Below are 144,179 nucleotides of genomic sequence, written 5' to 3' on the forward strand. Positions count from 1 at the left end.
AAATATTAAGAAAATTATCGAGAAGATGGCAATTACATACAAGGACTGGCACGACATGTTGCCTTTTGCACTCCATGCCTATCGAACTTCGTTCAGAACCTCGATTGGGGCAACTCCATATTCATTGGTCTACGGAATGGAAGTAGTCTTACCCGTAGAGGTTGAGATTCCCTCCCTCCGAATCTTAAAAGAAGCAGAATTAGATGAAACCGAATGAATTCAAGCTCGGTTCGACCAGTTAAATCTAATCGAAGAAAAGCGGCTTGCAGCCATCTGCCATGGGCAAATTTATCAGAGACGAATAGCTCGTGCCTACAACAAGAAAGTCAAGCCTAGGGATTTCTCGCCAGGAGACCTTGTATTGAAGAAGATTTTGCCAATCCAAGAAGACGCCAGAGGAAAATTCAGATCGAACTATGAGGGACCATTCATCGTGAAAAAGGTGATGACGGGAGGAGCTCTGATCCTTACGGAGATGGATGGACAAGTCTTCCTGCAACCGATCAATGCTGACACCGTCAAAAAATACTACGCCTAAAAACTGACCCTAAGATGACGAAATGCCATCTTTGCTATTCTAAACCAACAAATCTAACCTTAGTCAACCCTTTTTGAGCCATCACGTTCATTTCTTAACCTAAGACTGGGGTAAGTCAACAAAAAAAAAATCATCATCAAAGCAAAAGCATCAACATACTCCTGGCCCGCATGAGGATAAACTGTGAACGGCTAAAAATATATATATAAAAAAAAAAGAAGTCAAAAACTCGGACACTTGATCTGAGCTCGACCCAAATCTCCAGCCTAAACAAGTTCGAGAGACGCTGGGAAGAGACACAGATCACCTTTTCGAAACAAAAATAGACAAGCCCCATATATCCAGACCTTAATCCTTTTTGTAACCTTCCACCACCACTAGCCTAGGCCAACGTTTCGTCCTAACAAAAGTCCTTTTCGATCAGGGAATGTTCTAGGGCAACCCATGACAATGACAGCATCAATGATCTTGCGACTTGATCCGGACCTCAAGCCTTATTAGTCGTTGGAAGACGCGAGAGGGGAATCCAGGTCGGATATTCGAAAAAAAAAGAAGAGTACTCGAAGTGTAGAGTAGCCGATCTTGCGGCTCAACTTGAGTCGTCAAACCACGAATAGTTGTCAGCAAACTCGAGAGGGGAATCCAGATCTATTACTCGAGAAAGAGTGCCACTACAAGAGTAGAGTCGCCGATCTCGCAGCTCAACTTGAGTCACCAAGCCACAGAGACTCCGAACAGAATTGTAATGTAAAAATCTAAAGATACAAGCATAGTCCGAAAGGGCATAGTGAAAATTCGAAAGGGCGCTATGAGTAAAAGAATCAGACTATGGCAAGATCAAAGCCACCGGCACGATGAAAATCCCAAAAAGGACGTCGATGCACAAAAATGTGGAAACCGGGTCTGGTGAAAACCGTAACTGGCACCAGGGGCAATAAGGGTTAAAAAAAAAAAAAACTCCTGGCCCGCAAGAGTATAAACTGTGAACGGCAAAATCCATCCAAAACTCCGAGACCCCAAACGAATAACCTTCCGATACCAGGGCACTGGGAATGATTCTAAAGGAACCAAAAGAATAATTGGCATCTATATCACCTGTGTTGGGCAAAAACACCAAAATCGTCACGACCAAAGGTTTTACAAACTCTGAATTTATCGTACTCACTTGATAAAGACATTTCACAAAATTGCATTTCAAAACTACTATTTTGGCCAATGACGACAAATCTAGGACGTATTCAACAAAACCTCGAGTTTTCAAGAACAATCGATATACCTGAGGCCAAGTAAATACAAAACCTATTTTCTTTGCATTAATCCTTCAACATTTTGCATACACCCGTATAAGGAAAAGAAGAAAAAAAAAAGAGTGAATACAACGCAGTCAATCAAATGTCATGGTGAGAAATGAAAAATGAGTCAAGGCGTTCCTCCAAAGCACGGATCCGGGCAGCCTGACTCACCATCACTTTCTCGGCATCTGAAGCATCACGACTCACCAAGTATGCCGCAAAATCCTCAAAATGAGGACACTGGGCAAGCCGATCCCTCAACTCATCAACCTCAGCTCGAAGCCTAGCCACTTCATTACCATCACTACTTCCGGACTGGGCAAGGGCAGACGTCAGTCGAGCAATCTCTTCCTGCATCTTCTTTTCGGATTTGAGCCAAATAGCCTGAATTCGACGATGATCAGTTTGAGACTCCTCAACTCGATCTCGGTAATCAAAGAAAGATGAGGCGCCGGGGCGTGTCCGAGGAACTATGGATACCGATGGCCTCCCAGAAACAAGCTCTCGAATCCAATGCAAGTATGCCGGGAACTGGTGTGCTGCAAAGACGGGTCGACTCAGAACCTCAACCCGATCCCATTCTTTCATGAGTCGACTCAAAAGTACAGTCGACAACGGACCAACCAACTCACTAAAATTTTCCGGGAGGAGGACGCCTTGGTCATAGCCAAATTGACGAAGAACCCGAAGTGGTACATAATGAGTTGCCTCGTGAAGACCAATCAAAATAAGGAAACGAGCCCCATCAAAAGCAATCACGGGGGACCCTCGAGGTTGGAAGGCACCAACCCATCTCACTTCCTCATCATCAAGGTTGCCAACAAAAGAATACCATTCTTCTTTGCTACCTGAGATGAAAGGAGCAACTCGCTTCGACATCATAAGTACGAGATCAGCATTAACACAAAATGGGCGATTAACCACTTCAGTTGAAGCCAGATGATCCAGGAACCAGAGCTACAATAACAGGAGCATTCTAAACTTGGGAAACTAATAAATTCAAGTTCAAAATTTTAATCCAAACTAAAATGGAATTTACCTGCAGGAGGGGAGCACATCCTCGAAAAGTCCGATCACGGCCCAAAGAACAAGTCGTGAGAGATTGGAACATTCCACTCAAAAGCATCGGGGCCAACCGGCGTCCCTCCCGGACTTGTTGCACAACTTGAATAAGAAAAAGATCTATGGTGTCTCCGCCACCCGGGAACAAGAGTTGACTCACTACCATCAAAGTGAGAGCATTAAAATGAATCAGAGGCTTCGAGGAATCCGCGAGGCGTTCAACCAAAAAAGATTTGGACATTGTCTTCAAAACTGATCCGCCATCCGGAATCTTAAAAATTTTGCGATTTATACCCAAAAAATCGGAAGCCTCACTTCGGAACCCATCACGCAAAGGCGGAATCACGACGGGACCCGATATCTCAAGCCCCAACAATACTTCAAATTCCTCGATAGTGGGAGTCATTTCATGTACCCCAAACCGAAAAAGATTAAGCTCGGGAATCCAATACCCCAACATAGCCTCAATCAAACCCCATTGCAATGGGACCTTAGGCAACGAGAGAGTGAACCCCAACTTGTTCAAGCACCATCGAGCTCTATCATCATTGTCCATGCTATCTATCCAACTACTCAAAAAAGAATCAACAATGCCATACCTTTTCAAGTTGGGAAGAGTGGATGACACCTCCATAGAACTTGAGAAGAAGCTTTGAAGGAAGAAGAAGAGTAAAAATCGACCAAAAGTGAAAAAGGAAAGTAAAGGTGAAAGTGAGATGTTAGGGCAGGATGGAAGGTTAAGTAAATCATTCTGGTCCGTGCCCAAAACACGGATGCAATCAAAGATAACTCATCCGTGCCAACAATACGGATGAAGCAAGATATGACTAATCCGTTCCTATGGCACGAATAAGACATAAAATACCCTATCCGTGCTCTTGGAACGGATGAACATTGAAAAATTCCATCCGTGTTGAAGGCACGGACCAGGACATTCTTCAGCCTTGGGACCCAAATCATTGGAAATGCTGATAATTCCGGATTACATAATATGCACCTTAGGGCTTAACAATAGAAATTCCTACATGCTCGATAAATGTGTTCAAAACTCGCAAAATTTCTCGAGATACATCGGGCACATAGGAACTCGTCAAGATCATATTAGGGCAGATCAGACATCGAAGGATCACATCACTCACCATGAGTCCCAAACGACTCACACCACTCAAAAGCACACTCCAGGGGTCCTGGGGACCCTTGTCGCACCCTCTACCCGCCCGTAGATTCATCGACACTCAAGGGGGTTCAAAAGCCCCAATGATCGATATCATACCCGAAAAGCTCGAATGAACCGCACATATAGTCATGCAACAAATGCAAAGAATGATAAACATGCAAGCATATGTATATATATAAGTAAACTGTTTACAAATACGTCTGAGTCTAATACAAGAATGTTTACATATATTGCAAGGTATAATAAGATCAGATAGAGGGAGGAGCATCATCCCGGGCACTCTGAGTCTCTGGGATCGCTCCAGAAGAAGATCCAGCCACTGCACCCGAACCAGACACCTCGGAAGAAGGTAGGCCGTGCATCCGCAACCGTCCCTCCGAATCCGTGAAGAATAGCTCCGCATCCAGGGCAGCATCTTGCTCCGTAGTACCCGCGAGATCAACGCCAGGGACAACAGGTCCAGTAGAGGGGGAGGCCTGAAAAATAAAAGAAACAAAGCATATCAAGCAACAATGATGTATGCAGCATGGGTAGAGAAATGAACGGCTAAAATGTAAGTATTTACCCTGGGAGGTGTCGGAGGCCGCGCAGAGGTGCTCGCTCCATCTCGGCGTCGATAGTAGTCCTGAAAAGATCACAGGTGGGAAACAGTCAAATTTAATACCATGAGCTACGATCTACAAAACAGAAAACAAACGAGATTATGTACCATCTCAGCCTGAAAATGAGACTCGCGCATGGCCATCTCCAGTTCCAACTCCCGGATCCGGGCCGCCTGAGTCTCGAGACGAGCCTCCTGCTCCTCCAACCGAGCAGCCTGCTCCTCCACCTCCGCCCTAGAGGCCCTCCACCTGTTCTCCATCTCCACTGCCCTCGCCACTTGGGCCTTAATCACATCGTAACCCTCTCGAAGACGACGAAGATCATCAGCCTGAAAACAAGAAAGTCAACCAAGTAAGAATGATAAAAAATAGAAAATTCTAAAAAAAAAAAAAAAAAAGGGGGGGGAAGGCAATGATAGAAGATATACCGTGACAGCATGCTCCTGTAGAAGGACCCCTCCAATCTCAGTGATCCCGGCCCGGGCAGTGACAGCAGGCATAATGCACCCAATGGAGGCCTCTCGGAACCACGCCTGGTAGTCACCCCCTCTCACCAGTCCAGCAGCATCTACGCCCCTCGCCTGGGCAAGATACTCATCCACCGTCATCGCACCCGAAATAGGCTCAGGTGGAGCGACAGGGATGCGAAGACTCCCGTCATGCTGAAAGAACAAGCGCTCCCCTATATAAAATGTATATCTCTGCTCACCGATGAAGTAGGGGTAGCGCTGTCGCCTGGTGTTACGCCTATAGGCGTTCCTCACCTCCTGCCTCCGGCTAACGGTGCGGGGAAGGTCTCGTAAAGTAACAGAGAAGATCTGCAAAAGAGATAGTCAGAAGACAGAAAAGTTTAAGGCCAAATGAAAGAGAAAAGTTCAAGTACTCACGTCTCGAAGACGACACCGGTCAATGTGAGCCCGTGCACTCCTAGGGCTGCTCCTAATGGCCCTAGCATCTCTGGTGGCCCAAAACGCCCCCAATGGGTAACCCTCGTCAGGATGACGACGGGTAGGCAGATAAAAAGGAAAGTGGACGTGAACGAAGATCTAAAAGAAAGGATGAGGCGTCAGACGAGAAGATAGGAAGTGAAAAGAGAATCAGACAGAGAAATAAAATCAGGATCTAGTTTACCTCGATAAAATGCCAAAAGAATCGAGTAGAGATGCCAGCTCCACGGGGCGCAGTAATGCCCACCACTACTCGATCAAGGCCGGCCAGAATGGTACCATAAATGAGACTACCCCAATCAAAATCGCCAATGTGATCGATATCATGCATAACAGAGAGGAATGTGGTGGAAACTGAAGAATCGTCCTCTAAGAAGAAACAGCTACCAATGAGAAGGAGAAAGCAGATCCGAAAGATAATGTCGAAATCACGATCACCGAAGCGGGCCGATCTCTCTCTATAGGTAGGCGGAGCTCCATCCTCTCCCTCAATCAACAGTAGACCCATCAACACCTCTGTGCTAATCCTACCCTGTTTCCCCACCATAGAAGCGGGTACTCTAGTAATGCCCAACAGCTCTCCCACCTCCTGGATAGATAGCAGAGTCAAAGGCAGAGGCTCTCCATCCATCGCGATACCTGTAATCGCCACAAAATCCGAAGGCCTGATGCCTATCTCCACCTCTAGCATATGGAATGAATGAGTCGCCGGAAACCACCTCTCCACCATGGCCAAGAACAAGGGTCGATCCGCCTTGAAAGACGGTATCTGCAAGAAAGCGCCAAAGCCCACAGTGGCAAACTGCGTCCGAATGTCATCCGAGAATAGGGCGGCAGTAGAAAGAAAGGCACTCCACCTACCCCTGAAGCTGGCTGAAGGATAGGGTGTAGGGATGTCCAAACGAACTAACATGGAGACATGCCTCCCTAATCCACGGAGAAGAGAGGTATCTGGTACTCTCTCACTCTCCTCTGCAGGGATCTCAACCCTGGGAACCTCTCTGCCGACTCTACCGGCACCTACGGCCCTATCCGCCCGACCTCGGCCACCGCGTCGATCTCTACCACCACTACCGCTCGGCAGATCCTCAACTGGACCACTGTGAGAAGAACTGGCCTCATCTGCCCTGCTGCCAAACGAAGAACCAGCTACTGACGCTGAATCGGGCCTACGTGAAGGCTGTCTCGGCCAACCATACTCTGTGGCCACACCGGACCCCAAATCAAAGCGAGCCCGAGTCTGGGGCCTCGCCTCCTCCTCCTCATCATCGGATAACCGACGCACTACTCGACTCCTCCGCTCTCTACCCATCTGCAAGTCGCCATGTGATCAATCAACAACGCAAAAGTCACGTATCTCGATGAATCTACCTAGGTTAAACCTAACCAAATCGAGTCAAACCAGCTTAAACTCAGTCAATCAGTGTCCTACCTAGCTAACCCACTAAACCCATCCAACCTAAGGTAAAACTACCCTAATTGAGTCAAACCAACCAAACTTAGTCAACCAAAAAGTCAAACTCAGTCAAACCCATCCCATCTAGGTCAAATCTAAGTCATACCCAGTCAACTCAAAGTCCTACCAAAACCTAGTCAACCCAGTTCAGCCTTAAACCAAGTTAACACAATCAATCCAAACCCAGTCAACTCAGTCAAACCAATCCGCCTAAGTCAAAACCCAAGAACAATCCAGTCAAAACCTAGTCTACTCGGTCAACCCGAGTCATACCCAGTCAACTCAAGTCAATCCAACCCTATCCAAACCCAGTCAACTCGATCAATCGAAGTCAATTCAGCCCAGTCTAACCCCAAACCAAATCAAACCAGTTTAAACCCAGTCAACCTAATCAAAGCCAACCAAAACCTAGTCAACCCGGCTAACCCATTTTGACCAAGCCAAACCCAGCTTAAACCCAAACCATACCCATTCGTACCCATAGACTGTCACAACCCTATCAAGAGAACATTAGAAAGCAAGTGAACATGGGTTCTCAAAGCAAAACGAAATATTCATACTTTAAAGAAAGATGAGAAACGTGAAAGGAAAAACAAACACGTCGAAAAAGAAAAAAAAAGGGGGGGGGAAAGAAGAAAGGATCTGATTCGTTCGAATAGTTTCGAAACAGCCCAAAGCCAACCGGTCTTATACCAACCCCAAAACAACTCTTAAACAACCCTTTGTTACCCATCTATACCATCACTTCTTCACTAAACGATCCCTCAAACAAACCACCCGGATCCCCATGTACCACCTTAAATGGCCCCAACTTCAACCCTACTAAACCCCAACATAAGTCGCCCTCAACCATCATCCCTACATGATTCACCCTCAACCATCATCACTTCCAAACTACACAAGCCCACCACCGCTATGCATTCAAGGCCAAACACATAATACAATAGCAATTGAAATAAGGCAAGCCAGATAAGGAGACGACAAGTGACAACGAAAGATAATATACACTGTTCTTAAAACATGAAGACATTTTAAAAAGGGCAAGCATGACTCGTCTCAGACATTCGGGGAATAATCACGATATAAAGAAATCCAAATGAAGGCAACAAAAATGACAAGGGAAGAGTCTGTGATCGGTAAAAATCAAGGTGTTCATTATCATTCTCATATGGCAAATGAAAACAAGAAAAGAGAGAATAAAACAAAACTCACCTCTAACGCGTAACTCGTCCAAGAAGCTTTAAGTCGCTCTCAAGCACCAAAAGACCACATGTGCGCTCCGAGTAATCCTAACGACCAAGCCAAGTGCTCAAACCAAGAAGGAGCAAGAAGGAGACGAAGAGAAAGGAGAGAAATCGCCAGAGAGAAGGAAGAAAGGAAGAAAAACTGAAAGAAATCGAAAATGAAAGGGCGCGCAGGTTTTGAAACGTTTGGATTCATACTGGTCCGTGTCACCAGCATGGATGAAGAAAATTTTGATCTATCCGTATCACTAACACGGATGAAGAGAGCTTCATTGGATCCGTGCCTCAGACACGGATGAGATAAGAATAAAGCCATCCGTGTTTTGAACACGGGTGAAATTGTTCTAAATGTCATCCGTGCCTCAAGCACGGGTCAATAAAATAATAATAATAATAATAAATTAAAAAAAAATCAAATCAGAAAGTTCAAAAAAAAAAAAAAAAAACCTTTCGAGTTGCACTCAATTTCGATTTGTCAAAACACGACCGAGAAATACCCAAATTTCAAAATCACCAAATCTTCATCAAATCCAAGGTTTCACACGAGCTCCGCGCCATCGAGACCAAAGAATCAATAAGGTAACTCTGTCAGACCCCGTGCTTGAGTAACCATTTTTATGCAAAAGTCATCAATTCAACCGATAATTCGAAGTCGTGTTTTACAAAATTTCGTCGGGCCCGTACAAATAGGGGTTTGGTCTAGTCTTTGCAGTTCTTTGCACGCAATTCCTGCAAAGAAGGGCAGCTGTAGACACCTCAATTTGAACGGGCCCTCACTTAAAAGGGCTCAAAAATAATAATGTTTCAATAAATTCGACCCACGGGCCTCAATGGCCCGAATCATCGAAAAATGATATTGTCGCCGAAACCCAAGCCCTAACACCTCTCAATGGGTTAGTAGGCCCACCAAAAGGGTTCGGCACACTCCCATCTACCCCGCTCCATGCGAAATACCGATTTTCCAACAAAAGGGGGCCAACGGGCCACTAAGGCCCAAAACATCAAAAGTGGAAACTACGGTTAAATCAACACCCCTAAGACCATCCCGTGGTCTCGAGGACCTGAAAAGAAGGGTTGTGGCCCATCCTACAGCTGTTCAACATCATCGCCCCGCGCTTACATACAAAAATCGATAAATTTCCCAATGGGCCCAAAAGTCCGATTCGCCAACACGTGGCATTTTTTATTAAATCAATAATTTCAAACAAAAAAAATTCAAAATAATAAAATGTGAGACTTTGGATGCCTATCCCTTCATCCAACCTTCACCGTTCCATCTCCAAATCCGATATCCAATCCAAAACAACCCACAACCCTTCTAAACCCAAGCCCAATACATTAAAAGCCCATAAACCACTATCCATACCCAATTCACTATCCAACCCATACCCATCAACCCTTACCCACATCAACCAATCAACCCCTCAACATCAAAAGATGACACTTGTCATTACCATCCTTCACCTCCCTCATCCAATCACCCACTCCCATCACCATGCTCTAAACAACTCATCTAACCCATCTCACCTCTCTCCAAAATCACCTCAACCCATACCCTACCCTAACCTAACCTATCCCCATCCTCTAACATCAACTACCACCCACACCTCCACCCATACCCTAATCCATCACCATTATCTAACATCATCAACCACCCACATCACCACCCATACCTCTACCCATCACCTTCCCTAAAACACTCCAATAAAATCAACTCAACCCATACTTCATTCATCATCAATCAACTAACCCATTTCTCTCTCTCTAATCAAACAACCCCCACCAACCAATCAACCAATCTCATTCCTCACCCCTTCATCATGATTGCCACATGGCATCATCTCCTTTCTCCTCCCAAAAACCAACTTAACAACCTCTTACACAACCCATCCTCCTAAATCTACACACCTCACCTCATCAACCAACCTAACACTCATTCTCTAAAACCACCCCCTTACACCCCCACTTCACCACCAACCATCACTCATGTCAATCCATCAAACACTCTATCCAAATGGATTTGGGTAGGATCCAACCCATTTAGATCTAAATCTCACCCATTTTCACTCATTACACATTTACCCTCCATTTCACCTTAAATTTCACACCTTTCACTCCTCAATCCTATGTCATTACCCATTCTCTCACATTTTAACCCCATTCTACCCCCAAACCCCCTCCAAACACCTATAAATACCTCTCCTCTCATCCCAAAAAGGGTTACACCAAGTCTCACAAGAAAAATATTTTCTCTACTCCTCTCTACCACTCTCTCATACTATCTTCTAAAAAAGGAAATTTTATTCTCATATTATACTAAGGGTTTAAGAAGCATAGAAGAAGAATGAAGGGAAGAAAAGAAAGGAGAACCTTGAAGCTACAAGGTGGGTCTTAAACCCCCCCCCCTTCTCTCTCTCTAACCTTCTACTCTTCCCTCTTCTAACACCCCCTTCTTCTATTTTATTTTACCCCTTTTGATGATTGGACCCCAAGGCTAAGGTTCATAAGGGTCATTTCCATTAATGAAATGACCCTATGATCAAGCCAAAATGAAATCCCTACTTAGGAAACAAATGCACCCACGTGGTACAATTTTTACTTTCTTTTAAAAATCAAAGTAGCCGAGTTGTGTAGAGGTTACCGCCCCGTGGCGGGGAGAAAATGGTGCCTAACACCTTCCCTTTTCTCCAATCGAGCCGCTTACCCAAATCTCAAGGTTTGACCACCCCTTTATCCATCGTGAGTCACTAAAGATGCCGAAATGTCATTTCTTGAAAAATGCCTCACGGGTGACCATTCACACCCACTTCCAACTTGAATGGTGGCGACTCCAATATTTAGTAGTTGTGGCCGTCATAACGACGAAAACCACGTAGCTACAGTGTCAATACGGCATCAAATTAGCTTGTATATCCGTATTTTCAATCGAAAAATTTAAATTGTTACAGGATAACTACGATGAAATATGTAAAAAACTTAGTGAACTTGCACCTTATGTAATGTCAGATATTTAAATTGATGCAACTACAAATACAAATGAGAAATCTAATAATAATTAATCTTAATTATCTCAAGTGTTACTCTTGGATCCGAATATCTCACAAATAAAGAGTTGGAAAAACAAGATAAAAAGGGACAAGAAAAGGTTTTCAATCCTAATAGATTGCAGATAAGTATTGAGTTGGTCCAACAGAAGAAAAAAGAAAAGAAATGTGCATTATGTCAGAAGCTCGGCTATGACAAATGAATTTATCTTGAAAATCCTAATAGAAAGAAGATTGGATCTATTACCCAAGGCAAGTAATTTTATGTTCGTAAGATAAATTTATTCCTTAAGACATTGATATCGTATAAATTATAATATATCATTTGTTTAAATTCTTTTTAACAAAGTTTCAGATAATAAGGAAATACAAGGATTAGACCGCGACATGAAGAGTAATCATGAGGCATTACTTTTTTCATAATGCATTCAGGTTTGTTTTTCACTTACATAATTTGCTTAAATTCTATTTAGTTCTATGTAATTGTGTGAAAGTGATGTTACAATGTTGTTAATCAACCACCATATTTCAAAAGATTATGAGTGATGTTACTTATAGTTTTCTTATTTGGTTCTTTAGACAATATTCAAGGACTCGAAAAGATTGGTTATAGTGTGAATTCACTATATTTCACAAATTCATTAAGAATTTGAAGAAATATTTGAGGTGATTATTGAAAAGAGAAAAAAATACACAAATATTTGGAGTTGTGACAATTTTTGAAGTCTTGTTGTTGTTGTGTACTAATACAATAATACTATTACTTAAGGAGATATCAAGGTTGCTAATTGGAGTTGTGCTTATGTATTCCTTTTGCATCTTCTTGTTTGATGATCAATGTAAGAACATATCTAATAAATAAAATAAATTTTCTTTGTAGATGCTCGTAGTTGTCAATGATGTTATTTACGTGTTGAAAGCAGCGATGATAATATTTTTTGAAGTAATTTTTTTAGTCTTGACCAATCCAATTGATGGGTAGTGAGGTGTCTAACCCATACTGATCTCTCCGTCTATAAAAGATAATTTAATGAAACAAACACTACAAAATATGAGATTTTTTTGGGTAGTTTTAAACTGTCACTAATTTCATGGAAACCACCTCCAATATATAAGAGCAGTTTAGTATAATGGTGTCGCAAATTATTTTTAGTGGCCAAGTAAGGGTGGTTTTAAAATGACATCTAAATAATGTGATTTAAGGGTGGTTTTTATATTTGTAGAGGCAATTTGAAAATCTCCTATCATAATAACTATTTAAGGGTGATTTTTATATTTTTAAAGGCTATTTGAAAGTCGTCTCGAACTAATTTCTATAATTAAGTAGATGAACTATACTTGACAAATTAAAACTGTCCCTAATTTTTACATAAATATTATTGTATGTGGTTCAAAACCACCTCTAATGTTGTAAAAAAAATTTATTAAAATTTTCATTTCAAAATAAAACTTACAATTATATAAAGAAAAAGAGCTGCTATTGGCATCCCAAATTTCAATTATCACACTTCAATTTCTTAAGAAATGCTATTGGCACCCCACATTTACTTATTATACTTCAATTAATTATCACATCATAATTAGAATAAAGGACAACTTTAACATTACAAAACATACAAGGGTTAGTTCTTATAGTGACAAACTAAGTACTAATTGAAACATTAACATTGTAAACAAAGAAAATAAAATTAAGAAACAAAAAAACCAGCTATTCAAATGTGGTCCTTCGACATTGTTGTACTCCCATACTTAATTATGAACACCATAATGCACTACCTGCAATCAGTAAAAATTCATAGAAAGTTGAGGAAAAATATATAAATTAAAGCTCACATAAAGTTATAGAATATTTCAACACTTACAATTTTAAATATTAATGGATAATAAAAATGATGGGTAGCCTACATCAAAGAGAGGCCTTAATAACTTTACCAGTGCAGAAATGAGAGTGAGGCAATGATAACAATCAAAAATAAAAAATAAAGAGAGAACTAGGCAGAATTTATGTTGTTTGGGCAATATTGCTTAAATCAATGAGCAATTATGACATCCTTCCACACTATTTTTATTATTATATTTTATGAAAACTAGAGTTGCAATCTCTCAATCTCATTTCCTCTTAGCAAAAACTGAAAATCTGCCTATTATGTTTATTATGTATTCACCAAGTAATTAATTTTTAACATTATGTGCTTGAAATGCCTAACTTCAGAAAATTTTAATTCTCCAATTCTTCTTAAATTATCAATGTGTTCTAAAATTAGGTTATGTTCCTTGAAATCAATCCAGAAGAGTATCATTCATCTAATGGAATTGATTAAAACAAAAATATGTACAACAAATTCACAAAATCAAATTTAATAGATAATAATAGCCAATAAAAATAAAAATAAAAAGGGACTTTAACTTTAAACCCAAAACCTAAACAAACCAATTTCTTGAATTTTATAAGAATATCTACCATTACAAATTTGTAATCTAAATAAAATCAACTAAAATCCAAAGATTTTTCATACATGAAAATAAAATCAAACTCTTCAACTCTCATTCCTTACCAAATCCACCATTAATGAGGAGAGGATGTGGTGACTTGACCACACTAGGGGATATATATTCATAAAGAGAAAGACAAACAAAAAGAGAGAGAGAGACTCACTGGTAAAAGTACAGTGTTATCGGTGAAGTTTCACAGAGATGCTCCAACTTTTAGGGCTTTCAGAGAGAGATAGAAAATTATAAGAAGAGAAGAGAAAATGAAAGAAAGAAAGTGAGGGAGTTTTAAAGCTTTTGTAAAATTCCCACAAAAATTTTGACACCAAAAGAATCACATTGAAAATATTGATATGGATTGTGCGGCATTTCTATATAAATAAAAAAAAAAACACCCCTGTTAATTAGCTTAATGTGGCGTTCTTTAAATACCACTCCTGTTGGTATAGAATTTGAGGCATTTGTTGAAATCGTTACTGAAAAAACGCCCATATATCAGTCCATTTTAGTAGTGAAAGGCCCTTAGGGATACCTTGTTTTACTAATAATCTTAAGTAGTTGTCATCTTTACGAGAATGGTGAATATTTGTCCTAATCCTACTAATACTAAAACCCATAGTTTGTACTTCCGACATATCCCTTTGTGGTGGTACTTTTTTTTTTCCTTTCTTGAATTTACCCTATCTTATGTACATGTTTTACTTGAAAATCTCCAGAATTAATATTTAATATAGTTGCATATGTGTTGCCCAAGAGACACCAAAGACTAGTACAAGGAATACTGCCTCTATAAATCGGTTGAGATTGCAACCCATTCTAACAATGGATGACTTAAGTCTCAACAACTAGTAGCCTGTGATTTCTTTAGTTTTGTTTTTTTAAATATAATGAATTCATATTATAATCAATCTTTTATATTTTGTGATGAAATTGATGCCATGTTGCACCAACTAGAGAAGGTTGTGACTATCACATGTTGTGAAGGTCTTTTGCTACTAAGAAAGTATAAGGTGGGGGATCGGACTCATGTTAAAACTTCAGTTATTGGGTTAATGTCTTAAGACTTTCATATAAAGAAAAAAAAAATGATCATTTTTTTTTGGAGTTGAGATTGTTACGCTATTTTGTTTAGCTGATTTGGTGGGTCGGATTTAATTCTTGGTTATGGTACTCTTAGTTTTATTGATTGCTACAGGTGGTTCACTTACTATCTACAAAGAACAGTTTGAGCTTTTGAATTGGAATATTGTAATATAAATGACAGATTTTGTTATTATCAATCAAATGGTTCACTTAGTTTTAATTGGAATGTAGTTTTTACTGCTACAGGGGTTCAATACCATTACTCTTGGGGAGAGGGGGGGTGGGTTTCTTTAGTGAACCTCAGTCAAAGGAGTAACAACTAGCACTCATTTTTTGATTCATTTTCAAGAAACATAAATTTCTTAATTGAATTCGTGCATCTTTTCTCTTGTTTCCTTCTCTTCATAATGTTTCCTTACTTCTACATTATGTCAGGTGAATTGCATAAGCTTAAATTTACTGGATAAACTTGAACTGAACTTGTTTTAGATGAAGCTCTGAGCTGTTGTTGCTCAACAACAACCCAGAGGCAATGTTTCTAAATGCAGCCTAAGTTAGGTTCTTAATGAGCTCAGAATATTTGCCCTTCACATTTGTTTATGAAGTTCAAAACCTCTTTTACTGAATGCCCAAGACTTCAAAGATCCATAGGTTCTATATGTTAGTTCTCAAATGAATATTTGCCCTTCACATTTTCTTTTATCTAACTCTTGATTGTTTTATGAGTGATGATCTCGTAGTGGCACCTATCTTAAAAATTTCTATAAACCCTCATTGGGAGAGCCTAGGGCTGAACAACTTCTTTTAAGAAAAAATTTCCAAGGAAGCTTTTCATTTTTTTAATTGCCTGGAGTGGAAGGTTACTGAGTAAGACTTCTTTATGATAATCTAATTTGCCATCAATTAATAGAATCTATCTTTTTGTATAATGTTGGATTAAGAGAAAAGGAAAAAAAGAAAAAGAAAAGAAATTAGAGTACTAAACTATGGGAGCTTAGATTTCACAATGTTGGATTAAGAGACAGTTAAGGAGAACATTTTCAAAGAGTGGAAATGGTAAGAAAACTGAAATTAAATTAATTGGAGCATATTTTGCCTAATCCACCCACCAAGCATCAAATTACCATCTTAAATAATTTCAACATGCACCATTTCAGCAGCTCGTTGAATTTACATAATTTAAAAAGCAAGTATGAATAAGATGAGATAGAGTAACAAATCAACAAAAAAAAAAAAATGAACTTAATCAAAAGTAAGCCCACATGAGCACTCACTCACTAAATAATACAAGGCATTCAACATGATAGGGATTGCTTATGCTTAATTAAGACATCAAAATCATACACTAATGGTCTCAACAAATTTGTTAATAAAAAAGAGTTAGAAAGACTTCACAAGAGTAATGGTCTCACAAGGAATCTAACATACCACCGAATTTCTAATAAAGAGATGAAATCCAACAAAAGCTACATGTTACTTAGGGAAAATCTATTCAAGGTCAAACTTAAGGAAAATGCAACTATTGCCAAAAAAATGACTACTAAGGTGCTGTTTGTTAAACTGAAAAAAATAACTGCTGAATAGCATTAAGCACTGAAACTTATAAGCGCTGAATTTAAGTGCTGAAAAAGTTATTTTTTTAGATGCTGAAGCATATTTGTTACACATTGCTGAAGCTGGTAAATTGTATTTGTTACCCTTACAATCATATTATACATTGTTTGCATGTTTCAAATGCCAATTTCTTATCAAACACAATAAAATATATTATTTCTTATAAAATTAAAATACAATTCATTTTTAAATAATAAATAATACTCAAATCTTTAATTTATAAATAATAATTTCTATTTATAAAAATCCACAAATTTCAAATTAAAAATAATAATGTCATACAAGTCACCAAAATTTGAAATCAACATTAAAATAAATTAATTTTGGATGAAGAATTTTCGATGGAAATGAAGGATATGTAATTATAAAAGCACCATATGAATTAATAAGGGCAATTCACACCATAGCCAATTTTTTTTTTGTTTTATATGGGTTAAAGTTTTTGGAATGAGCAAATTTTTAGTGAGAATGGTCTATATGGTTAAAGATCATCCTCACAAAAAATCAGTCCATTTTGAAACTTCTAACTCGTCAAGAATAATTTTTTTTTTTAATTTTAAAAAGGGACGATTTACGTTCTTGAACTTGTTTTGATAAGATTAGAAGTTTCAGGATGTGCTGATTTTTGGTGTGGATGATCTCCTTATTGTAGAGATCATTCTCATAAAAAACCAACTTATTCCAAAACTCTTAACCCATATAAGACAAAATAATTTAACCATAGTGTGGGTTTATTAATTTGTGGGGTGCTTATATACTAATGAGGAGATCATCCTCACCAAAAATTAACTCATTCCAAAACTTTTAACCCATATAAGATAAAATAATTTAGTCATGGTATGGGTTTATTAATTTATGAGGTGCTTATATACTTATCCATAGGATATAAGAGGTAATATCCTTTTAAGAATAAAGGCATACTTGTCCATGCTCAAAAAAACGAAGGGCATACTTGTCCGTATCGAAAAAAGCGAAGTGCTTATCGCTTCAGCACTTTTTTAAGCATCAAAATAGTGGTGAATTTTTTTCACTTATTTTCAACAATAAACACTGAAAATATAAAGTAAACAAACGCGCTATTTTGACAAAAAGTGCTGAATTTAATTTTTTTCAGCAATAAACGCTGAAAAATAGTGCAAACAAACACTGCCTAAGTTAAAAAAAAATACATAATCATGGACAAAGCCAAGATGAAAACAACTAAAAAAATTAAAAAGTAAGTTTGCAGCCTCTTGAATCTGCTGGGTTTATTCTTCAACTCCACATGTTCCATTTCATGGAATTAATGCTCCACTTCTTAGAATTTGTCTTCAACCGCACCACGAATACATCGATCTTTAGTAAATGATTTATGACACGTTGACGGATATCCATCCACATATTGGTGACATTCTTTCCTGGTAAAAAATATTCTAATCTTTTTCCCTATGAATACAACATAAACTTGGCCATTTTGAAAGCAAACCTGACAAAGTAATGTAGAAACTTAAATTTGGCTGATAAAACTTGTCATATAATGTATTAGATATCAAATTAATGAAAGTAATCAGTGTCTTTGATCCTTGTTTCACAGCATGGTGGTCATGACTTTGATCACATCCGTAATTTCAATAGAAGCACAATACAATGGAAATTTCTAGCAATAGATACAATACTTTCCAATTTAATTTATGAAAATCAGTTTTTATTTTCTACTACTAATAGATGTGCCACATTTTCTGTTCTAATTTCTCTAATTAATTGGGTAATTTTTATAATTAAATAGAGGGAGTGAAGAACATGATTGGTTCAACCCCAAATTTTTTGGATAAAGCTTTGATGATAATGCTGCTGCTTAATATTTGATTTAAACTCAAGGGATAAACGCAACAATTCTTCATTTCCAATAGAAAAATTTAAACACAAACTCAAAAAAACTCTAATAACATTAAATGCTAAGACATTATTACAAACACATAGTGTGCATAAACAATTAAAAAAGATACTTTTATATGATATAAGGGAAGATCATACTTGCCATACATTACAGTTAACATTCCGACTCATCAATCCTAGACCCATCAGTTGATGGATCACATTCTAACATTATTATTTTCTCAACATATTGGTTTAAGAAAATCCTAACATAAATAAATCCAATTTTCTTTATATGACAATTGAAATTTCCAAAAACATAATTTGATTCAAAAGAGTGAAGAATAGAGTGACAAAGAGTGAGAGAGTGAGTTCATACTTGAAATGGCAGACATGCAATGTCAGTAAGCGAGATAACACAAGGGCCATGGCGATATTTTCCTTTAGTACAACGTGCACATCACGTGCCTCAGATTTGCTACGATCTATACTATTATCTTATCTTTCACAGGGCACAAATCTGGAATCTGCATCTACTACCATCAACTGAATTGCTGCTCTCCGGTTTTTGTTCACTGATAACTTCATTTTCCTGGTTAGTTCTTTCCATAAAAACTTTGTTACAATTTATGTGTTTGCCTACTAACGTTTAATTCAAATTAATTAATACCAATCACATTGATTATTTTTCTAACAGATTAGATATTGAATCAGATTTCAACTTATCTTTCCTTATCGTGCATGGGCTGGTTTAGCTAGAGCTTGTGAAATTAATCACTACCTCGGAAGGGAAATGAGAACAAGTGTCGCTTTCTAAAGAGTGTAGTCACATAGCTGTCTGTCTAGAACATGTCATGATCCGTTGCTCAAACTCAACATTATGGAAATTACTGGATCATGTGAATTAGGAGTAGTACCAAAGGCACCTCTGATTTCAAAATCCATAGAAATTTTGCATGGTGATAGATTCATAATGTGTTTCCTTCATTTATATGACATCTCTTGGTACGTTAAGAGAAATAGATCTGATGCCACAGCAAAGACGACAAATGAATATAAAATAGCGAAACATGTCAAGAGAATCAAGAATCACACACAAACAAAAAAGGAAAATAAAGAAGAACAAGAACCAATTTCTTGAAGTTAAATGTTAATGGTAGATCATAGGGAATCCAGTTCCAAGTGGTGTGGATTGAACTTTCAGGAATGGAAATGAGTAAATGGTGAAGGGATTTGGCCAACACTTTCAGACATTTTCAAATTATGAAGGGGAAATCATGGTCTTAGCTCAAGGTATTAAACTTTTTTCAAATGGTGGTTGAATTTAATCATAGAGACGGACTCAATGTTTTTGACATCAGCATTAAAAGGAGGGAAATATTCATGGGATCGAGTTAAAGGAATCAACTGATATTCTAAAGTAGTTAAACTCATCGATCAAGCATGTTTATAAAGAAGGAATGGAGTTGCAGACGCATTGCCTAGAAAAGTCACAACAAGGAATTCTGAAACAGTTTTTTCTTTACCTTACAATCTTCCTATCCAAGTTAGAAACCTACACTATGGAAACTTAATGGGTCTCCCTTAGACTCATGGTAAAAGAACTCATATCTTCACACATAATCCCGATCATATAAGTATGAATCCAATGATTGAGATAAAAGATGTATCCCAAGAATATAACATGGATCTCTAAGATAAATCTCCACCGTTAGATTTTGCATTTACATGGTTGGGACTTGGGATTGTGTGTGAACATGAGTTCATTTTCCCGAGTCTAAATAATAAAACACAACTGTAGGTCCCACTCCAATCCTATTAACCCCTTTTAATTTTGTTTTCTTTCCTCTTCTCCCCCTCCCCCCTTTCTTTTCAATAATATCTCTCCAATTTTACTATCTTTTCTCTTTTACCCTTTTTATCAAATTTTATTATTTTTCTCTTTCTTTAACTTTATTGTCTTTCCTCTCCCCCTTCCCCTCAATATTCATTAATATCCCTCTAATTTTACTATCTTCTCTTTTTTTAATACCATTTTTCAATAATATCCCTCTAACTTTACTATATTTTCTCTTTTACCCTTTAATATTAATCAATTTTATTGTCTTTCCTCTTCTCCTCCGACCCTTTCTTAATAATACTTCTCCAACTTTTTTTTATTTTTCCCTTTTAACTCCATAACCTAAATACCCCTCCAACTTTATATTTTTCTGCTTTTAACCCTTAAACTTAGAGAGGATGTCCGTGTCGTAGCACGGGGAACTCCGGTTCATGTATAAAAGACAACCATGACAACACATTTTAGTAGATAGAAGCCAACAAATTGTGTAATATAACAAGGGGGCATATCTTATTGTAAGCAGCAGAACTAGGTTGTTCTTGATAGAGATTAATATTATTGTCTGTTCTCATGGCCTCTAAGACAAGTACTTGTAAGATCTCACTCCTATGTTCAAATCAACATGGTCAGATCCCAAGTACTCATCCCTGACCTATGTGGCCTTACTGCAATTTGTTTTCGAAGACCAAGTTTTGTTTTGGTTAATGTCTTTCAGCTGTAATTCTGGCCGTTGCCTCGATGAAGAGGGGGACAAAGAAAGAGAGAGCATTGTATTAATCTCTTTTGTGCTTTCTCGATCCTTGATCTTGTTGTTGTTTCCAAAGTTGTGGCTCAAACTTAGCTGCAAATTAGGAAACCATTCCTTCTCTTCTACTTGAAGCATTTCTTCAGGTGTTTGCTTTGATTGAATTGTAGGAAACCTTAGTAACTGCATTCCAAAAGTTCAAGAAGGTTAGAAGAATAGAAACTTGTGTGATCTGAAACATCTTGAATGGTGTTTTGAAATGGAAACGGTTACCTCAAGCCGAAATGGTGGCTGAAACTCAGGTTCAAAGTTGGATTGAAATCGTTTGTTTTCAATCTTGTTGTTGGTATCGAAGTTCCACCTTGAAATTTGGTTGGTGTAGATATCATCTTTTGAGGCGCATTTTTCGTGGACTTGAGGTTGTGAGCTACTACTAGTCCAAGTGATGTTTGTAGGGCCTTTCCAATCCTTCCCTAGATCCCCGGTCATCATGCATGGAGGCCACCTCTTTTCTTCTAGAAATTGGCTTGGTTTAATAGGTCCATTTCCTGCGATTGTACCCCTTAAATTGATCAATTGTGAAATCACCGACGAATTTCTTTCATTGTGGAAAATTGTGTTATGATTTGAACTCTTATGCTGATTGAAGATCCACTCTTGATGTCTGCAAAGGAGAGAGAGAGAGAGAGAGAGAGAGAGAGAGAGAGAGAAAATATAAATGTTGGATCAAATTTAAGAAACATAGTATGAAACAACTTTCTTGAACTTTGTTTTGTTACCTTTTAGAGCTGGCTTTTGGATTTGGTTGTTGGGAGAGGGGATGCTGTAAAAGACTCCGAAAACAATTAGGATCGTAAATATTATTTCCTAGAGGAAGGCCATTGCTACCCATTCTAAAGTGTGGAGGAGAATCGATTCCTTGGTAGAGCATCTCGGGACTTCTATAGATTGATCTGCCTGTTTGAGATAAAACTGCAGAAACCAACTCAATTTGGTGAGATTTCTCCTTCAAAAAAGCAAAAAAAAAAAAAAGATGAAGAAAACAATTAAAACATTGTCATCTTTGGAATACAATTTGCTAAAAAGGGGTGTTTGGTTACACCTCAAGTTGTGTGCCACAAACTATTTTCATATCAATGTTGAGCAAATGGGAATGCGCTTTATTAATGGAAGTCAACTTAAAAGATATTAGTATTTGTGAAGCTAAAATGATTAAACAACAGGATTAATAGGAACGTGCAAAGTGAAAATTCTAAAAGAGCAGGAGGATAAAAAATATACATGGATTCATGTAGTGAAAGCAAATTTGAATACACTTGAATTAACAGGAGAAATGGTTTTAAACAAAACCATAGGAATAGAATTCCAAATTTTTTAGGTTTAACGATTTAGAGATGATAGTAAGCAAAGCTGAAATATGATTGAATAAAGTCGTGTATACCTCTTTACCCACTAGTAAGGAGAACCAAAATCTAAAACATTATTTCTTGGGTAAATTACCATGTTGTGAGCTGAATATGACGAAATTTCGATTGCGGCTAACTGTTAATTTTAACTCACAAAACATGAAGAGCAAGGTCGCAGGTTTTTCGAAGTAACAATCTCACTGATATAAAGTAGCGAGATTGCTAATACTTTTTTCAAAGTTACAATCTCACCAATTTACATAGTGATGACCTGGCTGAAAAGTAGCAAACTTGCGAAATCGTCACTTTTATTATCACTTTGGAAAAAATATCAGTGATCTTGCTATCTTATATCAACCTTCACTTGAAAAATATGCGATATCGCTCTCCATGTTTTGGAAATTAAAATGAATAATGACCCGGAATGAAAATTTCGCCAAAAATTAATCACGTTTTGAGAAATTTCTATTATTTCTTCTCACTTTTTATAGGTAGGAGATTATTTGGTTCACTAGACCGACAACAAATGTGCAATAATACTTACTGTCGTCAATCAGAGCTGATTCAACTGCAATAGTCTACAAGAAATATGATCTTTAGAGGCGGAAATTGTGCATAACAATTTCAATTCCAATGAGGAATTAGGAAATTTCAACTCCATTAATGGATGGAATCCACAACCTCTGATAAACCTCTAGTTTTATCATATATTTTTATTTATGTGTGAAGTTCAATGAATGGAATTTCCTTTAAAAATTTTAGAAAAATGTTTTTCTACTTCCTTGTAAGAAATAACATGTGTAATGCATAGAAAAAAGTCGTCTGAACCGTAAGCTCTTTACATTACACATTTTGTTACTTTCGCAAAAGAATATTAAAAGATAAAAGTATGTTTCATTTTGTATTATTATAGATAGATTATTTCAAATACAATAATTAATTTATTCAAGGATAGTTTAAATTTTAAAAGTTATCTAATATTGCTTAATGATTCCCACCATACTATTTGGAATGCATAAATAGATAAATTTAAGAGAATTTTTTTAATTTGAATTTTTTTTATATAGTGTGGATTTCTATCAACAAGACTCATCCTAACTAATCAAATTACTAAGAACTAGGGAAGGGCCGGAAATGTGTATATGCTGTTTTCGGTAAATATTTTTAAAATAATTTCTAAGCCAGTAATTTTCAATTTTCATACGTGCTCATATTCGTAGTTTCCTTATAAATATTTCTTATTTATTAATTTACCTCATTATAATGGTACAACGTTTAGTTTCTCTCTTTTTAAAATCAATTAATTGTGAGAAAGAGAAAGATAAGAGCCCTACCTTGCCCAGACTCGTCAAGCTTTTTACTTCGATACATCTGATTCAACAAATGCATCATCAGATAAAACATATCAAATAAAGTTAAAAATAGGTTGAAAGTAAAATCCACACAATATGTAAAGAATTTGATCATTTATAGTTCAATGTTGTTACCTGCAAGTGGCTTTTTACATGAGCAATGCTAAGTCCTCTCACATTCATTAGCTGAAGAACCAGTTTGGGGGTCGCTCCTGCCTCAATGAAAGAAAATAATGAGTCCTTTTATTCGAAAATAAGGGGAGGGGAACGTGTAATGCATGTGTTACTCATATAATGGCAATTTTTAAGGTATTTGTGGACAAAAAAATAAATTATTATGTAATAAAACAAACCATTATATTGATGTTGATAAGTAAAATAAGGAAATATTAGATACTTATTAAAAAATAATATTACAGTTTTTTTTATTATAATAGTAATAATAAATCAAGTTAATAATAGTAGTAAGAATACTATAGAACTTTTTTAATTAAAATGAAAATAAATTTAATGACTAGATAATGGATAGATTACGATTTTTAAATAGAGAGAAAATAGGAAGCATTGCACATTCTCCCTTTTGAGAGAGACATTAAACTCCTCTATATTAGGGTTATTAAAAGCCCCTTTTATCTTTCAAATTGTACTGTTTCAACTATGTTCATGTAAGTAATTTCTTCGAAAGAATATGATTTTTTTTAGAAAGATAAGTTTCCTAGGAAATAACGATTAGGCATCTTCCCTTCATTGAATGGACACATCCTAACAATTTCTCAAAATTGTAGACTCTTGTTGTTACACATTTTGTGATGTGTTAAGAGTATTAATTTAAAAAAAAAAAATTTATAGATATTATTTTGAATGCATTAATGGATCTATTTCAAGATATTTCATAGTTTAAAAAATTATTTAATGTGGCTTTCGGTTGAACATTACTCAACTTTGTCTCATTATGTTTGTAATGATATAGATTATTAGATATAGTTTGTTTCAAATGCATTAGTAAATCTATCCAAGAGTATTTTTATGTTATAAATTTTATTTAAGAGAAAATTACTAGAACAACTAGCATTTTTTTCTAAAATGACTGAACCATTTAATAATTAATAAATTGGTCACTTACTCAACTTCGTAATTACCACTTTAAAACAGGGTTTCCCAATGCAAAATCATTGTAGTGACAATATGATGAATTTACCTATATGAAGTACATAGCAAATCTATGGTAAAACTAAATAATTATGAAATCAGATGCATAACCATCTTCATGAAATATTAAAACAACATTGATGATGATTCAGTAATTTTTGCAAAATACTTCCAACTGTTTTCATTAAACACCTTTTAGTAGTGAAGGTTTCAGTCAATGACCCTCAACCTTTATAGATGTTGATCTATGGTGAAAGGTTTTTTTTTTTTTTAAAAAGACCTAACGGTTAAAAGGTTGCCTAGTTTTTTTTTTATTTTGACGGCTTGCACGTACCATCCACCTGCATGTGACAATAGTTAAATATACCAAATTATGTGGACGGGCATATAAAGACTCGAAGGTGTGACCTGGGGAGCAAACCTAGTCGCCTTTACCATCTCAACTAACCCTTGGTGGGTCAAAAAGTTGCCTAGCGGGTTTAATTTTTTCTCGATAACCTCTTATGGATTGGACTTTGGACTTGGAGTGCATTTTGATAAAAAGGTGAGATTGTCATTTTGACAAAATTTTCATTCCGGCTAACTGTTCATTTTAAATCCCAAAATATGAAGAGTGAGATATGTGATTTTTTTTTTTTTTTTTTCAAAGTGACAATCTCGTTGGTTATAAAAGTGATCATCTCACAGGTTAACACTGATTTTGCTACTTTAAACCAGCGAGTTTACATGTGTTTGGGAATTAAAATGAACAGTCAGCCGGAATTTCGTCATATTCAGCTCACAAAATGATAATTTACCCATTTTTTGCTGGATAACTTTTTGTCGAACTTACTTTCTTGACCACCGAGCTTTTCAACTGCATGCACAAAAGAGAGATGGAGATCAGGAGTCCAACGGAGTCTAGGCATTTTCGATCGAACATATTGCCTAACCGATGTTGCTCTTTCACTACCTTCCATGGTGTTCGTGGCAGTGTTGTTGCCATTTGAAATAATTCCTCCTGTCTCAATCTCATTTTCATCAACAGTAGCATCAACTACCTCAGTAGTATTGTAATCCTCTTCACTCATGGCATCTTCATTCAAGTCAAAGGATGAACACTTTTGGGAAGAAGATACTGGAGATGTGTTTTGAGGTTGGGTATCACTTCCAATGCTCTTTTCTTCATCGAAAATCTCTACCTTCTCAACCGGTACCATGTCTTCTCTTCTTTTATATCGCTTCCTTACGTATATATTCTTTCATAGTTGTTGCCGATTTGACACTGGAAGGAAAGAAAGTGAGAGCTTTAGACTCGAACATTGTGGTATACCATAACAAGTATGTGTGTTTATGTTTGCAAATAAGATCGAACTTGAATATAGTCTCTCTCTCTCTTTTAAAGGTTATTTAAGAGATCATAATAATAAGCAAGAGAAAGAACAAACAAACAGTTTATAGCAAAAGATAAAATGCATCCAAAACATTGACAATGAAATCATTCACATTGAGCTCCTTTCCCTGGAAGATCCTCCTGAATTTTTTTTATTTTTTTTATAAGCTCCAACCGAATATAATCTTTAGTTTCCCTGACTCAATTAGGAGATTGTTTTAAACCATATTTTTTTTGTTATAAATCATAATATAAAAATTAAGAGCTCCCACCATTAAAAAGAAAAAAAGATTTTGGAATGTACGGGTAAGTAGTAGGGCTGTCCATGGATCCAATATGATAATTTAGGGTATTGATAAAGATTTTGGAATCCACTAAGTCAGTCCTAGATCCAATAAGAGATCAGATTAATCATGATTCATCAACTGTTGAGTGTATATTTTCGGGTGAATTACCATTTCGTGAGCTGAATTTGAAGAGTTTATGAGTTCCGTTCACTATTCATTTTAACTACCAAACGTGAATGGTAACAAATTTGAAGGTTTTAAAGTGACTATTTTGCAGGTTTAAAGTGACTATTTCCAATTGCTCACATTAAACCTGCAAAATAGTCACGTTTTGGTAATTAAAATGAACAGTGAGCCAGAATCGTAAATTCTTCAAAAGTTGATCAGTTTTTCGTAAATATCCCTATATTTCTCTCCATTCTTAGGTGTATCATACCCCAGTTAAATCTCGTGACCCTTGTATATTCATAGTTTCTCACTTACCAACATTCAAATCCTGTTGAACCCTCCATTAATCACTAATCACTTGCTTGCTTAGCAAAAAAAAAAAAGAAATCCAGAAAAAGTAAATATATAATTGAGAGAGAGAGAGAGAGCAATACTTAGGTTGTTACGTAGGTAGCATTTGGTTCACTTGGACTTGGTTGCTGATATGGTCAATTACACAAGTTATCGAGGGATCAGTACACATTTAGTAGGGATATATTACATTTGGGAATCCCTATAGTATATCCTCCCATCTCAGCTGCTCGTTTGATGGAGAGCCTCAGACTTCATTTGGGACTCTAGCATTTTCCATGGTTAGCCTCATCCTTCTCTTCTGTGTTTTTTTTTCGTTTTCCTAAGAAGATCAACTTTAGCCTCATATTCATTACATTCGGGAATCCCTATGAAATATCCTCACATCTCAGCTGTTTGTTTGATGGAGAGCCTCAAACTTCTTTTGGGATGGCATTATCCTTGGTAAGCCTCACATCCATGCAGCACTCGTGAAAACACCCTAACAGTGACTTCTCTAATCTCAAATTATGTTTGTGGCTCTTCAAAATAGGGTTAAGATATAAGGTAAAACGCATAGATTTCTTAGAGAAGACTAGCTAGTTCCTAGGGATGAGTATACATTTTCTAGGGATCCCTTTTGCTACAGCAGAATTACATCAGTCACTAAGAGCGATGATCAAAACATTGCTCTACTTAATTAGGGATCATCTTCATAATAAGTATGAAATTAGGGTGATTTATCAAAACATGTGCTGAAAATTGAAAAATTACCAAAATGGCGCACTGTTCATTTTAATTCTGAAATCAATAATTTACCATTTTTGGAATTAAAATATATTCGTTAAAGTGAGGGAAAGTATTTATTGTTTTGTAGAAGGGTAGGGCTCCAATCACTCATGAAAAAACACATGATCTCTGTCGTGTAAACACAAACGGCTGAGATTTATAAATATCCCAATGATACACATCTTGGAGATACTTATCTCAAGGATAAATCTCAACCATTGAGATCATGTGTTTTTTTTTCATGAGTCGTAGGATCCTGACTCTTTATGAATAGGAAAACTTTTTTACTATTTTGGTAAAATCTTTTAATTCCGGTATTAAAAAAAAAAAGAACGTCGATGAAAACGTGTAGGTGCACTATTACACAGTGGGGATTGTAATTTTCCATGAATTTCCCATTTGTCACTCAAACGATTTGAAAATGGTACATTTACTGTTTTTGGAATTAAAATGAACAGTGTGTTATTTCAATAAATTTTCAATTTCACTTCACTATGTTGGTAATTTAACCTTGACATTAAGGATCTTGGTAAGCCTAGCTAAGTATTATTTTTGGCACTAGAAATGGCTAGATCAAGTAAAGGAATAGTCTTGAATCAAAGGAAATATGCTCTTGACATGTTACAAAGCATTGGCATGTTAAAAAGCAAACCATGCAACTTTCCAATACAACATAATTCATCAGCTTGCAAAGACAAATTGAGATGAATTGATCAAAGATGCATGTGAATATGTACAGACGTTTAGTAGGGGTATTGCTTTATCTCACGATCACTCGACCGGCATAGCTATGAATTCATTTGATGAAGAGTCATTTCTCACTACGTGTTCTAATGCATACCAAAACACTAAAGAAAAGATAAAAGACTTCAAGAATAATAACTGTGTTATCATCCTTACTGCCCATTCACTTAGGCTTCTTTCAAGTCCATTCCTTTGTGATCAGTTGTGATAAGCATACAAGGGGAATCAACCCCCAAATATATGGTACCAAGGCCCTACATAGATGCCGCGGTAGCCATGGCAGCTAGTTTGGGAGATTACTGATATATTAGTTTTCTAAACGAAAGATTCCTATATCTAACTTGAAAGCTGTGTGGATTATTTTCTGGAATCTTTTTGTAATTTAAATATAAAATTCACTTTACTCCCTCCTGCTTCCTCTACTTCTTTTTTATCTTTTTTTGGAGGATATTTAGGTTTTAGAAAGTCTTTACATGGGAACACTATCATAGAATGCATAATTTTGTGTGTGTGTGTGTGTGTGTGTGTGTGTGACAGAGAGAGAGAGAGAGAGAGAGAGAGAGAGAGAGAGAGAGAGAGCAACACAGCATACTGCAAAGCATTAAAATGGAAGATATGTGACATTAGTACGAATTGGGGGCCATTTATCCCTTGATCTAAATTTGCTCCATAGAATATAAAAACCATCAACAATTAAACTTTCAAAGAAACAAATATTCAACAAATCTGAAGAGAAATGTATACTCCAATCAAATAAAATCCAGTAGATATTTGCTCCTTAATAATAGCAAATAATCCCATAATTGTTATTTTGCAAGGTGATATTTCAGATCATAACTAGATGAATAAAAAATATTCCAAAGAATGTGAATTTTCAAATAATAATTCTGTCATTAATATCTGTTTCTTAAATTGCTACCAAAACATCTTCCATATTTGTCTTGACTCCTAAAGATTGTTATCTAAATCAACAACTCCATATATTATCAACAGAAAACATAAGAGGAATTGAAAAGGAAAAATAAAAAGATGCATACTCAATCTCTACTGATTATAGATTAGAGAGTCAATACTTTTTCCTAATGAGATTATAATCTCTTTACTTCAAATTATCAATTCTTGCCAAAATTGAAGATTGAAAATATGATCTCTCTATACTCTCAAAGATAATTTGAAAGAATCAACAATTAGACAAAACCCATTAAGATGGAAAAGAATTTTATTCCAAGAAAAGAAAGCATACATGATCCATGATCCAAAATACCCACCTTTGAAGTTGAAGTTGCATCACTCATTCCTCCTTCCAAGATAGATGGACATAAAGAGAGAGAGAGAGAGAGAGAACGCTTTTGTTTAGAAAGGTTATTGTGCTCTCTTCAACAATGGAATCTAAGCTTCATCTCATTAGTCGTCATATATCAGGTATTCTTAGACTTTTTGGGTTTTATTAAAATCTTGTTTTATTGTGAGGTTTAGTTTCATAGTTAATAATAGTGGAAGACGATGGTCGGACACTCCACCTGTTTCATTATTTGAGGATTTATTATTATAATCTATAGATACAGATGCGACCACTCTCTTGGACTGTTGGAGATCATGTGACTCTTACAACCTTTTCCTTCTTCCTTCTTTGACAGCTTCTCTCTCTCTCTCTCTCCATCCGTGATTATCTTTATTGGTTGACCTCTGTTAGTGACTGAACTCATTGTTATATATATAAACAAATTCCACCTTAGTTATTTAACTCATAGAAATGTGATAATCCTCTACTCCAAGAAGTATGATAGCTAGCATACTCCACATATCTTTCTCACTCCACATGGCTATTTGTGGGCCCAGAGGAGAATCATGATTGTTTTGTGCAGTTTAATTTCGATGGGCCTATATAGTGATAATCAACCTAATTAGTATATTTTAATTTTGGGATCCACCAATTTTCATTTAGGGGCTTGAAATATTGGTGTACCCTTTGTTGTTTGTTTGTTTTTTTTATTGGTTAGTACCCCGTTCACAAAGCCTCTGAAAATAAAAGTTTGAATTCAATGGAAAAAGATATCCTGTCAAGTTAATTTTCTTTTTCATTTATAGGTACATAGAGGTGAAGAAAACAGTAAACTAATGGGTGGGGTAAGTGGGTCTTGTAGAGTGGATGATATGGCAGACAAAGGAGATAGGGAATTTGATAACTATCAAAGTCCCCGAAGTACAGGATCCAGATTCTTAATTCAATCAAGTTAACAGTGGGAAAGGTAGACCCATTTCTTCATTAAGCACACTAATTTGACCATTGCTTTCAATCTCTGACTTTCCTTCCACATAATAACACTACTTTTATGTCCCTTAGTTCTTATAGTTATTCCCCAATTTTTTTTATGCATCATATGATCATCATTAACATTTATTTGGTCTTCATAGTAGAATCTCCATATGGATCACCAATAATTCAAGTTTCCTCTGAAGGTCCCACAACCAAAAAAAAAATTTGATGGTCGGTGGGCTGAAAATTCGTTCTATGTGGCAAAGTTTTGGAGGGTTGGTGGATCCAAAAATGTGCATCCAGGTTATGAAGCAGAGGTCTAAAGCTCGAATCCACCTTAGGGGCCATCCGGAGGGATTTATCCTATAATAACCCGTTGTGTGTGGGGGGAGGGCATTACGTGTGTTCTGAAGATTAGTTGAGTGCTTTAAGAGCTCTAGATACCTTGTTCCAAGAAAAAAAAAAACCTAAATTAAATAAATAATCTCAAAGAAAGCAAAAGGGACACTATACTATAGATCTCACCCAAGTCGAGAAAAGCCATATTGAAACTGGTACACAAAGGATGCTTCAAGATGCTAACATATAAGAGGGGGAAATCTTTTCCATTATAACCCACCATCGAACGGCCACATATACATGAGGAGGTAGGGGCCACATGATTAGATTAGAGATTATTACAAAAAAAAAAAAGGAAAAATTGCTTTGAGCTGTGTCTTCGGAGCTTGGATCATGGTTTTCAAATTCGGTATCGCGTCTCATCTCACTCAGCTCCTATACCGAGTCATCTCAGACGAGTTTTCCGCTACGTTTGAGACGTCTTGTGAGATAACTCAAAAAATTGAACGTGAGACGTAAAACTCGGTCAAAAAATGACTTTGTGAGTTGGTCTTCGTTCAACTCTGATACCGAGTTAACTTGGGCGATACGTTTCAGTCTCGGACGAGTTTAAAAACCATGGCTTGGATAGAAAAAGTTGTCTAGATTCCTTTTTTTTTTTTTTCTCGAAATTATGACTAGTAATTTCAGTCTCTTTTTTTCTTTGTTTACTTTTCTTTTCTTTCATGTGAAATTAGTTATGATATGTTTTCAATGTTGTTAACCCCCAATATCCCATGTCTCAATTATTCTTCACCCTAATTCAAATATCTACAATAAATAATTTGAAAATGGGAAAAGTTAAAAAATATATATATAATAAAAAGATAAAAATTGCAGTTTGTTGTTAATCATGGTTAAATAATAGGGAATGGGTGAATCACAAATTTCAATGTTGTTGAAGGTTTCACAGGTTTTACCTACACTGTACAAAACAAGGGAGACATTATAGTGGAGGAAGATTAAAACAAAAACAAAAAAAAAAAAAGGAGAGAAAGAGAAGGAATAGTTGATGCAGATTAAGATAAGTTGTTCCCTTAAGTCAGCCCCTCATGTTGTCTCATCTTTCTATCATTTTCCCATCCATCCAAGGGTTTACTTTCCAAAGCTTGTTAGATAGAATGTGGACTGCTTGTCTTCACATGAAAGAGTCTTTTTTTTTTTCAAGTATTTGGTAAGTGGCCCCATAAAGAAGAATCAATTTAAAGATTAGGTATATTACTACAGGACACACAAAAAATGACTCAATGTTCGTGTGTTGGGTTCAAATTGAAAGAAAGAATTGAGTCCATAATCCCAGGATCATTGGATATTCGATGAACCCACATAAGAAAAATTCCATGTGGTACATTCTTTTGGGCCCACCAGTCCCATGAATCCATCTTGCAGTCCTTTGGTAGACCCACACACTAAAAATCAAATAATGATTCCTATGTTAATAGTTAGCTTTGCTCATTCTATATCATGAATCAGGTTCACAAAAATTAGAGTATCAATTCAAATCCATGACAAAAATGCTCAGCTACAACAGCTAAAAACCACTAGTTGATGGTATTAATTACTCGGCCAATTCATAATTATCAAGTTGATCAGGTTTTGGAAATAAGTCATTAAGGGAGAAATTCAATAATCAAAAAAGAAAAATTGAGAAAAAAATGAATTTAATCGAGTTAGGATTAGGACTTTTTAATTGATCCTACTAACTACTAAGTGGTTTTCTTATATTATATTATGAAATTCCAATTAATTAAACAATAATAATAAACCATCAAGTCCCATATTAATTTCATCCACACATAGACAAAATATATCCACAGATCCACAACATATTTAAGGTTTGTATTGTTCAAAATATAAAAAAGATTGCAATCATAAATTCAATTTAGAATCCATCAATCGATAAATAATTACCAAATTCAACGGCATTATCATTCTCAGACTCTCTACTAATAAAATGGTTAGAATGGTCATATAAATGTCATCTTCTCTCGCTAATGCATCTTTTGAGATTGGATGTGGGAAGGTTAAAATTTTATCCAAACTGAAATTACACTAAATTATTTAAATATTATCAAAATACTTCTTTCTTTTAATCATGTAATTGCAAATTTCATAAAAGTCATCATTTATTGAAACTGTCGTGCTTTAATCAATGAAGGAAAAAAATCACAATTAAATCATAAAAATTTTCGTAAGTCGTTCAATTAGACGACTCTGCACCAATACAAAAAAAATGAAAAAAAATTTGATGGGTCGGTATTTTTTATGCCATGTGGCACTTTTGAATGGTGTGATCATAGAAAATTCAATAATCAGAGGGTCATGTGAGAATTGGCTAAATAAAAATGGTGTACCAGTGCCAACTAACAAGTTGATTGGAGATTCCAATTTCCAACTTTCCAAGAGCGGATAAGACAAATATTCGAAGGATTAAAGTAATTAAGAGAGAAGAGAAGAGTCAGTGGGTGAGAGAAGGAAATTGGGTCCTGTGCAGCTAAGAAAATGAGGAATTCCCTTACCCTACGTACCCATAAAAATAATTTTCATGTTTTGTCTTGTCGCGTGCATGGGGAGTTGACATTTTATTAGAATATCTAATTTGAAAGCCAAAAGAATCTTGGCAAAGAGTTATTGTTGCATTTTTAATCCCATCATGCATGAAGTGGATGTCTTACGATTATTAAAATTATACTTAAATATATGAAAGAACACATATGTATATAGAGTAAATAGTCTAAAAATATTGTATTTGGTGCAATATCTTAATCTACAAAGTATTATATTGAGAGAAGGATGGGTATCATTCATGTATTCCAGTATAATTATTCTTTTAAGACTAAAAATATATTTTAATGTATTTGTTAAAGCTTTGAAATAATCTATATACAACACAATCATTAAAATAAAACAGTACTTCATTTATTAAAAGTATATTGATAATCAATAGTAAAATGTAAAACAACAAGAACCCGTGATTTTTATGCATCGGGTTAGCAAAATCTAAAATTTTAATGTTTTCAAAAATATCTTTTAAATTAATTTAATATATACAAAAATGTCATTGCACAGTGACATTAACAACAATATTTTTCATTTCAGAAGAAAAAATAATAATATTTTGAATAATATTTTTTAGAGACTAGTCCATCTCAAAGGGTGTGAGCATACCCTACCAGATTAAAAATAAATAAATATTTAGTATGTATATGTGACTTTGAAATGAATGTTATAACTTAGGATCTTGTTCAATATGATCACAACATGAACTATTAGGGATTGAATTCTTTTCAACACTTGGGAACCAGCAAACTAAGGTTTTAAGAGAAAAAAGTTTTTATTATTGTTTCTTGAAGTTTATGATTAAATGTAATATTTGTTACTTAGTTTATGGATTAATTTTCTTACATGGGTTGGGTAAGGGTTTTGCTATTGATTTGAGAACTACTGAAGGATAGGGATTCGCTTAAAAATGTCGAATTGTCTTGGTTTTGTCAATTGCAATTTTTTATTTTTTTTATTGTATTAATGAATGAAAAAAGGATAAATTCTTAATTGACAAGCCTAAGACGAGGCCGAGACAAAAAATCTACCATTAAAGATTTTTTTGACCAAATAAGGAAGATCCAAGAACTTTAAGAAGCAAATACAAAAGATTTTCTCATTGTGACACTTAATTTTTCTTAGTCATTCACAATTAAGTTTGCTTCCCTCCAAGCACGTGCAATATGCCAATGACAATCAGAGAGAAAGTGGTTTGCTTTTGTAAACAATGATCCAACTGTCATGGATAATTTCCTTCAATCAAACCTTTGGCAATAAGGAGTGAATTTGTTTCTATTTATTGAAAATATATCAAGAAAGAATAATTTCCAATTTAAGTTCATAGAGCTTTTGAAAGTGCAAACGCAATGCAGTGGTAAAGTCTATGAGTAACACTACCATGGAATTTAGATCAAAACCCTAAGGAAAATTCTCTTAATCTTTCTCCAAGATTTATGGTGAAAATGATCAAGCAAATGTTATATTTTTCCCAAACTTACATGAAGGCATGCAATTCCACTCTAATGTTCAATTCAATTAATGATTCAATAAAATTTTAAATTTCTTAATTTAAAAAAGAAAATTGCATACATTTATTTTTAGTTGTTGCTCATTTATAATCCAATGAAAATGCCTAAGTAATGCTTCCCCTGTGAATTAATTAGAGATATCCAATATGAAGGATTGAGAGAAGAACAATTTTGTGATCAAATATTGAATTTCTCTTTAAAAACATCTAACATACATGAAACGGTACAGAGACTATTAGCATGGCTCCTACGTAAGGATGACATGCACAAATCAAGTAAAAAAATGGCATATGTCATTAAAAAGAAAAAATTATTTGAAGAGACCAATGTGGTCTTTTAAGTTCATGTTTTAATATATAAATGATTTATTAATACAAAATAGTAGTAGTTTTGAGTTATAAAGAAATCTACGTACCAAAGTCATCATGCTTACTCAATCAAGAGCCCAGCTGTAATGAACCAATCAAATCATACATGACGTCTAGTTTAGGTAAGGTGCAACCCAAAATATCACCCTTCACGTATCCTTACCTACTCAGGGCTGCCCAGGAATTTAAGAGAATTTAAAGATCAAATTGCCAATACAAGGAATAAATATTTAAATATGTAAGCCTTTATAAAATATCTTTAACTCTTGACTCAACAGATTAGAAGAATAATTACACACACAGAGGGGGCTTGAGCAAATTCAAGAATGTTTTTCTTTTTAACTTGCTTCCTCTACTAATGAGGTATATTGACATGACTCCTTCTAATCAAATAAAATTTGAGTTGCCTCCTTGAGCCTTTGAAGTAGGAAAGTCCATGAAAATCTGGTATCTTACGGGAGGAGTTAAGTAGGATTAGGAAGCAATTCATTTGTTTTAAATCTAAGAAAGCTTATCAGTATATTTCATTGTTTAGGTGCCTAGATTCGATAGGTGGAGTGAATTGGGGATTATACACTGAGAGGGAATATACTGTTTAGGTGCCTAGATTCGAAAGGTGGAGTGAATTGGGAATTATACACTGAGAGGGAAACTTGTTGGCTTAATCGTTTCGAAAAATAAGCAATCAAATGCATTTTCCACGAGTCGAAAAATGTTTTTATCTCTAGGACAGCTTTATGGGGAGATTACCTTGACCTCCCTTCCTTTCGTTTTGTAAGACAAGAGTTACCCCCTATTGTATTTATTGTTCTAAGGCAATTGTACATGTCGCACTTACCAAAAGAAACTCCAATGTTTAGTTTAAATGTACAATTAAGTTTCTCTTAATCAACGTAAAAATAAAAATAAAAAAGATAATACCTTTTATCTTGATTTCTAGCGATCGTAATTACTACTCGTAGACACAACTTAGTTTACCATTTTTAGATGTCGGTACCCATATTGCCTACCTCTTGTGAGAAGATCCTCTCATGGCGAGAAATACCCTCCTACTACTAACCACCCAAAGACAGGCACTCACCTTATATCCAACATGGCTAGACACTTGACCTGTGGCCAAAGACCTTCTAATTCCAAATCAATGAGTTGCTTCTGCGGTTAAATACCCCGTCGAAAATCCCTAGACATTTGTTCCAATTATAGCAATGTATTCTTATTTTTATATGAACGTGATTAGGTTTGATAACTCATGTAAAAGCACATGGATTCGATCATGTAAACACGAAATCTAATGATTAAGATTTATGCTCCAAATAAGTACCTACATACCGTATATGTGTTATCAAGATATGCATAAATCTCGATCATTGGATTCTATGTTTACTCGGATGGGAGTATGTGTTTTTACAGGTGTCGATTGACTGCAATTCATTTACTCAAGAAAAATAAACACAATCTTGATTTTGTAAGCACGAAAAATCCAATGGTAGATAATGTATCCCAATAATACATATCCCGTTGATACTTATTTGAAGATAAATTCTGATAGTTGGGTTTTGAGTTGTATTCTTCAATATCATTGTCCTTAGTGAGAGTTGCAACATGTATACACATTCATATATTCCATAAGCTTTTTTAAATAATTAAACAAACAGAATCAAGACATGAAGCTGTGTGTGGGTTGGCACATGAGTCGCCGCGAACAAAGGCATTTAATGAGATCAGAGAGAGAGAGAGAGAAGGAGATAGGTTTGGAGAGAGAGAGATTGTGTGTTTGTGTGTAGAGTATTGTACTGTGTCACATGCCCATGTTTTCCGGGCTTTTCTTTCTTGTTATTAACAATTTAATTAACCTTGTTTAACTTAATCTCATCTACTAAAATAGTTTAGACTTTCAAAAAATTCTGCCAAACAAACCTCTTTCTTCGACAAGCATTCCTCTATCTCCTCAAAAACATTAGTGTCTCTTATCTATGATATAGGGGTGGGGAAGAAATGGTGGGAAAATAGGTTTTCTGGAAAATATGAATTTTTAGCCTTTTCTCCTTGGCCGAAAAATATTTATCTAGTCAATCCAAGGAAAATGATTTCTTATCTCCTAATGTTGTTCACTCAGAATTATGCACAAGTGATCCGAAAATTGAATTTAGTGGGTTTGGATCTTTGGAGAAAATGCCAAATTAAAAAAATGGTAGAATATGGTTTAATTTCCCCTTGACCCAACATTACCGGACTGACCCGAATTTATGTATGATTTCTCCAAATCTAGGGATGTTTCTAAGGAAAATATGATTTTTCATGGTTTTATTTCTTATTTCCAAGAAGTAAATCTCTGCTGAGAGAATACAATTTGCAATCGTTCATGGGAAAATCATTTTCTTAATTCCCATTGAAAATAGATTTTCCATGACAGAAAAAATTGAGGTCGACTCTTTCATTTTGAGCGCAAACCAAACTGATAATTTTTTGCCAGAATCTGATTTTCCATGTGTAATAAAACATTGGCAAACGATTTTCTGATAAAGCACAAAGCAAAATATTCTCATGGATTTTCCCAATTTATCCTATGGGCTTTTATATGCAATTAGTATGGGCTACGTAGGTTACATTTAAAGGCCCATTATCTGGGCTCAATCTTTAATGTAAGGCCCATTTGATTGATGATCATTGGTTAGAATTAGCTTCTTACAAAAATAAGGTTTGTCCAATAAAGCTAATGGTACGGTCCATGGATTTATTCTCGGGCTAGGCTGGCCCCATGCATTTGACCATTAACATTCTTTGTTATCTAAACTATTTAGGAGATCTTTTTTCTACTAAAAATAAAATTTTAAATTTTAAAAAAATAAAATAAAATTTGTCCAAAGGGACCATTTTCATTATTTGATAGATAGAAATGATTACATCATCTGATCAAGCTGATTTATTCTCGTGTCACCTAAACAATTGAGGGCCCACTAGATCAATTATTGTGTATTTGATCATGTAGTTATATATATATATGAAGGGTATTATTTATGATAAGGGAATGATTGAAAGTTCTTGCAGAGTTGAACTATTATAATTACATAATATTACCACATCATAAAAATATGAATGTACCCTATAAGTAATATAAAATCATAGCATAAGTGATTGAGAATTTGTGACTCTAGCATTTCTATTCACTAATGGGGTGTGATTTTATAACAAAATCACTTATGGGGTTTATGTATACCTTTATGGTGTGGTAATATCACTGCACTATATTATAGCAAGGGTATCAGCGGTCATTTGGGAAAAATAAAAGAATATTTTTTTTTTTTTTTTTTTAAACCATGAACACAATAATCTGATTGATGATTTGTAACCATTGGATATGAGAAATTTTGATCGTGTTAGAAGCTCGAATGTTTTGTCCCAGTTATGGTTTTATGGAAAATGCTCGTATTCAATGATCAATCACCAATCAAGCTCACTTTTGTGCAACATCCCAAAAAGGGAGGCAAAATTCCATGTAGTCCGAAGACAAGAAGAGGAGCATTGTCATGTAATTGTGAGCAAACACCTCATATTTCAACTTTTGAAAATGATAAGATACAGAATCTAATGAACTTTCACCTTATTAATAGGGCTGCAACTCGGGCGGGTGGGTTGGAGATCAACCCGTGCCCAACCCACACTTGACAAACACTAACCTGTGCCTGTGACCAACCGGACATGGGGCATAAAATGCTCAACCCATGCCCAAACCAAGTTGGGTTGGCTCATTCCTCATTAATACTAGACAATTTAATAATAATAATAATGATTTATAATAAGATAAGTGGTATGTTAAAAAATAGAGTCGTGATGGGGTGACACAAACGGAGACACAAAGGTAACAAAATGATGTGGGGTTGCGCACAGTACCACAGATGCTTTTCCGCGAGAAACAAGTAAAAATCATCTATGGTTATAGGCGTGCCACATCATTTTTGTCACCTTTGTGACTCCGTTTGTCATTCCTGCATTTCCCTAAAAAATATATAATATTCACAAATATTTACCCTAAAGATGATAATGATTGACTAAAGTTTGAAATGTGAGTTGAGACAAAAACAATGATATTTAAAATTATAATCATATTAAGTTTGGTTTCGGGCAATCTGATGTCCATACCCGAAACCAACCCGATTTCATTCGGTCAATTATTTTTTTGCCTAAACACGACCCAAGGTTGGGTTGAATCGGGTTTGTTTTGGCCCACCCAAGTTGCAGTCATACTTATCAATGACCGTGTACTATACTAATAGTAGTCCACACAGACCAATGCTCTACAGAGACAAATACTTCCAGCCCACACAATCTATCAAGCAAAGCATGGTGGCCAAGTTTCCTAGGAGTTGTAAGGTGTGCAAATAGTTGACGTAGAACTAGGATTTCACTGAAGAGGAAGTACAATAAATTAGGGATTTAAGTCTTTGGCATTGGCCAAGGTGGAATGGAGGAATGGGTTTCGTTTAGCTGACCCCAAATCTTTTTGGCCAAAGGTTTTGTTGTCTTCAAGATTGTTACACACTTAAGGATTTTAAGGACTGAAACATGAAACCAATCCAAGGTTGTAAGGTTTCAAACGAGACCGAATGCAATAAAAATAAAAATAAAAATCTGGAAATAGAGTTTAATCATACCATGCAACTGCCAAGAAAACCTCCCTAACAAATGCTTTTCAAACTGCTAATTGATCCAAAAATGGGAGATGAAACAGTAATGTGTAAGGAAATAACAAAAGAGCTCCTCCCAGCAGTAATTATTCACTAAAGGGATGAATTCTAAGAAAAGCATATCATAAGGACTGAGTTATAGTTTTTGTTCCGATAGTTAAAAAGGTGAGACAATTGAATCAGATAAAAGATCCAAAATATATTATTCTGTACAAAACAAAATGCCTAACTTACATGTTGCCGCTAAAAGTTAATTATTATTCCCATGGCTATCGACAACCCATAAAACAGTATCCGCCTCGATGTTTACCAATAACTAGAGCCCATCTGATTAATGGTATGCTACACCCAGCCAGCCAGCCCAAAAACTCTCAAATTCTAATAATGGGACCTTTGTACACCCCTCTTCGAACTACAAAGTTGTCGGGGGGCTGAAACTCTTCCAACCAAGTCACTTCAGAGGCCTGTATTTCACTTGACTCGACAATACCTTTAACAAATCCATTGGAACAATTATGATATGAGATTTGGAATTTCAATAAGAGAAAAAAAAAAAAAAAAAGAGAGAGAAATTCTATTGCCATCCCAATTCATATGTAAAAATCACCAAAGAATTAGCACACATCTTGCGGTGGTGTTACCAAAAGTTGGTGTGACAATAGAAGCTCTCGAAAAAAAAAACAGGGGTAAATATGATCAAAAGGTATGAAATTACCAGGTAGATTCTTTCTGGGAGAAATCCGGAAATATGAACAGTGTCGCCCATCTTCAGAGGAGTAGGGAGGTGATAAAATATCAAAGAGAGCGCATGGAGTTACAGCTTGGAAGCTATGAATGTTTCCACCAGTTGTAGGGTAAAGAACAGTTGTACCGCATGGTGCAGACATTTCATTATCTTTGACGAGCTTTGCGGGTCTTGCTGCTAGTCTCCACCAAAATATAACATTGTAAAAATATATAATATGAAAAGAAGATAAAGAAGAACAAAGAATATCCATATTTAGAAGACAATTAGCAGAAATTATCATAAGAGAAAATCCAACAAAGTTGTTCAACATTAATGCCACGAGTGAAAACCAATATAATCTCAATCAACCTTAACCTAGATACATATAAGAAATCATAAATCTTTTATACCAAGCAATGTCGGTCTCTATGGTCTTCATTAATGGTTGTTTTGCACCAATATGCTGTCTCTCGTTTTGTATTTCCTAGGCTTGCCACTCACATCTCAGTATACCTGTCCAGGCATTGCGCATTCTATTTGTTGTTTCTCAATATCGAAACATCTTGCTCCATAAAACATAACCGTTCTTATCATCACTCAATTAAGTTTTTCCCTTTGGAACGATCCGTACATGTAGCTCTCATAAACTCCAAGACGACATCTCTGCTTGACCTAATTTTATTTTTTTCGGTAGCTTTGAGTGTGAAGATGGGGTTTCAATCCAAGTCTGGGACTACCAGACAGACTTTACCACCTCACTGAGGTGGCACATTCAAAAATTTATTCCAGTTAGAGATAATCGACCTGAAAAGAGAAATGACTGCTATGTGGTATCACCTTGAATCAATCTCACTGCGCCTTATCTTCATGCATGTTCTTACTAAAGTTGCAGTATATAGACTTACTCCAAAACCCTTGGATTCCAGAGTACCCCCTCCATATCTCTAGTTTCACTCACTTTTGCATTTACCCATCTCTAGTCACATAGATAATACAACGTCATCTACAAACAACATCCACCAAGAAAACTCATCTTAAGTAGGAGCAGTTAATTAATATCACTAAAAATTATATTACTGCTTAAAATTAAAAGAGAAGGGAATGAGCAATCCCCATAACCCTAATTTCCTTGTTAAACTACACTCCATCCTCTCTTTTTTCTCCCCTTCTTCCTTCAACTCGCCATTCTTTTTCTACTATTAACCATTGTGTTTCATTGTTCACATAGGGAATAGCCCATTGACTGCCTGTATTTATATCAAGGGATCCCAAAATACATATATGCGATATTAATATGAAAATGTAGATAGATTCTTTATTTAATGAATTTCGAAACAAAGATATGGATACAATTGTCTTACAATAGACTAATGGAAAATGACCTCATTACCTCATCTTCAACATGAAACCAAAAACCCTCTATTTCTCTTCGTAAAATCAGTCATCTCCAACCATTGCATAAAATTTAGTTATCAAAAGGATAGGATTTTAATGTACAAGATGATGAAAATTTTAATTTTGATAAAAAATTCTAAGTTTTCTACAAGAGATTTAGGCAATGTTCAAAACGATGGATAAAAGATGAAGTTAAATAAATTAAAATTATTTTACTAAAAAGTAAAAGAGTTTGAAGATATCTAGTTTTATGATGAAAAAGTAAGGATTTTATATTACAAATTGAAAATGAGGATGTTTAGGTTTCTTTATTGTTAGTCTAGAAAAGAAAACCAAGGTCAAAGGGGCATGTTGTTAGTTTAAGAAAGCAGGGGTATCCAAAATATTCACCAATTTAACAGAGGGGTGCCTAAATCACCATAAAGCTTTTGAAAAGGTTGGGGAACAAGGTTAAAGGGGGTATGTGGGGTATCAAAAATATTCACAAAACATATCTATCAATATATATATATATATATATATATATATATTCACCAAACAGTAGGGTGGTGATATGTACCTATATCATGGAATGTAGTTTAATTAAATTAGGTGAGAAGCATAAGATCATCGCTTAGGAGTGTTTGTGTTTAAGTGAAAAATGTAGAAGATGGGTATCTTGTACGAGGAATGTGGGGTAATTTATAATAACTAATTCCTATTTAATAGGAAATTAAATAGGAATGAGTAGTTAGGACTCTTTATTATTTAATTCTCCTAATCTGTATAAAAAAATTTGCATAGAAATATTATGAGAATCCTTTGGATTTTAAAGACTAACCATCTCGAAGTGATTTTGGAGGTCTAATCTCCATTGAATAAGATCATTATCTGTGCTTTCTTTTTTTTATTATTATTTTTTATGTTCGCTAAAAATTAGGTATGTAACAATTGATATCAAAGCGCAATGATCCTCAAAGACTTGGATCAAACTAATTATTGTTCGTGCTTATCATTCCACAATGGAGAACAGTGTCTAGAATGAAACAGTCCAGGCAATGTAGGATGATTTGAAGGCATGTTGTCATCGTATTGAAGAATTGATCAAGGGTTGGAAAACTATCAGTCACATATTGGACAACATGTTGTCACACTTCTAAAGATGTTACTACAAGTGAAAATCATCCTCAATTTCACGTGGAGGCTTCTAACATTGTCGATGTCATTGAAGATGTGGAAAGATTCAATTTTGTTGACATTGTCGATTACCAAGATCGTTCAATTGACCCTCCCATAATCATGATCGTTGATAAAGCTTCTATTATTGAAAGATATTCGAAAATTGATTCTATTCTTCCTATTGAATTCAAGGTGTACATCACCAAGCCATCAACTATTTTTAGAAAATGCTAATAAAATGAGATCCATGACAATGATCGGGATGACATCATTAATTTTAAGAGACAAGTAGCTTAGAAGATGAGTGTTCAGATGGATGTATTTAATTCCAATATTATTTCGGATTCGGGAGGCTCAAACCTTGAGGACAAGGCTATTTTTAAGAAGTGTGGAATGTTACTACCGAAATTAAAAGGGGATGGGAGTAATGTATTTTTACTATATCTTTTGTATGAGATCATTACTAGTTGTGTTTATGTGGGAAATGGAAAGGAGTTGTCTCTACGTGGGTAGACTAGGAGGGTAATTAGGTTACTTGAGTGGGTAGGTTAGTGAGAGAATTATCCTCTTTAGTAGGAAGTGGTAGCTATTGTAAGAAAGTGGACTCTATATTTTTAATATCCACGATTGCATGAAATATTATGCAGAAAAGTACTATTATTGAGGGTGGATGACTTGTAGTGATTAGCAGTGGCTGCTGGGTTTTAGATTGGGACTCTTCCATCTTCTTACTTGGGTTTACCATTGGGAGCTCCGTGCAATAATAAGTTTATGTGGGACTCGGTAGTTGAGATGGTTAGTAGGTGCCTGAGTTGTTGGAAAGCGAAGTACTTGTCAAAATGGGGGAAGTTAACGTTATTGAAGAGCGCACTCTATCAAGCATTTCGATTTATTCTGTCTTAATTCAAGATGCCGACTTTTGTGAAAGTAAAATTAGAAAAACTGTTCTGGGAGTTCCTTTGGCATGATATATATAAAGGTAAAAGGAAGTTCCATCTCATTCGATAGAAAAAGGTATGTTATCCAAAGCATAAAGGTAACTAGGGGGGTGAGAACTTTGATGACTATGAATAAGGCATTGCTAGGTAAATAACTTTGGAGGTTTAGGAAGGAACCAAATAATTTATAGAGATCAGTGGTGGTGGCTAAATTTGATGAGAGTGAGTTTGGGTGGGAGAGCAGTTAGATGTGGGGTACTTTTGGATCTGGGATGTGGGGTGTGGAGAGGGATCTCAAAGATATTGGATGTGTTTCGTGTTTCGTCAGAAAGTGAGTTATAAGGTAGGGATTGGGAGTCATGTACAATTTCGAGAAGACCCTTGGTATGGGATAGGATTTTAAAAGACAACTTTCCTCTTCTTTATGAGTTATCTTCAAAGAAAGAGGATCTTATTTCCAAGTTTGTGGTGGAAGAGCAAGGGATGTTCGGCTAGGACTTGGGGTTTAGAAGGGCTTTCGACGATTAGGAAGTGGACGAATTAGCTTCTTTGATGGATGTTGTCTCAGAGTTGCAAATCCGCGCGGGAGTGGTTGATAGTAGGATATGAAAGGAAACAAAAGATGGAAGCTTTTTAATGCATTCGTTTTATAGATCTTTGTAGGAGGCCAGTGGCATTGCTTTTCCGACAGCAGCAATTTGGGGTCTGAAAGTCCTGTCTAGGATTACTTTTTTGGACAATGGCTTGAGACAACATTCTTACATTTGATATACTCATTCCCAGGGGTTTTTGCTCTCCAAATTTTTGTTTTGTGTAGGAGTGATGGGGAGTCTGTGAGTCATCTCTTATTTCATTGTTCAATAGCCACAAAGGTATGGGGTACTTTTGGGGTATCTTTGGTGTGGTGGGATGCCTTCTACGGTTGGTAAGGAATCTATTGGAATCTTGGCTCATATTGGGAAACTCTTTTCTTGGGGCAAAAAGAATCTTGTGGTCCCTTACACCATTTGCGGTATGTTGGGGCATTTGGAAATAAAGAAATCACCATGTTATTTATGGGAAGGAGGCCTCTTTGCACGACATTTTAGTAATCTATAAAAGGGCTTATGTGCTATTAGTGTATAGTCTTTGCATAGTTCAAAGAGATTTTCTTTGATGATTTCATGGGGAGATGGGACTGGGTTTGTAACTTGTAGTCCGCAATAGTTTTGGGTTATGCTTTGTTGTTTTCTTTTCCTTCATAATTTCTCTGTGGTCATCTCATCCAAATTATTAATATATTTGCATTTACCTATCAAAAAACAGTATTATTATTGAGTCCTAATTGGATTTGGAGACTAACGATCTCGAATCAGTTTTGAAGGACTGATCTCCCTCGAATGAGATCATTCTCAATATTTTTCCTCCTTTTATCTTTTATTTTGAAATCTAATTGAAATACATACGTATCAATATTTTTATGTACCTAATTTTTAGATAACATTATATATATATATATTAAAAGGAAGAAATGATAGATAATGATCTCATTCGAGAGAGATCGGACCCCCAAAACCGATTTAAGATGGTTAGTCTCCAAAATCCAAAGGATTCTCATAATAATTCTCTGCAAATTTTTTTTTTACAGATTTGAATTTTAACAACCCATTCTTATTTAATTTCCTATTAAATAGGAATTAGTTACCCTAAACTACGCCACATTCTACGTACAAGATACCCATCTTCTACATTTCCCATTTAAACACAATCACTCCTAAGCACTTATCCTATGCTTCTCACCCATTTAATTAAACTACATTATTCCATAATATAGGTAGGTTTCATTCCACTCATCTTGAAAAACGACCTTGTCCTCGAGGTCGAAATGTGAAAATATTGTAGAATCTTGAAATCTCTCACTAATAAAAGTTCGTTCTTCAAATTCTAGTCATCTTCAAATGTTCCCGTGAACTCTATGCACTTCTCAAATCATAAGAAAAGTAAAAGTGATCGCTTCGAGGGAATATTCTCCTAATAACCGCTTCGAGATGGTTTTCCTCCATCCTTTAGCCTTCACAAGATCCTCGTCGTTCATTGAGCCCACAACCTTGAGCCCAAGAAAGTGTTTTGATACCAATTGTTACGTATCGAATTAGATTAGAGCACAAAAATAATAAAAGAGAAAAAAAAAATTGAGAATGATCTTGTTCGAGGGAAATCAAACCTCCAAAGTTAACCAATTCGAGATGGTTAGTCTCAAAATCCAAAAGGACTCTTATAGTAATTCTCTAGATAATTTCATTAAGCTAAAAAGGATTTTAAATACAAAGAAAATATAACTACCCTAACTACACATTACCCCATTCTCTCACTCTTACACAAACTACTTCTCTGAACTACCCACTCTCTATACTCTTAAAAATCTACCCACATAAAACTCTACAATCTCATAACTACAGCCGCACTCTTTTATAAGTAATGATTCCATGCTTCATACATCTAATTAACTACTCCCATATAAGAAATTATCTTATACATCCTTACACAAAATTAAATTACACCTCTCCATACGTGTAGGAACGTTTCATTCCATCCCTCTTGAAAGTGACCTTGTCATCAAGGTTGAAATTTGAAAATATTGTAGAATCTTCAAATCTTTTATTGATTAAAGCTTATTCTTCAAATTATTGCCATCTTCAAATCTTCCCATGAACTCTATGTACTTTTCAAATTGTAGGAAAAGCAAAGGTGATCATTTCGAGGGGATCTTCCTCCTAATAACCAATTTGAGGGGCTTTGCCTCCATCCTTTAGCCTTCACATGATCATCGTCGTTCATTGAGCCCACAACCTTTATCCTAAGAAAGTGCTTTGATACCAATTGATACGTACCTATTTCAATTACATCTCAAAAGATAATATAAAAAGAGAAAAAAGATCAAGAATGATCTCGTTCAAGGGAGATAGGACCTCCAAAACCAATTCGTGATAGTGAGTCTTCAAATCAAATTGGGAGTCAATAATATTTTTCTGCATAATACTTCACATAATTGTGGAGATTAAATAAATAGAGTCCTCTTTACTACAATAACTACCACTTCTTACAAAAGAGGATAAGTCCCTCACAAACCTCTCCACCCAATCTACCCACGAAAAGATAACTCCTTCCCATTTCTCACATAAGCACAACAAGTATGATCCCATACAACAAATACATTACTCCCATCCTCACCCCATGCTTCAAGGCCAACGCCCTCGTTGGCCCACTTTATGGTGACGCACTGGCCCCTTGGCCTTCTTTCCAAGTACTAGGTACCCTTTCTCTTTTTTCATAAGACGCCCCTTTCTAGACTAATCATGCTAACTTAATATGGATACCTCCCATATCCCATACTATGGAGAGCCCCCCCCCCCCCCCCTCTCTTTTCAAACCCTTCCATATCTCATACTATAGAGGAGCCCCTTGAATCAAACCTTGGACGTTGGGTTGCCACTGATACCAAATGTTAAGACCCAAACCAATGCTCCAAAAATGCCTAGGCGTCAATAGAGTGGAAATTTAAGTCTTAACCTAAGGAGTGTAGCATACAACAGGTGGTAATTGAATAAATCAAAAAATGGGACGAGGGGGAAAACATTTGAATTGGGTAGTTGGGGCAACACCACCAAAGGGGGCATATGATCAGCTTGAAAACATAATGAATCTAAAATAATCATCAAATTATGAGGGTTTCTAAAATAGGCAAAAAATGATGGGGCAGTTGGCTCCACCCCTATACCAACACTGACAAACTTTATCCAACTTAGCAACAATTGGTACCTTTGATTCTATTATCCTAATCTTGCAAAGGTATTTACAATAGGTTTTCTTATCTTTCGTTTTTTTGAAAAATAGCACTATTTATATATTTTTGCAAACAAATAAGAAAAATTGTTAGGCTTAAAGAAAATAATAAAAAAAGGCAATAAGAATGAAATAATGGACATAACACAAGTACACATTTTGTGGGACAAATTTCAAATATTGGAAGCAACAACCGAAAAAACAATCAAAACGAAGACATCGATGTCCAAAGCTTATGATCTTCCAAGACAGCTTCATGCATTGTACTTAACGTAATATTGGATCCCATGAAGATAAAATAATTACTTCCATCAGGAGATGAGTAGAACTCAATATCATTATTATTCACGTCCTGTGAAACCATACCCTAACATGAAGTTTTAACATTGCAAAGAGAGACAAAATATGAAGACCCATGAGGACTTCATTGAAAGGAAAATCGTTTTGTATGGGTCAAGTGTGAAAGTGCAGTTTTGAAAGGATTGTCTTATGAAGTGGGACCTAACGGAGTAAAATATTGGAAAAATAAACAGTGTGAGCAGGAAGAGTTTTGTTTACAGGTTATCACTTCTAGAGATGTTCATGTGAACTAACATGTTGTTAGAACACAGAGGAAAGTAATTGGTGCCCCACGGTTCAAAAGGACCTTCTTGAAAAGTTTGAACTTTGAAGAATGTAGCATTTAACCTATACCTCAAGGGATTCAAAATGAGTCACGATTCTTAATAACTTTCGGGAGTTGAAAAAGGAACCCCAAAGGAATTTTTCTCAGTGAAGATATTTTATAACCAGCTTGCAAGATTGTCATAAGTTTTTTATTGAATCAATGTAAGGAAAGCAAGTTCCAACAAGAGTTAAAGTTCTCATACGGGACACTTGATGGAAAAATTTAAACTTCCACTCAAATTTTCACCAAAAACTGACAATTCCGAACATGTGTGGAGCTTCTTCCTTTCAGCCCTAGGTAACTATATGCCCATTAATATGGACATTCTAGTAAAACAGGATGCAAATCAAGCCAACAATCACGAACTCCAATGGAAATTTTGTAATTATTGGATTTTCACTTGTTTAAGTCTAGATTTATATTTTACCATTTTATTTTTATTAGGATTGGTGATGTAGATAGGCTTGCTGACACTTATCTCAATGCCTATGATCAAGTTAAGATGCATTGAAGGAAGAAATCAACAGCATTAACCGAATCAATTCTGTTTGACCGAGTCAACTCGACCCAAGCTTTGATCGGTCCATAAAACTTAGTCCAACTTCTATTAGGACTCTTTCTTTTATTGAGTTTCTATTTTTTAAGTTTTTAAGTTGTCCTCGTTAATTTCTATTTCAATCTTAGAAAGTTTCTTTTCCTACTTAGTTTCTAATTTGTTTTATGTTTAAAATTCGTTTTTATTCTTTTGGTTATAATTAGAAGTCCTTTTAGATGTCCAAATTAAGTTCTGATAGGATTAGAAGGTTAGTAATATATATTATAAATAGATTAGGAAGTTACCTTTTTAGTATTTTAAAAGGTTTCTAAGTTATTATGGAGTTATCTATATAAGGAACTCCAATAAACAAATTCAGGAAAGTAAGTTTTTTTAAGATTGATTTATAAAAAAAGAGACTTTTCTTCCCTTTCTTTTTTTTCTTTTTTTAAGCATAAGGGCCTGATATTGGTTCTTAATTTTAGTGTTTGCAATTGATTTCTATCAATTTCAAACCTAAATTGAAGTTTCTAGTTAATTTTACTCTACATAGAGATTCTTCATTACTCTTAGTTCTTGGGATTTCACCCTAGAACTAGATTTTTGACATAAACTCTAGGTTTGTGTGTTTTACCCTACATCAATTGGTTTTAAATTAGATAGATTATTACATTCTAGTTTTGACTCTTTTTTTTTTTGTTATTTCAAGAGTTTTATATGAGTTGAAGTATTATTCAAGTCACTTTTCTTTAGGCCTTATTCTAAGGGGTTGAAACTTGTCATATTATGTTGATTTTTGTATCGTTTAAAATATTATTCGGTTACCTATCCTATGAGCCCAAGATTTTGTAATTCTAACGAGTTTTAAAATAAATTATGACAAAAATACGTATAGGGTATCAATTTGACATGGGATTTGCATATCAAGGTTAAAATTTAAGTCATGTTAGGATTAGGGTTTGAGTCTAACATGTGAGAGCCTATATATATGACTATAGTATGTTGGTGAGTTACCTCTTCCCTTCCTTCCTTTCCATTTAGGGAGTGAAAGTTGTTGTCGGGAACAAACTTTGAAGTAGAGAGCTACCTGCTAGGTTCAATCAAATCAATGAATCAAATTCACGACTCTCTTGATCTTTTCTCCGGATTTGAATCATGGTGTGAGACCAAAGTACCATCTCTCTTCTTCACCGTCTTCCCATCTTTTCCATTTTTTTCTTTTAAATCATCCCTAACTCCTATCCATTCCCTATCAGATACCCTAAAACCTTCCCCAAAACTAGCAACCACCTAACCAAGCCTTTCTTGGTCCACAAGAAACCACCCAAACTTACCCTTTTTTTTTTCTTTTTGATAGATAAAAACTTACTCTATTTCATCCAAACCTCATCCAAACTCTTTGCAAAATTTGGAAAGAGTCCAAAGCACCCAAGTCATAATTGATAAAGTTTTAGGTTCAATTTCCACTGGATGCACGCCAATGGGAACGTTCAATAAGTCTATTGAAATTGGCGTATCAATCTACAACCTTCAAACCCACCCTCTATCAAACTTTAACTCTATTTTATACCACCCTAAACCTAATTACAACACTCCATTGCAAAATTTTGTAACTATCCTTTAAAACATAAGCCAATTGGCCTTGTGAAATCTTTCACAATGGCCCAACAAAACCTTTTTCTTGAAACCCCCTTTCTATAGCTTTTATTTCTACTTCACCACCTAATTAGTCTTTCCACCACTCTTCCTAGAATAGAATAGACCTAAAATCAATAAATCCTAGGTTGTGTCCTATATCATATAGTCGTTTTCACATGACCTTGAGGAGTACTGAAGTTAGGGTTGGAATGATCGGGAAGATTAATCCAAATGCTATATGTTGGGGAGTTTGGAAATAGGCAACAATGGCATTTTTTAAGATCAATGTCATGAAAATCCAGAGATTTTTTTTTCAAACTGGAGCTTTGATGATTAGAAGGGTTTCTTCTCCAAAGAAATTTTAGATCTGAAGTACGAAGACTTTGTGTGTAATTGGGATTTTTTTGTCTTTGACTACGTAATTCATTTTCAGTTAGCCAAACTATTGGTCTAAGTGAAGAACAAATAATTGGATAAGACAATGACTGAGACGCGTGCCACATCTCTGGCTCCATGCATCCATATAATATTAAATGCTTTTCCCTTTTTTAACATCACTCAATATCAAATACAAAATATTTGTACTTATCATCATCATGATCATCACCACCAACACCCGCAAAGCCTTTTTCACAAAATTTTGGGTCGGGCCCCATCAATTCTCTCCACAGCCATGTATTCTATCTTCTTATTGATCAAATAAATAATAAACAATAGCTTCTATCGTGCTTGATTAGGCATTTTCATATGCAAATAATAATAATAATAATAATAATAATAAGATTTCTAATATAAGACCATGCAATTATGAAAAGGACGACAAATAGCACATATAACTGCATCTCCTGATTCATTATTAAACTATTAATTTATTTGAACGTGGCCTTAGATCTCAAACAGAAGTCAATGTGAAATTAAGGTTATATATAAGTAGTTGTCTAGTTTAAAATAAAGTTGTTTCTAGATAAAACTGAAATACTGAAATTGAAATGGAAAAGAGAACAGTTAAATCTTCAGGTTCTCAAAGAGAGAGAGATTTGCACGTACAACTGATATTTTATCATTGATATAGAAAAATGGCTTCTAACAAAAGTAAAACACTTTCGCAACCTTTTTGAATAACGTTTGAGAATGTGTGTGATGCTAGAAAGAGAAGCACACCTTTTGATGAATCACCCTGCCCAGGTAAATCAAGCCAGTCAAACGATTTCACATGTAATGAACCATACAGAAGCTTGCTCAAGACAGTCATTCCAGGATGATTATGGAGTGGTATAATAGATGAAGGTGGCATGCAGAATATTCCCATCTGCAGAAGAATTCAAAAATCCTTTAATACATTAAAAGATTACATAAAACCACTAACTATTCAGCAAATCAAGTGCATTTCAACCTACTGGAGACAAGGGAAACTTCAAGTAAACAATTCAAATGGAAAACCTACAGAGAAGCTATCACACTCATGTAAATGAAGATATTTGATTGGAGGCGGATACTGGTTGCTCCCATTACGTCCTTTTTTTCCATTGATACCATGCGTCGAACCTTTCCATCCCTTTACCAACTGAGACTCCAGATCGAGACCCACATCAGAAGGCCTGATTTTATCTGGAATAGCATTACAGTGAAGTATAAAAATAGTTGCAACTAAATAGGATGCCACATGAATGGAAGATCTATTGCCAACATTGAAATTAGGCATTATTATACTGCAAGAGACGATTATTCAGAATTAGAATTCCTCACCACTTCAACAATACAAAAGGGAAAATGACAAGAAGAAATCACGATAACCTGGTTACCTGGTTATGGTGAATGAAACCACGAAAGATTTCTTTGGGAGCTCAAGGGGCCTCAGACAAGAAGAATCTCTGCCCATTTCTTTCCACCACCCATTTACAAGGTGATAATTAAAGTGAAAGGAGTGGGAAACCTTGGTTTGCAGTGCTAATTTCTAATTTACAACCAAAAAACTAGAAAGCAATATGTGTGGTAATGGCTCAATCTTTTTTAGTTGGCATGGATTCTAAATTGAAAATGCTGAAATGACAATCTCACTCAAATCAAGAACTTTGTCTCAATTGTGGAGTTTTGTAAATGAGAAAATACCAATCCACCTACATGCCTACATAGGGTATTGGTATTACAAAAGTTCAATGAAGAGTACTTTCATTCTATTCAAGTCATAGAAGTCTGATCATCTATTATCTTTAAGATAGATAGGCCTTCTATCATACCTAGAAGCATGTTTCTTAGTTAATTGAGCTAGATCAAGTCATGATCTTAATATCATAACCCCCGGCCTCTACTCTTAACCACAAATGCACAAGGCTTGCCCAGTATTCTCTGGTTTATGTAAGAAGAATGAATCTTCTCCCTAACATTGCGTAAGACCTGAACAAATAGCTTTAATTTTATTTTATTTTATTATAAATTTCCCATAATTTGTAATCAAGCATAAAAATAAGAAAAGAATTGAATCTTAGGAAATGATTTCATTTTAATTCACAAAGAAATGAACTATACAATATCCAAAGTTCTTTAATAAATTACCCACTAAAACTCAAATTCATTCAGCAAAAATAACAAGATTTGGGTAACAAATATAAAGTTTACAGCATAATAAGTATATAAGAAAACAAAACACAAATAACATCAATTAGCTAAAAAACTAGAAAAATGTGTTCGTCGTACCTAAAAGAGAACGAACTTTTTCAAGAGCTTCTTCTGATATCGGTCCATTAGTAGAGAAGGATACCCTACAAGCTTCATAAAGCTTCTGTATAGGTGGCATAGTGTAAGAAAGATCCCAACTAACTCTACAAACTTGATTAAACAAAGCACTAATTTTGAAAACGCCTTCGCAACAAACTTATTGATCAGGACAAGTTGAGCCTAAAATGCATAACTAAGCTATTTTTTTTTTAAAAATCACTTCAAGTTGACAGGCGAGCATTCAACACTGTAATTGCTTCTCTGCACCGATTCCAAAGTACAGTTGTGGAATAATTGGACCTTGTTCTGTGAGCCAAACCGAAAAATCAGCATCGTAGTTATTCAATTCCTAGCTTGATTGTAATCAGGAAACCTATTTTACCAATTAAAGAAAACAAAATTAGAAATTTAAAGAGGGAAAATCAACAAAAAAGAGATTCAATTACAATTAAAACATTAAAAATTCAAGAACTCTTCGAGCAGAACATCAATAAATTTCAAATCTTAACATCTATTTTTCTTCAATCGAGATAACTCAACATAAGAACTAGTCGTCCGCTGCGATTTCAATCATTCGAAACCGTAACAATCGACTTGATTTTACAAACAAATGCCTAATTTGAATTAAAAAAGTGAAGGAATTGAGATCAAATTATGAAACTATTAGAAACCCTAGTTTTCCAAATCTCAATCGAGTATAGGATCGAAGAAAGAGGTAGGAGTGGTGGCTAACGTACCTCGGATGCGCAGGATAAGACTGGGAGATAGGTGGAGAGAGCGGAGAGGGTTTTTGTTTTAGATCGCGCGAAGTAGTTGAGCCTCTCTTAAAAGGCCATTGCCTTCTGGGCTTTGTTTGGTTCAACCTTGCAGGGTTGGCCAGCTGACCCCACCGTTAACTGCCACGTAGCACTACTTTTCGACCCCAGTAAACCTACCAATCAAAATAAATTTGATTAATCAATTTAGTGACCCACCATCAAGATGCCACGTGGTACATGATTTTGGGCACAGTGGACCTACACCAATCAACAAAAATCAGCCTGATTGATGATTTATAATCATTATTTTATTTTATTTTTATTATGAACTGTCATAATTGAGGTGTAAAAAATTAGGGTTTTAAACTCTTTATTAATGGTACTTAAAGCAGACACTATTTTTAATGTGGGTCCATCAAAATATGTGTCACGAAGCATTTTTTTTAGCCATGGAACAATAAAGTCATGACAGAAGAAAAATGTTGAAATATAATGATTAAGATTATCAATCGAACCTAACTAAAAAACGTTTGAAGAAATTGAGATAAAGTTACGGCATCAAAATCCACTAACTTTAAAGTTGAACTTCAAAATGCACCAATTATTTGTTAGATACAAAGTATTTAATTATTACGAGGTTTTGCACAAATCTTCTCCGTCATAAAAATCTAAATCTATAGATATTTCATTTAAAATATGATCAATTTAAATAAATAAGTGGAAGATCATATTAGACGTTGTTTCCTTATCACAAATGCCTTAAGAATTTGGTGAAGTTTGAAATCTTTAATTTATTGACTTCCTCTAAGATCACAAAGGATGAACCAACTTCTTGTTGTCGTATCAAAATTGAAGTACAATTACTTTTAATGTCACACTTCGAATTTCGAATTCAAGGACCCGACTCAATTTCTCAGTCCAATTTTAATATCCAAAATCCAGGTGTGATTGACATGACATTTAATTCAATTTAATAACATTAATTAGATTAAAATTAAATCAATAAAAAAAATACGGACAATAATATCTAACAACTAACTAGTTTCGGGATACATACAACTTTGAAAAATCATAAAACAATGTAGAAAATACATATTGGTAACCATAAGACTAATTCGAAAACTTTAATAAAATTATTAATACTTTAAAAATATATTTATGACTCATAAAAATACTAAACACCTCCTAAAATGATAAAATCTAACTTTTTTTTCTAATCTGTCGAGATTCAATGAATTCAGAAAACTCTAATTTGTGTGATTTTTAAAGAATTCGATATAAATCCAAATCAAGTAATCTAATATTTTATATTCAAGAGTAAAAATTAAAGATTCTAAAAATAATAAATAAATAATTTAATATATAGTATCTTCAATGAGAATGTGTCAAAATATAAATCTTAAATGAAAATTTCTGCGTATTATGATTCTTAATATATGTTAAGTATAAAAAGCATATAAATTTTATTTTATTAAATTTTTGAATGTGCTCAGAATGATGAAAAAATAGATAGAAAATTCCACAACTTTCATGTTTTACACTTTTCCAAAATATGAAAAGAAAAATAGTTACGATTTTGATTTAAAATCAACAATACAATATTTTAGTATAGAAAACAACCATAAATTTTCATCAATGATAAATATGTTTAAAATATCAAGAAATCAGGATAATACTTAAAACAATTCTTACAACTTCTCATACAAATCAAAAATCTATGATACAAATTTCAAGTAAAAAGCCTATCCATAAAAATCATGAAAATTACAGAAATATATAAGAGTCAAATAATTCTACCAAAACTTTACTTATTTATTAAATCAAATTCTTCTTAAAAATATCGTTAATGCATAAATCTTCACTCCAATTTAAGAAAAGAAATTACATCTTAAAATAAATAATTAAAAGATGATAAATTCCTAAAATTTATTCTCCACTCCCATTACACTAATATTTCGGATAAACATATCTTGACAATATTAATCGTAAGGATGAGTTTGATAAATCTAATACATTTCACTCAAAATCAATTAATTTAAATATCTTTATTACAAAATAATCAATGATGCAAAATGTGACATCCCAAAATCTGAGTCTACAATCCGACCCATAACCCATGAGTCGGGATATAGATCCGAATATCGAAGGTTAGAAAATTATAAATTATTTAACATATATAAAAAATATATGTATGATTTTTGTAGAAGGGATTTCACGGTTAACTCTTAAATTTTTTTTTTATAATAGTCAATACTATAAGTAAACAACGATAATCCAAAATGCATGATTTTATTTGATTATCGAGACACGTCAATATGGTGCATTCTCTAAACTGTTAGATTCTTAATTCAATTTATTTTTCATAAGAAAATCCAATAATTGCACATTATAGAAGAAAATATTATAAAAAATTAGTAAATGTGATGTCCCATTGTGGACAAAACAGACTCGTTTTAAAGAAATGGTTGCTGCAGATTACATGCTTAATATTTCGTGAATGATCGTTAGGGTTGGAAAGTTAACATATACACCTAAAAGTTTTATATTTTGACTATTTTCAAAAAAAGAATATTTCTAAGAAAAAAATGGGTTGAAACAGAATTCATTTGCAAAGACAGCAGAAATTCAGATTCTAATGGTTTATTTTTTTTAAATATATAAAATTTAATACTCATCTGATTTTGATGATTTTGCCCATTTTAAAAAGATATTTTTGATCTCTATCAAATCACAGTGATGGAGTATTCTAAAATTAATAATTTATTGCATAAAATATAAATAAAATCTGCTCAATACTTAAAACAAAAGAATAATCAATCATCACTTTAATTCATTATTCAAAGAAATTAATAAAATAATCCAAACATTCATTAGGGATAATCCATCACATAAGGTCAATAAAATAAAATAAATAAACCCCTATATGATTTATTGCTTCGCATAATTTATTTCGAGACAAACAAGTTTGAAATAAGAAAAATATATAAATGTATTTTTCTAGAATCCGACTGAAGCACATCCTCGGGGTGAACATTTGAAAATTTGAATAAAAAATGTGAGAAAATTTTTTATAGGTCTCACCCATGATTTAATTCAGATGCTAATCATATTGAGTAAATGAAGAATATTATAAATCTTCTATTGTGTAACGGATATAAAAATTAAATAAATAAATAAAATATGTCATACAATAATAATTCATGTAAAGGTCTCACCCACATAACATAGGGTCTTCCACGGGATGTTTGGGGCCTTTCATTCTAGGGCACTCTGACTCCTTCTTGCTTAATCAGAATTTTTACAAATTTGTTATATTAAATACAAATAATATCATTTTTCAAACATCATTATGGCGCCCCGCCAAACGCTAACACAAATCCCAAAGACACCTCGAGGTACTAGGTGGTGCCTCAAAATTTCGACATGGCCTCCTCTGTATATGTTAGCGTTCCACGGAACACGAAACCTGATAATCTAAAATGGAACAAATCCTGTATAGAAAGACAAGCATGAGAGAGAGTGGAAGACTAAATATATCTAATACAGGATTACAAAAATATTCTCACTCTAACATGAACCTAATGCTCAACCCCAAATTCTATATACATCTTGGACGAAAACTGACCACTAAAGGGTGAAGCCCTAGTGCTCACCAAGCAACAGACTCTGGTTGTCGATCTGATCGACCATGTACTCTTCACTTACCGACTCCGCGCCTGCTTCAATAACTGCAAGTTCTGAGACTAAAAAAAATATGAATGAAAGGGTGAGTAACAATGGTTACCCAGTAAGTCCACAACCAATTCCTACTAATAACCACTCCTAAACATAATCAAGTAAGCATACTGAACAGTTTAACACATGCAGGGTTTTGTAAAAGAAAATACGATTAACTGGTACATATAGCCAGGGATGAGTAGCTAAACATTTTAAAAGTTCACATAACATCAATCATCAGTACTCCTTATACATTTCCAATTTTTATACAAATATAAATAATAACGTTGGAACATCAGACATGATTTTCAATTCATAATTCAAAATAAAGCAACAGGTACATAATACATAATGGTAGAGCAATAGAATTAGAGAGTTGGGATTCACGACTGGATCGCTCCCAGTCGAGACATAATATTCATCATTAAAATCGTAGTTCCTGATTTTGTGGTTGGTTGCTATTTACCACGCTTGCGGGATCATTTATCCAACTCAATCTGGCTGTTTGACGTGACTGTAGGATTTATTTTCGATGTGTCAGAACGTTTGACTACTATTAGATTGTTAGTGATCATTGCTAATCATCTTCGTCTATGCCTATTAGGTGTGCATGTGATTCCCAAAATAAACACTCAATTCGTATATGACCACCTTTACAATACACGTTCACTGATAAAAATAGAAAGGAATGGACCAGGATTCCAGTTGTGACTCCACTCTCATACACGTCCCATACTACTTATGAATTTGGTGGTCCCTATCGTACATCCTAGGATAGTACATCACTCCGGATGATATGACGCACAATCCTTTCAGGCATTCATAGTCTCTTTAACAGCTCACAAAATAGCTACTTATATATTACTTTTATTTTAAAAATAAAAGACAAATTAACAATACAATGTTGAGAATGGATATCTGAAAGCGCCCTCGATCCGCGGGGTGCGCAGATCCGCTTTTGACCCTTGAGGTTTGGGAGTCGCCACCTAGTTATTACGGTCTAGGAACCAAATTGACCCTACAATGGATAAAAAGAACTAATCTACTATAGAAATCTGAATCCGGGGATCATGTTACGGGGTTGGAAGGTGTTAGGCACCAACCCCGCCCGGCCAATGCCGGTCTCTACTTATCCCAAATAGATCTACATTGCTAATGATAAACCTAGATTAAAAAAAAATTAAAAAAAATTTACCTTTGATCTACAAAAGTGTTATTCCCTCAGATCTGGTTAGAATGGCTCCTTGTACCGTATTCCTTACTTCGTTCTATCTCCGGATCTGATTCCTGATCTCCGAGGTAATGTATCTCCTTCTTGGATCTGAGTGCTTCAAATTTGTTGTGGATTTTTGGGATGTTTTTGAGAGGTTTTTGGGTGTTTTTTAGGCTAAAATCAGAGTAGGGGTGTTAGGGAAGGAGTTGGGACTCCAAAATTAGGGTTTTGGGGAGGCTATGGAGGCTTCTTTACCTACTTTTCCTAGGATTTTTTCTTTGATACGAAAATAGGGTGTGGAGGCTCCTATTTATAAAGTTTTTAGAAGCATTAGGGTTTGATTAGGGTTTCAATTAGGGTTTTGACTTTAGTCTTATGAGATTGATTTGATTAGTTTAGATTAGGGTTTTGATTTAGGGTTTTGACCTTGGTTTTATGAGATTGACTTGATTAGATTAGAGTTTTGATTTAGGGTTTTGACCTTAGTCTTATGAGATTGACTCGATTAGTTTAGATTAGGGTTTTGACTTTAGTCTTGCTTGGTTGACTTTAAATTTTTGGAGAACCCCCCTCTATTATATCTTTGATTCTTTGGACCCCCAAATGGAGGGGTCCTTAAAGAAATATCTTGTGAACCATCAACAATTTTTCTTGAAAGCCTGATTGATCAAATTTTTGGTTTAAATTTTATAATAAATTTTATTAATGTTTCACTTTACATTATTTAATAATTTATTTATTAATTTCTAAATTTTTAATTACTAAAATTGTGAAATTACCATTTTACCCTTGGAGAAGTTTTTTTACGTTTTAAGTCGTTTTTCAATGTTCCAGGATGTTTTGGAATCAATTTTTCGTAAAGAATTCAATGGGAATGTTGGTTTTTATCATTTATGAAATTTTTTTGTATGATATGGTCTTGAACTTTATGAGGGGTATTTTAGTAATTTTGTCAAATTTTGTGAAAATTGGCGAAGTGGTTTACTTGGTTTCGATTTGTTGTTTTATGTGTTTGAGTGGATTTTCCTAAGCGTAATGCAGGCTCTAGGGCTGTTTTGATGTTAGGGGTATTTTGATAATTTAATCATTTTTAGTGATTTTTATCGTGAAGCTTCTTTTTGGTTTGCAAGATGATGATTTCTATGTTTCTGGGGTCATATTTTCCTAGCGTAGCGTGGTTTCTAAGTTTTGTCAGTTCGAGATACCTCATCCGGATTTCTGAAACATATCTGATAACAAAATAAAGCATTGGAATAGACATTCATCATTAAGAACCTTTGCGATCGGGTTGACGACTTGATTAATCAGGCGGATGCAAAAATGGGGTGTCTACAGATGCCCCTCTTTGGTAGAGGATTGAAGCAAACTAGATAGCAAATCTATTTTGGTAGATAGTGCGATATCTGAATGCCAAAGCTAGTGACAGTTCATTCTGCAGCCTGATTTAGCAATTCGTCGAGGCGTTCGGATCCTTGAAGGTAAAGCTCTCCCCGAACTAAAAAGTTGTCAGGTCCTTGAGCGAGAGCTCTCACTGATAGTGTCAGATCCTTGAATTTTAGAAAATTCTCCTTGACTAATAAAACAAATGTGGAAGTGTGTGCACTGTGTAAAACTGAGTAAAACAAAACTCGGGAAAATTTGAATGAGATTTGAGACAAATCTGAGCAAAAGTTGGGAGAAAGTTGAATGTCCTACTCTACCTACTCTAAGTGAAAGAGTAATGAATTTATATTTTTTTTAGAGTCCTACTCTACCTGCCCAGGGTGAAAGAGTAATGAACTAATTTTTTTGGGAAGTTCTACTCTACCTACTCGGAGTGAAAGAGTAATGAACTAAATTTTTTTTTGGAAAGTTCTACTCTACCTACTCGGAGTGAAAGAGTAATGAACTAAATTTTTTGTGGGAAGTTCTACTCTACCTACCTGGAGTGAAAGAGTAATGAACTATTTTTTTTTTTTTTTGGAAGTTCTACTCTACCTACTCGGAGTGAAAGAGTAATGAACTAAGCTTTTTAGAAGTCCTACTCTACCTGCCCAGGGTGAAAGACTAATGAACTAATTTTTTTGGGAAGTTCTACTCTACCTACTCGGAGTAAAAGAGTAATGAACTAATTTTATTTTTTTTTGGAAGTTCTACTCTACCTACTCGGAGTGAAAGAGTAATGAATTAATTTTTTAGGAGTCCTACTCTACCTGCCCAGGGTGAAAGAGTAATGAACTAATTTTTTTTTGGGAAGTTCTATTCTACCTACTCGGAGTGAAAGAGTAATAAACTAATTTTTTTAGGAGTCCTACTCTACCTGCCCAGGGTGAAAGAGTAATGAACTAATTTTTTTGGGAAGTTCTACTCTACCTACTCGGAGTGAAAGAGTAATGAACTAATTTTTTTAGGAGTCCTACTCTACCTGCCCAGGGTGAAAGAGTAATGAACTAATTTTTTTGGGAAGTTCTACTCTACCTACTCGGAGTGAAAGAGTAATGAACTAATTTTTTTGGAACGAACAGGAGATTAACCTCGCATTTGAATTTTTTTTAATAAAAAGTTGGATTTTATGAAGGTCCGGTAAATATTTTAACTCTCTTTGAATCTGAGGAGTTTTCAAAATTGCTATCAAGAGGGTAACCTTTAATTCAAAGTTAACATTATCCTTTGGGGTTGAAATTGACTAGGCATCAGAACAAAACTGCCTCTAGTTTGACAAGGAACATTGCATTGGGGATAATTGAACATAATTTGAAAATACATGCCCCTAGTGTAAGGGGGAGAATTACATATTTAGAGGAAAAAGAAAAATGCCCATTTTATGAAGGTTTGAAATATTTGATTACCACAAGCGCAGTAAAGATCCAACTTTTAATTTTGATTAATTTTATTGAAGATTTTGAGTCAGGCTCAAGAAAACAAAATATTTCCTTTTGAGACTCATCATAGAATTCACCCTTCTCTCCATTGTTTCACTTGGAGAAGTAAGAATTTTCAGATCGATCATAGACAAGATACTTGTGGCTTGTGAATCTATGCCTGGTTTAAGCTGAGTATTGAACTTGATAATTCGAACTTATGATGTTTCAGCTCGGGCCGCTTTCAGCTTGGGATTTTCTTCTATTTTTCTTTATTGCTCTAACTTTTACCTAGATGGCCTTTTCAGGTTTTCAACCTAGCGAGCTTGCTCTAGCTTTTGCCTAGATCGCCTTTTCAGGTTTTCGATCTAGCGAGCTCTTTCTTTTTTCTTTACTCTGATTGTTGCCAAAATTATCCTTTCAGATTTTCAACCTTGCGAGCTTGCCTTAATTTTTGCCTAAGTCGCCCTTTCCGAATTTTCAATTTAGCAGGCTTCTTCATTTTTTTTTATCTTTTTCTTCTCCTCTGAAGTTCTAGAATTACTATCTGATCATGCTTCGCTACCCTCCTTGACTTTTTCACACGGTACTTAGGAGGACTTTTATAAGTAGGCTTGAGACTAGGCATAAAAAGAAAGAAATTTTGAGGCTCAAAAAACCCAAATGCCCCTTGTGTGGCATTTCATTTAAAATTTTTTCTTGAACTTTCTTCCCCATTTTGGATGATATTTCTTTTTCTTTTGAATTTTTTTCTTTTTAGATTTTTCCTTTGTCGGGGAATCTATATATATTTTTTATTTTAATGTGGTCGGACCTGAAGTAACTTCTCAGGTTGCCTACGTACCCCAAATTTTTGGGATCAGACCAAAACGTAGTTCAGATATTCCCTCCCCTAGGTTAACTGATCGGGCTAAGAAATAAAAGGCACCATTTTTCTCTTTTTGAACAGGCTGCAAAAGGGGTTGAGAAAGGAGAATAAAGAACTAGGTAATAGGAAAATTGATTCGGCCAAAAATGGCCTCCTTAAATGTAGTACCGTTTGATTTGGTCAAGGTTAGTTGGTTCTGGTAACTCGATTCCATCATGATCTTGAAGTCTGACAGCTTTTCCTGACAGTATTTCCTTAATGAATTAATTTCTCCAATTGGGTTCAGACTTTCTCCTATAGTCGAGGAGGAGTGTTCAATTTTCTTTGAAGTCTGATAGTTAAATCCTTGACTTGTAAATGATGAGCTTTGCCTTTTTGTCAAATGCACGGGTGACTCTTCTTAGATAAGCTTGCACATGGTACAGGGCTTTAACTCATTTTTTTCGATCAAGTTTAATTCTTCATACTGCTGTCGAACCCAATCTGTTTCTAACAAATGATTTTCCAACAAGACCCTAAGAGACGAAATTTCCATTTCAACTGGCAAGACTACTTCCATGCCATACACTAAGGAGTAGGGAGTAGCTCCAGTAAAGGATCGAATTGAAGTTCGATATGTCCATAGCGTGAATGATAATTTTTCTAACCAATCTCGATGTGATTGACATATTTTCCTGATGATAGTCTTGAGACTCTTAATAACTGCTTCAACCATTCCATTGATCTGAGGATGGTAGGGGGATGATTTGTGCTTCCGGATCTTCAACTTTAAACATAGAGTAATGATTTATGCTTTGAAGTACGACCCATTATCAGATATCAGTTCAAAAGGTACCCCTATATCGACTGATAATATGTGATTTGAAACTCAAGATGTAGTAAGGATAGTGCTGATACATTTTATAACATGTTCTTTGATTCCATCGATATAGACGAGTATCTATTCCGTGTTGAACAACACCCAAGCTTGTACCTAACATACCCTCATATGATCACACGAACAAGTCTTTTGAAATTTCTGAGTAAATTCATTATCCCCTCGTGTTCCTTTAGGGATAAGATGGTTTCTATTTGAATCTCTTTAGGAATTATTTTTTGTTTCGAGGTCAAAGACCTTCCTTTCTCGATTAAAGGTTGAGTCCGACTCTTATCTTCTTGTTCAGAAACGAAATTTATTAAATTATTAGTTAATTCGTTAATGCGTTCGAGGTATTCAAAAATTTCCTTTATCCGATCAATTTCAGATGGGGCAACAGACACCTATAGACTCGATGAACTAACCTGACTCAATAGGAAAGAGTAGACTCAATCTAAGGAAGACATGACCTTGCTGGAAAAAAAAGACTCGAACTAACCCAAATGACTCATGAAAACTTAAGACAAGTACCCACACGAGTTTGATTAGGACTGAGGACTGAGATATTACTTACAACCGGTAGGATTGAAGCACTATAATCTTCAAAGAATAACTGAACGATGTTGAGAAATTTTGAGGTCATTTCTAACTGTTGACTTGATATTGACGTTTACTCTAACTGACCGGATTTACAACCCTAGCTAGACAATAGACGATTGAGCTTAGATACAATGATAACCCTTAAAACCTCTTTGAAGGTGAATTTAACCAATTTCAGTGTCACCCCCTTGATAACATTTTAAATGAACCCTGAGATTTTATAGAATTTTGTACACCAATCCGTTAAACAATTCATTCATTCAATGATTATTCAGAAGAAAAATAATTTTATTGCACTCTTGAAAATAATGTTTTTATTGAATAATAATTTTCACAATACTGATTATTTTTTGCAATCATTTTCTTTTTAGAAAAACATATTTTGATAATTTTATAAGGTCCATGCAAAAAAGAGATTTTTGGTAAAAAAACATATTTCAAAAAAATTTCATGCAAACATAGATCTTTTGTAAATCATTTTCTTTTTTTTTGGAAAATATTTTCTTCTGAAATTTTTTTTCTCTGAAAAATAGTTTTTTATTTGGAAATCATTTTCTCTTGGAAAATCTTGTTCTTATGAAAAATATTTTTTGGAAAATGTTTTTTCTTAGAAAATATTTTTTCTTAGAAAATATTTTTTCTAGAGAATAACACTTTTTCTGGAAAACACTTCTTTTGGAAAATATTTTTTTTTTCTGGGAAATATTTTGCCTTTGTAAACTATTTTTCTTATTTGAAAATTTGATTTCTATTTCGATTTAAATGGTCCGGTCCATCAGGACTGTTGGATCGGGATGGACTGGGTCATTATTATAAAAGAATGGATTCTTTATTGGGTCGGTGCACCCATTTTGATTTTCAAAAATAATATTTTTGATCCTTGAGGACAATCATACACTCTGATCTCACCATTCACATCACTCACATACATTCATCAATCAACAGACTCCATTCAATAAACAACCCGGGAACACCCACGATAAGTTCGAGTTGTGACCTACTGGGAAGGTTTCTAGACTCTAAGCTTACTACGTGCAATGCATTTTTATCTAACCACCCTTGCCCAAGTACACCTATATACCTTTCGATACGTGGTGACTTGGTTTGATATACCTTATAGGTGATAATCTAAAACCTCAATTCACTTCTCTGAAGCCAAAAACAACCAGTTTGATCTCCAGTTGAGAGGTGGCGCACAATGCTGAGCAAGGGCCCACTTAAATACCTCTCGTCTAGAATAGACGTAGTCTATCCCCCTCGTACAGTAGGGTACAGCGGGGCAAGATCTGCTTAGGCACCGGTTTTGACTAAGAAGTGCAATTGATACACTTAGATTATCTTGTATACCTACGGGTACGAGTCAAGGGTTGTAGCTTTTATAAATGGTTTGGCATCCCACGAGGGGACCGACCACGTACTAGTACTACGTTGGCAATCGGGACATGTGACTGTGTGGCTCACAATAGGTCAAAGGCTCAGGTCGCTCCAACCTGGGTGCATCAATATACTTCTCAGAATCACCTGATCAGACGGTATTGATGCCTCTAGTTTGATATACCTTAAGGTACGTGACTGGAGTTGTGATTTTCATGAATGACGTCGCATCTCCGAAGAGACCGGGCCACGCACTAGTGCCACGTTGGCTATATGGGACGTGTAAGTGGGTAAAACAGTAAACGTGTTTGTGGTGTGTGCAAAATAGGGTGGGGTGTGCCCAGGGCCTTTTTCAAACATGTGGGCCCATGGGCCAGATTATGTCATCACATATGGATATCAAATGAATATTGATCAAGAAAATAATCCAAAACCCATCACATCGAAATTAAGATGAAATCAAACCCATCACAAATATATCTTTGAAGATCATGGCAAATCAATTAATGAGCATGGCATATAATTATTGATCAAACAAACATTGCAATAGGCATAATTTTTATAATTTTTAAGGTCCAATCAATGATCACTTTTGGGTGATCCAAAATAAATCGAGATTCCAATAAATGTTACATTGATGATAGAATGACAATGGTTGAGATGAGCTCACTCTCAAGAACATTAATTGTGCCAACATTAGATAAATTCAGATTTTCTGTGAATTAGGAAAATACAATCTAAACTTGCATCGATGATATCTAAGGCTCCCGATAACGAAATCGAGTGAACTCAAGTTCTAAATTAATCTACTCGATGAGATCTACATTTTATTAATAGGTGTCCAGACTTAGTTCTCACCAGAATGTTCTGTAAAAACGTTTTAACGTTGCTGTCCCAACCTTCATTCAGAAACAATTCTAGATTTACAGATTGAACTTGCATCGATGATATCTAAGGCTTCTGATAATGAAATTGAGTGAATTCAAATTCTAAATTAATCTACTCGATGGGATCTACGTTTTATTAAAAGGTTCCCAGACTTAATTCTCACTAGAATGTTCTGTAAAAAAGTTTTAACGTTGCTGTCCCAACTTTCATTCAGAAATAATTCCAGATTTACAGATTGAACTTGCATCGATGATATCTAAGGCTTCCGATAACGAAATTGAGTGAACTCAGATTCTAAATTAATCTACTCGACGAGATCTATATTTTATTAACAGACTCCCAGACTTAATTCTTACTAGAATATTCTCTAAAAATATTTCTGTCCAACCTTCATCATTCCATCATTTTCATAGGTCAATTTGAATCTTTCATTATTTAAGGGTCATCAAAAAGTGATCCTTAATTGGAGAAAAAAAAATGCAATACCCAAAATCATTTACAATCAAGATAAAAATAAATAAACAGAAAAAATAAATAAAATAAATCCAACTAAATAATAAAAAAAACTAGGTCATCTTGGCAATGCTCCCATACTTGGGGTTTTTCAAGTTTGATCCTCAATAGTCCCCAGTGGAGTCGCCACTGAAAGCGCCCTCGATCCGCGGGGTGCACAGATCCGCTTTTGACCCTTGAGGTTTGGGAGTCGCCACCTAGTTATTACGGTCTAAGAACCAAATTGACCCTACAATGGATAAAAAGAACTAATCTACTATAGAAATCTAAATCCAAGGATCATGTTACGGGGTTGGAAGGTGTTAGGCACCAACCCCGCCCGGCCAATGCCGGTCTCTACTTATCCCAAATAGATCTACCTTACTAATGATAAACCTAGATTAAAAAAAAAAAAAAATTTACCTTTGATCTGCAAAAGTGTTATTCCCTCAGATCTGGTTAGAATGGTTCCTTGTACCATATTCCTTACTTCGTTCTATCTCCGGATCTGATTCCTGATCTCCGAGGTAAGGTATCTCCTTCTTGGATCTGAGTGCTTCAAATTTATTATTGATTTTTGGGATGTTTTTGAGAGATTTTTGGGTGTTTTTTAGGCTAAAATCGGAGTAGGGGTGTTAGGGAAGGAGTTGGGGCTCCAAAATTAGGGTTTTGGGGAGGCTATGGAGGCTTCTTTACCTACTTTTCCTAGGATTTTTTCTTTGATACGAAAATAGGGTGTGGAGGCTCCTATTTATAAAGTTTTTAGAAGCATTAGGGTTTGATTAGGGTTTCTTTTAGGGTTTCAATTAGGGTTTTGACTTAGTCTTTAGGGTTTTAATTTAGGATTTTGACTTTAGTCTTATGAGATTGATTTGATTAGTTTAGATTAGGGTTTTGATTTAGGATTTTGACCTTGATCTTATGAGATTGACTTGATTAGATTAGGGCTTTGATTTAGGGTTTTGACCTTAGTCTTATGAGATTGACTCGATTAGTTTAGATTAGGGTTTTGACTTTAGTCTTATGAGATTGACTTTAATACTTGACTCTAGTCTTACTTAATTGACTTTAATTTTGACTTTGGTCTTATTTGCTTGACTTTAGTATCTTGAATTTAGTCTTGCTTGGTTGACTTTAAATTTTTGGAGAACCCCCCTCTATTATATATTTGATTCTTTGGACCCCCAAATAGAGGGGTCCTTAAAGAAATATCTTGCGAACCATCAACAATTTTTCTTGAAAGCCTGATTGATCAATTTTTTGTTTAAATTTTATAATAAATTTTATTAATGTTTCACTTTACATTATTTAATGATTTATTTATTAATTTTAAAATTTTTAATTACTAAAATTGTGAAATTACCATTTTGCCCTTGGAGAGGATTTTTTTACGTTTTAAGTCGTTTTTCAATATTCCAGGATGTTTTGGAATCAGTTTTTCGTAAGGAATTCAATGAGAATGTTAGTTTTTATTATTTATGAAGTTTTTTTATATGAAATGGTCGTGAACTTTATGAGGGGTATTTTAGTAATTTTGTCAAATTTTGTGAAAATTGGCGAAGTGGTTTACTTGGTTTCGATTTGTTGTTTTATGTGTTTGAGTGGATTTTCCTAAGCGTAATGCAGGCTCTAGGACTATTTTGATGTTAGGGGTATTTTGGTAATTTAATCATTTTTAGTGATTTTTATCGTGAAGCTTCTTTTTGGTTTGCAAGATGATGATTTCTATGTTTCTGGGGTCATATTTTCCTAGCGTAGCGTGGTTTCTAAGTTTTGTCAGTTCGAGATACCTCATCCGGATTTCTGAAACATATCTGGTAACAAAATAAAGCATTGGAATAGACATCCATCATAGGGAACCTTTGCGATCCGGTTGACGACTTGATTAATCAGGCCGATGCAAAAATGGGGTGTCTACAATATCCAGTTCCTACCATGCAACAGTGACTCCCTCGACTTAAAATAAATAACAGTACTCAGCTTCTCTGCGCTAATAGAATTTAAATAAACATGCAACAATTTCATTATCTCTAGATATCTCTTCACCAACCTACACACAACATACAATGTAAAATGCAGACATCACCCTTCGGGTGTGATTATGACATTTTACCAATCATCTCCTTTCTCATTATTGGATGTTTTCACTTTTCGACTTTTCAAATCAAATCTTTCTTTTTCAAGCTTTCAAAATCACTTTGATCATTTGATCGACAAAATCATTAAATTTTTGTTAAAACGGGGTCTCAATGGGTACACGAAGCAGACTGCCAAAGTTCGAAAAACTAGTGAAAATTTTGGCTAAGTGTTAGAAACTCAATTTTTGAAATTCCTTGAAATTGAAAACGGGTTTTTTGAAACGAAAGCCTTCAACACGAGATTCGACATCATATAGTTTTTATAGTCTAATTCAAAGTAACACGAAAGATATCAATTTTTGTAATTTTGCCGAAAACATCGAAATTTACGTTTTGTTTTTTAAACCAAAATTCGGATTTTGATCCTTTGAGATTTGGATCTTGAAACCATTCTCATTGTTTTGACATAGGGAGTAAAACCTTAATTTCATTAAAGAACTTAAAGTAAATGAAAAGATGATATTTACTTAAATGTTTTTAATGAAATAAAGGGTAGAAAATCATGTGCAAGTCATGAGGGACATAACCCAAAAGCTAGAAACTATTTTGAAACCAGTTCTGTCGGTGGCAGAAACTTCATTCTGTCAGTCCCACCGACAGAATGGCCTTCGGCAGGTGTCGGTGGCACCAACCCCTCCTGCCGAGAGTACTGAACCATTCACGAAATTTTAGTTCTTCGATTCTTTTTTCAAAATTTTCTTCCGTTCTTCGAACCCTTCGACCCACCCACGAATTTGTTGTTAAAACTTCATAGAATTACATCAAATATCTAATTCTAACATGAATTTAAAATCAAACGCAAGATTTCTACGATTTATAAATACAACCAATGAGTTTTCTTAAAAACATAAATGCACATTTCAAAATCTAAGGTTACTATTAAGAATTGAAAGTCCTTTACCTAAGTTTGTGGACGCCAAAGGTGGTGAGCTAGTGCGAAGGATCAATGTTTGGCAGCACTAGAGACGAGTTTGGATTGATTTGAGTGCAAAACGAACGAGTTGGTCATGAAACCCTTGATGAAGGTATCATTCCTCTTTCAACGATGGTGGACAACTCCTCTTCGACCTTGGATTGGCCTCCACGTGGGTAGACTCAAACCCTTATGCTATTTTTAGTGAGAGATCAAAAGAAAGAAACGAAAATGAAGGTTTAATGGGGTGAGAATGTTGATCTTGTCGTAGCTGACGATTTTTGCTTCTTCATCGACGATCAATACAGACTTGATCATGATGGAGGTTGGAGAGAATGGGTTGAAACCCTAGAATAGAGAAAGAGTTGATTTAGGATTTCTTAGAGAAGAAGAGAAATAAATAAATTAAAAGAAAGTTAGATTTCTTTTATAACAAAGCTGAGGGTATTTTTGACATTTTATACTTGTTTCTATTTTCGATGGTAACCCGACTATCCAGACTCAGAAAATGGCGAATGAATATTCCATTTTAAATCATTTTTCATTGCGGACCCAACAGTGTCATCAGATTTTTCTAATTCTCGCTCTAACAAAATTTCACTATCTTGAGTCCCACTTAACGCGAAATTCGATGATTTTACAACTTTTCCATCCGAACTCGAATTCAAACTTGCTTATAGGCTAAAGTACACATTCCAACATTTTTGAATTTAATGGTGAAGTCGATTTTCCTTGAAAATGAACAAAACAATATCCGAGTATTTTACTCTAAGACCCTTTTTCAGAATTCTTCTCAAAATACCATTATTTGGTTTCTTCAAGATACGAGCTAAAAATCTAGGGTATTACATTCTCCCCCCCTTAATAAAAATTTCGTCATTGAAATTAAAATTATACCTTATCGAACTTCTTCGCCACCCCACTAACACAATATGTATAACAAATGACACTTATCTCCAATCAGCATCTACCCTTGGTTCTAAGCTAATCTCATTTTCAATTCATAAACCTTATGTCGTCTATTTTTCATCAACCCACTACATCCATCAATTACTCACTCCAAATCATTCTCATACCCCAACTAATTCATCATTTGTATAATCATAAATTACAATCGACTCACATTATACTAATTCCTCACCAATCTCTAACAAATATTCTCTCACCAACTACATCATTTATAATGTGTACTTGTACTTGCAATGGAAATTACTCCTCAATACGTAGTCTTATTACAACCACACCACTATTACAATGCAAGTATTTATTAACACTAACTTCGTAACTCACGTCAAAATCTTTTATCTTAATGCACCCATGTCTCTACAATTGCATCATCTAATCATAATCTTCATGATTTAAATCCTTAATCAAGAGAGTAAAACTTACATCAAGTAAATTGTTTCGCAAATTAACCATGTGTGAAAGGTATGGTAAAAGTTTCTTCAACATGGACCCATGGGACACACGATGAACCTGCTCAAGATCCGTCCAAATATTTCAAATGGTCCCATAAACTGCAAGCCACACACTTTCTTTCTCTATTCCTAAAATAACAACATTGACTATTTATTACTTCAATATCATTGTAATATCAATTAATCCTTATTCATGTAATTCTATTCTGCCTAAACCATACGTATTTTCACTTATCATCCATTACTGATATTGCTACAATTAACCTTTACAAATCTCCCAACTATCTCTCATGACTTTCAATTCGTAAGCAATATTGTCATCTTATCTTCTTCATCTATTTTCTCACCATTTCATTAAATCACCATTAATGCAATCTTGTCACAAAAATCATTCTTTCTCGCATCTTACATTGACCTACCTTGCTTTCCAAACTATTTTTTCCATCTAACTCTTCCTTACTGTAATTCTAATATTTTTAACAATACTTTTAACTTATACAATCACCAAATCCAACATACTCCACTAATTTTAAATTTACTGTTTATCTCTCCTAATGAAATGCAACTTTCACACATCAAGTTTACCTCCAAGTATTCATTCATTTTTCTCACCCACAAAATCTCGATTTTTAGATTGCACACTTAAATTCCGTAGGTCATACTTAATCTTCCCAGAACCTCATTCTTTCTTCTCAAGATATCATTTTAAACATCACTTGCTAATAATTACTTTTAGCCTTTATTCCCACAACCTCAACACCATATTATTACCATGTTATAGGTACGTTCATCCCCACCACATACATTTTCACGCGTAATGTTCTTTTCTACCCTACCCTATTGTTCCTATCTCATCAACCATCTTCTCAGTACTCAACAACTTTTTAACAATCATAATCTTCTAGTGGCATAGATAGTTTTATTACTCGGTCTATCTTGATAATCCAATTTCTAACATCATAATTATAAACCATACCTTCCAAAGCTTCACCAGAACCAGGTGTTTTCTCTTGAGTCATAACTCTTGCTTGCAACTGTGATAGATGACATTCTCTCCTGATATGTCTCGCCTGACCGCACGCAAAACATATCAACTATCTTGTCTTAATAGATTTGTGAAGTGGGCAGTTGGTAAACTGGAGTCTAAGACCTCTGGACTTGCCTCGTTGGTTTTCTTAGCCCTGCTAGCCTCGTTGGAGTTCCAACCACTCTATGACTTAGTGATGAGGGAACCCCACAACTCGGTGGTATAGTAGCTCTATATTGTGCATACACTGATCCAAGGACAATTAGCCTCGAATACATCGACTTCTTGGTCGGGTCTGATCTAAAAGGAAGAGAAGTTGGTGGTTGACTGGTCTGTCCCTGAGACATCTGTAATTCCATCCCCTCCTACTTTCGACCGTTAGTTCAATCTATTTGTGATGGTATACGCATGTCATTGACCTTGTTAAAATCTAGTGGCCTTATTGTGTCTTGACTCGGCCCATCTAACATCTTTCTGAGACACGCATCTTTAATTGGTTGTCATCAACCCGAACATTACGCCCCTTTGTGTCCTAACTAACCACACTCGTAACATGCCACTACTCTTTTCCTTGACTGATTAAATATTATATGTTGTTGTTTCCTACAAAACTCCTCCATTTCTCTAGTGGATATTTTTATGGTCTCACTGCTTACGTATGGTTGTTTTCCCCGTGACTCTACTAGTTTTGTAATTGTTTGCCTCTTATTGGGTTTTAACTGCCATTCTTCTACTAAGTCTTGAGGTGGTGACTGTACTATCCCTTTCTCTTCTCGTAGTTCTCCCCGTGTTGGGATATTTACTTTTGGATCCTTTTGGGACTTATTCTTAAGATGGTGGACGAGCTTTTTTTCTATCCTCTCTAGTTTTTTTTGTTAATTGACCCACCATGATCATTTGAGCCTCAAACATCTCCAATTGTCTCATTTTCATGCGTGTTTGACTCTAGGATAACCCCGAGACTACTTCTATCTTGGTAAGTTGACTCGAACCAGGTAGGGCTTCCCTACCTGTTTGACTCCTTGTCATGGGTTCAGTTGTAACTCAGTTTCTTTGCTTTTTTCCTAACCTCAAAATTTCAGTATGGTTTCCTCTGTCTATGTTAACATTCTAAGACGTTCAACCTGCATCTGATAGATGACATACATTATCATACATATATACATACAAAATATAATACTAGTGGATGCCTATATACATCTAATAACGTACGATAGATCAGAGTACAGAAGGATAAATAAAATACAGGATTATATAAACATTCCTTACTCTAACAAAAGTCATAATGTTCAATATAAAATCTATAATACTCGTGGACAAACCGACACCACTATGCGGTATAGCCCCAAAACTCACCAGATAATGGATTCTGATCGTCTATCTGACATACCAGATAGTCTTCACTCGTTTTCTACACCTGCCTCACCAAGCTCCAGATCTGAAACTAAAAATTGAAAAAGGAAAGGGTAAGTAACAATAGTTACCTAGTAGAGAAGCAAATAATAATGCCTTGATTATTTTATTGAAATAATGAACATAAGATTTTTGCTTAAAACTCTACGTTTAAAGTAAATTTATTTGATGGACTTTCTTCAAAATTCAACATCATCCTATATTCCTTTGTAAAGTAAGTTTACATTTAAAAAACCAAGCAAACATTTGATTTTGGTAGGACAAAAGCTCTTTTTGTATAAATCAGTATGTGTATAAGTTATAAAGTTATTGTATTTAGATAATTAATTCTAATAAGAATCATGTAACTAGAAATTGGAGTTGAGATGATTTTGGTTCCTTTGGGGTTGTAATTTTTAGTATTATTATGAATATTGAGAAAATAAAAATAAGTGATATTTATAAATAAATAAATAAAATTAAACTCAAAATATAGAGGAAATTCTGTCAGATTTTTTCTTATAGTTAATACATCTTTTAGGAATTATCAGAGAACAATCCTCGTGATCTGAAAACTTCAGATAATTAAAATTTCATACCTTGGAGATAACATTCATATTGTTTGTTTGAAACTGATGCAAGTTTATTTTGATGTAGTAAATAATTAAAATTTGAATTGTATATTAAATCGTAACTTTAAAAAAAAAGTATCATAAAATAAAATCTTAACTCAAAAACTAACATTTTAAGTAAAAATATTTCATAATCATAATTTTTGAAAATAAATCCATCACATTTTCTTCACAATTGATTTTCGGAACGTCTCAACAATTTTTCATTATTTCTTTAAAACATTTTGACAAAGACTACCAAATTCTTTCAAGTAATAATAAATGTCATATTATAAAATAATAAATGCCGGCATATTAGCATAACCTACATCTACACGACATTATTTATCTATATCACAAAAAAAAAATTATATATCAATGGAATATGAATTCTAATAATTTAAATAAATGTAAAATATGTATTATATCTTCACATATATGAAGTTTGTTGGCAAGTCTTATGAGTGTTGAATTTAATACACATAAAATTAAATCACAACGATCCCAACCAACAATAACGTATTGAAATTGTAAAATTAAGTGAGCATGTCACCAAAATATTCAAGGTAATCCTTGATTTTCGATTACGAAAATGAATTTGTTTCTCAATAAAAATCATTGTCAGAAAATGTGTTCCTTCTATTGCTCCAACACAATCTTGTGATCAAATATTTGTAATAATTTATGATAATAGGTAAAATATAATAATTAATAACAATTATATTTACCAAAAAAAAAACAATTATTTTTTTATATATTTTAAAATATGGATAGAATCTCGAATCTTCTAAAATCACTTTGAGAATATAAAATCCTAGGGATTAAATAATTTTCAACTAATGTCATAATTGCGTTTAATACATTATTAATACATTGACTTAATTTTTACCTAAATGTTGAAATCTCTTTTGAAGTATTCAATAATATTGATTGTGATTAACTACAAACAAATATTGTCAATTACTCATCTATCTTTACTTCATTAATATGATGAAGTAAATTTTTTAATTTTAGAATACTTGTATAGTGTTTGTGGGTTGCACGTGATAATAAGTTTTTTTATTTTTAAATTTTATTAATTTAAAAGAAATAAATAAGACTCTTAATATTTAAGAATCACATATTTCATATGTTTTTATCCTGCCTACTTTCATGCAAGACATTAATAATAGGAACATGATTGGATTTAAATGAAGAATCGCTTCATACGAATTCATGGTCAAGATTTTTCATTTAACATTGTAACTTGATAGTGCATGTCACTATCTTTAGTAGTTAGGTGAAATTATTTCTATTTAAAAATAATTTTATTTGATTCAAAAGACATAGAGGTTAAATTTGTTCCTTAGAATTGCATAATAATAAAAGTAAGCAAATCCATCTAAATGATTTTAGATCAGCCATGTCTCCATGTCAAGGTGTCTGATTTGCTAAAATGTGTGGTTGTATGTAGATTACATATTTTTCTTTAGGTATGGAAGGTGTCATTCAATCGGTGACATTGCAATAAGGACCATCTATAGTGGAAACCTTCAGTTCTATGTATCAAGAGTTCTTATTCGTATTTCACAAGATAACTTCATAATATAGGTCAAAATAGTTAAGGGACATACAAGAATGTAACTCTTTAGTAACTCTAGATTTTCTATCAAAGGACTGGGATCTTGAACATTGGATCGAATTTTTAATCCCAAATATTGTAGCTTTTGCATTTATGTTGATTATTTCATTTACAGCTCCTAGTGACTGGCCACTATGAAAATCACAATCAGAGGCATCAATGCCTTTGAACCATCACTTAAGTAATCTCAAATAGGAAATTTAAGAGATTTTTTAATTTAAACAATTGATAATTATAACATGAGAGTATAATAATCTATCAAGGGAATCTTTGATATCAGAGTCAACTTACTATTTTTGTTACTAAAAAAGGAGAAATAAAAACTTGGTCATGAATGATATTATAAGATGTAAGTCAAATTCTCCTCCGACTTGTCACTAAGAGGAGAAAAAATTCAAGAAAAAAATAATAGAAGAAAAAAATATCCATAACGACGGTTGTAACTATTACTATAGGCCTTAAAAATCATTGTTGAAAGTTGTAGCGACGGTCATAGAGACTGTCATTGCGTGTCACTAGAAAGGTATTTAGCGAGCATAATCATTCCCAGCCATCACTATAAATGTAAATGGATTTAATTTAATTCTATACCATTGACTCCAAAAAAAATTTCCCTATAGGTAGAGACTATAAAATCCTTGTTATTAGTTTCGCATAAAAATATATGAAAGATCAGGTCATGAGGAAGTTGATAATTTTTCTAGAAGCCAAGCCAACAAAGTAAGATGGCACACCGACTATAGAAAATCGAATGATATTAGTTCAACTTTGTTACATAAGATTACGAATTGTCATATACACCAAATAACAAAATTAGAATGGTATACACATATAGAAGCTAATATATTTTTTTATATATATAATTCATGTTATTAAGATAGAAGATTGAGTATAATAATTTCTTCAATGATTATTTACCAATCAATATTGCCCCAATTATTGATAAAAGATAACAAGTCTTTTTAACAATAATCACATAAAAACATTACCTTAGGATTGTAGAGAGAGCACTACAAGTTTGAAAAGCAACCACCACATGTGATTGTAAAAGGAACATATAGTTTTAGTAAACATCATTCCTTTTAATTGTCCCATTTTCTTCAAGCAAAGATGTACAATTCTTCCTCCAACATAAATAACTGAACAACATAAATTTATAAAAAGAAATTTAATAATAAAAAGAAAATAAGAAATTTGTTGTATAGACATGAACATGTCAAGTATATAAGGAGAAAACACTTGAAAAAATTAACAACACAACAATCACAAATTTGGAAGAGTCGCAAAGTGCATTCTTATAATAAAGGAATTAGTATAAGAGAGTTTGTTCCATCAACAAAAAAAAAAAAAGATCAAATATAAGAATAAGGTATGCAAAACTGATGATAAATGTAATGCAAAAATTCTCCTAACACAAATCAAAAGATTAAATAAAATGAATTAAATATAATTTGTTCATAAACTTAAACACAAAGAAATTTCGTTAGTTGGTAAAGGGGACCACTAAATAAATAGGTTAGAATTTTTAATTTAAATTTTGCTTATTGGTGTTTTAGTGTGACTATTTGACAATGTATATATGATTTCTAATCCTATCCAAAAGATTAACAAATGAAGTTCAGATTGGAAAAATTAAGAAACAATACAAGAATGACAAATTAGACATGGAATACTCGGCAATGAATTGATATAGATTGTCTTATCAACTTAATTTCTGATGGTGATTTTTAGCCATTACAACTCATGGATATAAATAGAAAAATCCTTTACTTTTTCACTATAAGATTCTTTTTTGGATTGCGTCTAAATCCATATAAGATGGTAAAGTTGTCTTCACATTATGAAATACCTTAGATGATCATTTGATCATGTCTGGAAATGTGATGTTAAACCCCTTAAGTGGATTTGAATCGTTGATTTTAACTTATTGGTTCAAGATATAATTGAATGGAGACATGATTTATATTGTTAACCCGAAATATTGGGATAATGTATAGTTGATGATGCTGGTAAAATTATGACACAATAGTTCTCTCACTAAGCTTAAAGAATTAACTCATAAAAAAATGGAATTACCTCATGCATTCTATTCATTGAAAATGCATTGTCAACTTTGAATGTGTCAAAAGTTGCATCAACTCTAGCAATTTGACATTGTCAAATAACATCTTGAAAAATAATTAGACAAATTGTAATAAATACATCACTTTAGTGTGATTATTATAAAGTTACTGGTTGAAGAAGTTCTTATAACTAACATATTTTTATAATATATTTTTGTAAATATATTTGGCAATTATAAAATATGTAATTTATAATTAACCTGAAACATAATAAATTCAACATTAAATATGGAAAAGATAAATTAGTCATAATATAGTTGAAACACACATCTCTAAGATGGAACATTGTAGTTAAAAAAGTATGAATTCTAATGCACATCACAATGTGGTGCATAATAAATTACAACACATAAATTAAATGTTAAAAAAAGAAAAAAAAAATACTTTGAACTGAATAAAATTGCTCATATTTTCTCATAAGTTTGAAAATACGGTGGTATCTCTAATATTTATTAAAATGTGTAGAGCATGTCTTTATATGATGTGTTTTGTAATATGCTAATGATTCATTTTATTTTGTTTGGTGAAAATCCAAAAGAATGATTTTGAACTATATGAAAATTTATTTTAATTTTCACACTCTATGAATAGAATATCAATTCAAACTTTAAATCTAAATTAGTATGCTATTAGAATGTCAAGAAATCTAACTGAGAAAATAATTATTTATACAAAATTACCAAATTTAAATATTTCAATGTAATTTACAATATATGTTTAAGATTCTCTTATCACGATCTAGACAGGTTGCCTATGAATGTAAAATTGAAATTTCATTCAAACATCAATTTGTTGTTAAAGGATTTTTAAGTTTTGTATTTTTATATATTTCATTGTATAATAGATTTCTTACAAAATCTTCAAGAATTTATTAAGTAAAGTCTAGATCATATCTTCTTTCAAAATTATGAAATAAAGAGCAAAAAATCTACATTTAACTAAAAAAGAACGAATTTATGATGTAAAAATGATGAATCATATTAATAAATCTAACAAAGATAATATATAAGAATAGAACAACGCTGTTTAGAGACTCGCAGGTCCCTCATTCGGGCCAACACCTCATGAATAGCCTTTTCTTTGAGCTTAAGCTGTTGTATCCTCGTGCAGTGAGGGAGGATCCTTACATTCCTATTTTATTAGTTGAACCTCCCTTTGTCGGTTATGAATTTGGCAAGTCTTGGGTTTGATGGTTCCAAGGTGCCTTGAACTGCTCTGACATTGAGAGGCGAAAGTTAAGAGATCAAATGAGATTATATACCTCAATAGTCTTAGTCGTAAACAATGGATACTAAGTGTTGTGCGTATCTACTCATGCAGTGTTGAAAAAAATAAAAATCCAACACTTAACAAAAATATACAATCCTTAGGATAATGTAAAATTGAATATAAAAAAAAACTTTCAAGATCGAATCAAAAATAGTTCTTTGCAATATCATAACATCATTTGAATAAAAAAAATAAAATTTATTTCGATATTTAATATTTTCTATTTTTGGTGTATGAAGAAACTAAGGGAACAAGGAAAATAATCAAGGGATGAAAATAAGTAAATTAAAAATAATAATAAAAAAACTAATTAATTTCTATAGAATTATCAAACACTAATAAATATTTTAACTTTAAACTTCGAGTAATTGAGATTCTTACAATTTAACGATCTTAAACTTACTAAAAATGATATAAAAAATAAAGAGAACAAATTTATTGAAATTGAAAATTTTCATTTTATAAGGTTAGGTTAAAGCCTAAAGAAGGATAACCTAAAAGATTCAGGCAATGAAAGAATAATTTTTTCCTCAATTTTAAGTAAAAGGTGTTTGAATCAATTATAGAATCTAAACGAAATTAAGTAACACAATTGGTAATGAATTAATGCCACCCACGTACTATTGCAAGCATAAATATAAATTAAATAGATTATAAGCAACTTTACTGTTGGGTTATGTATTCTATTCTTGTATATGGGATTGTCATAGATTCAAATCGGATCTTTTGCTGATCCGTTAATGACCCGCATGACACATTTAATTGGTAATGTGATGGGCCCATTTGGTTTAATTTTGGATCCAACCCATTTAAACTTTTTGTAACCCTAAATATATAAAGGGTAAGAGATGAAACCCGAAAGGGTTGTGAGAGATATACGAGAGACAGAGAGAAATTGTAACCTAGTTCTTCTTTAGTTAATATAGTGAAATCGTCGTTTTCGCCCGTGGACATAGGTCGATGCTTTGACTGAACCACATATATCTTGTGTCATGTGAGATTCTTGCGTTCTTGTTTGATTTATCCTTCGGATCATAGGTTTTTTCTAACATTTACTTTTTCCCATAAAAAATGAGCTTCGAATTTGAACATTCTTGTGCCCTAAATCAGATGACATTGAATTTCAATAAAACATAATCAGAGAATTCTATCCAGCGAAATTAGAAAATAGAACTCTTGGGAGAGAGAGAGAGAGCATTCATTTTTTTTAGATTTTTAAAAATCATAAGAACACTGAATTTTTTTTCCTAAGTAAAAGAACTTTAAACCTAAGGATAGAGAGATGCATATATAGTCTTACTAAGTAAGTGTGCGAAGTGATTTTCTACTAACAATGCCTACGAGTGATTTTCAAATTAAAGAGTAGAGGAATCCAATGCTCATAGCATGTGAACCAGGGATTTATCGCATGTCGAATTCAAAGAGCCCTTTGGAGCATTGTTTTTGTAAATATTCTCGTCATTAAAAAGTAGAAAATATACTTCTTAGAGACCTCACGATGTATTGGAAAAAGATAGGAAAATCAAGATTTTTCTACATGGGGATGGAGATGATGGATCACGACTAATGCTTCGTAGTAGAGTTTGAGTTATGAATGATTAAGTTATGGAATCCTAAATGACGTTTCTTTATATTTGAGGATGATACTTCGATTAAAACAAACAACTAGGCAAAACAAGGAGTTGAAGAGGTGAAAAATATAATGAGTAGAGTTTGTAGAGCAGAGAAAGGTAGACGATCAAATTTTTAAGATATAAAAGGTATTTACATTAAAATAAGGATATTTTTTATAAGTGAAAAAGTCGTACGAATCAATCATCTTTTTATATAAGTAATAGATTATATAACTTTAAAAATATATATTTCTTTATACAAAAATTTGTTGGTAATATATATCATGACCATCAAGTTGTTTATTTATATGCACTAGTAAATGTTGAATCACGACAAGATATTTTCACCATGTAATTTTGATAATAACAAACATATAAGTTTATAATAACACTTGTACTTAATATTAAACATCTTCATTATTAAATACAATCATGATAGTTGACGATCTTTTTTATCAACTTCATATGTTTCAAAAAAATAAAATAAAAAAACAACATCCAAATAAATAACTAGACATTAATTTTTCATCAAAAAAATAGTTAAATATTATTTATTTACTTTAAAATAATAGTAATATATAAATATAATAAATAAAAATTATAAATATAATGCATATATAGATTCATAGAGTAATAAACACATTCTAATGTGGATTATTAAAAAATATTTTGTCCAACACATTCATTCAATTATTTTATGAAACATTCACTACAACCACTCCTTTATCCTTTCAACTCTCAATTCTGTAAAAAGAAAATATTTTTTTATCATCTTCTAAATTCTCAAAAAATTTAAAAAAAAAAATAGAATTTACATATTCAATTTGATTGCACAATAAGCTATCGAGAGAAATTGTCTTATTAGCATTTTGTACTACGATTTACCATATTTTGAGGAAAGGGAATAAAAGACTGCATGATGAGAAGAAAACAACTATAAACCTTGTGCTATAACAAATTAGATTGAACATTTATGAAATCTTTGATAGTGCTAAAAGTGAGGAGCTATCGATTCCTAAAACAACAGCACCACTTAAAAAATGGGGATGCAAGGGACTCATCAAGAGAAAATTAGTCCATGTCATTCAATAGGTTCTTCTAAAGAAGGTTTCATTAAGATAAATACGAAGGGGGTCATTGACAATAGATGGACGAGATTTTGGGTTTGTCGCATGAGAATGCAATGGTAATCTTATCATTGTAGGTAAGGATATGTCAAGATATCATTATATAACTATGATTGAATTAGAAGCAATTTATGAAAGTTTGATTCTTGACCATCAAAGAAGATTTTCAAATGTCATTAAGTTCGGTAGATTCTCTTTATGCAAAAAAGTTGTATTAAAGGTGAAGTGGAGGTTTCGTGAAAGTATGTCACCTTACTAAGAAGAATTATTGATTTGAGGAAGAAGTTTGTGAAGTTAAGAATGGAGTTCTCGTAGCGCGAAACAAATCAAACAACTGATTATTTAGTGAAGAATGAATTGTCTTCAATGGAGGTTATAATTACATCAGATTATGTTGATCTTCCTTAAAGTTAAAAAATTATTCTTGATAATAAATAATTAATAAATTTCAAATATTATAATCAATCAACAATTATTAATAAAAAAAATAAGGTATTTCATAGCTCTAAGTTACCGATAAAAAAGGTTTAGTAACTACTTATCATTTTGATGAAGAATTTTTCTTTTTTCTTTTTTAATTCGTTGGTGAAATATCAACATCAACCATCTCATTAATAGAAATTATCGTATTCTTTTTAAAATTCTTTCGTGATTTCTTTATTGCACTTAAACTTGATGGTATTGTTGACTGGCATTTTTTTGTGTTGATTCAATGGATAATATCCTCATCCAAATACATATTCTCTTATATATTATTAATCGGGTCTTCATTATCATGAATTGGATTCGAAGATTACTCGTATCCCAAATTTTCATCATTATTAATATTCATATCCTGGGCTAACCGACTACTTGACTACTTTTCAATAGCACTACTATCAATAAATATTATGCACAACTCATACTAGCAAGCCACACTCTTAATTCTACAAGATCTCTTATCCGGGTGTGCTTACATATTAACTATTTACATGGTATAAAATATTGTATGAAATTTTTGTACTTTAAGTATATAAATGTACACCTTGATATAATCATCCCAAGCATCATTATTTATTGTCATTGTTTCTTTTGCATCATCTCAATCAAACTCAGTCTAATTCAGTAAATTTTATATAGTAATCTAGGTATTTTTTTAATTGCTTGTTAAGATTTTTCAAAACTTTCCTATTATAATAAGGTTCAAATTTCCCATTGAAATGATCCAACATTTGCTTTCAAACATTTTTTCTAAATTAATCCTTCATGCACTTGATCTATGAAAAAATTGAAATAGAAAAGATAACACAATTGCACAAAACACAAGGATTTACGTGGTTCGATAATGTGCCTATGTCAACGGAACATAATAAGAACAATAACTATTTTCTTATTAGTTTTATAGCTCTAGAGATCTCTATTTATATAATTGAAAGTCATCAAAACATGTAAAACTCCTCAAAACAAAAATCCCATAAAATAGAAAATCCTTAAGAAAATATTACATGATTATCATTTTCATACGCCTTAAAAAACCAGAATCGAGTGCTCCGTCCTGTAACCCTAGGAAGGAGCATTGCCCCCTTTACCCTCACAGCTCTGTGTAACACAACAAAAATAAGACATTTACACAACTAGATTTACCAAAAGAATCATAAAATATTAATTTGACAATGATTTCCAATTACTCATTACTAGTTGATTATTAAGGGAATTTCACTATTAAAATATCTTTATTCCATTTTTCTACTTAAAAATAAAAATATATGAATCATTTGTAATAATTTAGCAATTATATGAAAATAAAATATTTTCAAAAACTAAGGGTCTGTAAAATAAAGAACACATAATCACTAAACAAATATATAATCAAATCTTAAAAAGAAAAATAACTTTCAGATTTTATACTTATTAAAAAAATCAAACTATCAAATTGATAGATCAATTATCCATATGAAATCTTTAGTGTTTGATGTTGAAGTCAAACAATAAGTAAGGTTCAAAAGGTGAGTTGTCGCAACCTTGAGCCACACACAATAGGACTTGACATTATGATGATTCTAACTATACTAATAGATGATAAAAAAATAAAAATTATTGCAATGATAATAGCCAAACATTTATTTACCAACAAAAAATATTTTACAATAAAATTCATTAAAATTTTGAATCTAATTCAATTAAAACAATATGTAAATAATATATGAATCCTAGTAAAAAAAAATGTAAATTTATATAATGGATGTAAATAATAAATCGATACAAGTTTTAATGATCTAACATGTAAAGATTGAATGAATTAAATAAGAGATAAATAGTAAAATAACAATATAATATAATCATAGTTATATTATATTATGACATAAAGATTTTAGTTATAAAAAAATGATTTTATAACAATAATTACCTTTATTTAATAGTTTATTGCCCATTGATAAAAAAAATAGTGTATTGCCTCGATTATATTATAAAATAGACAATTTAATATATTTTATTAAATTTTCTAAACATCTAGTAAATCAATATATTTACATCAAGTAAAGTTAAAGTCTAAAAAATACATTTGATTGCGTATAAAAAATTTAATGAAGCCATTGATCTTATTATTATTTTCTTTTATATGGGGATTATTGTATTTTAACTATTTTTATTGATTTATTCCATGGTCAATGGGAATGTATGAGATCCCAGAATTATCTATTGAATAATCTCATGCATTTGATTTGTGAATTTGTGATCTAAATATTTGATTGTATCTTTAAATTATAGAATGATTGCAAGTTTAATTAAAAAAATACTCATTTGTAATGAACTTAATTTCATTTTTATTTTATTTTTTTATTGTGGATATTTTAGTCTCATATCCCCATTTAAGAAACTAAAATAAGCTTTAAAACTTTTAATGAGTAGACTAAGACTTTAAGGTGAAACCCTTTAGGTATTTGATTTTGCCTCCATTGAGTTCAATTATGTCTCTCACGGGACTCATATGCACACATAAAGAATGCGCTCAATTGTATGCCATATAACATCATGTCATACAAACTATGATCCCTTTTGCTTAAATATTCTATTGTTATTTTACTATTTTATATTTTATTTTAACTTTATCACACATATTTCTGTGTGTTTTTTAAAGAACGAATTTGTATGAGTCACGTACATGTCATCAAATTACAAAAATGATGAAAATGGAAGGCAACAAATTATCGACGATTTGTAAAAATGCTTGTGATAGATGACAATAAGGGAGGTTTTGTAAAAATATCTGCAATGAAAAGTCAATAAAGACCTTTTTTTTTTGGAAATGTTGGCAATCTCAAAGCATTTTGCACACCACTTTTTCATGGGGAACCATAACTCTTTGACTCTCTCTTCTTCTATCTCATTCTTCATTTCCATTAGTGTTTTGTTGATCTCCATATCTTCCTCTGTCGCATTCTCGCTCCCTAACTCCCACCCTCTCTCCATCTCACATTCTCTTCTTCTCCATTAAGGTATTATTGATCTCTTTCTTGGAAAAAATCAACGTACTAGATTGTTGGAGTTATAACAACAATCCAATGAAGAAGACTCAAAAAGACACAATCATAAAATCCAAAGAGTATTGGACCGAGCAAGAGTACGACAAATTTCTAGAATCTACATTATTTTCATCTAACTTTTCTTTTCAGTTCGATTGGTTTCGATTTAGGTTAAAAAATTCCTTTTTTTTTTTTTTTTTCTTCTATAGTCATTTTAGTACTAGATGCAAGTCAATTGTTTGTGAAGTTGATAAAAAAAATTCAATGATAATGTTAAATTTTAAAAGATGACAATGATTTTTTTTTTTTTTCAATTTCTTTCTAAAAGCTTAAAAAATTCATTGATATCAAACAAGAATTAAAAAAAAAAAATTTGAGAGGATAACAGGTGTTGATTTAGGTTTTACTGTTTTATATTTAGGGTTCACATCATCATTTACATGCTCTATTAAATTTTATTTTCTTTGCAGCAATGATCAAGTTCCATGAACTCTGAACCAATTCTAAGACTGAGTTTCTGAAGCAGTTCAATGAGCTCAAGGCCAATCTTGTGTTGCTCTGAGTTGCTAAGGCCATTGGAGGTGTACTCGACAAGCTCTTAAAGATGTGGGTATTTTTCTTTTGAATCACTAAGATTGGATTTTTATGTACATTTTTTTTTGTTTATTGTATTTTTTAAGATAAATTGTTATATTTTCTACAATGATTTCAATAAGATGGTTTGACTGTTAATTGCATGCATCTTTACTATTATCTCTTAAAAGCAAAAGGTTGCATTGAGAGAAGCATACAAGAAGAAGAAGTTCATGCCATTGAACATTAGGTCAAAAAAGACTCGTGCACCCTCACTAAACATCACGAATTTATTTACTTCATGTTTTGTTGATGTACGATTCACATGTAGACATGATGTTGACTGGGTGAACTAATTAATGTATTTTCTTCATATGTAGTAGTTTTAGTTGTCAATCTTACTCATTTTCCAATAATCGAGTGGTATTCGTATATAGAATGGCATCAACAGACCACATAAAAATGATGAATGATGCTTCTCAATCATTCCAAAATTGACAAAGAACATCTACCACAAATATTACCTATGCCACATTGCTCAGTTTTTATTTCTCTTTGTAGGCCACTAGTCTCAAAATCATGTAAAATACCTACAATCATCTCTTCATATGGATAACCTTCTCATTGATAATACCCAATCTTCCCATTTCATAATCATTGTCATTGTCCCTATGAGGTTAAGAATGCTATCACGATCATGTCTTTTCAATTCAATTCAACCATTTGGACCCATCTGAAATTTGAAATTAAATGAATTAAAATAAGAGAAGAATCCCAAATTCAAAAGACTCATGACAAAGAACATCTACGACAAATATTAACTATGCCACATTTGTCAAGTTTTTATTTCTCTTCTAGGCCACTAATCCCAAAATCATGTAAAATACCAACAATCATCTCTTCATATGGATGACTTTCTCATTGATAATACCCAATCCTCCCATTTCATTATCATTATCGTTGTCCTTTTGAGACTACAAACACTATCACGATCACATCTTTTCAATTCAATTCAACAATCTGGACCTATTTGGAATTTGAAACTAGATGAACTAAAATAAGAGAAAAATCCCACACTCAAAAGACCCATGAGAATATTAATGGATTTACCAAATTGGGTTGATCTAAATCTAGAATAGCTAAATTGGATTTTAGAACAAAAAAATAGAAAATGACATGATTAGATATTCTTCCCAAGTTCCAAAGTTAGTTACATCGAAAGTGTTCATAAGAAATCTCTACAACTTAAATAACACGAGATGTTTGTATAAATAACTAAATGGTCAGATAAAATAGTCGAGTGGCATAAAAGTACCTTCATGGCTTTAGAGTTTCATACTGATACAGTAATGAACATTTCAAAGGATCAAATAAAAGGTTTTGTTGACAATTATATTTTAACCAACTTGGTTACCATTTAAATTTACTATTTCAAGTTCTTTCGAGAGGTTCAGAAAGCTCGGCATCTTCAACTAAGAGACTACATCCATTGTGTTGCAGTCACAGGATTGCTCCTTTATTTATTTGTTTTGTTTGTTTGGTGAGAAGTTTGAGGAGACGTTGAAGGGAATTTTGGGTAACATGTAAAATGATGTGATTCCAACTGACTTTCTCGGTGATAGTTGGAAAGAATAATTGAAACTGGTCCTTCAACTTTATATTCCAAGTTTTTTTGCCATATAAGGTTCTGCATCTTATGAAGTTTAGGGAAGATCAAGGTCAAGGGGCACGTCATCAGTTTGAAAATAAAGGGCATCTCGATATTCATCAAACGTGGAGATGACCATTTTAGGGTTCCCCTAGAAATAGTAATTGTTTCTAGGCATGTTTTATATCATCTTAACTTCAATTCCAAATATGTTCTATATCAGAATGTTCAAATAACAATACGTATCAACCGATATATTATGAAAACAATAAGATAGTTTAAGCCATGGACATATACAAGATTTCTATTTTGTCTTTATTGGTTGCTGTCGATTTGTAGCATCTACCAGAAAATAGATTTAGAATGTTCACTTTTGGTCTATAGTTCATTAAACATAAGTATTGCTATTTGGTGGCAATTTTTGGGTTGTCGAAACCATAATTTATGACATCCAAAGTTAGGGAGTAAATGATCAGGTTCCAGAAAGTCATTTCTAAGATTATAATTACAGAGAGTTTATCCCCACTTGATTGTTATTTTTCCCAAATAAAAACAAATCATCTAAAAATTTCAAAAATTATTGACAACTAAAAAATTTCTATTGGTGGCAGGTAAAAAGGCGAATATTCGAAGACAAATGGAAAAAGTAAAGCCAACACCGCAATACTTAAGCCAAGTTGGATCAGAAGCCCAAAATTCAGAATAAATTTCTTCACTTATACCATGCTGAGGTAGGGACGTGGTGCGCCACGATGATCCCAGGGGGGGACATCTTTGAGATTTGTGCTGAAACTTTTCGGTTGCATTGCCTTTGCATTGATGGAGTTGTCTCACAGTAACTGGAGTGGATATGATTTGAAAATCCAAAAGAAAATTCTATAAATTGAAGGGTAGTTTGAAAAGAAAGTGCCTCTCTCCCTTCTTCCTAATTTTAGTCTTTCATTTTCTATTTTGTAAAAAAGAGAGTTCTTGTAGAGTGAAAGCTGAAAAACTCTCTTTTCCCCTTTCTTCTATCTTTCTTCTTGTAAAAAAAGTTTAGTTCATAGTAAGTTTTCAAAGTTGTGTAAGTGAAGGGATTCAACCTGATTTTTGGAATCAAAGAGCAACAAAGAAACTTCCATTCTCTTCTCCACTCTGCTATCTCTATTTTATTTTATTGCAATTTATTCCTTGTGATGATGATCGACTAAACTCTCCATAGAGAGGTCAATGAAGCTGGAGCGAGTTTATCTTAATTATGTCTGATCAGTTCTATTGCCTTTGCTAGATTATGCTCTTGTGAAACCTTTTAAGATTGGGATTATTGGACAACATATTTAGTGTTCTAAGTCTGAGGATTCATGCTTAGATGAGATCAAGCTTAGTCATACTTATTTACAAACATTAGGTTAAAATTCGATAATCTCATCTTATTGAAGGATTTACATACATTTGATTCACACTAGGAATTTATAGATTTACCTTCTGATCCACGAGTAATAGCTCTATTGCATGGATTGAGATAAATATAGAATCATCAAGATTTTGAGATAACTTGCAAGGGTGAATTTGACCCCTCTAACCTTTACACTTGTATTTCCATTCTCTTTCTTAGTTGTAATCTCTCCTAAGACCATTTTAATTTGGTTACTTAAATCTAAGTCGATTTTGAATTGAAAGAAGAATCGAATCGGTCACTATCCCTGTGGATCAACCTTTACTTACCAAAGTTTTACTTGTTCACTATTATATTTGTAATGTGCATCAAACGAGTCACCAGTTATTCTTCCTTACTTTTATGTTATTCTACAATAAAATTGATCTCAAAATACGAGATTCAAATATTTTTAGTGTCACTATGGGTTGTGCTTTCATACTTTGGTTTCTTTGCTAAAGGTTCAAGTTTGAGCATAGGCGTAGTAAGGGATGAAACTATGCCCCGCCCCCCGGCCGCCCTATGAGTAGCAAGTCTACAAGTACGTTGTTTTCTATTGTCTTATCATATTACTTATCTTGTGGATATTTTATCACTATTGTGAAACACTTTTGACTTTGTCATTAACATTATCTGTAATTTCTACAACACTTGGTGGCAGTCATGGTGTGCCATGAGTCCATTACAAGGGCCAACAAGTGAAGTATTATGTCATGGTCTGTTGATTTTGCATTTTAATCTTTTGTGGCTTTCCCTTGCAACTAGTTTGGTAGGCGGGAACCTAAATTAAACTCAAAGATTAACCAATTTGCTTATATGAAGTTCAAAACAAAGTCCCCTTTATTTTTATTTTTGCTAAGTAGAGTCCCCTTTATAAATTGAGGTATGTTTTGTTAAATATGTTTAAGATTCTAAATGTTTAAATCATTGGATATTGCTTGAAATTTTTTATATAGGTTTTAGAGTTAATGATTTTCTACTATTGGTTTAATGATTGGAGTTATTACAGGCTTTTTCGGAACAACATGTCAAGATCGATCCCATTAGAGATTGGGAGGCTCTCAAACCTCACACACTTGATCTTTCCCTATGGTTCTATGTTCTATGTTCTATGTAGATTATGCTTTTGGTCATGCTTTTATTTACATGGTGGATTAATCTAGGGATGGTGGACTTGGTAGGTTTTTTTTTGTTGTCTAAGTGTCTAACCATAATGACATTGTTACATACTGAAGATATAGTGTCACAGATACAATATTATCATTGTTAAAATATCCAAGTTGATCTAACCTCTTATACTTAACAAAGCTCATCAAATTTTCAGTATCTTTGGGTCAGTTTGAGCATCTAAACCCCCCCCCCCCCTTCTATATTTGGGTAGAATATGATATTTTGCTGCAATTTCATCCATGGTGATTTGGTTCATGTGATCTTAAGTCCTTATATCCATGCAACTAAACATTTCAAAGAAGATGTTTACCCCAATCTCCACAGAAACGAACTATTAACTTATATACAACACTTATTTTCTTGTCTTGACATATTTTATTTACTTCAATCAATGTGTCCTTTATTTGAACATGCCCAAACCAAATCAAACGACGTTACCTTGCTCTATTTCCAATTGGAGATAGTTTTAAACTTTCGCTTATATATTACTTTTACAAAGCACAAAACCTTTTGGTATCCCATCCTATATGATTCCAAAATTGCTTCTTTTTTTTTTCTTTTTTTTTTTTTTCTCTCTAGGAAGAATTATGTCAACTAGTGATTTTTTGTTGCAAACATCTTTGATTTTAGCTTTTCTCTTTTGCATTATGCGTTCAATTAGCAATTTTTTGTTGCAAGCATATTTGATTTTAGCTTTTATTTTTTGTATTTTTTCATATAAAGATTCGATGCATATTACCAAGAAGACGGTCGAGCTGGAAGAGATGGGAAATTAACAGATGACAATTGTCTCACACTATGGATCAACTACAAAATCTTCTATCTAAATGTGGTGAAAAAGTATGTTTTCAGTTGGTTTTACTACGAGAAAGGCCTCTTGTATGTTTTCAGTTATAGGCATTCTAGAATAAGGTGTAGGGGCATAGAATTTTCCTTGAATTTTTATTTTTCTTTCTCACCATTTATCTAAACTTGTTTGATTTTTTCCAAGTAGTTCTGTATGCAAACCTATCAAGAATACCTACACTTTTGCCAAGTCAAAAAGGTGAAGAGTAGATAAAACATGCATATAAAATGTTGTCTGATTACTTTAGGTGTTAATTGAAAACTTCTTTGGAAATATTGTAGTTCTTCCCCATTTCTTGAATAATTTTACTTCATTCTTGTTTATTGACCTCAAAAAGATTTTTTTCACACTTATAATGGTCATCAAGTGCACTAATGGGCAACGTGTTTTGTCCTACATGGGTTAAAAGTTTCAGAATGAGCTAATCCTTTTTTAGAACAAAATGCATCGGAAATATTTTCAAAATCCGACAGATATCAGTCATTAACATCCGAATTTGAATCGTAAGTAAGTTTAAATTAGAAAAGCATCATTGCAATTACTATTATATAAAAATGTCCATTATATATAAAATGATAAAAATATAATGTAATGTTAGACTACCTATTTAAAATCTAAAAAAAAAAAAATTAAATGAATTATCAGGGTAGTTTTAACCTTAAATGAATACGAAAATTTCCAAAGAATGGTGATAATCTGACTACTCCACATGACAAACTCAATCGACTATCCTGACGTGATAAGTTTGGCAATCGTAGATCTGCGCTCATTGGGATACATGGCTGCACTTCCCACTAAAAATGTGTATCTCGAGGGGACCGTGTATCCCGAGGAGCATAGATCTATGGTTTCCAAACTTGTCATGTCAGGTAGTCGATTGAGTATGACACGTGGGATAGTCAAATTGTCACGACTCTTTCCAAATCAAGTGCAAACCCATGTATCAGTAGGGATGCAAATTTGACCCTTGAACTCATGACTTGATCCAAGCCCATTTATAGATGGGTAGGCTTGGGCCTAGACTTTTACAACTTGGCCTGAAGTCGAACTGTTTGCAATTTGCATCTTCCCTACACTTATAATGAGAGAAAGGAAAGTATTGCTGATCTAATCCAAATTAAATAAACTTTTTTAATTATAAAAGCTTCATCATTGGACAAGTCTACTAATTCATATGAAACAATCTAGCTATAATAACAATATAAGATAGCTTTTATTACCATGCCAACTTTTGCTAACGCCACCCCAAATGTGTACTAATCTTTTGGTGATTTACATATGACTTGGGGTGGCGTTCATGATTTTTAAACTCATCCAAGACCGAGACGTATCGCCCGAGTTAACTTGGTATCAAAGCTGAACGAGACCAACTCACAAAGTCATTTTTTTGATTGAGTTTTACATCTCACGTACAATTTTTCGAGTTATCTCACGAGACGTCTCAAACGTATCTGAAAACTCGTCCGAGACGACTCGGTATCGGAGCTGAACGAGACGAGACGCGATACCGAGTTTAAAAACCATGGTGGTGTTAGCTTGACAATAGAATCTTTTCAATATAAAATAAAATATTATTTTTATATTTTATAACTCTTTTGAATGCAATCGCAAAACTTACAGTCTAGGGATTCTCTAATGTTTACCCTCGTAGCACATTCATTTCGTGTGTTTGTTCGCTAGGAAAATGATGGACTACTTGCATTGGACACTGCGTTCACAATCAAGGGTGGAACCAAGATTTTGCCCATGTGGGGGCAACCAAGAGTAGAAATATTTTTGTGGGGACAACTACGAGTGAAAAAAAATAGTTGTGGGAGTAACTAAGATTGGAAAAAAAATTGTGGGGGCAATAGTGGTAAAAATTTTATCCACCGCTAAAATCTATTGTAAGATCTCACTAATTCATAGACTTTGAAAATTCTTGTGGGGGCAAGTGCCCCAACAACCCTCACTCTAAATCTGCCCCTGTTCACAATGAGTTGGATTTGTCCAACCGTTGATTTTTAATTTCTATCTTGAAGAAAATAAATATATAGTTATATGTGTACCAACATGTCAGTTTTGTGTTGAACGTAGTGTCCAACACAGTCAGTGTAGCATGACTCATATTATTAACATCTAAAATTAAAACCATTATCCATGTTACATACCTACTTGATGTAACCAATTCTATGCCTAATAAATAAATCAATGGCAATCAGAGTTGTGGTACTACATCAAATTGTTCTTCTAGTCTCGTATGGTTCATCGATATCGTGATAGTTTGCACGGGCAATCTCGATCTCGAATCATTTTTGAACCTAGGGTTGGCAGTGGGTGGGTGTGGGTCGGATGAAGCATATATCTACATCCTTATCCAACTCTATATTAAGATATTTGTATCAAATTTATTACCAACTTTTGCTAAGGATGTACATATTCGTTTTTTTTTCCAAAATTTTAAAGGACATTCATATCCGACTTACACCCAAATTTCAAGTGAATATCTCGAGTTAGATATATATATCTCATTGTGAAGATGATGGAAGAGCCTTAATTTTAGACTATACATGAATTTATCCTATTAAATTTGGATACATGGTTATTCGTATTAGATAGGATATATATCCATATCTGAATAAAAAGAAATCCGACCCTAAAAAAAAAAAAAACAGGAGTGATTGGTTAATGAAGAGAGAATTTTGGGGGAAAATTTATTTACTTGCTTTTTCAATACATATAACCTCATGACATTGCTTCAACAACTTAGCACATAAATTTTAAAGCAACAAATCTCTCTTCGATAATTCTTGATCAAATAAAAATAAAGTTGAGATCCCATACGGTGTCCCGCTTTTACATACACGAACAGTGTGTACGTGGCACAATTTGATTAGGAAATAAACACATAGACTGCATGAACAACTTGATTAGCAGCCCAAGATGTTTAAACACCAACTAAAGCATGTCACATAGACACCTAACTTACTTTATAGGAATGGGACATCATATTGAATCATGAGTCATAAAAAAAATGAACCGTGATAATATAACACTCCCTTCTGACGAACGCCTCCTATCACAGAACCGTAGATCATTTATCTTGAGATACACAAGAAGAAGATTTATAATTTTATGTATCCCGAGGCAAATGATCTATGATTCTATGGTGGGAGCGTCATATTATCACGACTCTAAAAAAAAATTGTACCCACACCCAAATAAGTTGGTCGGACGAATGATATTATCCGACCCCTGGCCAACCCTATCTAAAACCATGGGCCCACCTATATTCAATAGAACACATATGTCAAGGAGCATCCAACGGTCTAAACATCATCATCATCTTTCAAGTAAAATAATCTCAAAATCTCTTTCATTTCTTGGCCATCACTCCTCTCTCCCTCTATCTCTATGTATATATAAAGAGGCTTTCTCATTTTCTCAGAGAAACCCTAAAAGGATAGAAATCTCTGATTTGTTTGTCAAAGAAAAGCAAGAAATAAAGAGAGAGAGAGAGAGAGAGAGAGAGAGAGACAGACAGAAATGGCAGGAGTTGGACCATTGACGCAGGATTGGGAACCAGTGGTGATCCGCAAGAAGGCTCCCACTTCTGCTGCTAAGAAAGACGATAAAGCCGTTAACGCTGCTCGTCGTTCTGGAGCAGAGATCGAAACCCTAAAAAAAGGTTTTTTCCTCGTTTTCTAGGGTTTTGATGATGTAGTTTATGATTCCTTTTGTTTTTTGTTTTTTCCTTAAACTTCTTCAAGTTCTTCTTAATTTGGTTTTCGATTACTCTGTAGTTGATCTGTGATGATGGATTGTTCAGGTGTTATGTTTTTATTTTTGGATTTTTTGTTTTTTTTGTTTTGTTAAAGATCGAAAGTATCGTTCGATCCGGATGATTGGTAGTCAAACTAGGTCACAATTTTTTTTCCTCAATTTTTGTGGAAATTGAAGCTTATATTTGATCTTTTGATGATTATTTTCTTGATTCTTAATTGTGACCTCTGAATCTATATTTTCTGGATTCTTGATCATTAATTTGTACTCGCAGTCACAATTCATGCGCGACTTCAATTTTTGTGGAAACTAAAGCTTATCTTTGATCTTTTGATGATTTTCATCTTGGTTCTTGATTGTGACCTCTGGATGGATTCTTGATCATTAATTTGTACTCGCAATCACAATTCATGCGCGACTTTTTCTAGTACAAATGAAGTAATTTTTTTTCCATTCCTTCACTGGATGAAAAAAAAAAAAAAGATTGAAACTTTAGTCTGTTTGGATTGAGAGAAGAGAACAGAAAGCAACTTTCTCTCCACCCTGTTTGGATAGATAGGAGAGAAAAGAAGAGAAAACAATAGAATAGGAAGTAATTGTTCTATTTTCTCACTTTCTCTCCAAATCTCTTTGATTTGGGGGAGAACAAAATTGAATAACTTTTTCTCCTATTTTCTCTCTATTAACTTTCTCTTCTCTCCTCACTTAACTTCCCCAAACAAGAGAAATGAAGAGAAGGCTGATTCCTTTCTCTTCTCTTTGAAATCCATAACTCTAGGACCATACTTGCAACATAAGAATTAAATTATTTAATTGATGAAAGTTTGTGAGATAAAATCTTAAATGTGCAGTGCTTTTTGAACTAGTTTTTTTTTTTTTTTTTAAGTAGAGTCATGAGGTGTGGCAAAGTTATAAATGAATGTGATTGGGAAAATTTAGGAGTGGATCCAATAGGCGATAAGTTGAGAAAAAAATTTTGCTGAGATGATTTGGATTTGTTCACTAAAGGACGATTACAATTGCAGTTAGAAGAACTTTTAAAGTTGATGGTCCTAAAAGAGTGTGAGGAAAACCCAAAATCTTTGGGATAAGGCTTTGTTGTTTCCTCTGTATAAGCGGCCCTATGTTATAATTCAGTTTATTTTTATTGAATTTGAGCTTTTTGATGGTTGTTGTGTCTTTTCTTAAGCATCTTGTTTGATGTCTCCAATGCTTATGATTTTTTATTCTCTCTTTAGCTACTGCGGGGACAAACAAAGCTGCCTCTAGCAGCACTTCTTTGAACACGAGGAAGCTTGATGAGGAAACAGAAAATCTTGCTCGTGAGTATATATAATTGTTTGATTCTCTTGCAATGAATTACCTTCTTGTATATATTGGGCATTAAATGTGGAATAAATGATTGTTTCTGCTATGGCTGAATTATTTGTCTGCTATTTCTAGTGATATCTGATAGCCATGTGTACATCTATGTGTTAAACATCGTATTTAAGTGTTAATAAATGCTTCAAAAGCAACTTAGAGTAACTAATTGTTGCATACCATAGCATATTGAAAACCACAATATCAGTAGGGCTTTTTATAGTTACTTGCAATACATATTTTGAGCTTACTGATACCATGATAATCCTTGAGAATAGGAATGCTGTTTGTTTTTGGTTATTTTTGGTCTTTCAAAAGCTGTAATTTGGTGGTGATTTTGGTATATGGTTCATGTAGTGATGTTCTTGTTGGAGAACTTATTATGGCTATACAATGATTGTATTCAACTGATGATGGTGTGCATGTTATCTGATTGAAACAATAAATCCCTGTTGAACCATGTAATCATGGATTCAAATGCTCGCTATATTTATCTTATTATAGGAAGGGTGCAGCTATATTTATCTTATTTATCTTATCATTTATGTAGACATATATGGTTTGCAAGTGCAGCTAGAAGGCGGGGAAGAGTTGTATAGTTAGCATTTCAACATGAAATCATTCTTTCTTCATATAACCACTTTATTTTCTTACTTCAAACTCTGGTAATATCATAACCATTGTTTGTACTACCATCGTCCTCAATCTGTTGAGAATTGAGGTTTGAGGTTTTCTTCACTAGTAAGGAAAAAAGGCGAATGGTTGAGTAAGATTCATTTGGATTGCATGAGTTTTAGTGGAGCATCTCTTAAAATAATAAATTGAAATATGGATCGGTCATGTTGATCTGGCATACATTTGTGCGTCTCTATGCCATTTTTCTGTCCAAAAAAAAAGAAAAGAAAAGAAAGAAGAATGCTACATTGATTCCATTTGTTTTAAATAATATAATCTATCCTCCTTGGATCATTTATTTTGAAGTGCCTACAACTAAACGTATACAGTATATCACATGTCTCTGATCATTCTATTTTACACTCAGATGAACGGGTACCTACCGAATTGAAGAAAAACATCATGCAAGCTCGAATGGACAAGAAGATGACACAGTCTCAGCTTGCACAAGTATCTCTCCATCTCTGAAACTCTCTTATTTGTTATCAAGTTTTGTTGGTGACTCAGCAATTAACAACGCTATCTGATGTTATGCAGTTGATTAATGAGAAGCCTCAGGTGATCCAAGAGTACGAATGCGGGAAGGCCATTCCAAATCAGCAGATAATTACGAAACTGGAGAGGGTTCTTGGTGTGAAACTTCGAGGAAAGAAATAAAACTAGGTCACGTAAACCAAACAAGTCCCTAATAGGGATGGGATGGTGGTTGAAGGAAGAAGCTATTATGTCTAGTTGATAGTTGAGTAGAGAGTGGTGGTGGTGTGCATGAACAACTTACAATGTTGGTTGTTTGTTAAGACAGTAAGTTAAGTAAACAGTTTGTTACTAGTGAATTTGAGAGGTCTGTCTGTGGTTTGTCTTCTTTTGTTTCATCCTTTTTTATGTTGATGTTTGCTCCCTTTTGCATCAACAGTATGTTCAAACTTGAATGTTTTAGTTATAAACTGCTTGTGTAAATTATGAAATTAATAAATAAATCAACATAGGTACTATCTACCTATTGGACTTAGGTTCCAAACAAACCCATTTTAAATCCATCTCATCAATGCTTACAGTTTTCCCATCGCGTTTAATCTATTGGTTGGTTGGTTGTTCTATCAGTCTAGTTCAAGAGACTCAACTCTAATGGGTTCCCATAAAAAGAGACCAATAACTGTCCTATTGATTCATGGTTAGAGTTAGGGTTAGGTCCTGTATAAATACCAAAAGCAAGGAGGGGAACCGAGGAACTTGTGGCACATTTACGTTACTTTTCCAGTAAAATTTTGAAATGGAGATATTTTTATTTAAAATCACTTTGCAGAATGATCAATGAAACAATTGATACGGTTTGATTACCCAACTCAATACTATACTGAAACTGAATTAAATTGGTAGTAGTTCTAGAGTCCACTTCTTCCCCATGTCGCCACACGGGAGGGACATGGGGACGTAAAAAAGGGGATCCTATCAACTTGTTCCGACCTAGGATAATAAGCTCATGAGCTTGGTCTTACTTCACCATCGAGAAACGAAAGAAGACTTCCATCTCCAAGCTTAGCTCAGACGTAGCTCGCTTCTTTTTGGGTGTGAAGCAGTGTCAAACCAAAATACCCAACAAGCATTAGCTCTCCCTGAAAAGGAATCCGATGTGGAACATGGATCCTTTCCAAATTAGTATTCAAAACCCTTCTTACCTAGAATTAAGTTTTCTGAAAAAATTACAACCACTAGGTACATTATGTAGTTTTTCCAAAAAATTATTCATTTGAATTTCCACTAATACATTTTCATGGAAGTATTTTCCACCTTCGTAATTTCTAAATTGTCCGGAATAGTCATCTGGGGATTTTGGATAACATTTATATAGAGAGATGTTATTGGCATTCTAACTTTTACTTATTACACTCCCTTAAAATATAAAGAAAATAAGTGAATGATTGAAAATAATTAAAAGTAGGATTTTATATGTGGCTAATCATAACTGAAAACAACTCCTGAAATTGTTTGAATGAGTGTTATAGTGTTTTGTAATGTTAGAAATTTTAATTTGTGCCAAACGAGTGTGTTTTGATATTAACTGGGTGCAGCAAATAATTTAAGAAATTGGATGTAATAAGTAAAAGTTGGGGTGCCAATAACACCTCTCTCTCTCTCTCTCTCTCTCTCTCTCTCTCTCTCTCTCTATATATATATATATATATATATATACTCTTCAAGGGTCTATGATAGCACATGAAAAATAGATGGGAAAATGAATTATCTGAAAATTTTGATTTTCAAGTATCAACCCCACACCGGAATAATAATAATAATAATAATAAAAAAAAAAAAAGGGAGAATGACCCTTAATGACTCTTTATTGGGAATACATATTAAATAATCCCTTAATAGAGAATACATACCATTTATGTTTTGATTAATAAAATATTAATCTATTAAGGATCTTTTGAAGATTTTTTTAAAGAAAAATACTTGAAATATCTTTTTAACAATTTTATTTAATAATTTTATAAAGTATTTGATCTTAAAAAATATATGGAGTCAAATAAAAAACTTGACCAATTTATTTAATTATTAATATTTTTATAAAAAAATAAAAAATAAATATTTTATTTATTAAAAACTAAATTCAATATAATTTTATTTGACACATTTGTGTTGAGTTGTTAATTTTTTAGTTAAATCAATTTGATAAACATTCAAGTCGAGTTTTAAAATTCTATTTTAATTATTTAAAATTATTTATATATTTTAATAAATCTAATAAACCAAATCAGTTTGATAATAATCATATTCATCTCCATCATCATCATTGGTGTAGTCATCATCTTTGTAATTTAAAGATTACTAATTTTAGTAAGAGAAACAAGTTAAATTTTTTTTTTAATTGATCTACATAAGAGATAACCATAGTTAAGGGGCATGCCATTAATAATAAAACATAGGAGTAGTTCAAATATTCTAAAATAAACATGTTTCTTTAAACTTCAAAAATCATTGAAAGGGTATTTATGCTAATTTCGCTTAAAAAAATCCTTTTTTGACTAATATTTGATATATTGAGTACTAAAGAGATCATATTCTTTAGAAGAGACTTTTTGGTGTATATTTTCAAAAAATAGGTCTGCAGTCATTGTCCTAAGAAAAGAAACAGAAAAGAAAGATTTTACCACTATTCTCTTACAGGGATATCAATGGGCCAAGTTAGTTTCCATTTCCATGGTGTTTTGAACCATAATCATTATATTTTTGGTTCTGGTTTTTATCGCTTCCGGCTCTAAACTAAGTGAAATTGGAACCGAAACCACCAAATAATTTTTATGGGTACCCATTGGTTCCAGTTCTCTCACAATTACACTCACCCCCCAAAACTAAAAAACCAGCTCTTTCTGAAAATTTTCCTAGCTGCAATAATTCAGCATAATTCATATTCACTCGAAAATGGATTTCCACAATCGCAGACCCTCTCATAATCCTCCATCACGCTCGTTCGGAACAATGGTACCTATGCAGTCCAATAAAAAACTCGATCGTTAAATACTGCCACAAATCAAAATCACATGATGGTACACCATCGATCCTTAACCACGAGTACGGCGCATGCACCGTACTCGCCCACGAACTTAAAATAACAAATTCCTTACTGGTAGAATCAACAACTGCTTCCAATACAGCCAAAACTCCATCATACTCATACAATATCGACATGTACATCATGCTTCTTGCAACAGAAGATGGCATATAATAACATAAATGAAAGCTGACATTAAAACAACATCCAAATACAGTGCTAACATTATCGACACCAGTTTCTTGCACACACAAAAGAACATACATACATATATTACTCACAAGCAAGTTTTGTACCAAAGCTAGTGAGGCAGATGGCAAATGCCTGGAAGGCTGACAAGGGCTGCCTATAATCCATTGTGAACATGTCATCTGCGACCTTCCCAAACTGAAGGAGCACCGTTTCCTCATCACCTTTCGACCCCGGCTGACTGGGATCCTCTGTTGCGACTAGCTGGAAGTTCTTCACTGATGCTACTGTCACTCGACCGTGAAAGTTGAGGCACCAACACTGCAAGTGTTCGTGCCACCTTGGAGCCTTGTTCCTTAGAACCATGCGGCCCCAAGAAGTGGTTACTGGGTTCTGCAACTCGGAGTCGTTCTTAGGTGGTTCATCTTCGGGTGTTTGTCTGGACCCGGGACATTGCATTGTGCATAGCATCCTTCTTGGCCCTCTTGACTTTAACAAGTTGAACTTGTAGGAGATCTGCCCAATCTCAAAGTTGCCAGCTGGAACCTGGGGGCTGATTTGCTTGCTTGCAAAACGGCGGCTTGATCGGCTGTACGAGGGTTTTGCACCATTGTATGGAGGCTGACTATCATAAATTGTGAATTTGGTGCCAAGAAAATCCGAGCTGCAAACATGACAGGAGCTTCAGTGGGAATTTTTACAGAAATCATTAAAAGAAAATTAGTTGTTATCTGTGAGATTCAACTTCACGGGGATGCTGAAAGCATTTCACCATCACAATCTAGTTTGTGCTTTTGGTTATAAAAAATTAATTGATTTTAAATTCAGAGAGCTGCTATTGGCACCCCAACTTTTACTTATTACACCACAATTAAAAATAAAAAAAATAAGTGAATGGTTGAGAATAAGTAAAAGTTGGGGTGCCAATAGTCTCTCTTGTTAGATTTCTATTTTTAGGTTGAGGATTTTATATGAGTCCAATCCTAATTGTAAACAACTGCTAAAATTATTTGAATTTAAATGAGTGTTATAATGTTGATTAATAACTTGAGCTAAATTTTTGTAATGTTTGAATAGTGTATTTTAATCTTTAATTGGGGTGTGATAAATGACAAAAATATATGGCATTGCCTATACCTCCTGAAAACAGAAAGATAAAATTCTAAGTTACACAAATAAAGTTACGGAAGGATGTGGAGAACTGCCAAAAGGCCTTACCTCAACTTGCCAACGTAAGCATTACTTCCTTGGGAAAGGTCGTCAGCATCCAGAGATATGATATACTCGGTGTGAGCACCACGCCTAAACCTTCGTGCTGCTAGGAGGAATTTTCCCTTGTCCATGAATGCTGCAACAACACCTCAGATGAGAGAAAGCTTCAAGTGTTCAAATTAGGTAAAAATCAAAAGCAAGCAACCAACAAAATGGGGGGGATCATCATGTTCATATTTTCAGCTATCAAATAACATCAATCAAGGATTGCTTGGAGGTGTAGAGTTGGAGGTTGTAAAATAGCCGGAGAAAGTGGTACAAGATATAATAATTAAAATTAAAATTTAGAAAAGCAAATAAATTCAAAACTTGGTAAACCTAATTATCATATAAACTAAATGCAACAACCGACATATTGGTATCACTAATTCCTCAGTTGCAACCATTACAGACCTGCTCCAACTCCAGCTTCTAGTAACTTTGGAACCACTATTTTTCTTCATCTTCTATGTTCTTTCTCTTTCTTTTCTCGACCAAATAAAGAGCAATTCGTCTACCCAAAAAAGAAAATGCTGTCTCTTTACCCCTAAATCCATGCATAAAAGTTTGTCTTCTTGAAATAGTTTTGTTAAAACTTAAAAGGATGCACATCTGCTTCCCATGCGCCTGATAAAATATGGTGATTTTCAAAAACCAATCAAAAAAGATGCAAAAATATGTACTACATACAGAATTATCTAACTGAATACAAAATTGTACTAAATGCAACAGAAATGTTATTTAAAACTCTTTAACGATAAAAAAAAATGTTATTTAAAACTCAAGAGACACAAGGCGTAAGAATCATGCCCCACAGAGCTTTATTAACTTCCTTCTTCTTTTTTTCCTTTTTTCCTTTTTCTTTTTTTTTTCCTTTTTTGGGTATGGGTAAGCTGAATTTGATCCCACATAAAATTATATTAGTCCACACACACAAGTTCAACTTTTGTTCATGTGTTCATATTAACGAAGAGAAAAATGAGAGCATTAATAATTTTACCATAAAAGGGGAAATTTAATAGAAGTAAAGACCAAAAGAGCTGGGAAAGTTCAACTAAAGGAAGAAAGAGGATCATTTAGTGGCAAGAGGGATTTTCTTTCCTAGAGAGATGTGATTCCCCAAATTCAATTTATTTTCTAAAAAGAAATGATAGGCCCTACTTGGTATGACCACAGATTGCCGTAATTTCCTTTTTGTGAGCCCCAGAGAGTCCCCTCAAGAAATCAGGCAAAACATTTTGTCCCAAATTGCACCACAAACAGCCACCAATTTTGCAATGCAAACTTAGTAAATTAATGGTGATTTGCAAATGCACCAGGCACGGCCTCACAATCAAAATCTTGACATTAAAAAACAAATGTCATATCAATATCCTGGGAGGTGTTTACTTCCTCCATGAAGAACACACCTCCTTAATCGAGGCTAGGGTGCACATGGTTCAGATTGGTTTGGATTTTTGCAAACTTGGAACCAAACCAAACATAATCGGTTCTAAAAATTTGGAACCGAACCAATCCAATTATCCTATAGAACCGAACCAATCCAAACCAACCTTGGTTCGGATCGGTTCTCATACTTTTAAAATAGAAAAACTAGTATTTTTTCTTTCAAAAGAGGAACTCTTTGGATCAAATCGTAAATAATGCCTATTTTTAAAATGAAAATGATTTTATGATTAAATTTTGACTGAAATCTGTATAAATTGAATATTAGAGGAAGCTCAATGAGACTACAAAAAAAAAATTACAATTTTAAAATTGGTATTTTTGATGGATTAGTGAGGAAACTAATCCATAAATGGTAGATTAACGAATCTAAGTCTAGGTTCGTCTAGTATATTTCATCTAACAAACACGGCATAAAGGTTCTCATAAAAAAAATAAGGAATCAAACTTTTTGAATTTTTTTTTTTTTAAATGGGTTGATCCATTTGAGAGTTGAGAGAGAGATTTGTGTATATTTTTTATGAGTTTTTGTTAGAAAAAATATAGAGGAGATAAAGTTGTTCAAGAGAGAAATAGATAATAGAAGAACGAAATTAAGAAAGGGTTTTATTTTTAAATAAATATAACATATATATATATATACTTCGGATTAGTTCGGTTATCGAATTGGTTCGGTTCTATTATACCCCTAATCCGGAACCGAACCTAATCAATCGGATTTTTTTACATACAATTCGCACCCGAACCAAACCATGCTCAATCCGAACCAATCCAATCCAAAAGGCTTCGGATTGGTTCGGTTCTTGGATTTACCCAATCCAATGTGCACCCCTAATCGAGGCACATGCATCACAAGAAATGCAACTTTGGGGTCAAAGTTGGAGCCATTTCTAACGTGCCTTGCCTTGAGCCATGCCTCACAAACACCTTTTAAATTGCTCGGACATGTTACTGAATTTTGTCCCAGACCTCAAAGTGGAAGGTCTCATAATGAGCTGGGATTAACTTTGTCATCATAGCAGATATAATCTTCGAAAAAATGGAAAAGAAAAATGATAAAAAAAACATATAGAACAAACAAAATTATAATAAATAAATAAACCTTGATGTAAAAAAAGATTAATGAAACAAACACGACATTGATGTAATCAAATAAGAGAATATTCATGCAAGCCCTACTTAGCTGCATGACATTGGCATTTGGCGCGCTTATGTAGAATATGATTATGGGGATATCCCAGTTTTTCTTCTTGTTAGTTTACATGGGACATTACTATGTGTAGTTCTTTCACTTATTATTATTATTACTACTACTATTATTATTATTATTTGATTAGTAGTCTTTATTTTTTCATAGATAAAAAAAGGTTTCATTGAAGGAAGAATGTGCAAACCCTAGAGGATGAGCATTTCCCCATTTATACGAATAGGATCATCAAAGGAAATACCTTTCCAACCCTTGAAAACAATGAGCCATTGAACAACAAAGCTTTAATGTGAAGGACTTATTATTGGAAATCGTCTTCTTAAGCTCTGAAAGCGCTACAATTTCTCTCCCTCCAGATGCCCCAACAAATGGCAAAAGGAAGAATCCTCAACAAGATACAACCTCTCAACAAGACGGCTGCAATGTGCCAGCTCTGACACATCTGAAACAGAATTGGCTAATGCCCTTGCATCACCAAATTAAGGAAAGAAAGAGAGCTTGAAATTCGTAGGCTACAGGAAAAGAAAGGAATAGATGATTCACAGGTTCCATATGAACTTTGCAAATAAACCAATAAGCCAACATTAGCTCTTTCTTGGTCCCACGTTATCAATCTTGAAATATTTTATTCAAGAGATACAGTCCAAAGAAAGAAAGGAAAAAAAAAAAGCAACCTTGCGTGGAATTTTAGATCCCCAAACAAAAGAATCAGGGTTGTCAATTAACTCCTTTATGATGCCAAATCCCAGATTTTGAGTCCAATACGACAAAAACTTTGTAGTTCTATAATAGGTTATAAGTTGACTGTCACAACGCTTGCATCTGTCTTTTTTGATCATCAGTTGTACACACAGTAAAAAAAAAAAAATCGACAATTTTTTTGAAAAAAAAACGCGTTTAAAATGCAACTTGTGTCCCCAACGATTAAAACGATAAAAAAACGCGATCTTTTCATTTGTAACAAAAGCCACCGTTTTTTTCCCCTGACTTTTTCCCATTTTATTTTTTATAGGGACAAAAATTTAAACAATTTCTCTTTATTTAAATGTGGGATTTGATATATAATAGAATTTGGTAATTCAGAAATGTAAAATTATGGGTTTTGATGATAATAACTTGATTTTATGAATTTTCATTAGATATATTTTTTTTAAATAATTTTTATATATATTTTTTATCTTTTATTTTCATCGTTTTTTCCCGTTTTTAACGTTTTTTCCAAAGCATTCCCTTGCCGTTTTAAACCCGTACTACTATGACTGTATAATGATCGTAAGAAGGAATCTGGAAATAAGGGATTAGGAAGTCGAAGTGTCAGTCTGTTCTGTCCTGCCAATCGAGTAAGAAGGGAGCTGGCACATTTATTGGTACTAGCCGGCCAGGGAGGGTGAAGTAGCTCAGTGTGGGGCTCGCTCCTCTACTGGTTGTCATTAGTGGATAAAGTACACCAACTAAAAACTTTGGGACCACTGTGAGGTTTATAAGAAGAAATAGAAACCAGTTCAAGTAGGGGTTGCATGAATACTTATTCTCTTCTTCTTCCTAAACCACCCTCAACCACGAGGGTAATTCAAACCCAATTGACAAATAGGAATTTAAAGTTATCCTGTTGATTGTGCCACATAAAATCGCCTATGAATTTCTCCATAATATTTCCTATAGAAACAGGAAATCAAAAAAGGGGAAAAGAAAATATATTAGGAGACAGGGTATAGAAGATTTGATCATAACCAACTTCCCCTCTTTTGAAAGGTGCTAGATTTCCAACTAGCTCATTTCAACTGAATTCTTTCTAAAACAGGGTCTCAAATAACTTTTTAAGTTGATTTAGTGCCAAGCAGAAGACCCAAATATGTGGAAGGAATAGAGTTGACAAAGCAACCTAAGAACCTACCAAACTTTGAATGTTTGGCTCGCTTAACATGAAAAATCTTCTCTTCGAAATATTAATACTTTTAATCAGGTTGGCTGTTTACAAGTTATCCAAGTCATGTTTACCACTTAATAAGCATTCAACTTTTCTTCTCTACAAACATTCGAACTCTTCAAATCATCTAAGTGCACAAAGGCATCAAAGATCTGACGGAATACTTGAAAAGTTGCAAAATTGGCACACAAGCAACATTGGAATATTCCAGTCCTTTGTATATATATATAAAAGTCAATATTCCAGACTCTAATTACATGCCTAGCCATTGAGATTATTACTAAAAATAATAAGTTGAGGTATCTCTAGCATTACAATCTATTCAAAGTTGAGGCACTTTGGGAAGAAACAATTAGACTACGGTCAAATTAAGATTTTGTATTACAGATAATTATTCTCTCATTCGTTCCACTCAACTCTAGCACTTACCATTTGAAAAACCCAAACAACTTAAGAGAAACCTACAGTGATCAAACAAATCAAAAATGATTCCTTTGTGCACAAGTCACTGAAAAGTCAATCGAGGGATTTGATAAAGACAAATATGGATCTTTGCAATATGATCTCACTAAATTAAATTTAGAATTGACATTAAACAGCAACTGTTACATCTCTAGAAAGTCAGATGATGGAAATAATTAACAAGAGACAGATATAAAAAATTGTTTGCATATACGATTGGAATTTACTTACTTTGGGTTAATCCGAGATAAAGATAAAATGTCGAATTCTTGCTGTTACGTTTAATGAAACATTGAAGGGGAGAGTCGCGTGGCCCCGGCTGCAGTTATCAAAAAATAACAATACAACGATCTCAAAACCAACAATTTCCCAATGTTCTGTGGGACCATAATTATGCTCTAAACCAACATTGATGAATCAAACCCATTTGCCGAATTGGGCATATTTTAAACTAATATTGAACAGGAACATCTCTAAGAACTACAAAAATACAAATTCCCTAATTTAAATCCATAAAGAGTGGATTCAAATTAGGGAATTTCTCCAAAATTGAAACTTTAAGTGCTTAAGATGATCCTCGGAATCAATTGATAAAATTCTGATACAAAAAAACCTAACCGACAAAATCAAACATGAAAGGTAAAAAAAATACATAGATCAAAGCCCTAATTCAACCAGATCACGTCAAAATACAAGATAAATCTCTAAAAAACACACACACACACACACAAAAAGAACCCAAAGAAATCAAACCTGTTTGAGAGAAGAGGGGAAAGTGATCTTCCCACTTTGAAGGGGAGACCTAACGAGCCCCTGAGTGACGTCTCTCCATCTTTTACAGACGCAAGCGCAGGAGACAACATCCTTGCGAAGTGGCCAACGATTCTCGCGCGATTCGACTCGTTGGATGATCTCTCCAAGAAGCTCTGGTAGCATTTTAGACCAACAGTCCTCGTTAGAGACTCGATCGATCGAGTTCTCGATTTCTCCATCCGTTTGATCGATTTGTGGTTCGATTTGTTCTGGATTGTTGTTTAGGTTTCTGAGTTCTTGATAGGGTTTCGAACCCTTTCGAGACAGAAATGCTCTTCTCAGAGACATGGTTCTGCTTGATCTCTTCTTCTTCTCATGAAGAGAGAGAGAGAGAGGATTTTGAGGAGATTTTAAGGAGAGAAAATAAATAAATAAATAAATAAAAATGAGAGAGAGAGCTAGGCCAGGAGAAGAGTGGGGGAGAGGAACAGAAAAAATACTATTTAAAAATAAAAAAAACATAAATTTTTTTTTGAAATTACCATTTAGGGCTTGTTTTTTTTTTTTTAACTTCATTTACATATTTACCCCTTGACTTGGTTTAATGACTAAAAATATCTTTAAAAAAAAGGTCATTGGGTTTAGAGCTACTATTTGCACACCAATTCTTATAATAATTGGATTAATTTGTGTGGTGTTAGTAAAAGTTGGTGTGGCAATAGCAACTCTCTTAATTCTTATTACCAAATATACCCCTTAGTTTGAAGTGAATTACGAAAAGAATTTTGGTTAAAGTGTCTATCTAATGTCCCAGCTGATGATATTTTGAGAAAAGGACAAGTGACCAAATCATGCAATGGAATGATGTTATTTATCCTAACATCATGGTTTTAATTAAAAATAATGATTTTTCTGACGCCCCTTGACGGGGTAGATATTAGAACCATCGATTTTCCTCGCGATACATAATTTCACATATTTATTAGAGATATACCATTGTGTAACTCGAGGAAAATCTATGGTACTAGCACATGCCACATCAAGAAGCATATGGGAGAGGATGTGTCATAAAATCACGACTCTTTAATTAAATCTAGTTTTAACGTCTCGTCTCACTTAGTGATGAGACGAAGTTGTCTCGTTGAGTCATTTTATCTTGTACGAGGTAAATTAATATTTTTATAAAATCATGTAGTATGACTCACATCGGATATATGTATCATTCCCGAAAATGTCGATGTCAAATGAAAATTAAAGCTATTAATAACATACCTTCGAAACTATTTTGTAAAAATGTTGTTTTGGTAAATAACTTATATTTTAAGAATAATGTTGAAGTGACCTCAAGATTGTACTGCATATTCCTTTCGTGAAAGTGTGTAAGAATCATAGATAATTTTCATCAAGATACGCGTGAAAATCATCTATGGTTCATGCACAGTTTCCCGTTTGGGATGTGCGATACGAGGTATAATCATGAGGTCACTCCAGCATGACTCATATTTAAAATGGTGAAAATGTTATAGAATTAAATATCGATTTTGCCCCTATTAATTAGGGCACAAGGGTAAGGGTGTTTGCAATATTTTAGTGTAAAAGTATGAATGATTTAGACATAGGTTCCCACATTTTAGTGAATATTTGATATATGACCCCGTATTTTCAAATTTATGAAATAAGTCCCTTGACCTTGGCTTTTTTTTACTGGAAAAAAAAAATGATCTGATACCTTCATCTTCAACCTCTAACAAAAATCCTTAGATTTTTCTTTTTAAAACTAGTCATCTTCAATCCATTGTTTTCAACCTCACCTTAATAAAAATCATTGATTTTTTTTCCCCAGAAATCAATCATCTTCATGTTCTTCATCTTTCCATATGATAACCTTTTATGTTTCTACCAATTAAACCAGTCATTTTCAAACCCCTCATCTTCAATTTATCGTTTTCGTCTTCACCTTAAGAAAAATCCTTGATTGTTTCTTTCCAAAATAAATCATCTTTAAACTCCTCATCTCCATATTTGAAAATGGAAACCTTCGATTATTCTATCCAAACTTTTATCCTCTTCAACTTCTTTAACGTTGTGTTTGGATTGAGAGAAATGAAGAGAAGAGAAAATAAATGAGTTTCTCTCCATTTATCTTATTTGGAATGTTAAGTTGGGGAAAGAAGAAAAAAGAAAAAATTTGAGTTTTCTTTCTCACCAAAAGTGGAGTGATTTGGAGAGAAATCCTTTTTAAATATTTTATAATTTCAACTCTGCCCCTAGATTTCTTTTAAAATTAAAAAAAAAAAAAAAATTCTAACTTGATAAATACTTTGGAATGTGTTATGTCTGGATAATTTCAACAAAACTTGACTCGCCTACGAGTTGGTAAATTTCTCCTGAAAATGTCATGCTAAATTATGAAAACTTGATCTAGTCAATTGGGAATGTATTTTTTTAGTATAAATAGTTATTTCTTTAATTGTTCAAATGTTTATATAAATATTTGATTGAACATCTAAGTAATCCACCTTATAATAATAAAACGGTCTTGTTAATGTGTGTCCTTAAGGATCACGTTAAAGTGCAATAAATACACTTTGAAAATTGGATTTTGTACCAAAAATGCCCTTAAAAAATATTTTTTTCTAAAATATCCTCGTATGCTTATTCTCAAGGTGTATTTATTGCATTTTTAACGTGTGTCATAAAGCCACTCGTTAAAAAAATCCATGATAAAATTTATAGTTATTTAAGTACAAATATATAATATTAAATAAATGTAACTATATATGATTAGGACAAGTCAACTCAATATTGGATTATCGGTTTGGCAACAAACGACATGATGTAGCTAACTTGAAAACCATGGAACAAATCTCTAGGAAAATATTAATGATCTCTAGAAAACTCTTATCTCTCTTCCATCCAAGCCATTCATCAGCCCCACGTCAATCGACCCTACAAAATCATTACCTTTCAAGTGAAACAATATCATGTTTTGGAGCCAAAGGTTTGTAAATCATTTGTTTGATTTCTCTCTTTGAGGCCTATTGAAAGTAGGGATACAAGAATACATTATATGAACTCATTGCGAGACGATATCAATTCAGTTGTGATAGCTTCTCCCTCATCTTTGAGAAATTCTTTAGAGGATGCGAATGTTATCTTCATGATGTAATTTGAATGAATACTTGAGACTTTTAACACATCGAGAAAAGAGAGGACAACATAAGACTTCATCATTGCTCTCCATTGGGACATCTTCTAACAAAAAATGGAGGAAATGCTTGAGAGGGTTTGAGATGTAGCCCAAAAGATTGAACTTTTGCATACCTCATGTACGGATTGGTCCAAAGGCAAAATTCAAATAACTCATGATTTTGTCGAGGATTTTGCTCTCTTGCAAGGAGAAGAGTAATGTTCGCACATCATTATCTTCATTTCTCTTATTTGTGGGGTGGACAGTCTTCACAGGGAGCGACTTCATCGTGCAATTGACGAGAGAGAAAGAGTATGACATTGATGAAGATAGACTTAAAGTCTCTTACCATGAAAATCCAACTATTCGATTGGAGATCTCAGGATCTAGGTTCAATGGAAAAAAAAAAAAAAAAAAGTTGTGAGGAATTAATATAAAACACTATATTCAAAGACTACTCTCCTTCCTTTATGATGTGAACGGGAAAGTAGAATCACTATTTTGAGTTTCAATTATTCTATTATCTAAGTTATTTTTCAAATAACCAAACACATGGATCTCAACATCCCATATTCCACTCAGGGCGGAGTCAAAATTTTCTTTTAGTGGTGGCAAACTTATAGTTAATTGGAGGGAGAGAGGGGGCAAAAATTGGAGGGAGATGAGGGAATGGGAGCAACAAAGTCAAACAGGGCATATCAGTAGTTCAAGATGTAAGGGTATTTCGAATTTAAGCATAAATTCAATGATACCTAAACTGTCCAAAAAAAAATTGAGTGGGGGCAATTGCCCCCAATGTCTCCTTACTAGCATCCACTCAAAAGTAGATTCTTAAAGACCCCACTTATTACATTTAAAATAATAATAAAAATAAATTTAATAATACCCCCACTTATTACCTTTAAAAAAACAATAAAATAAAATTTAATAATACATTAATACTTACTATATATGACTTATGGGATCACATAGTATGGTCTAGTATTTTAATTTTTAAAAAAATGCTCATAAGAAAGTCATGAGAATGGAATCAGTCAACCAAACCAAAGTCATCCTTTTTAGTTCAACACTTCAACCTCTCCTCTCTTGTTGACCTTTTCATGATCTCTCATGCGGCATGCCATGTGACCCAGCACTATGATGACCATCACCAGGCCCGACCTTTTATTTGCGGACATTACTAAGGGTGGACCGTGGACCCATTATGATGGATGAGAGTGATAGCGTCCACCTAACCGACCGAATAAAAAGTGAATATTAATGATGTCCTAGAGTTCATCATACTCGTATCTCGAGGACCATCCATTGTTGTGGATCTTAAGTTGACACTTTTGACTGGATACCTAAATCAACCAACCTACCAATCAGTCTACTTTTTTGGTGTAAGCCTACAATAGGTAAATAGTATTTTTAGGGGCAAAAATGTATTTTTATCTCGCATGTTGATATGTTACCTAGAGAATTTTACTAAGGAAATCTATGGGGATATGTTGAATTTTGGGAGAATGACCGTGAAGGCTTGATTTAAAAAGATATTTACTAATAAGTCCCTTGACATGGATTATGGACCATAAAGGACAGTTTATAAAAAAGAGTCATCTTAGAGTAATATCGAAATTTACATTTTTTTTTTTTTGAAAAAGTCAACAAGGTTAAGGCAGACCCAGACCAACTATAACCTCAAGAAAAGACAACCTCTTTTATCTTGAGAGAGAAGAGAAACAAGGAGTGGGAAAGATCCACAAGCGATCTACGAACAACCCATAGAAGAAAGAAATTTACATCGTTTCACGTATTGCTGATGTGGGGGTGCTCACAGAACCATTGATGTTGTTCACTCTTATCTCGATGAAAAGCATTTATGGTTTTGTACACACATTGACATTAAAAATATGTGAATTAATATAAATTTCAATGTTACTTCAGCATTTTCCTATAAAAAAATGTCCTCAGAAATTTTTAGAGGATGTTTAATAAAATGCCTGAAATACCCTTGAATCATCTTTTTTACTTTTTAACCCTCCTAAGATAGTCTTGTGAAATTATCTTGTACATTTTTTTTAATGAAATACCCCTCCACATAAATATAAAAAATACTACTACTAATTAAAATTGACGACAATCCCCTTGATCTTGGTCTTCTTTTATTATTAATAAAAAATACCTAAAATGACAAAAACAATCCTGGATTTTTTCCTTTCAAAACCTTTCGTCTTCAATCTTGCTTAATATTGATGATGGTAGTGATGATGATGATGTGATCATCGTCATCATTCCCATCATCATATCATCATAATTTAATCTCATCTCATCATAATTATCATCACGATCACTACCATCACCATCATCATCAGGTCTTGTAGGCATCAAAATTGTAAATTGATCCCCACATCTTTCACAAATCACAAAAAAAATCTTTAAAAATCATAAATTAATTGGCATATACGTCCAAATTGGGCTCATTGGTTGGGATAAAGGTCTTAAAGCCTAAGTTTTGGGTTTTCATAGATAAAGTCCATGATCTAAACAAAGTCAAATAATCCACATATTAAGTATTGGGTCCTACACTCAAATAAATGAGTTTGGCCTACTCATATAATCCTTAAAATTGGATTTGAACGAAATTACCCTTTAGATGAACCAATCAAAGCTCTTTAAGTTGGGGCATACTTGAAAAACTAAATAATCTTAAGTTCATACATACAAAAGCCTCTTTTATTTGGAAAGGGATCTGGGTCACTTTCTCTCAGAAGGCAAAAGTTCTTCCTTTACAGAATAAGAAGCTCTTAAGCTCTTCTCTGTAGACGAGGCAAAGTTCTTTAAGAAACTCAGACTCCGATTAAAGAAAAATCAAGCCTAAAACCCTTTTCCACAAGGTAATAAATCATTCTAAGTCAATGAAGCGTGAAGTCCGTAGAAAATAAAATCTACATAAACCTTTATAGAAGATCAATCACAATAAAGTCATCATCAAAACAATCATCTCAATCGATCACGTGTGAAGTCCAGAGAGAAGAAAGCTACACACACATTGCTACTAGTTTTTGTACTTGACTATTAATTAGAGGAAAAAATTGAGATTTGCACCTCATTTTTCTTATATATCAAAATCAATATAAAATTATTTGCGATCTTATTTCACAAATATCAAAGTAGATTTGTGAAATTTGTTGTTGACAGCCTTATCATCACATCATCATCTTAGTGGGTTGAAGATAATTAGGCTCGAAAAGTGAAAAGTCACAAGGACTTTTTGGCCATTTTCGTAATTTATTAGAGAAGACAAAGGTCAAAGAGCATGCATCGATTTTAAATGTAATGGCTTATCAAGTATTCACCAAAATATGGTGGGTTCACCTATCAAATAAATGACAGTTCTTCCAAACTATGTTAAAGGATAGTTTAGGTATTTCATAGATAAAAATCTTCAAAAGGCCCTCCTCAACCTCATATAGGACTGCTACTTAGACGAGCAAACTCGAACTCAACCCGATTGATGGGTGAGCATGAGTTGAGTTATATGGAAAATGAGTTGCACATGAGTTAGGAAATCTCAATCCAAACCCGATGTTATATACAGATATATTTTAAAATATTAGTTTTCTCTTCCTAAATATATTTGTAAAATTAAGGGAAAAAAATGCTAATATAAAAACTAATAGATTTGGAGGTTGTGTGCAAATTAATTTACTAGGGATTTTTTAATTTTATATTGTATTTGATTTTTAAGATATAAAATAAAATTTATGTGTTGATCAAAATGAAATTAAACTTGCTCAATGAGCCCAACCTGCCCAAAATTATCTAACTTGGGCTAACCTGATTTTATAAGCTCAGTTTTGGGTTGAGCTTGGGTTAATGAGCTATAACCCGATGGTTGGGTTGAGTTGAGCTCTGGTTGAGGGTTTTACAATTTGGGTTGAGCCTGGATTGACCCTCTAATCCACTTAGGTTGTAGCCCTAATCTCATATTTTATAAAACGTGTCCTAAACGGTCCATATTTTTATTGAAGGGACGTTTTGGTGCATATATTAAAAAAATAGGCCTCTAGAAGTCATTTTCCCTTGAATTTGTTGTTTTTGTTTTATTTTCGATGAGAGGGTATCTGGATTGGTAGGGTGAGGCAACTAATCTCTTAGAGCTCCATATCTCGTCCAAATCCCTTAGGAACATGTAATATCCTGAACTATACATAGTAGGTAAGTCAAGATAAATCTCTATGCGTGGCCAACGAGGAGACTTGAATTCAAGACCTCTCCCTTTGTGGAGTGAGTACCTGGCTATTACCCCCAAGAATATTGAATTATTAATACTTAGGAACTTAAGATGGGTAATTGGACTCAACCAGTAGAGTAGGGTGGGAACTTATTTGATTAGTTATTCAAAATCTCATGCTAGCACATGATTGCAGCCATGATTAACCAAAAAGGATAATCATTGTGGGAGCTACAAAATTTTACATAATCTAAATGAGATATGTTGAACATCAAAATATGCAAAATTAGGCAACTTGACTTAACGGTAATAATAGAAGTTTTGAGTTGACTATTATCCTAGAGATTCGTAAAATAAGACAAATCAGACCACCTACGGATAGTATTCGATTTCGAAACCAAAATATTTGATTTTGAGTCCCCTAGTCTCGAGTGCATAGTCTATACTTGGTTTGAGTTAAAAGAACCCACTCTCTAAATCAAATACTACCTAATTCGAATCCACAAGCACTCAAGTTCTAGTAAAAAGATATCACTCAAATGAAATCGAAAACTCTTAAAATCGAGATGTATCTCAAAATGTAGTAATGCGATTTTTTATTTGACGTGAACAATAAAATGACTAACAAAATGTAATCACTAGTAAAAGACAGAGTCGTGATTTTTTGACTAAAATTTTTTCACTTGATCTATATGTGACTAACATGGCAAGGACATAGATCTTTTTCTTCGAGATACACAAGGAAAAGATCAATGGTTCTGTGCCCTTGTCACGTCAGTCGAGTACAGACTGAGTGAAAATTTTCGAGTCAGAAAATCATTAGCGTAAAAGATAATGTAAATTTTTAATTTGATGTTTTTACCCATCCCACCTATCTTTCGTTTGATTTTAGAGTAAATTACATCATGAATCAATTTTTGAGATAAATAGATTCCCAAACTATAGAAGAAAAATCAAAGTTGAACGACTCGTGATATAGATCTTTGAGGTCTATAAATTTCATTAAAGTCCTCCCTAATTGACTTATACAGAGTCAAATAAATTGGTAATAGTATTCATTGGGTCGGCCCAAAAGAGCACCGAGTGAGACATTTGGGTCAAGAGGCCAACCATTTATGACGGCATTGTTAAATGAGTATAATAATTATTTTTGACTTACTTCCCTACATATTTGACTTGACTCAGTTTTTGAAAATTTTAAATTCCTCTTGACGGACCAATAGCCTTCACCCAGTCAACTAAACTGAGCTGACTCATCCGACTCATCTTATCTAGAAAGTGAGAGAGAAATTATTTAATTCCATTTATAATTATATTAATAATTGATACTTATTTATTTTCAAATAATAATAATAATAATAATTTTTAACTAAGCTAGATTGAAATACTTACTCATAAGAGCATATTTTTATTTATATCATAAATTTTAAATTAATAAATATTAGGTATTTTTATCAAAAAAATATTTAAAAAAAACTCAATTGTCTGACGAATATTTCCCAAAATACCAGACAAGTCGTTTGGGATGGATGAATCAATTTGACTGATGATTCATATTGCAAATCCCCCACTCGTTCAATAATAATACTGAGATGACTCGGATATGACATCTTGGTGAGTTCTGATAAATTGACTCTAAAAAAGATACTCAAATATACTCAACTGACATGGCATGTGCATAAAAACCATCAATTTTTCTTCGAGATACATAAGGAAAAATCTCTGGTTGTGCACATGCCACGTAATTTGAGTATCTTTTCTTGAGTCAATTTATCATTATTTTATTTAAAAACAAGCTCACCATACTTTTAGATGGCACGTGGCATGATGTTTTATTAATAAATGATTTTGACAAACCTATCCAAATTTTGGTGAGTATTTGATATACTCTCCTTTGTTTTCAAACAAGGTCTTCTTGACTTTGGACTTCTCTAATAGATTATATAAAATGACCTAAGTACGCTCATCTTTCAACCTCTAGTTAAAAACTCTTAATTTTTCATCATCATCATTGTTGATGATAAATTATTTTAATCTAATCAATCTCAATTTCAATTCATCATTTTCAAGTTCGTCTTAAACCCTTGTTTTTAATCTATTCGACCTCCAACAAATATCATTAGGCTATGTTTGGATTGAGAGAAGAGAAGAGAAGAGAAGAGAAACTCATTAGAGAAGAGAAGAGAAACTCAATTTCTCTCCTCTATGTTTGGATTGATGGGAGAGAACTTGGGACAACTTTGAAATTTTAAAATATCTTAAAAGAGATCTAGGGACAGAGTTGGAATTATAAAATATTTTAAAAGAGTTTCTCTCCATTTCTCTCATCTTCTCTCCACTTTTGGAGAGAAAGAAAATTCATTTTTTTTTCTCTCCTCTTCTCTCCAATTCTTTTCTTTCTTCTCCCTATTTAACAATCCAAACAAGGGAAATGGAGAGAAACTCATTTATTTCCTCTTCTCTTCTCTTTTCTCCACTTCTCTCAATCCAAACATAACGTTAATTTTATCCAAACACAATGTTAATTTTTCTATCCAAAATTCCATCTTTTCTACTTTCCCATAAATCCTACTTTGTTCTTGAGACTTAAAGGTTGAAAATGTGGGTAAAAATAATTTACCCCTCTGGTTGAAGGTAACGATCGATTTTGAAAAAAAAAATGAAGGGTTTTGATAGGGGGATAAAGATGAATCATTTAGGTAATTTCCCTTAGTTTATTAGAGAAGACCGAAGTTACGAGTAAGTATGTCATATGTGTTAAACACAAGCACTATATCTATTTTATTTGTTACTAAATTTATAGATGATTACAATAACAAAAATAAAAAATATAGGGCAATACTACTAACAAACTTCCTAGAAACACTGCATCATTCAACAACCTTCCTAGAATATATCAACTAACTAAGTTAAGTCAAAGAAAGAAGTAACTAATTCTTAAAATTTTGCTACCAAAACGGAAATAGTCATTGAAGTTGTTTTCTATCACACATTCTTAGTCAAACATAGAGATGGTGATGACTCTCAGCACCAACTCTCTATTTATCACATCGAGTTCCTTCCTGGACTTCACGAACTTCTTGTAACACAATCCTTTGGTGAATATGTTAGCAATTTTCTCATCTATGCGGATTGGAATAAGATGAATTTCTCCTCAAAGCACTTTCTCCCTGATGAAGTGATGATGGACCTCCATGTGATTCGTTCTAGCATGGAAAATAGGATTTTCTGCAAGCTTGATCACACTCTTGTTATCACAATGCAACCCTACTTCATAATTTGTAGATTGATGCAAGTCTTTCATCAATTGCATCAACTATACACTTTTTTGTGATGCCATCGCTACTATATGGTATTCTGCTTTAATTGTGGACAAAGAAATAGTTAATTTTCTCTTGTTGCACCATGAAATAGCTCCTAAACCCAAAGTGAAAAAATAGCCTGTGGTTGACCTTCTAGTTGAAAGATCGCTCGCGTAGTTGGCAGTACAGAACCTAACAACTTCACAACTGCTTCCCTTTCCATACAAAATACCAAAACTCAGTGTGCTTTTTTACATATCGTAATGTACGACGAATTGCATCCAGATGTGGCATTTTTGGATTTTACATGAATCGGCTGACAACACTTATTACTTGAGCTATGTCAGGCCTGGTTAAGGTTAAATAAATCAAGCTACCAACTAGTTGCCTATACATAGTCTAGCCTTCAAGCTCTTCTCCTTCCTCTACTCGAAGTTTTGTATTGACTTCCATTAGAGTTGCAATCGTATTACACTCAATTATCCCAGATGACTTAAGTAAGTTTGTGACATATTTCTGTTAGCATAGAAAAATCCCTTGTTCAGTTCGGTCCATCTCAAGACCAAGAAAATGCTTAAGCTCACCCAACTCTTTCCTTTGGAATCTTGTACAAAGATTAAGTTGAACCTTTTTAATCTCCTCTTGATCATCTCCATTTATAACTAAATCATCTACATAGATTAATATAACTGAAATTTTACTAACCTTGGCTTTTACGAACAAACTTGAATCTGAAGGTGCTATTGAGTATCCGCTAGCTACTAGATATTCTGCAATCTTCCCATACCAAGCCCTTGGAGCTAGTTTTAAGCAATATAAAGCCTTTTTCAGCTTGCAAACATATTGTGAATTTTTAGAGTTCACGAACCCCTTGGGCTGCTCCATGGAAATTTCCTGATCCAACTCACTATATAAGAAAGCATTTTTTTACATCCATTTGCCATAACTTCCAATCTTTACAAGCAAGAGTGATGAGTACACAAGCTGTTGTAATTTTGACTACTGGGATGAATGTCTCACTCTCCAAAAATCATTCTACCCAAACCTAACCTATCACTTTTTTCTAATAAAACCACCCCTACACCCCATATCATAAAACTAACTCATTACCCTTCTCTAATAAAACTACCAACCCACATCACAACTCATATCTTTTTATCATCATTCACCTTCAATCCATTCTCACAAGCCATCCCTATACTCATTTCCTCCAATCAACTCACCTAAACACTCCATCTCCTCATCCTTTGGATACTTGTCACCATCCCCTTCACCCTCCCAAAATCAAATCACCTAATTCCTTACACAACACATTCTCTTAACCAAATACCACACCCCCTCATCCTACCTAACACTTAATTCCATTCTTTCAACTAAATACCACATTATTTCACCCCACCAAACACTCAACCCAAATGAGTTTAGGAGAATCCAAACTATTTGGATAAAAAACCATCCATTTACCCCTAATTCCACAAATACCATTATCTTAACTCTAAATTTCACACCCCTCACCCTCAAACCCCATGTCATTCTCTACTCTTCTATTTTTTCACCCCATTCTACCCTCAAAAGTAACCTTCCAACCCTATAAATGCCCCCTCACCTCCTAAAAAGGGGTATCAAGTCTAAGTCTAAAAAATCCCCCAACTCTCTTCTACTCAACTCTTATTCTCTCTAATTATTTTATTTTAACAATACACGCTTATAACTCACTAAGGACTCAAAGAAGGAGAAGAATAGAAGAAAAAAAAAAGGAGGAAAGAAGGAACAAGTCAAGACTTCAAGATAGGATTGAGGATCATATTTTTTTTTTCTTCTACCTCTCCTCTCACCTCTTTAATTTTTCTTTTTAGAAAAAACCCTAAGATGTGATGTTTCCCCTCCCCTATCTCTGGTAGATTGAACCTTGGTTATGTTGAAAGTATAGGGGTTGTAACCACCTTCAAAATGAAATCATTTTAAACCCTTCAACTCGTTTTGAGACAATCAATATTAGGGTCCTTCTCAACTCATGAGAATGGACCCGCAATCATTAAGCCAACATTTTTCCAAAAATATACATACATGTTCCCAAGGCTAGATGTTTATAAGGATCATTTCTTTCAATAAGATGATCCCATAATTTGAGTCGATAGTAAATCCCTTCTTAAGGTACAAATTATCAACCGATCAATTCTTTTATTTTATTTAGTTCAAAATGACCGAGTTACTTTTGATGTTACCACTAATTGGTGGAGAGAAAGGGGTGCTTAACACCTTTTCTTTTCTCTAATCGAATCGCTTACCTAGATCTTAGGTGGATCGATATCTTATTCGTACGAGAATTATTGAACGCCAAAACGACAATTTAAAAAAAAAAATATTTCGAGTGACTATTTACACCCTTTTACAAAATTGAATGGTGGCGACTCCAAACCTTTGTAGAAATGATCTTTAGAAATCGAAAATCACGCATCTACAAGTAACAATTGAATCCCATGCTTCCTTTGGAGTTCTAGTCTCTTGAATATAATCGAGTAGTTCCTTTTGCATGGTTGCTTTCAACACGAACAATGCCTTGTCGATTTTAACCCTCTACTTTTTTGAAGCATCTGCAGTCTCTAATATTCCATGGGAGGTCTAACATCAGTACCATTCACCACCTCCCATAGATCTTGTCTTTGAAGATAGGTAATTTGTGTTGTTCAGCTTCTCGATGTCGTTTATTGAATTGACAAGATTCATTTGATTGATCAAGCTAATATCAATGTATAAAGTGAGATGCTAGATCTGGAATCTTCTTAACTTGGTCCTTGACCGAAGTTGTTCTAAATCTGCTTCTCTTTCTGATTGTGAACACCAGGTTTTTTTTGCTCTGATACAAAAATGTTGAACACAAACACTTTATATGTTTATTTGTTGTTGTATTTATAAATAATTACAATAATAGAAAATAAAAAAATACAAGGCAACACTACTAACAATCTTCTAGAAACACTCTATTACTCAACCATCTTCTTAGAATATATCACCTAACTAAGTTAAGTCAAAGAAAAAAGCAATTAATTTCTAAAATTCTGCTACCAAAATAGAAATAATCATTGGGACGGTTTTCTATCACACATTCTTAGTCAAACACAAAAATAGTGATGACTTTCAACAATATGTTTATAAACAAAGAGGTATCTCAAATATCAACCCAAAGGTGGAGGGGTATGCCTAAATCACCCTAACTAAATCTTTAGTAAACATGATTAAGGAATGTTACAAATTAGGGAGTGTGCCACGTGGCCTGTAAAAAGGACAAAAGAAGGAGATGAAGAAGTAGAATAAAGTAGCTACAAAATCCTAGGTTCAAAGCATCTAAACATTTGCTTGGAGATCATTCAAATATTCTTTAAGTCTAAACAGAGAGGTAAGGAAAAATATTCAAGGAGGCAAATAAAATTACATTGTGTGTTTTTTTTTTTTTTCTTAAGAGACAGCTGCACCCTTTTTGGCCACAAAAGAGGATAAGAGCCAAAAGAATATGAGCCCCAAAAGAGTGCTCCCCCATATCATTTTTAATGATGCAAAATCTTATTCATTCTTCTTTTTTTTTTAGATTTAAATTTCTTTATTCTTTGCTACGCAGGTCTGATAGATAGCTTTTCTTAAACTGTGGGCACTTATCATGAATTCATGACATATTTGCTACTTATAAGTTACAAGAGAATTTTAAAAGATTAATATATTATATTATTATAGATAAACTAGAGGTGGCATCTGCAAATATATCAAAAGGGCTGATTTGTAATTTAAAATATTGATTAAAGGATTTTTAAATATTACACAATAAGAAAAGGGATACTTTTATAATTTTAAAAACTAAGCAATGTGTTTATACGGTCATGGATTGCAATTTTCTTGTAAAAATATAAAAATGATCCTAATTATATTACATTTAGATATTAAAGTGGGGGGACATTTATGGCTACTTAAATTTGGTGTCGAACCACTTTTCCACCTTCTCTCATTACAATATTAAAGATGATTTTAAATACATTCATATATATATATATGGGGCGGTTCAAGGGCCATATGAGAAAACATATGAAAAAACTTTCGTTTTTCAAAATAAGAGTTAGAGGTTTTGGATTGAGCTGATATTTTGCAAGAATGGTCACTATGATGAAAAGATCATCCTCACAAAAAATCAGCTCAATCAGAAACTTCTAAATCCATCAAAAGTGATTTACAAATTAGTGATAAAAATTGGTAAAAAATCGACGATCCACATTCTAAATCACTTTTAATGGGGTTAGAGGTTTCAGATTGGGCTGATTTTTTTTTTTTTTGATGATCTTCCCATCATAGAGATCATCCTCACAAAAAATCAGCTCAATCCAAAATTTCTAACCCATATTTTAAAATATTATTAAAAACGAAAGTTTTTACATATGTTTTCTCATATGGCCCTTGACCTGAACCATATATATATATATATATATATATATAGGGTCCCGTTCGCCACCCTTAGTTTTACCACACACTTTAACAAACGCGTTTGTCTTACATGGGTTAGAAGTTTCGGAATGAGCTGATTTTTGGTGAGGATGATCTCTATGGTGAGAGATCATCCTCACCAAAATCAGCTCATTCCAAAACTTATAACCCCATCAAAATTGATTTACAAAAAATGGACGGTCCACGATTTTTCAACGTGTAAACATGGGGCTAAACATTCGGAATGGGCTGATTTTTGGGGAGGATGATCTTCTAATCATAGAGATCATCCTCACCAAAATCACCTCATTCCAAAACTTCTAACCCATGTAGGACAAAAAACGTTTGTTAAAATGTGTGGTAAAACTTAGGGTGCTGAACATTTCCATATATATATATATATATATATATATATATATATATATATATTGACATTAAAAAATTATTTAATATGAATTTCGATCAACAACGTTAATCTTCTCTATTATAATAATGTAAATAAGTCTTCTTCTATCATCAAGGAATAGAACTGCTGTAAATATATAAAAATAAATAAATAATCATTGCCACTTTATCTCTCTCAACATCAACTATAATTCGAATATCTTTAGGTCAATAATAAAAAATCATTCCTACTTTCTTTCTACTCTCGAAGGTTTTCTACTGTGATATTTAGCAATCTACTCAAAATTGAGAATAATATCCGAAATTGGTGTACCTGAAACAAATCTCAATTCATTTATGCTCTCTTCGAACAATTCAAAGAATCCCATAAGAAATGAAATGTTGTCAAATGCAGTTAAAATTGTCAATTTCGGTAAACTAAGTACTCAGACTAGTTTCTTGTTATTGACTCTTAACTCAAAAAGTCGTGTTGGGGTGACATTGGGATTTACTATTCTCACATTTCTGATGTGGGTGTGCACATAACCGTAGATGTGTTTTCTCTAGATAAGAGTAAAAGCCATCTACGATTATATGTACACCTCCACATCAAAAATGTGAGAATCGCAATAAATCCAAAGTCACCCTAGCATTAGTGTAACTCAAATCCAAAATTTTCTCAAATGAAGCTATTGTTGAATCAATCATTCTACATGTAGAATTTAACATGTTTGAATCATTTTTGAACCATTTGCTTCCATGACTTTTGAAAATGTAATTGAAGTTGGAGCCACATATGAATTTCATTTGAGAATTATTGGAGGATGTGGAGGTGCAATCCCTTTTTCTTTTCAAAAATAAATGATGGAATGCACTTAAGATATGAATTTGGGTTGGTGAACATTTTGGATTTATTTATACATGAGATTGAATAAAAAAGAGACTTCGGAATTCTCTTGAGAGCAAAACAAAAATAAGGAAGAATAAGAAATCTTTCCCTTTTCAAATGATTTTAATTCTCCTTTCTTGTAACAAAAGTTTCATTTTGTAGCATTCAACATCTCATGCGATCAAAGTTCCATTTGGACTTTTGCATCTCCATATTATTCTTTACACAATATGTTCAATAGGTAATATAGTTTAAAGAGTTGTGTTATAGTGATCTCAGCGGGGAATACCTTAACGTGGTGGTGCACACATGTTCGTAGATGCGTTTTACTCGTATCTTAGATAAAACGCATTTAGGAGCATGCGCGCACCACCACGTCAAGATGTCCTGCACTGAGGTCACTCCAACATTAATCTAGTTTAAAATCAAGAGATTCTATTGTCACACCAACTTTTACTTAGAGCAACCCAAGTTTTGAAAGGGATTATCCCAAAAACTTGCGCAACTTATGTACAAATTCCCATTTCAGTAAACTGTTCATTTTAATTCTCAAAATATGTTTTTTCCAGTGAATTCCTCACTTTTATAATCTACGAATTCATTGATAAAATACCAATATGTATCGAAATCGGAATTTCATCATGTTCAAGACACGAATTGGAGATAAATAATGATTTTCTAACACCCCCCTCCCCTTTCATCAAATCGTAGATCATTTGCCTCGAGATACGCATAATCATAAATCTTTTCTTGTGTATCTCGAGGCAAATGACATACAATTATGTGATGGGGGCATGTGTCAAAGGGGGAGTCATATTATCACGATTCATTGGATATTCACCAATAAGAAATTGAGTGATCTAACAAAACGTTGGTGTGGTAATATAAGTGTTCTTAAATATATTCCATCAACAAACATCTCCTTGTCAAATATTATGTTAAAACATCATCTCATGACATGATATGGTCAAACAACATTATGCCAATTGAGTCGGATTGAGGTCACTCCAGCATTAATCTAGCTTAAAATCAAGAGATTCTATTGTCACACCAACTTTTACTTAGAGCAACCCAAGTTTTGAAAGGGATTATCCCAAAAACTTACGCAACTTATGTCCAAATTCCCATTTCAGTACATTGTTTATTTTAATTCCCAAAATATACTTTTTCCAATGAATTCCTCACTTTTATAATCTACAAATTCATTGATAAAATATCAATATGTATCAAAATCGAAATTTCATCATATTCAAGGCACGAATTGGAGATGAATAATGATTTTCTAACCCCCCCTCCTCCCTTATCAAATCGTAAATCATTTGCCTCGGGATATGCATAATCATAAATCTTTTCTTGTGTATCTCGAGACAAATGATCTACAATTCTGTGATGGGGGTGCGTGTCAAAGGGGGAGTCATATTATCACGATTCATTGGAGATTCACCACTATGAAATGGAGTGATCTAAATAAACGTTGGTGTGGTAATATAAGTGCTTGTAAATATACTCCACAAACAAACATCTCTTTGTCAAATATTCAGTTAAAACATCATCTCATGACAAGATCTGGTCAAACAGATGCCAATCGAGTCGGATTGACGCAATCAGCCGGTTTCAAAATTTTGAAGGAACACTGACACGTATCCCTTTATGTTTTTTAAAATAAGATATATTACTCTATATTTTGTGAATATTTGAGATGATTCCTTATTTTTTCTAAATTAATAATATACCACCCTTGACCTTGGTCTTCTCTCTTAAACTAATTGAAAAAGATATCAATGTCCTTATCATCATCATCAATTTATCATCATCACCACCACCACCACCACCACCATCACATCTTCGGGATTATCATATTAAAGAGGTTAAAGATAAAATAAAAAAAGATTTCTAAGTCATTAGTGCCATTTTTCATTTGTTGATGAGAGAAGACCAAAGTCAAGGGGCATGTCGCAAATTTGAAAACATAAGGGACATCTAAATATATTCACCAAAGCGTGTCATGGAAAGGAGAGGTTTCCTCCAACAAATGGACCATATTCACCCTTGGATGTCCAACGGCCACGTACTATTTTGATAAACATAGATGGACTAAAATAATATTTGACCAATAGATATTATATAATGATTTAAAGAGGATAAATAATCACCTTTTAAGCACCACTCACATCAATAATAATATCAAATATATTATACCCCTAAAACAAAAAAAAAATAATAATAATAAAAAAAAATGAAAAAATAAAAAAATACAAAATAAAAATTTATTTTTTAATGATCATGGACATTACCTATTAATGAGAGATTTGGGATGAGAAAAGAAAGAATAAGAATTCAACCCTATTCCAATGACCTTGGAATCCTTCTTTCTTGTGATGAGAGATTTTTTATCTTATTGAAATATGTCTTATTTAGTTAGTTTTAAGTAAGCCTGTCGGCCCGCCCGACAAAACAAGGGCTAGGGCCGGGCTTAATAATTTTCAACCTGTTAAATCCTGGTTGGATTAGGCCTTATAGTGTCCAACCTGGACAAGTCTGGCCTGCTACTTAATCTTATAAAAATATTTACAATATATTTAATTAGAAACTTTTATCCTAATAAAAGTAAAATATATTATCTAATTACAATTTAACTCTCATCTATAAACTTTATAGGTCAATAAGACATTAATTTCAACTTCCATTGGATAGTCTTCAAACATGCATATTTTACAAATTTTTTCATTAAAAATATTAAATTTTAGTCATTTTCTTTGGCCCGAACCCAGCCGGAGTCAAGCCTGAGTCCATTAGGGATGGGTTAGGGCTTAGTAGACTTAGGCCCCCCGATACTAGTATAGGGCTAGTCTAGGTAGAACCCGCCTCTTTAGATCTGGATTAGGGCTCAACTAAGCCCCACCCAAACCCACCCATTGACACCCCTTGATTCCTTACCTTTGGCTTTGAGTTCAAGCAAATGTAATTCTTCATGAATTTCAGCCATTGGATTTGAGTATTTTTCATCATAAATCAAGATTTTGTGTCGAAAATACTCGCACATTTCTAATTATAATAGTAAAGATATCATCACCCGCCTTCACCCAATCCATGGAAAATTAAAGGGAATTTTTTTAATTTAGTTTTAAAATATCAATTAATGCAGATTCAATCCCAAACTTGAGCAACCACACAACAATTCTTTTAGAAAAAAATATGAACAAAATTTTATTTCTTGTGTTGCCCCAATTGAAGAAGACAAATTACATTTCGAGATCATTTTCACATGTAAAGATACAACATTTCCATCTAAAACTACAACTGTAAAGGAAAAGAAGAAGAAGACGAAACTTCATGCGGTAGTGCTAAAAAAAATTCAACTCTAAGTGTATCATTACAAATATGAAATGACAAGCAAGAAATAACACAATGGTGGGGCTCACTTGTGGTGGATAAACGTCTCATTCTGCTATAATGACCCTACTATTGTTTTTCTCCCCCCTATTTAATTTTATTAACTTTACTCTCTTCCCCCCTCCCATTATTTTCCTTTTTTTTAATAATACTTCTCCAATTTTATTATTTTCCCTTATTTACCCCCTTAACATCCAAAATGGGATGCCTGTGCCGCGGCACAAGTGAACTCTAGTACACTATATGCTACAATGGTAGATTTAGGTGGGGTTTATATGGGATAACTTTTCTGAAATTTAAATGCAAGAATAATAATGTTACGTTAATTCTAAAAGAATTTACGATTTGTCAAGTTTTTCTTTATTTTAGTAATCTCATTTTATTTTATTTGTAACATACATTGAAAGATTTTACAATTTGACAAATCTTTCTATACTATTTTGCAAATGGGCTGCAAAAAGGCTATTGGGCCAAAAAGACTTCCATCCATGGTACTGTTGACCTGATTCTCCATGGTCAAAATAATAATAATTATATTTGCTTAAACAATACTATTATGATCTGGTCAAATGACCACTGACCAATATATATCTAGTCAACAATTATGTTCAATAGGGCACATTGTAATTTCGTTAAGGAAAATCCTTGGGGACTTTGTTTTCACTGTGATTCTCACTGCATTGATGGAATAGCCATAGATGTCTTTCATTGAGATACGAGTAAAAAGCATCTACGGTAATGTGACCACCTCCAAGTCAGAAATGTGAGAATCACAGTAAATCCCTGTGTCACCCCAGCATTACTTGTTCGTCGTTAAATCATAGTTTATCAACGACGTCTCTTGATTAAACACCAGCCATACTAGTCTTAAAAAATCTTAAATCTTTCTAATGGTCGTTTTGCTCACCACATGGATCACTATATTAGGAAACAAAATAAATTAGTAAAGAAAGTGTTATTATTATTATTATTGACTAGATTTCAATGAAAAAAAAAATATCAATAAATAACTTAGCAAAGAAAGTGTTTTTTTCTTTTTCAAAGTAAAAGCTTAACTATTACTTAGTTGAAAAATATCTTAAAATACCCTCTATATTTTATAGAATTTGAAAAAAAAAAAAATGTAAGATAAAAAAGTTCTAGGAAATTTTAAGAAAAAAAAGGATACTTAAAAAAATTCTTAAATAATTATTGATATCTTCAAAATTACGCGTTAATGAAAAAATAACAAAACGTGTTAAAATGGGTTAAGTAGGTTGACGCCCCTAACCCAGACCTAACCCATTTAATAATCGTGTTAGACAGATTGATGCTATATATTATGATCCAAACCCATTAATTTCTCGTCGTTTTGGAGTCATGTTGGTGGGTCATGTTAAGATTGTCACCCCTAATTTTAATACTTGAACTTGAATGAGCCAATCTATCAAAAATCTGAAAAAAAAACTTCAACCAAGTTGATCATATGATAAAAAATAATAGAAATCTAGTTTATGTTCCTGGCTTGCCAATTGAACTAAACAAATAACATTTCAAAGCACATTCTAATCTATAAAGTAAAATAAGCCGTTTCCCCCAAAACTACAAGTGTAGATAAAAAAAAGAAAGAAAGAAGATGAAGATCCAAGGGACGATAGGCTATAATGAATAATTGTGATGAGGCCAAGATGCCTTCCAGCTTCGATAAGTACATTATCGACCGTTATCACATAAGCAATGCAGCAATTAGTTGAAAATACAGGGTGTATATCAAATTAAGGCATAAATACAAACTAAAAAAATTGAGTGGCGCCCTCACAATGGATAGAGTTAGGTGGGATTTATATAGGAAAGTTTTTCAAGAAATTTGAAGACAAGAAACATATGGATCATTAATTCTAAGAAATTTTGGAAAGATTTTATGACTTATCATATCTTTCTTCATTTAGTAACCTCATTTTGTTTTCTTTGTTACATATATTGAACCAAAACTTAATATTTAATTAGTGATTTAAGAGAGTTTCTTACAACTTATACGTCAAATCTTTTGGCATTAATAACCCATTTTTATGGTTTTTTGCAACATACAATGAAGCAAATATGTGACATTCCATTAGTAATTGTGGACAAAATGTACCAATCTAATCTTTCTACATTATTAACTCCATTTTATTTTGTTTGTGATATACATTAAATCTCAGAACGATATTGGGATTCATGAGGCCCATTTAATGTATTTGACCTTCTTTATTTGTCTCAATCTTCTTCGTAAAAAATTCGGTCGAGATGAATTGCAACTCAATTAAGAGAACGAACAGTAGTATGGGTGGATTTTAGTCCAATCATCCGTGTCTTCTTATTATTGACCTGATTCTCCATGGTGAAAAAACGATAAATACGACTTTAGGAATTCTTGGTCAAACATTATTGACTAGAATTATATTAGCTCAATGAACAATGATAAACAATAATATTACAACTGATTAAATATATCCAATCAACTATTATGTTCAATGGGGCACACTATAACCCCATCGAATCGTCAAATATCCATTAACAGGTCGTCTCATGATCTGGTAAAAAATCAATTGGCTAACATTTCTTGGTCAAACATTTTGTTCAATATTTTACATACTTTTTTTAGTAAATAAATATTGGATTAGAGTAATATTTGATTAGTAAATATTATATACTTGATTTAAATAAGGTTGGTTGTCACCTTTTATGCGTCACATATAGAATTTTTGGGAAAGTAGAAAATGATGGAATTTTAGGTAAAAAAAATAAGGGATTTCTACAACTGACGGAATTTTGGATAGAAATATCTAGAGATTTCTACAAAACATTCAACCGATGTTAAAATGATGGATTGAAGATGATGTTGAATGAAGTAGAAATCTAAATATTTCTACAAAGGACTTAGCCGATATAAAAATTGATGGATTAAAGATGAGGTTGAATAAATTGAAAGAAATTTTCGAGTAGAGATTTAAGAACTTGAAAATGACTGATTTTGAGTTAAAAGTAGAAGATGAGACATTTAAATCATTTAAAATTAATCCATAAGAGAAGACTGAGGTCAAAAAGCCATGTCATTGGTTTGGAAACAAGGGTAACAACTCATGAGTTGCATTATATAACTTGAGCTCGAGCAACTTCATATAATCCCACACTACATATGACCCCAAGAAAACAACGAGCATTGGGATTTGATTTCTACATTGATCAAAATGGAGTTTTAGTCACTCTCAAGTAAACTTAGAGCGCATCATGCCTCAATTTCTGATTTTAGTCTGATATGGGAGAATTGCTATTATAATCCAAATCAAATAAAATGTGGGATTTTAAAATTGGATTATAGGAAAGAATCATATTCTAGAATCTAAACCAAATGCCCTCTCAATGTTGAGATTCTCAGTTTTGAGATTATCAATTTATTGTTCGAGGAGCTTTTCTAATTATTCTCGACTATAATATTATATGGACCACATATACAATTAGTATTTAAGAAAACTTACCGATTATTTGTTCTCACATATACAGTCGGTTTTAGCAAAAAGGTTTGAATTACATAATTTAAACTAAAAACGGAGGAGCTATGAAATAAAAGGTATCTAATGCAATATTAGAAGATTCTATTCATATATTGGTGTGATCATGCTCAATTAAGGATGTAATTCCTAGTGGATTTAAGGTTAATCATTTGCCTGATAAATTGATCTTTTTCTAATCATTGAATTTGAGTATTTCTTATCATAAATCTGGAATGTGTCTAAAATAATTTGAAAATCAGGATCTTAAATAAATTAAAAAAACGCTCAAAATATAATTATTCAAAAAAAATAAAAAGGCCTATAGTTTTTCCTTCATTTTTTTTAATAACATATTTGCAATTAGAAAAAATACCAGAAATTTTGACCATTATAATTGGTAGAGTGCAAGTTGTTTCTCATTTGAGTGGTCAATTAAAATAGGGAAAATAATAAAATAAAATTTCAAACGACATCTTAGGAAGAGTTTCCAAACAGATAATGTACTGGACAAGTAATAGATACTAAAGAAAATAGAGAAATATAAAAGAAACATCTTACCTTTTGAAGATTGCAAAAGGAGGTTTGGTTGTTCATTCTTCTTTGATCAAAAGAGAGCTAGTGTGTGTGCAAGAGGGATAAAAAAAGATCAAACTCAAAAACCCTAGATGTAAGAGAATGCCATTGCGAGAGAGGAGCGGAAAAAGCTAAGGGTTTTAGAAAACCCCATACAAAGGGGTGTTCTTTTTGAAAATATATAAAGTTATTGAAATGCCAAGAACAACGATCAAGATTGAAATTGATAGGTACAAATACATTTACAAAATAAGAGAGAGAGAGAGAGAGAGAGGATAAAACCATTGATCATAAGATATTACATGCTACAACAAGTGGACATGGGTATATATAGAAAAAAAATTCTTAAAATTTAAAGGCAATGAAGTTATGATATATTAATTCTAAAAGATTTGAAAAAAAAATTACGACTTGTCAAATCTTTTTCTACCTTATAATGCCTTTTATTTTGTTTGTAAAATACGTTGAACCAAACATGAAACATTAAATAAGTGATTTTAAAAAGATTTTCAACCAGTAAAATCTTTCTCAATTATATTAGTTTCCTTTTATTTTCTTTGTAAGATACACTAAAACTAAACCAAATATGCAAAAATTTAATAATTAACGGAAGAAAGATTTTTATAGCTTGTCAAATCTTTCTCTATTATATTAGTTTCCTTTTAGTTTATTTGTAATATACTCTAAACCAAATACACAAAATTCAACAATTAATTAACATTGCAAATTTTTTTATAACTTGTTAAATCTTTATCTATTATTAATTTCCTTTTATATTGTTTGTAACATAGGTGTGAACCAAACAATCAAACTTTGATAATTGAGTGAGAAATGATTTTACAATTCGTCAAATTTTTTGTGTGTGGGTATTATTAGCCTTTTTGGTTTTGTTTGTAATATACATCAATTAAACAAATCGTTGTCGATACGATTTTAAGAATCCTTGAGTAAGCAAGCACTATTGACTAGAATTGATGTTTGATAAATGTACAATTTTATACAATGTTATACAATATATACGGTCAAATAGCAATTGACAAACACCACCTCCTGGTCAAACATTTGTTCAATCAAATCGTATTTTTCTAATCAACCCACAATATATACATACTAAGACAACATCATCTTAGTCGACTCCTTGGGAAGACTCAGTCCGAGTGACATGTAAAAGAAGTCAAAACACTCGTTTGTGCAAGGTTGAGAGGTAGGATTGTTGAGGAAAGATTACAGAAATAACAAAGGAGATGAGATAGAACCAAATAAAAGATTTCCAAGGATCTTTAAGATTCTAATTAGAATTCACTTTTAAATCAAATTAAAAAGAGATTAGTATAAGGAAGAAATGAGATATAACACGGAATCAACAAGATCAAGATAGAAAGATCCTAATTCAACTAGGATACAAGAATGTACATAAAATTTGTGAAGAAGGAAGTTACCAATATTGGAAGAACTATTAGAATCTATAAATAAAGGTATCACACACAAGTGAAAGACTTTTGAATCATACTTTAATTTGGATCTTCTTATTTTTCTTCTAATTTGATTGTTGGAGGGTCTTAAATTAGAAAATCATACCAAATTTGAAACATATTGTAAAGAATAGAAGAGAGATCATCATCGAGATACGAGTCTAGGGTAGCGTATTGTCTTTTTACCTACATAGACATTTCCAACATCTTGGAATTAGCCTAATCAACAACTTGTTAAGCCTATTTAGCTACTTCTTAGTCTATTAGTGTGTCGCTGCCCAAAATTCATTTTCACTGGTTTAGTATCTCATGCCATTGGATCTTAGAAAAGTCCTTTTTAAAATGTAAAAACATATATATCGTTCAAGTGGGTCATCATTCCAATTGTTTACAAAATGTACCACCGCTTTTGATCATAGTGAGATAAAACTAGTAAAGTATGCATTTGAATATTTTGATACAAAATAGGCTTAAAATCAAAGTTTCAATGAATTTTTCAGTCTATGTTGATTCGTCCACAAATAATTCAGTAAATTCTTATTTGTCTAAAAAAAATTGTAAAAAAACCATATAATGACTTCCCTATATTTTTTTTTTGAATATTTGAGATGGTCCCCAACGTTTTCCAACTAATGACATCCTCTGAATCTTGCTCTTCTCTAAGAGATTAATCAAAATGACCTAATAAATGTTCTTATCTTCATCCTCTAACTAAAAAGTAAAAAAACCTTGCTTTTTTTTTTCTTTGAAAGCCATTTTCCAGGCTCACATGTTTATATACCATCATCATAACCTTGAGATTTTATCTCCTTTAATTTTTTAAAATTTACGTACAAGAAAGAATTTTAGGAGCAAAATGAAAGACTTATAGATTACGAGATGCGTAATTATGTGAAAAAGTGTAATATATTTGATAAAAATTATTTTATGATAAAAAATTCTATATAATATTAACAATATTTATCACTAAAATACGGATTCTTATGAATATTAAAAAAAAAAAATCAAATGTTTCAAAATGTTCTCTTTGCTTTTGATGATTGTTATTGTGTCAATATTTTCCTTGACCCAAATATTTATTTTTTCCCAAATGAGATTTTAATTAGGTGTTGTAAAGGGTTAGGGTGTGTTCATGCTGTGTTGAGGTAAAGGTATTATGAAAATTTACGAAACCCAAACCCAACCCATTTAATAATCGGGTCAAAAAGTCAAACCTAAACCCAACCTATTTATAAATAGGTATACTTGATACAACCCATATGTAACTTGTTTAATAAAATTCTAATATTCAGTGGAAGAAATTATCTTCATTTCCACTACAAAAAATAAAATACCATTACTAAAAATAAAGTCACAAAATCATAAACTAAGTTCAATGGGAAAAATGACTTTCTTTTGATTTTTTTTTTTAAATTCATATAATTTTATCTTTGACAACAACGTGGCATTAGAACATGTTTTTTTTAATGCTATAAGCTAATGTGGTAAAAAAAACTTTCCTTACCAACTTAGTAAGGAAAATTTCATTATTATTATTATTATTATTTTTGACTAAGTATTTTTCATTATCACACAAACATGCTAGTCTTACTTAGAAAATCTTAATTCTTTCTAATGGTTGTTTCGCTCACCACATGGATCACCATATTAGGAATCAAAATAAATTAGTAAAGAAAGTGTTATTATTATTAATGGCTAGATTTCAATGAAAAAAAAAAATCAATAAATAACTTAGCAAAGAAAGTGTTTTTATTTTTTCCACAGTAAAAACATAACCATTAATTATTTGAAAAATATCTTAAAACATCCTTTATATTTTATAGAATTTGAAAAATAAATGTATAATAAAAAAGTTCTAGGAAATTTTAACAAAAAAAAAAAAATGGATAATTTAAAAATTCTTAAATAATTATTGATATATTCAAAATTACGCGTTAATGAAAAAATAACTAAACGTATTAAAATGGGTTAAGCGGGGTTGACGCCCCTAACCCGGACCCAACCCATTTAATAATCGTGTTAGGCAGATTGATAGTATTATGATCCAAACTCACTAATTTCTTGTCGTTTTGGAGTCATGTTCGCGGGTCATGTTAAGATTGTCCCTAATTTTTATACTTGAACTTGAATGAGCCGATCTATCAAAAATTTGAAAAAAAAGCTTCAACTAAATTGATCATATGATAAAAAATAATAGAAATCTTGTTTATGTTCCTGGCTTGTCAATTTAACTAAACAAATAACATTTCAAGCCACATTCTAATCTACAAAATAAAATAAGCCATTTCCCCCAAAACTACAAGTGTAGAGAAAAAAGAAAGAAAAAAAGATGAAGCTACATTTTCCAAGAATCACAGAGAACAACTGTGGAAATTTCTTTTGATTATGAGGCTGATGAAGATCCAAGGGACGATAAGCTATAATGAGTAATTGTGATGAGACCAAGATGCCTTCCAGCTTCGACAAGTGCATCATCGACCGTTGTCACATGAGCAATGCAATTCTTAGTGTATTCTTTTTGGCAATTATAATGCTGTAGAAATGCCAAGAACAGAGTGATAAATGTAAATACATCATAAACCGAAAATAACAATTAGTGGAAAATGATGAATGAACCCTTGATCAAAAGACACTATATACTACAATGGGCAAGGGCGAAGCCATGCTTTTCTTGTAATGGAGGCAAATTTTAACAATGGTAAGGTTGAAGAGCTTGAAGTAGAATGGTTTGGGGAGAAAATTCAAAGGTATTTGGTTAAACGTTGTAGAAAAGGATATTTAAGTCATTCCAATTAGTTTATGAGAGAAGTAAAGTTCAATAGGAGAGTTGTTGAACTGAATTCTGATTTTCTCATTAAAGTTGAAGCAAATATATAATACATCCTTTACAACAAGAATAACAAAAAAATATCTGAAAAGAAGGATGACTCAATAGAGTCCTATTCTAAAGGAAGACTCAGCTGACTAGAAACAATAATTGAAACTGCAAATGACACATATGTTCTTTAGGTCCCCCTCAAGATAGGCCACGAGTAGAGAGGCCAATCTTATCTCTTAGTAGCAGGAACTGAGAACATGGCAAAGGTTTGGTTAGGAGATCAGCAAGTTGGTCTGCAGAAGAAACGTGTGCCACACGAAGTAGATTGGATTGAACCTGATCACAAATAAAATGGTAATCCACTTCTACATGTTTCATTCGAGAATGAAACACAGGATTGCAGCTTAATTGAGTGGCACCAATATTATCACAATAGACAACTGGAGAAGACGGCAAAGTCACACCAAGTTCAGCAAGTAGAGAGCATACCCACCGAAGTTCAGCAGCAGTAGTAGCAACTGAATGATATTTCACTTCTGTAAAAGAACGAGCAACAGTATGTTGCTTCTTAGAACTCCAAGAAATAAGATTCTGCCCAAGATAGACTAGGTAGGCACTAGTGGAAGAATAATCATCTTTATTGCCAGCCCAATCAGCATCCGAGAACGCATGAAGAGTATCAGAGAATCCATGAAGTGATAAAGGAGACTCACGATGTAGAAGAAGTCCTTTATTCAACGTGCCACATAAATATCGCAAAATTTGTTTAATAAGTACCCAATGCTCGTCAGTAGGTTGATGCATAAATTGGACCATCTTATTGACAACAAAAGAGATATCAGGACGAGTGAGAGAGAGGTATTGCAGGCTCCCAACTACAGCACGAAATTGAGAAGGATCTGAGAGAGGAGAGCCCGAGGTGATGGTGAGAGAGGAAGAATTTGTTGGCAATGGGGTAAGAATAGGGGTAGCATCTGCCATATGAGTCTTTTTAAGTAAGTCTTGGATATATCTTCGTTGAGAGAGCAATATGCCATGGCGATGTGGAACAACCTCAACACCAAGAAAATAAGAAAGAGATCCAAGATCTTTCAGGGAGTAGCGTTGAGCAAGGCAGGCAACAAATTGAGAAATAAGGTCATCACTATTACCAGTAATTATGATATCATCAACGTACACCAGTAAAAACAAAACATGTATGCCAGTGTTGAGAACGAAGAGAGAAGTATCTAAGTGAGAATTCTTGAAACCTAAATCCACAAGAAATTGACTTAGTTCATGATACCAAGCCCGTGGAGCCTGTTTGAGACCATAGATAGCTTTATGAAGTTTATAAACAAATGTAGGATGATCTGAATCAACAAATCCTATTGGTTGAGCCATATAAACATTTTCTGAGAGCCGACCTTGAAGAAAGGCGTTGTTGATATCGACTTGACGAAGAGACCAACCATTGCTTACTGCAATACTGAGTACAAGTCTTACTGTGGTAGGTTTAACAACCGGACTAAAGGTCTTATGGTAATCGACACCGAGTTGATGAAATCTTTTGCCATAAGACGAGCTTTAAACCGATCAATAGAGCCATCAGAGTGTCTTTTAATTCGAAAGATCCATTTACAACCAACAAGATTAGTGATACCATTTGGAGGAACTAGCTCCCATGTCTCATTATGGACAAGAGCATTATATTTTTTAGACATAGCTTGACGCCAGTTATGATCTTTGAAGGCATGAGTCATGGAAGTAGGTTCAAGATCAGGTGGGGATGATAAGTGGGTGTGTAGGTTGAGCTTTTGAATTGGTTTATGAATATTATTTTTGGCTTGAGTAGTCATGCGATGTTGGGTGGTAGTTCGCGTTTCGGTGGATTGATGGATAGGAGTTGGTGATTGTTGGATGGGTAGTGGGTGATGCTCTGTTTCTGTTTGATGTGCTGGTATCTCAGAAAGAAGTGAAGTGTCTTCAACAGGAGGCAGTTCTTGAGAGCGCATTTCAGGTGGAATAGTAGAAGTCAACTGAGTTGGAGAAGGTAATGAAACAATGAGCACTGGGGGAATCCAAGTATCTATGGTGTTGGAGGTGGGGCGAAGTAGATGATCATGAAGAGAGGTGTACGGGAAAACTGACTCTACAAGCTTAACATGACGAGAAACAAATGTTTTTGAAGTAGATGGTTCAAAACACAAGTAGGCACTTTGGGATAATGAGTATCCAATAAAAACACATGGTTTAGACCTTTGATCAAGTTTGTGAGATGTATATGGACGAAGCCAAGGATAACATAAACATCCGAAAATCTTTAGTTTAGAATAATTTGGCATTTTGTGAAAAATTAATTCATAGGGAGATGATAGATTGAGCGTAGTGGTTGGCATCCTATTAATTAAATAAATAGCAGTAACAAAGGCATGGGACCAAAAAATAATTGGAAGTGAAGCATGAGAAAGTAAGGTGAAACCGATTTCAACAATATGGCGATGTTGTCTTTCTGAATAGCCATTATGTTCGGGTGTATGAGGTGGAGTGGTTAAGTGTGCTATGCCATTTAGAGAGAGGTAATATTTGAGGCCCATATATTCTCCCCCATTATCTGAATAAAGAGTGATTATTTTGTGTTGAAAATAATTTTTCACAATGACTTTGTAACGCTTAAAAATTTCTTGAACTTCAGATTTTCGTTTGAGTGGGTAAAACCATATCTATTTGGTAAAGTGATCAACAAAAATGACATAGTATTTGAAACCATCGTGCAATAAAATAGGTGAAGTCCATACATCAAAATAAACAATTTCAAGAGGTTGTGTAGAAGTAAGAGATGAAGTAGAGAAAGACAACTTATGACTTTTATTACAAATACATGCATTACATGAGAATTCTTTTGACATAGGAGACGAAAAATCTAAATGATATCTTGATAGAATGTGTTTCAAAATGGGAAAAGCAGGATGACCTAATCAATGATGCCAATTTGAAGAAGTGGTTTGGACATTGGAGAAGGCAAGAATTGGAGAAGACATAGATTTATTAGTCGGCCATGTATACACTCCATCCTTAGTGCTGCCCTTCAGAAGGATTGCCCCTGTGCGAAGGTCCTTCACATGAAAAGAATATGAGAAAAATTCAATTAAGGCATTATTAGTAGTGCAAAACTGAGATATAGAAATTAAAATTTTTTTCATGGTTGGTACACAAAGCACATCATTCAGAGTAAAGGTAGTAGTGAAAGTTGGAAGAGAGAGAACCAGTGTGGATGATGGAAAGATTAGTGCCATCGCCAATCATAACGTCGTCAGAGCCAGTATAAGGTGCATGAAGGGATAAGTTGTTCAAGTCTGTTGTGATATGGTGAGATGCTCCACTGTCAAGTAACCAAGCTGGATTGTTGAAGGCATTGTCAGCATAATGAGCCTGTGGCTGCCAGGGTATTGCCGAAGTGTTTGGGTGTAAAGATCCTGTGTTGGATTGCTGAATTGGTACAAGCTGAAATGAAGGACATCGCTTGGCCGAGTGCCCTTGTATGCCACAGATCTGACAAAAACCCAGATATGGACGAGATGGAGGACGGTTGCTATGAGGTGGAGTACCTGAATTGGTAGTCATGAGTGGTCGGCCAGAATTGGTAGGCGACGGGTGCCAGCCCGCGTTACCAGTAGGATATTAAGAGTGCGGTCGCCAGTTGTGGTTGAACTTTTGTGGGTGCCAAGTGGTATTTGTTCGATTGGTTGGATTGGTAGTGATAGGAAGATGTACATCAGTTTTAATGTTTACTTGAAGAAATGCTTCAAAAGATAGAAGTTTCTCATGAAGCTCATCGAAGGTAATAGATGTGTCTCGAGCTTGAACAGCACGAACAAGTTCTTTGTAGTCATCTCCCAGTCCATCTAAGATCTTCTCTGTAAGATCTTCCTTATCCATTGGTGCTCCTAGTATGGCAAGTTCTTCTGCACGGGCTTTAATAAAGTGAAGAAAATCAGTGATGTTCATGGTACCTTTGGTGTAATTTTTGAGAAGATTCTTGACTTGTTTGATGCGGCCACGAGATGGTTTAGCATATGTATTGGAAATAATAGTCGATGCTTTGCGAGAAGTGGTGGCTCTAGCAATGAAGGAGATAATTGTAGGAGACAAAGAACCAATGACACTATGTGAAAAAAGCCCATATTTGACGGTCTTGGCCCGTCAAATTTTCAGAAATTTGACGGACCGTTCTGTCAAATATGCCCGTCAAATATTTTCTTGTAGAATTTTTTTTTTTGACGGCCCTGAACTATCAAATTATTGGAGAATAAGCTATAAAAAAAATTTAAAAAAAAAATCCATAGAATATGACCGTCGAATATGGAGGTTTAACAAACAATAGAACGGTCCTCTAATTCACCAATCACAATAAACGAAATAATAAAAAAAAAATTAGAAAAACATAAAAAAAACAAAACAAAAATCATAAAACAAGCTCCAAATTAAACTAAACAACTTAAAATTCATATTATATATTGAAATTTCATTACTAAACAAGCTCTAATGGAAGCAATTGGGCACTAAATATGAAATTGTGTCACATATATAATTACTTAGAAATAAAACATAATAAAAAACAAAAGGCCGTGATGTCTTTAATCTCTTCTGGCTCTCTCTGCTCTATCGTGTCCTCTTATTTTCCTCAAGGTTTGTATTTCCCCTACATTGTCACTGTTCTAGACTTGCACCTTTTCAATATCAGGAAACTCTTCAAAATCTTCTCAAACATTGCTTGCTTTTCTGGCATCAATTGCTGAATCCATGGCAATCCTAGTGTCAGTCTTTGTCATTTTCCCACAGTCAGCATTTCTCTTCCTTTCTCTGTTCTACGATGTTTTCCTTCTTCATTGTGCAACTCTTTTCTTTGACCTTATCTCTCATCCTATAAAAGATGTCACTATTGTTACTGCATGTTCCTCGCTGCCACATCCGCTTCTTTTTTCCTTCTTTTTTCTTTTTTTTTTTTCGCCGCAACTCCAACTGTTTAACTTTTTTCTTGCTTGAGTTTTGCTCTCTCCATCTTTGTTGCCTCTTTCTTCATTTTCCGATCATTATCCTTCTTCTCTTCAATACGTTTTGCAGCCTCAACAGCTTCCAAGGCTTTCACTTTAACATCTCTTTTCCCTATTGGACAAGACAAGAAGTGACAAAGCAAAATATCATATTAACATTAGGGCTTTCTCATTTCGTTCTGTAATGACAGGCCAGGCCAAATTCCAACCCATTGACAGCCTTAGTACAAAGTAATTGCAAATCATGCAATAGGCTATTTATGCTCTTACAACTATAGTTTGTGGTTCAAAAACAACAATATCCATATTCTGAACAAAGATTATTAGTATGCATGCATTGTGGTTTTATAGTCAACTAAACTGTGAATAAATTAAAACCTATAAAAATTGAGAATATAATTACAACTATAGAAGATTAGTGTTGGCAAAGAAACTAGAGAAGGAATAAATTCAGTATCAGACCACCTTAGAAACTAAGATTTTTAAGATAGGTAGAACCATGTAAGGACACTCATAAGGATGAGATGCTAGCTAAGATTGATAAGCGAGACATACCCTAAAATAGATTTAACACAAATTTAGTAGGGAGACTCATAAGTCCCAACCCCATGAGGTAACACCAATCAAACAGACCCTTTTAAACCTGGGTTATATTACACTATAACATCACATTATGGGGCAAGCTGAAAATTATGACTTTACCAAATAATATGGGAGAAGCATCAACTACATCTCAGCAAAAATACATGTATATGTTACACTACCAAGGAAGAAATGAAAAAAAAAATATTATGAAAATAAGGAAACTAAAACATTAATAACCTTAAGTCAAGCTTTCTGAACTGAAAACTCCACGATAAATTCTTTGATTTCATAGTTGGCAGCTCTATCAAGTGCAGTCCTTCCATCTGCATCTTTAAAATTATAACTAGCACCAACCCTTAATAGCTCTTCAATTTTCGGTTTCTTGCCTTCAGAGACGGCCATCAACAATAAAATGTCTACAGGGTGTATGTTTTGGCTTAAAAGAGCATCCATCTTGTCATAAGAACCATCAACTACAAGCATCCCATGTAGTTGAAGTACTGCAAAATATTAAGATTATACTTGTCATGGGAAAATTTTTACATGGAACTAGAAATCTTTTACTCGGAATACAAGCAAGAATTGTATAGCAAACATTGTTTAAAGTCTTTTACTTTGATGACACCAAATCCTAGTACTAACAGATTCTCACTTGAAGATCAGAAAACTCTCTCCACACCCAACTTTAACATAATTACATATTCTCCCTTGGAGTGGAACCTACAAATATAAATATATTTTTAAAATACAAATACCACTTCTTCATTTCGAGAAAAAAAATTCAATTTTTTTCCTCCTTCAAATCGAATGGCTCACGATCCTTAATCTTTACCATTCAAAGGGAGAATATGTAAGGATGTTTTTAGAGTGTAGAAAGAGTTCCTGGACTGTAGGGGAAAATGGGTAGGCAATACATTAAAGGAAAAGAAATATTAAACTTATTCTCATTCATTAGTCCATATGTAAAAAAAAACTTGAGCATTAGATAATGAAAAAGGCTTCATGAAAGGACATAGTAAATGATATGTTACCAATTGTTTAAGTACAAAAAAGCCATAGAATATCTGTAATCATATTAATATAGAGAAAGAAATCACTTACACTATCAACCACAATAACCGCTATAATCCACTTCTAGCCAGGGCATCAACAATACTTAATAAATTTTCAGCAGAATCTGACACCATGAAATAAGCAGATTTTCAGTGTCTACACCTATTGACTCTACAAGTGATGGATCCATTGCATTCTCCACATCAAGATAAGCACAATATCCTAGAAAATAGAAATAGAACTCTTCAATTTTTCTGATTTTTTTATTACCTCCACATAACAATAATACATAAGCTACACATTTATCAAACCAAAAGAATGCATTCAATAAATCAGCTCGTTCAAGTGTATGTGGTATTAGATACCTCTTCAGCATCATCATTTTCATACATGTTGTATCTAAAGGACCGACTCAAGCTATTTGCTTCACAAGGCTTAGAGTTATCCAAAGACTGTAAAGGAAACACTACTGCATGCCAGTTAGAAACCATAAAAGGAGCAAATTCTTGATGGATCTGATAAAAAATAAAGAGTTATTCTTCAGCTCACCACAATGTTAGCTTTAGCATTCTTTTTCTTCCCGTTGAATGGATGAATTCCTGTTTTCACGTAAAATTTCACCTCTTTCAATGACTTAAATTGATGGTCTTCAATTGGACTTCCAATCACATTTGTAGACAGTTTAATGTCACCTTTCTTCTCATCTCCTTTAGAAAGCTATGATAGATTCGAAGAAGCATCTTTATGACCTCAT

General features: G+C 33.6%; 4 protein-coding genes, 1 long non-coding RNA gene and 2 other non-coding genes across 10 annotated transcripts in view; 2 read left to right on the top strand and 5 right to left on the bottom strand.

Annotated features, from left to right (window-relative positions):
* Positions 1–20,747: 20,747 nt before the first annotated feature.
* Positions 20,748–29,992, bottom strand: LOC147387778 (uncharacterized). The gene is made up of 7 exons (XM_086421179.1): positions 29,854–29,992; positions 25,728–26,159; positions 23,882–23,958; positions 23,729–23,765; positions 21,768–21,960; positions 21,262–21,652; positions 20,748–21,171 (listed from the first exon to the last, which is right to left on the bottom strand). Exons 2-7 carry the CDS (start codon positions 26,092–26,094, stop codon positions 20,896–20,898), a joined length of 1,341 nt encoding a protein of 446 aa, XP_086277305.1. The 5' UTR covers positions 26,095–26,159; positions 29,854–29,992; the 3' UTR covers positions 20,748–20,895.
* Positions 29,910–98,772, top strand: LOC147387779 (multiprotein-bridging factor 1b-like). 2 transcript variants are annotated; one of them, XM_086421181.1, is made up of 5 exons: positions 29,910–29,923; positions 95,473–95,618; positions 96,952–97,035; positions 98,118–98,200; positions 98,288–98,772. In XM_086421181.1, exons 2-5 carry the CDS (start codon positions 95,477–95,479, stop codon positions 98,405–98,407), a joined length of 429 nt encoding a protein of 142 aa, XP_086277307.1. In that variant the 5' UTR covers positions 29,910–29,923; positions 95,473–95,476; the 3' UTR covers positions 98,408–98,772. The 2 variants fall into 2 exon arrangements, with proteins under 2 accessions (XP_086277307.1, XP_086277306.1); XM_086421180.1 differs by lacking the exon at positions 29,910–29,923 and having other exon boundaries at positions 95,356–95,618.
* LOC147387780 (U6 spliceosomal RNA) lies at positions 35,479–35,584 on the top strand. The gene has a single exon (XR_015171616.1). It is a non-coding gene; the product is annotated as a U6 spliceosomal RNA (small nuclear RNA).
* On the bottom strand, positions 40,395–54,826 carry LOC147387781 (2-aminoethanethiol dioxygenase, putative (DUF1637)). Of its 3 annotated transcripts, none has more exons than XM_086420374.1 (6): positions 54,676–54,826; positions 53,918–54,311; positions 52,668–52,831; positions 52,385–52,532; positions 41,059–41,262; positions 40,395–40,833 (listed from the first exon to the last, which is right to left on the bottom strand). In XM_086420374.1, the coding sequence occupies exons 2-6, from the start codon at positions 54,015–54,017 to the stop codon at positions 40,715–40,717; spliced, it is 735 nt and encodes a 244-aa protein (XP_086276500.1). In that variant the 5' UTR covers positions 54,018–54,311; positions 54,676–54,826; the 3' UTR covers positions 40,395–40,714. The 3 variants fall into 3 exon arrangements, with proteins under 3 accessions (XP_086276500.1, XP_086276502.1, XP_086276501.1); XM_086420376.1 differs by having other exon boundaries at positions 53,918–54,244; positions 54,676–54,768; XM_086420375.1 differs by lacking the exon at positions 54,676–54,826 and adding an exon at positions 54,448–54,610.
* A 2,583-nt stretch (positions 98,773–101,355) lies between the features above and the next one.
* Positions 101,356–109,007, bottom strand: TLP7 (tubby like protein 7). Its single transcript, XM_086420618.1, has 4 exons — positions 108,539–109,007; positions 108,017–108,104; positions 102,711–102,840; positions 101,356–102,156 (listed from the first exon to the last, which is right to left on the bottom strand). The coding sequence occupies exons 1-4, from the start codon at positions 108,884–108,886 to the stop codon at positions 101,577–101,579; spliced, it is 1,146 nt and encodes a 381-aa protein (XP_086276744.1). The 5' UTR covers positions 108,887–109,007; the 3' UTR covers positions 101,356–101,576.
* On the bottom strand, positions 105,121–105,216 carry LOC147387783 (small nucleolar RNA snoR69Y). Its single transcript, XR_015171615.1, has one exon. It is a non-coding gene; the product is annotated as a small nucleolar RNA snoR69Y (small nucleolar RNA).
* Positions 109,008–142,715: 33,708 nt separating the features above from the next.
* The window catches only part of LOC147387784 (uncharacterized), a 5,826-nt gene continuing 4,362 nt past the window's right edge, over positions 142,716–144,179 (bottom strand). The window contains exons 5-8 of the long non-coding RNA XR_015171499.1: positions 143,975–144,179; positions 143,791–143,877; positions 143,474–143,647; positions 142,716–142,872 (exon numbers count right to left, since the gene is read on the bottom strand). The exon at positions 143,975–144,179 is cut by the window's right edge and continues 55 nt beyond it. This is a non-coding gene — a long non-coding RNA (uncharacterized LOC147387784). The remainder of the gene's footprint in view (positions 142,873–143,473; positions 143,648–143,790; positions 143,878–143,974) is intronic.

Source organism: Akebia trifoliata, chromosome 13 (genome assembly GCF_017979445.1).
Source record: "Akebia trifoliata isolate Shusen 1 chromosome 13, ASM1797944v1, whole genome shotgun sequence".
In the NCBI taxonomy this organism is placed as follows: Eukaryota; Viridiplantae; Streptophyta; class Magnoliopsida; order Ranunculales; family Lardizabalaceae; genus Akebia; species Akebia trifoliata.

Coding starts and splice junctions, on each gene's coding strand:
- LOC147387779 (XM_086421181.1), top strand. CDS start 95,477: ATGGCAGGAGTTGGACCATTGACGCAGGATTGGGAACCAGTGGTGATC. Junction 95,619..96,951: donor GATCGAAACCCTAAAAAAAG/GTTTTTTCCTCG, acceptor TTCTCTCTTTAG/CTACTGCGGGGACAAACAAA. Junction 97,036..98,117: donor GGAAACAGAAAATCTTGCTC/GTGAGTATATAT, acceptor TTTTACACTCAG/ATGAACGGGTACCTACCGAA.
- LOC147387778 (XM_086421179.1), bottom strand. CDS start 26,094: ATGGTACCGGTTGAGAAGGTAGAGATTTTCGATGAAGAAAAGAGCATT. Junction 21,961..23,728: donor GCTTGACGAGTCTGGGCAAG/GTAGGGCTCTTA, acceptor TGGTTTCTGCAG/TTTTATCTCAAACAGGCAGA. Junction 21,172..21,261: donor AGCCACCATTTCGGCTTGAG/GTAACCGTTTCC, acceptor TTTGGAATGCAG/TTACTAAGGTTTCCTACAAT.
- TLP7 (XM_086420618.1), bottom strand. CDS start 108,886: ATGTCTCTGAGAAGAGCATTTCTGTCTCGAAAGGGTTCGAAACCCTAT. Junction 108,105..108,538: donor TCCCCTCTTCTCTCAAACAG/GTTTGATTTCTT, acceptor TGATAACTGCAG/CCGGGGCCACGCGACTCTCC. Junction 102,841..108,016: donor TTATCTCGGATTAACCCAAA/GTAAGTAAATTC, acceptor GTGTTGTTGCAG/CATTCATGGACAAGGGAAAA.
- LOC147387781 (XM_086420374.1), bottom strand. CDS start 54,017: ATGCCACCTATACAGAAGCTTTATGAAGCTTGTAGGGTATCCTTCTCT. Junction 52,832..53,917: donor AAAAGTTCGTTCTCTTTTAG/GTACGACGAACA, acceptor ATGCTATTCCAG/ATAAAATCAGGCCTTCTGAT. Junction 41,263..52,384: donor GCAGGGTGATTCATCAAAAG/GTGTGCTTCTCT, acceptor GGAGACTAGCAG/CAAGACCCGCAAAGCTCGTC.